Source organism: Pelobates fuscus, chromosome 6, assembly GCF_036172605.1.
Source record: "Pelobates fuscus isolate aPelFus1 chromosome 6, aPelFus1.pri, whole genome shotgun sequence".
NCBI lineage: Eukaryota > Metazoa > Chordata > Amphibia > Anura > Pelobatidae > Pelobates > Pelobates fuscus.
Genome location: NC_086322.1, coordinates 125,521,680 through 125,655,476, shown reverse-complemented (window position 1 = coordinate 125,655,476; position 133,797 = coordinate 125,521,680). Strand labels below are relative to the sequence as shown.

At 42.1% G+C, this 133,797-nt stretch overlaps 1 protein-coding gene and 1 pseudogene across 4 annotated transcripts; both read left to right on the top strand.

Moving 5' to 3' along the window:
• Positions 1-46,235: 46,235 nt before the first annotated feature.
• Positions 46,236-49,482, top strand: LOC134566095 (uncharacterized; annotated as a pseudogene).
• A 5,610-nt stretch (positions 49,483-55,092) lies between these two features.
• FNIP2 (folliculin interacting protein 2) lies at positions 55,093-131,159 on the top strand. 4 transcript variants are annotated; one of them, XM_063458226.1, is made up of 18 exons: positions 55,093-55,629; positions 85,312-85,438; positions 90,290-90,427; positions 91,266-91,366; positions 91,832-91,903; positions 93,354-93,454; positions 94,186-94,275; positions 95,843-95,914; positions 96,375-96,510; positions 100,101-100,302; positions 100,661-100,749; positions 102,518-102,664; positions 103,646-103,815; positions 106,693-107,929; positions 114,479-114,635; positions 124,198-124,398; positions 126,500-126,615; positions 128,694-131,159. In XM_063458226.1, exons 1-18 carry the CDS (start codon positions 55,481-55,483, stop codon positions 128,770-128,772), a joined length of 3,384 nt encoding a protein of 1,127 aa, XP_063314296.1. In that variant the 5' UTR covers positions 55,093-55,480; the 3' UTR covers positions 128,773-131,159. The 4 variants fall into 4 exon arrangements, with proteins under 4 accessions (XP_063314296.1, XP_063314295.1, XP_063314297.1 ...); XM_063458225.1 differs by lacking the exon at positions 55,093-55,629 and adding an exon at positions 79,981-80,197; XM_063458228.1 differs by lacking the exon at positions 55,093-55,629 and adding an exon at positions 83,073-83,124.
• The last annotated feature ends 2,638 nt before the right edge of the window (positions 131,160-133,797 follow it).

Genomic DNA, 133,797 nt, shown 5'->3' with positions numbered 1-133,797 from the left:
TTAAAATTCGCCTGCCCATTGAAGTCAATGGCGGTTCGCCGGTTCGCGAACGTTTGCGGAAGTTCGCGTCCACCGTTCGCGAACCGAAAATGTTGTGTTTGCGACATCACTATTGCTGAGCTCTCCGGTGCGCTCTTTCTTTTTAAGGATGTTCCAGACAGTTGATTTGGCCACACCTAATGTTTTTGCTATCTCTCTGATGGGTTTGTTTTGTTTTTTCAGCCTAATGATGGCTTGCTTCACTGATAGTGACAGCTCTTTGGATCTCATATTGAGAGTTGACAGCAAAAGATTCCAAATGCAAATAGCCCACTTGAAATTAACTCTGGACCTTTTATCTGCTCCTTGTTAATGGGATAATGAGGGAATAACACACACCTGGCCATGGAACAGCTGAGCAGCCAATTGTCTCATTACTTTTGGTCCCTTAAAAAGTGGGAGGCACGGGGCGTGGTCTGCGGTCGGAGCGAGCTGGACGTACCTGCGTGAAGCTCCGCCGGGATCGCCGGACCAACAGCGAATTTCAGCAATCAGACCGTGAGTTTACCGGCAGCTGCCTGCGGGGGAACCCGAGATGGACAAGCGGGCCCCTAAGAAGCAGATGAAAAAACACGCTGAGCAGGGAGTGACGATGTCGGATCTCTTTGCAGCCTCCCGCGTCATGAGGAATTCCACCCAAGATGGTGGACGGGAGAGCACAGGAGGGCCTCGATCTCCGTCCAGTCCTGGCTCCAGCGCGACACCCGGACCCCAAGAGCCAGATACTAAGCAGATACTGGCTACCTTGGCAGAGGTAAGGTCCTTCCTGGCAACAGAAATAGCCAGGAATACCGCTGAGGTCAAGGCGGAAATTCATGCCCTGGGGACCAGAACTGCAGTCTTAGAACAGCGTGTAGAGTCCATGGTGGGAGCCCACAATGCGGCCGCGGCCCAAATTAACCTCTTAACGTCCAGGTTGGCGGCGGCTGAATCTGCGTTAGATGACCTGGGTAACCGCTCGCGCAGGAATAACATTAGGCTGCGGGGTCTGCCAGAACAGGAGGGGGAAGGCTCCCTGATTGAGGTAGTCTCCTCCATATTTAAACCGCTCCTCCCAGATATACCTGAAAATCACTGGCACATAGAGAGAGCGCACCGCGCATTGAGAGCCCGCCGGGTAAACGATAACAGGCCCAGAGATGTCATCATCAAGTTTCAATTTTTTCAAACGAAAGAAGCCTTGATGAGACGCGGGAGAGAGGGCCACATTAAGTATAAAGGAGCGGAATTGGCCTTATATCAAGACCTGACGCCGGACACCCTGAGGCAGCGGCGGGAATGGCGGCCTATAACGGAATTGCTCCAGCGGCATTCCATTAAATATGCATGGGGATATCCGTTTCGGCTGATGGCGTTTAAGGACGGCCGCTCTAAGATTTTACACCCGGGGGGCGACCCGGTGTCATTTCTGCACGAGCTAGGGGTGCAAGAAACAGGAGGAATCACGATCCCAGATTGTCAGGATCGGGACAGGGATCCAACACGCAGAGTACAAACAGTAGAAAGGTACGTATACCGGACCTTAGAATGGCCGGACTAACGTACAGAGAATAATAGAGAATGGTCAGAGACAAGCCGAGGTCGAGGGAACGAGAAGACAGGTAAGCGAGAGACAAGCCGGATCAAAGGGATAACAGAGATAAGCAGAGTAGTACAACAAGCCGGGTCAGAACCAAAGAGAATACTAGAATACCAGAGCACTGAGTGACTAGACAAGCTAGAACCACGACAGGGCAATGAGCTGAAGAGAGAAGCAAGCTTAAATACCCTGACTCCGGAGAGTAGACACGCCTCCGACGAGTCCTGATTTGATATCGGACAATTGAGTGACAGGTCACTCGGGATTGGCGTCATGACGTCACGTACCGAGCGTCATGTTAGAAAAGGAAGCGGATCCCTCGCGGCCAGCGTTTGAGTTACTGGATGGACCGCGAGGAACGGAGGAAACGGCTCGTCTAGACGGATAAACGACTAAGTCTCTACCTCTCTCAGAGGTAGAGACCTAAGGTACCCTGACAGTACCCCCCCCTCTCAGATACGCCCACCGGGCGGAAGGAACCGGGACGAGATGGAAAGCGGGAGTGAAACGCCCTGCGGAGGCGAGGGGCATGAACATCCTCCTGAGGTACCCAACTCCTCTCCTCAGGACCATATCCCTTCCAGTTGACTAGATATTGTAGCTTCCCCCGGGAGACTCGGGAATCGATAATGGAGTTGACCTCGTATTCCTCCTGACCCTCCACCTGAACTGAACGAGGTGAGGAAACCGTAGAGGAAAATCTGTTGCAAATTAGCGGTTTCAGCAAAGACACATGAAAGGAGTTGGGGATGCGTAAAGCAGATGGCAGAGCTAGGCGATACGCAACCGGGTTGATACGAGTCAGAACCCTGTAAGGACCTATGTAACGAGGAGCAAACTTCATAGAGGGAACTTTTAAACGAATGTTCTTAGTACTCAGCCATACTCTATCCCCAGGGACAAAAACTGGAGCCGCCCTTCTGTGCTTATCAGCGTGTTTTTTGAACAACATAGAATTATGCAGGAGAATTTGACGAGTCTGATCCCACAACTTCTTCAGATTGGCGACATGATCATCAACCGACGGTACTCCTTGGGAAGAAGAGACCGAAGGAAAAATGGAAGGATGAAAGCCATAGTTCATGAAGAAGGGGCTAGAACGAGTAGAATCACAAACGAGATTATTGTGTGCGAACTCCGCCCAAGGAATCAAACCGACCCAATCGTCCTGGTGTTCGGAAACAAAGCAGCGCAGATATTGTTCAATCTTTTGATTGGTACGTTCAGCAGCCCCGTTAGACTGGGGGTGATAGGCAGAGGAAAAGTTCAATTTGATGCCTAATTGAGAACAGAAGGATCTCCAGAATCGTGAGACAAATTGAGAACCTCTATCAGAAACGATTTCAGAAGGTATCCCATGTAAGCGAAAAACCTCTCTCGCGAAAATCTCCGCCAATTCAGGAGAAGTCGGGAGTTTAGGTAACGGCACAAAATGAGCCATCTTAGTAAATCTATCAACCACCGTGAGAATAACAGTCTGTCTCTTGGAAGCAGGTAAATCCACAATAAAGTCCATGGCCAAACAGGACCATGGTTTCTCTGGAATGTCCAAGGGGTGTAATAGACCACATGGCGATGTATGAGGCTGTTTAGTCTTGGTACAAATCTCACAAGCTCCGATGAACTCCTTAATATCCTTTCGTAAGGAAGGCCACCAGAAATCCTTGGAGATCAGGGAATATGTCTTGCGAATGCCAGGATGACCAGCCACCTTACTTTCGTGGAAACACTGTAAGAGCTCCAGTTGGAGTTCAGGGGGGACAAAGTTTCTTCCCTCAGGAGTCTGTCCAGGTGCCAGATGTTGTGACTTCATGATCCGGGCAAGCAACGGAGAATGGATTTTGAGACTTGTGTGAGCAATAATATTGCATTTAGGTACAATAGAAGACAGAACCGGTTCAGATGAAGCAGAAGGTTCATATTGGCGAGATAGGGCATCGGCTTTAGAATTCTTCGAACCAGGCCTATAAGTGAGAACGTAATTGAAATGGGTGAAGAATAACGACCAACGAGCTTGCCTGGAAGACAATCGCTTGGCCTCTCCAATATAGGACAAGTTCTTGTGGTCCGTTAAAATAGTAACAGGATGTAATGTCCCTTCCAATAAATGTCTCCATTCTTTTAAAGCCTTGATAACAGCTAGTAGTTCTCTGTCACCAATGTCATATCTGCTCTCAGCACCAGATAATTTTTTAGAAAAAAATCCACATGGATGTAACGGTTTATCCACACCTAACCTTTGAGATAGGATAGCACCTATACCAGTCTCTGAGGCGTCTACCTCAAGTAGGAAAGGTAGAGTAGTATCAGGGTGAACTAAAATTGGAGCGGAAGCAAAAAGTTCCTTGAGAGTTTTGAAAGCAAGGAGAGCTTCCGTAGACCAATTCTTAGTATCAGCCCCCTGTTTGGTCATATTGGTGATAGGCGCAATAATAGAAGAATATCCCTTAATAAAGCGCCTATAATATAATTGGAGAATCCAATAAATCTCTGAACGGCCTTGAGACCCTTGGGTAAAGGCCAATCTAGAATGGACTGGAGTTTATCCGGGTCCATCTTAAATCCCTCCCCAGAGATCACATAACCCAGGAAGTTTACTTGGGATTGATCGAAGCTACATTTCTCCAATTTGCAGTACAGACCATGTTGAAGAAGTTTGTGCAAAACCCTTCTGACTTGTTTGTGGTGAGTCTCAATCTCTCTAGAATGTATGAGTATATCATCCAGGTATACAATAACACAATCATGCTGAAATTCCCTAAGAACTTCATTTATCAGATCCTGGAATACAGCCGGTGCATTACATAACCCAAAAGGCATTACTGTATATTCATAGTGACCATATCGAGTATTGAACGCCGTCATCCACTCGTGTCCCTGCTGGATTCTCACCAAGTTATATGCCCCTCTGAGATCTAACTTTTAGAACCCTTTAAACGATCAAAGAGTTCGGTAATCAAAGGGATGGGATAAGCATTCCTAATGGTTATCTTGTTCAAACCTCGATAATCAATACAAGGTCTTAGTGTACCATCCTTCTTTTTAACAAAAAAAAATCCAGCCCCGGCAGGAGAGGAGGATCTCCTAATGAATCCCTTGTCTAAATTCTCGTGAATATACTCCACTAGAACTGAGTTCTCTTTAGTAGATAACGGATATACATGACCCCTGGGAGGCATGGTACCAGGGAGTAGGTTAATCTTGCAATCAAAGGACCTGTGTGGAGGTAAGGTATCGGCTCTCTTTTTATCAAATACTGCCTTTAAATCCAGGTACTGAGGCGGTATTTGTGTCTCTGTAGGGTTGGAGGAATTAGCCGAGGTGTTAGCTAGGCAAAGAGGCGAGACCCTCCGCAAACACTTCTCTTGACAATTCTGACCCCATGAGACTATCTCCCCTAACTCCCAATCAATGATAGGGTTATGTCTCTTTAACCAGGAGTACCCCAGGACTATGGGAATAGAAGGAGAGGAAATAATCAATAGCGATAGGTCCTCCTCATGTAAGATACCAACAGTTAAATTAACAGGTATGGTCTCACGGAAAATAACAGGCTCAAGTAAAGGTCTACCATCTATGGCCTCAACGGCCAGAGGTGTCTCCTTTAACTGAGATGGGATAGCATGCTTGGTAACAAAAACTTGGTCGATAAAGCTCTCAGCAGCTCCAGAATCGATCAAAGCCATGGTTTTTAATACTCCCCTCTCCCAAGTCAAAGAAACGGGTAACAAAAGCCTGTGATCTTTATAATTGTGAATAGAGGACAAAATAGATACACCCAAGGCCTGTCCTCTAGAGAAACTTAGGTGCGAGCGTTTCCCGAACGATTAGGACAATTTAGGCGTAAGTGACCTCTGACTCCACAGTACATACATAAACCCTCCCTTCTCCTGTACTGTCTCTCCTCCTCTGTGAGGTGAGTATTACCTATCTGCATAGGCTCTGGAAAACGTAAGGTTTCGATCTCAGAATTTTGAAATGCAGGAGCTAGTTTAAAGGAGGGTCTACGGGACCTATCTCGAGTGTTCTGCCTCTCTCTTAAGCGTTCATCAATGCGAGAGATAAAGGAAATTAAATCCTCCAAATTCTCAGGGAGCTCTCTAGTAGCGACCTCGTCAAGGATTACATCTGATAACCCATTCAAAAATACATCTATATAAGCCTGTTCGTTCCACTTAATTTCTGCCGCCAAGGACCTGAACTCTAGTGCATAATCCACAAGTGTTCGATTCTCCTGTCTAAGGCGCAACAGTAATCTAGCTGCATTGACCTTTCTACCAGGAGGGTCAAAAGTTCTTCTAAAAGCAGCTACAAAGGCATTATAATTATAGACTAACGGGTTATCATTCTCCCATAAAGGATTGGCCCATCTCAGAGCTTTCTCAATGAGTAACGTAATAATAAATCCAACCTTCGCTCTATCTGTAGGATAGGAGCTGGGTTGTAATTCGAAATGGATGCTGATCTGGTTCAAAAAGCCACGACACTTCTCAGGGGAACCGCCATAACGTACTGGTGGGGTAATACGGGAAGAAGCACCTACAGTGGCCACCTCTAGACCTGAACTTACAGGAGAAATCGAAGGAGTACGCGTCTCCTCTGGTGGACTGCTAGCACGAGACAATAGTGCCTGTAGTGCCAGTGCCATCTGATCCATCCTGTGTTCCATGGCGTCAAACCTGGGATCGGAAGAACCAAGCTGACTGTTTGTACCTGCAGGATCCATTGGCCCTGTCGTAATGTCAGGATCGGGACAGGGATCCAACACGCAGAGTACAAACAGTAGAAAGGTACGTATACCGGACCTTAGAATGGCCGGACTAACGTACAGAGAATAATAGAGAATGGTCAGAGACAAGCCGAGGTCGAGGGAACGAGAAGACAGGTAAGCGAGAGACAAGCCGGATCAAAGGGATAACAGAGATAAGCAGAGTAGTACAACAAGCCGGGTCAGAACCAAAGAGAATACTAGAATACCAGAGCACTGAGTGACTAGACAAGCTAGAACCAGGGCAATGAGCTGAAGAGAGAAGCAAGCTTAAATACCCTGACTCCGGAGAGTAGACACGCCTCCGACGAGTCCTGATTTGATATCGGACAATTGAGTGACAGGTCACTCGGGATTGGCGTCATGACGTCACGTACCGAGCGTCATGTTAGTAAAGGAAGCGGATCCCTCGCGGCCAGCGTTTGAGTGACTGGATGGACCACGAGGAACGGAGGAAACGGCTCGTCTAGACGGATAAACGACTAAGTCTCTACCTCTCTCAGAGGTAGAGACCTCAGGTACCCTGACACAGATGCAGCGATGGCGACGGTGCATCCCCTCCCCCGAGATTGGTACACGGCGGGCGAGTGAGGTCTGAAGGGTGTTCTATTTCATTTTGGAGCCAACTCCTCGTTGGGATGTTGGGGGGTGGTGGGGGGTGTTCTGCATCCTGATTTTGGGAGGAGGTGTTTTTTCTATTTGCGGGCAAGTTCTTCAGTTTTTTTATCTTTTTTGGGAGTTTGGGGGCTCTTATACCCGCTAAAATTGGGCCCTCTACACTCGGCCTGAGGCTCTCTTACGGGGGGGCTCCGATTTGCCATGGGGAGGGTTAGGGTTTCTATCTCCTGGCAGGAACTACCTAAGGCGAAGTTGAGGGTAGTATCCCCCTTTTTTGGGCCCTTCTGGGGACTTCGGGTCAGTGCTCATCCATGCCCGCACCTAGGTTTTGACTGAAACACAGTGCTGATGCTTGCAGGTGCATAGATGATTTTCGGGACCTGAACTTAATTTTTTCAAAATAGCCGTCGGGTGGCGGGAAGGTTATGGAGGGCGGCGGGGCGGCGGGGCGGATTGCGGCAGGGAGAACTTGTTTTTTCTTTTTTCTGTTCCACAACTATTGCTTTATTTTAAGGCATTGCCTGTTTTCATATCCTTCTATATATTACTATGTTGGATTGTTGCCATCTAGCTTAAACCGAGGCTAACTACCAAGATACGTAGTGGTGGGTGGCTGGGGGGATACCATTGTTCCTCGCTATCTTTTTGTCAGTGTCACTCGCGCCACCTAGTAGAGCATTGTCTCAGGGGGCCCCTTAACCCCTTGAGGACCGAACTTAAGGAAGGAAAGGTAATTATGACATGTATCACACGTCATGTGTCCTTAGGGGGTTAAACACGTGGTAAGGCGCGGGATTTGCGATTTTGTGATGGGAGGGGGGTTCTCGTGAGTCTCAACTGCTCCAATTCTCATTTTCGATTACGGGGACTGTACCATACTTTTTTGGGCTCTACATTTTTCCTGAAGTGTGAGCTGAGGCAACGCTGTACTCGCCATAGCTCTCCTGGCCGGGCTTTCTTAGGGATTTATGTCACAGCTCTCATCCTTGGTGGCAACATTATGCTTTTTAGGGGATCAGGAGGGCGGGAATACTGCGGGATGGGCGGATGGATGGGGGAAGGGGAGAGCCCAGAATGGTGTACAATTATACTGACCCTCGGCAGATTGTGGTGAGATGCCCCTACTAGGCGACTGTAACGGCAATGGAGGCTTACGATGCTATACTATGAGAATGCAGTCTCACGCAACATCCTCTACCGAGCTAGGGACAGGGGCGGACTGGGCCTTCCACACTTACATTTTTATTATGAGGCAGCCCAACTGGCCCAGGTGGCAATGTGGCATTCTCCACCGGAAGAAAGGAGATGGGTAGACCTGGAAGCATCCCTTATGGGACTGGATATGCCTCAGTTCTATATGTGGACCCCTAGAGAGCACAGACCACACATCACAGTGCCCTGTCCAGCGATTATCAACTCTCTCAGCCGCTCCTAAGTATGGCCTGGCGTCCTCCCCCTCTCCGATGACCCCTCTCTTGAAGAACACGGCATTCCTACCAGGAATGACGGCCCGGGATTTTAGAGGCATAGAACGGACGGAGTTGCAGAGATTATACCAGTTGTATGAGGGAGGGTCGTTGGTGACATTTGAGGATTTGAGCAACAAAACATCTTTGCGAACCTTTGATTTTTTTTAGATACCTCCAGATTAGAGCTTACGCCCAAGACACTCAGGTTAAAAAAGCCGCAGTAGCAAAGATGACATTCTTTGAAAGAATGTGCGCGAAATAACAATTCCCGAGCAAACTGATTTCGCTTCTATACTCACAGTTGTGCAATAACACTTTAGAATGGGGAGGAATTACATATATAGATCAATGGGAGGCGGACTTGGGGGAGACACTGGAAGGAGTGGAATGGCAGGAAATGTGGGAGGCGGCCGCGCAGTCCTCTATGTGCGTCTCAATACAAGAACAAGCATACAAGACGCTGTTTCGATGGTATGTTACCCCAGTTAAGTTGAGCCGTATGAACCAAACTACTACGGACTTATGCTGGCGGGGGTGCGGCCTCAAGGGCACTTACGTTCACATGTGGTGGGAATGTCCAATAGCACAGGTCTTTTGGCGGCAGGTTGCGCAATTGATACAAGACATATTTGAGAGAGAGGTTAAGCTGGACCCGTGGGTGTTCTTGCTGGCTAGATCTATGGAGAACTGGACAAAAGCGGAACAGACCCTGTTGCATAAGGTGAACCTAGCCGCTATCTGATGGATGACGTAACAGCCGCCTATCTGATGGATGACCTAACAGCCAGGGTTAGAGGCTCGACAAAAAAGTTTGAAAAAATTTGGGGCCCTTGGGAAGCCAGCGCAGCGAATGCCTGAGGTACACGCTAACAATACTACCAAGGCTAGGATTAGATAGATTGGATATGAACTGGCCGGTTCTTCCCTGCACCCTCCCCCCTTCTCCCCCCCCCCCCCTCGTACTCCCTTTTTCTTTCTTCCTACTTACCCCTCTTATCTGTTTTCTTCTATTTTCTTTTTACCGTGAGCATTCACCGCAAATGTTGAAATATAACCACTCAATACGTAACTAACATGCATTACGATGGGACATGGACCTGTACGCACAGAAACAGACGGATTGCAATTCTTAGGTGATTCAGAGGCGGATTTTTTGAACCCGCATATGAAAACCTGAGAAAGAATAGGGCATGTCCTATCGACTAAAGAAATGTATATGTGGTGATTTATATTTTATTCACGTCTTATCTGATTATACTTTTATGTTATAAATTAAAATATACCAGGGAGGACAGTGTGTCCACGCTATATTGTTTGTTCTACTCACTCCAAGATATGTCGGTGTAGGAAAAGTATGTAAGGAGTGTCACTCTTTTGTTTTTAAAGATGCACTGGAGACATGGCATACAAACTGTTACTATATCTTCCAATGTTTCGATGTAATGTGTGTTCACTGTACTGTTTTTACCTTGGCATAAATAAAGATTTTATAAAAAAAAAAAAAAAAAAGTGGGAGGCACATATACAAACTGTTGTAATTCCTACACCGTTCACCTGCTTTGGATGTAAATACACTAAAATTAAAGCTGAAAGTCTGCAGTTAAAGCACATCTTGTTCATTTCATTTCAAATCCATTGTGGTGGTGTATAGAGCCAAAAAGATTAGAATTGTGTCGATGTCCCAATATTTATGGACCTGACTGTGTGTCTGTATGTGTGTCAGTATGTCTGTCTGTGTGTATGTCAGTGTGTGTGCACCAAAGCACAGCGCAAACCTTTCAATGAACAGAGTGTAATGTTCTATTTTGCTGTCAAATTCCTTTTATATCTGGTTTAATTGTTGACAATTGTATTCGCATGTCTGCAGTTGCGTCAAGTCGATTTCGATACTTTGTTTTTTTTTGCAGAGTACAGCGAGAATCCAGTTTCACTTAAGTATGTGCTGGCGAATGGCAACAGAACTTTGATTGCCCGCTTGGACAATTCTGGGTATTCTTCACATAAATCACCTCAAAAAGCAATAAGAGAAACTTCTTCAAATTTTTGGCTTAGTTGACTGTCAGAAGTTATATCGATCAGATTCTCACAATCTACATCAGAAAAATTGGCTGGCTTGTCTTTTATGAATGGATTTGAACCCAATCATTATTGTTTTCATTCAAGAATGGGAAAATACTGATTAATAGATGTGATTAAATTGCAAAGATGATCTACAATTTCATTGCGAATTTCATCTTCAAGTTCAATTTCTTATTCTTCAAGAAAAGAGGCAAAGAGTTCAAATTATTTTGCTCAACAGAGGAAGTCCAAAACTGCAGCTTATGAGACAGTGAAAATATTTTATCTCTTGCATTAGAAATAGTGTTGGGGGGCGGGGCCGGGCCGCCACGCCGAGCGGTCGCAGGGAAGAACAGCTCCTGCACGATATGCCCCAAATACGATATAATCCACGATTTATAAAGCAACCAGCGACCAACAACCCTGACCCGCAACGTCTGCGGGCTACCGGAGCCGGGGAGAGGCTCGCTCTTGTAGTTCCAGTCCCCCGGAGGTGGGACCCCTGCAATACCCAGCGGGACCCGACCTGGCGGTGAGCGAGGCGGGCGGCCGCCGCTTCACTATCCCGCCCGAAGGAGCCGAGCATGCCAGTGGATCATCGGCTGGCCCGGTCCTGTTCCCCCCCCCACCGGACCGGGGGGGTGATCCCGGTCCATGTCCCACGACCACACTCGGGGACTTACTCGACCACCAAGCAGGCCTGAGACCCGCGGTCAAGATGGCGGCGGCCACATGTGTGGAGACGGAACAGCAGACCCCGGGGCAGAAAGCAGACAGGTCCTGGCATGGAGCACAAGGCTGCCGACATATGGTGACCCACAACATACAGCAACCCTTAAGTCCGGTAACATACCGAAACCGAGACCCTGCACGATGCTCAACTCCCGTGGACGGAGCTACCCGTGGGACCGCACGCCCTTCTTCTGAGCTGGGCGCTCACCAAGAGGAACTCCTCTACAGCCTGCCATATTCCCGGGGAAAAGACCGCGACCCGGCGGACCCCGGGGCCCACGATCCTGCTGCTGGGATCAATGGCGACAGGGCACGAGCGCCTGCTAAAGCCTCAGGCCGAAGGCCGGTGACCCATGGCAGTGGTACCGCCTCAATGCCGAGAAAGCTTCAGACCAAGCAACTGAGACACAACAGCATACCCGGAGGGAGCTGCAGGAGAACACTACGAGTATCACCGGACGCACTAGCCGCCACCAACCGGACTTCCCACTCGATTACCCGTGTCAGGGGCCGCATACCCCAGATACCGCCGACAGGTACATGTCTGTGGACTGCTTCGGACTGCCTGACTGCCTGGCCACATTCAACTCAGGTTTCAGCAGGTGGAACCTATACACACCAGAGCACGGCAAGCAAACTCCTCTGGGCAGCATACAGCAACAGGCGGGACATTTTTCACCTAAGTATTTGAAGTACATACTGCTTACTGCCTAAATTGCTTAATATATGTCTCCTCAAGGTGTCCAGTCATTCACGACCATCCTTTAGCCAGTACTGAACAGCTGTATTTTCATGTTGCTTATTATCTATTGTTTATTGTCATTGATTATGCCCATAGGCCACATACATCCCACTGTTAAATATCATCGTATGTTAACATGACTATAGGCTACTCGAGCTGCCACCTTGAGGGCGAACCAACCTGTTAATTTACCGCTGATAATCATTAACGCATTTGACCTCAGCCTGGCTGACATAGGCTGCAATTGAACGACATACCATGACCTAGCTACTCGAGACAATAAATTGCACATAATTCTCTATACACTGTATTGCCCAGCCTGACATCTGTTGATATTACCAAACAGTATAGCTGCCCTAATATCGCTGACATAGCCTGCACCGCTGCTAGCTTGGCCTGCGTGGTTCAGCCTTAACTTAACCTACCTACCTACAGATACCCCACATGATAATTTCTAATGGTAAGCCCTCTACTTTAAGCAATCTACTCTAGCGTGTTTAAAACTCGTTTCCACTAAGCGACTCATAAAATATAAAATCAAGGCATGACACTCTGGGAAATTGTACCTAACTACGTTATCAATGTTATGTATGTACTACCTATGCATTTCCCTCTCTTTATTTTGTATCCCTCATATATGCCTTAATAAAAGAAAGATTTACAAGAAATAGTGTTTTTTTTCCTTGTAGTGATAAACATAAGTCATTCATTTTGTGAATATGTCTGCAAGATATGCTACTTTGGATAACCACCACAGAGTGTTTGTTAATTGACCAGATAACCCAAATTTATGATCCTGGAAATATGCAAACAACTCTTGACGCAATTCAAACATTCTAACAAGGACTTTACCTCGTGATAGCCAACGGACTTCTGAATGCAAAAGCAGAGCAGAGTGCTGACTACCCATATCTTCACATATTATTTAAAATCATTGTGACTGTAATGGTGAACTTTTTATTAAATTAATTCTGTGGATCGATTCGTCTAGCACAGTTTTAAGTGAGATTGAAATAATTTTAGCTACCACGCATGTCTGTGAAGAACACAGTGAGAACTGGTGCTGTTTTTTGCTACATTTCTTATTAGTGTCACAGCGCCTGCCACTTTCCCAACCATTGCTTTGGCACCATCACTGCACACATCTACACATTTGTCCCAATTTATACTGTGTGTGTTCACAAACTTCTGGATACAGTTAAAGATGTTCTCACCAGTGGTATGAGTTTTCAAAGTTTCACACAGAAGCAAGTCTTCTTCAATCTGTTTGTCAAAATTATATCTAAGAAAAACCAACAAACCGGAAAGTCCTGCAACATCTGTGGACTCGTCTAATTGCAGTGTGTACCCATCACATTGATGCAGTCGAGATATTAGTTCAGTATGGATGTCATCCGCAAGATCATGAATACGGTGCAAAACGGTGTTGTTGGAAAGTGGCACAGCTTCAATTTTTTTTACTCAACTTCTCACTTAAAATGCATGACACTTTCTTTTGCACATGGTTTTATTAGTGATTCCCAATTGTGTGTGCTTCTCCTGCAATAGCTAAGCGGTAACTCACTCTGTAAGAAGCCTCTGTGGCTTTTTCATTAGCATTTTGAAACTTTTTGCTCATAAATTGTTTACTCTCCTGATACTACTTTAGCTTTCGCTTTAAAAAGTCTTATCTTTGTACTCAGTGTGGTTTTGCTCAAAATGACAACTAAAATTAGCAGGTGCTAATGAACTGTTTTGCAATATTTTATTGCAAAGTACGCATTGTGCTTCAGGACAATCTTAATTTCTGCCACTTGTGAATCCAAATGACAAGTAGCTATCATCATATTTTCTTTTCTTTGTTTGAGAAGAAGATTGGCTAGCTTTGTGTGCTTTTCTTTTTTTCTTTTTGACTTGTCACTTGTTTGTTTCTGCTATTTGAGGAACAGTAGATACAACTATTTCGGGCATGTTTTCAGGATTTTAGTTGCATCTTCTTTCTCCGTTTTTATAAGTGCCGAACAAGTAGAAGTAGTAATATTTTTTCTCTGAAGAGTTCCCTGCTTTAACCAGCTTTCCAAATTTATGGTTTATTGGTAGCTCTTAGAAAGAACTGAAATTATGCAGGATTTTTGAATTAGACGTGGAGCAAAAATATTTGAACATTTTGAGGGGCAAAAAACGGTTAATTGTATTTTTCAGAGTTTTTCAATGTCCCTACCAGAGAATTTCAATGCCCCTGACAAAGTCTTTCAATGCCCCTTACAGAGCCCTTTAATGTCCCTAGTAGAGAATTGCAATGCCCCTCAAAAAGTATTTCAATGCCTGTGAAGAAAATAGCATGCCATTCGAGACTTTTTATGTTTTATTGGTTTGGTAGCTGTAACTACTGAACACCGACCACCCCCCCTGTCATTACCTTCAAAGGAAACCGTCAATTAAGCGCTGCCATCTTGCTCGCACGAAAGGAGGCAGCGGTACTTGGTCATCGAGTGTCTGGAACCAAAATCGGACACTCGACTTCCCGAACACCGGTCAAAGTATACGAACGCCTGCTTCCTTTTCCTGAACAGCCAGGAGAGCGCTGTTCTGTAGTTTGATTCCCACAAACCAGGGGAACAATTGCTACTATGTGCCAGGGGGTTCTACTCTGACATTATTTTGTTTTTGTGACTTTTCTAAATAGACCGACCGCATAGCCTAAACTTATGGAACTGTTGCTGGGCAAGAGCCTCGTGTGTGGTCAGTCCAAATAGGACTTCCATAAAATTCCAAAACCCCTGAACTGATCTGGGTGATTTTGGGATATGTTGGTCACCCAGATCAGGGCTATCAGGGCGTTTGTGTTTTGGTGTACTTTTCAAGTTTCATGAAACATGTGTTTTTTCTGCCTGGAGATAATTAAGTTATTACTTTATCTGACCCAATTATCTCACAGGCAGAGAGGAGTGAATTATCTGTTTGTATTGGGAGTGTCACACTTTGTCACTGTGTTATCATTGGTTGTAAACTTTGTGTGCCTGTCCCCCACAAGGTCCATGTGGGAGTGCCCCTTGCATGGGGACTTGCATAAAAGCCAGTGTGACACCCATCTAAAGGATTCCTGTTGTGCCCTTAATGAAGTCTAGGCTCATGTTTGGGTAACTGTCTACTTGCTAGGAGAAACTACTTGGATGCTGCAATCGCCTGGAACCATTCGAATCTATACCCGAACTGCAGCTATAATCACTCAGGCTCAGCAGTTCGGGAGGAAATAGGCGAACAGGGTATCTACTATACCAGCATTCGTAACAATGCCCCTGACAGAGCCTTTCAATGTCCCTTACAGAGCCTTTTGATGTCCTAGCAGTCTTGCAATGCCCCTGACAGTCTTTCAATGCCCCTGACAGAGAATTGCAATGCCCCTGACAGAGTATTTCAATGCCCCTCAAAGAGTATTTTAATGCCCCTGACAGCCTTTCAATGTCCCTACCTAACAGAGCTTTCTGTTTCCCTACCTAACAGAACTGTCTATGTCCCTACCTAACAGAGCTTTCTATCTGACAATAACAGAGATTTAACTATCAGCTCCACTCTCGATCACTCCTCTACCATGAGTGATAGAAAATGGCTGACGGCAGGGCTGGCTGACTGCTGGGCGAGCTGGCTGGTTGGGTGGGCTCTCTCACGGACGAGCTAAGTCCGTGAGTGGCTGGCATATGGCAGGGCGGGCTCTGACGGCAAGGCGGGCTTACGGCAGGACGGGCTTAAGATCGCGCTCCTGCGATCTCAGCTGTTTCCAACCTTCCAGGAACAGCAGGTAGTGTTGGATGTGTCAAAATGCTGCGGAATCCCAATTTTGTCTAGGGTTCCCTGGAACACCAATTGGGAAACGCTGATCTAGAGAATTGCAAGCTATGAAACACACCCAGTCTGTCTAGTCATAACCCTATAGGGTTAATTCCTATGTCCATATAAGAAAAATCAGATAGTGGACTCAATATAGTTCCTGATTAGGTAAAAATAGCTTTATTGTTATGGCTCCAATGAAATATTTAAACCAGGAGAATTAGTGTTAATATCCGAGTATATTATTTAGATGAGTGAGTAATCCTAAAGTGCAGCTTCCAGTCAAAAGTCAAAACAGACAGGAGTTATTAAATTGTCAAGGTACTCCTTCTGAATACTAGTGGCTTATTAGGTTGTATAGATATGTATCAACATATGATTAGAAAAAAAAATGATGGCTGTAAAGGGACCCGAGGCAGGGGGTATCCACAGGTTAGATGATATAAATGTATATTGTAGGCCAATAATGGGTGCTTGGAGTCCAGGGTCCAAACAAAGAAAAAGAGCACTATTGTACTGTTCATTTTTTATTCCATCTATCCCAGAAACTGTATTGGTGGCTCAACAGGGGGACTCGTCCATTTTGTATTCTCACTTACTGTAACACAGCTGAGCTGTTTACTTGGAGTAATGCATGACTTTGTGGTTCAATCTATGATGATCAGATGTGGTCTGGTTAAGGAAATCAAACTAGGGACAGTGTGCTGTCAACAAGCTGCTTGCCAGTACAAAGATCACCAAAATACTACAAAAGCCTCTTGGTTGGTGAGAATAAAATAATTACCAAGAACCAGTGCCAAACTTAATCACAGTAACACATTCTTTTTATCAAATGAGTTACAACGCTGCACTTGTTTATCCAATAATTCCATAACATCCCCATGAATCTAGCAATTCTTTATTTTACCAATTTTAATATTCTCTTCAATAATGGTTAAAACAGTATTTAATATTGCACTGCTTTGTCACAAGACTTTTTATAGTTGCTTCTGGAAATGATATATTCATTTGACATATTCCCAATGTACAGAGGCAGTGCTCAATAAATGATAACGCAGCAGAGCTGTATTAGACAATATGACATACAACATTCATTGTCAGGTCCTTGTTTGGAAACAAATCAGAATAATAAATTGTTGTTCCTGTGTCTGAAAATAGGTGGTGCTGCAATACTCCTAACGAACACGATGTACAGTGCGTTCACATTACATAGTAAACAAAGACTAGAGGCACAGGAAGACTTTGTACCAAATGTAACCACCAGGCAAGCTCAAGCAGATAAGGTTCATGTCAAATTATTATTATTATTTTTTTTGCTGTGCTGTAAATCTTATAAATGGAGTGACTAAAAGGGTTTATTAACTAAGCAGTGCATTGTGATATGAAAATCAATATTACAACATTTAGGCCAATATAGCTGCAATGGGGAAAAAACAGTTTTCAGTTCAGTAAATTTATTGTTTAATGAATAAATTTAATTAATGACTAGTGAAAATGTTTTTATTCATAGAATGTGTTTATTTGTGCTATCACAATATACTAGCAGGGCCGGATTAACATAGGGGCTGATGGAGCTGCAGCTCCAGGCCCAGGCCCATGGAATAGGCCCATTGATTTAAAAAAAAGAATTTTTTTTTTTTTTTTTAAATTTTTATTTCTTTTACACACTACGCTTAGGGTTGCCAGGTATTTCTCATGTATTTCTTAGGGTTGCCAGGTATTTCTCAGAAGTATTTCTCAGGTATTTGAGGCTTCCTAGCCGGTGCCGGTATTGCAGTAATACCGGCAATACAAATGTCTGTCTCAGTATAAACAGAGATTATTCTGCAGTACCAGCGCCGGCCAGTAGGGGCCGCTGTTTGTGTGGATAGAGGCAGTGATAAGAAGTTACGGCATCTCCCTCCCTGCCTCTCTCTACTCACTGATCCGCGGGGGAGCAGCTCTGCACAGAGAGTCCAGACAGCAGCTCCAAGACATGGGGATGCTGAGACATTGGGACACTGGGGAACATGGAGACCCTGAGACACTAGGGACACAGTGGCCCCATGTCTCGCAGTGGCCACTAGTCTGTGTCCCCATGTCTCCCAGCCACTGTCCCTAGTGTCTCAGTGGCCCCATGTCTCCCAGTGTTACCATGTGTCCCCATGTCTCTAAGTGTCCCCTAGTGTCCTAGTGACATTGGGACATTGGGAGACATGGGGACACAGACTCTAAGGGACACTGGAAGACATGGGGATACAAACATTAGGGAACACTGGGTGACATGGGGACACTGAGACACTAGGGGACAATGAGAGACATGGAAACACTGGGGGACACAGGGAGACATGGGGACACTGGGCGACTTTGAGACCTAGGAGACATGGGGCACTCCCAGTGTCCCCACATCTCCCAGCCAGTGTCCCTAGTATCTCAGTATCCCCATGTGTCCCTGGTGTCTGTAGTGTACCAGTGTCCCTAGTGTTTCCTAGTCTCCCAATGTCCCCTAGTCCCCCAATGTCCCCATGTCTCCTAGTGTCTCAGTGTCCCCTAGTATAAAAGAAAAAATCTCAGGCACTCACTGTAATAGATTTAGGCAGGTTTATTGGACACCGCAACGTTTCGACCTTTACCCAGGTCTTTATCAAGTCTCTAATGTCCCCTAGGTATCAGTGTCCCCTATGTATCAGAGTGTCTCAGTGCCCCATGTCTCTCAGTGCCCGTAGTGTCTGTGTCCCCTAGTATAAAATAAAAAAATCTCAGGCACTCACTGTGATAGCTTTAGGCAGGTTTATTGGACACTGCAACATTTTGACCCGTACCCAGGTCTTTATCAAGTCTCCAGTGCTCCCTACATATATCACAGTGTCTCAGTGCCCCATGTCTCCCAGTGTCCCCTCATGTCCTAGTGACATGGGGACACTGGGAGACATGGGGACACAGACACTAAGGGACTGGGAGACATGGGGACACAGACATGCACCCTTTTTGTGTATGTTCGCCCTTTCGGACGTTCTGGTTATGTGATTTGTGGCAGTGGCCCACCCTTTTACCGCATCCATAGACTTCCTGCTTTACTGGACACTGCTGTTAGGGGGTATGGGTTTACTTGAAAGATGAAAGCGTGAGATTAGCAAAGGGTTTGTGTTTTCTCATAGTTGCATCCTATGAGTTTCCCTCCAGCACCATCTCCATCAGATACATGACGCTTAGGAGGTAGGACTGTTTTAGTGTTTTTGGTCAATAAGATTTTGTAATTAGGCCCATCATAATTATCAGCACCAGGCCCACTGGGCTCTTAATCCGGCCCTGTATACTAGGGATCGACCGATATTGATTTTTTAGAGCCAATGCCGATAGCCGATAACTTGCCGATATTCTGTACATTTACCATTTTGAAAAAATAAACTATTTCTAACGGTAAATGCACAAAATATACATGCCACATGTAGTGGATGAAGTGTATTTAGACAGGGGAGCTGTGTGTGTAGTGGATGCAGTGTGTATTTGTGTAGTGTGTATAGTGAATGCAGTGTGTGTTTGTGTAGTGTGTATAGTGAATGCAGTGTGTGTTTGTGTAGTGTGTATATATAGTGAATGCAGAGTGTGTGTTTGTGAAGTGAATGCAGTGTGTGTGTAGTGTGGGTAAAGTGAATGCAGTGTGTGTGTATATAATGCAGTGTGTGTGTGTGTATGTAATGCAGTGTGTTTGTGTAGTGTGTATGTATGTAATGTAGTGTATGTATGTAATGCAGTGTGTGTGTGTTTGTGTTTGTGTAGTGTGTATGTATGTAATGCAGTGTGTGTGTGTCTGTGTAGTGTGGATGTATGTAATGCAGTTTGTGTGTTTGTGTAGTGTGGATGTATGTAATGCAGTTTGTGTAGTGTGTATGTATGTAATGCAGTGTGTATGTATGTAATGCAGTGTTTGTGTACTGTGTATGTATGTAATGCAGTGTGTAGTGTGTATGTATGTAATGCAGTTTGTGTGTGTGTGTTTGTGTAGTGTGTATGTATGTAATGCAGTGTGCGTGTGTGTTTGTGTAGTGTGTATGTAATGCAGTGTTTGTGTATTGTGTGTGTATGTAATGTAGTGTGTATGTATGTAATGCAGTGTGTGTAGTGTGTTTGTGTAGTGTGTATGTATGTAATGCAGTGTGTGTGTGTGTTTGTGTAGTGTGTATGTATGTAATGCAGTGTGTGTGTGTTTGTGTAGTGTGTATGTATGTAATGCAGTGTGTGTAGTGTGTGTGTATGTAATGCAGTGTGTGTAGTGTGTGTTTGTGTAGTGTGTGTGTATGTAATGCAGTGTGTGTAGTGTGTGTTTGTGTAGTGTGTGTATGTATGTAATGCAGTGTGTGTAGTGTGTTTGTGTAGTGTGTATGTATGTAATGCAGTGTGTGTAGTGTGTGTTTGTGTAGTGTGTATGTATGTAATGCAGTGTGTGTGTAATGCAGTGTGTGTAGTGTGTGTGTATGTAATGCAGTGTGTGTGTGTGTAATGCAGTGTGTGTAGTGTGTGTTTGTGTAGTGTGTGTATGTATGTAATGCAGTGTGTGTTTGTGTAGTGTGTGTATGTATGTAATGCAGTGTGTGTAGTGTGTTTGTATGTAATGTGTGTTTGTGTAGTGATGTAATTTGTGTAAAATGGGGGGGGGGTGTTTATGTTAATTATTTTTTTATTTTATATTTAAATTTGTTTTTTTTGTTTCTTTTAGTCCCCCTCCCTGCTTCTTACCAGGGAGGAGGGATATAGTATTCCCTGGTGGTCCGGTGACTTGTTAAGTCCTGGGGGGCCGGCAGCAAGCGCTGACTTACCTTGCCAGCAGCTTCTCCAGCTCCCCAGTGTAAATCTCGCGGCCCTTAGTGCCGCGCGGAGCGTTGCCATGGAAACCCGTGGCAACGCTCTGCGGCCGCGGGTCTCGCGAGATTTAGACATGGAGCTGCAGGCAAGGTAAGTCAGCGCTTGCTGCCGGCCCCCCCAGGACCGCCGGGCTTGTATATTTTGCAAACCGTATGTGTGCTACAGCACTGAGCCAGGAAGCATCTCCAGTGGCCATCTGAAGAGTGGTCACTTGGAGGTGTCCCTCAAGGCAGTGTTTGCATAAAAATGCTTGCATATAATGATTATACTCACCAGAACAACTACATTAAGCTGTAGTTGTTCTGGTGACTATAGTGTCTCTTTAAATACATTTGATAGATTATAGGCCCAAGTTTGTATAACCTTGTCAGTTTTTATGTAACTTATCTGTATTCCTAACATTACATCCCTGATGCCTCTAATCAATTAGAAATTAACTCCCCTCCCCCCCTCCTCACCGTGTAAAGGAAAAAAACCGGAAGATAAAACAAATGTCTTACCTTTTCTCCAGTGCCAAATCTTCCTCATCGCTGCCGTGACCTCATCCTCGGAACGCATGATGGGCCAATCCAATGCTTCTCACAAAGGAGTGCATGTGCGGTGCTCACCACGATGTGTCTAAGATTCTGCCGTAGCGAATCAGTAAATACAATGACTCTTTATGGCCAACCGTGAGGGCACTGCACATGAAGTCACGGTAATTACGACATGAGAAAAAATTTACATTGCAAAAAACTGATAAAACATATTCTTCATTTTTGTCTACCTTCTAGCTTCAAATTAATAAAATCTATTTATTGTGATGCTGTAATTTCTTTAAAGCAAATTCCACAGGTCTCCCCTTTCAACCTGTCCTCTAAAGTGGGAAAATTCTCGAAGTCAGCTAAGCTGCTCTGGCGTTAAATGTGAAATTCTCTTAAAATTCACTTTGGATTTGACTTTAGAAAAGAACGCTGATATTGTTTCAGACCATTTGTAAACTAATACAGTAAATATGTACACATGCACAAGGAAACTATAATTGAGGTTTGGAAAATAAATGCACATTTATTTGAGGGACTATTTTACTATATAGGTGGAATAAGTCAATTGGAAAACACATAGTCACATATGCCTTACTTGATTTTGAATTATCACTAATCAATTTAAAGTACTTTAATAAGGGTGCTATTTAAGAAATATTATCACGTTTATTTATTAAAGTGAGAATTCAAAGTGAATTTAAAATTTAAGGCCAGAGCAGCCAAACTAGAAGTATAGCAGATTTAGGAAATTTTTTCCAGTTCGTCCATTTAACCTTAAATTTAAAATTCACCTTGAATTCTCACTTTATTAAATAACCCTGTAAATACAAATTACAACACACTGAATAGTGAATACAGTACTGAATGTTTCTCTTTTCAAGTGATTAGGTATATATGACACCAGCTTTAAATCCATCATTTGAGCATTAGTTCTCTATCTTGTTCTGATTAGGAGCATTATCCTTTCTTAAACCATTCTGCAATAACCTTTGCTGACATGTGACAGCTGGATCCATGTGCTCTGTGGTTTTCTTGGCTTCTGTATAGTACCTTCGGCCCCTGATGCCTGAGTCACTGCCCTGATCACTATGAGTGAAGTCATGAATGTGTTTCAGAATATCAGTAGTTCAGAAGGTGTCTTAAGGATCTAGCTGCATGGAAGCACCAATTCAGACACGTGAAAATTATAACTGAGAGAAGAAGAAAAGACTATGGACATGATGACACATTTTACTGCAATACAACACGTTTTCAAGAAGTTTGATGCAGACCATACTGCTTTGTGGGAACATATCCGCTGGAAGACAATGCAAGTAGAACATATTTGTATTGTATACATTTTTTTTTTTACTGCATAAGGTTATATTAGTGCACATAATTAAAATTAGATGTATACAAATAAATCCCTTTACCAAAAAGATAATATTGAACTGGTGTAGGAATTTATGGGAACAGCTTCCCCCATGGAGTTCCCAGTAAACTTCTTTCTTAAACAACATGTGACGGTGTGCGTGTATATATATATATATTTTTTTTTTTCTTCAACAAAGTGTAATCTTTAACTATGTTGCGATTCATTCTGTTATAGGTCTAGTCGGTTACCCACATTTTGGATATACATAAGGCTATATCAGATTTAAGGTTTCCACACTAAAGGTGAAGATTATACCATCCTGTCATTTGGTCTTATCAGAAATGTTTACATCAAATGATGATGTTCAGAAATCTGTCACTACAATGCAGATTTCGGAGTACATTCTTAAGTTTATTCACTAAATCAGTAACTGATAAAATTACAAGGGGATTCCAAATATATGGCTTAAATAGTTGATCTGTATAAATAGCTCCATTGTCAATTTCCAAACTCGCTGTTTTGACCAAAAATATACAATGTTGTTGTCACTTTTCTACAATTCAGGAATTTGTTAAGCATGATGCTTGGTTCGAAATATTGCAGAGTTCCTTTTGGACTCAGAAAGAGCATGCATGCTATTTGAATGATAGCAGACGGGTGTAACTCAGCACCTTTATTAAAGGTCCTGAGTTCTCTTGAAATCAGCACTTTTAAAAAGTGTGAAAGAGGACACTCTGTCAACCCCTAAAGCACGTCAACAAGTTGAAATATTTGAGGGTATTTGGAGTATTCATTTAAAGGGATACTTTAGGCATCACTAAACTTAAACGACCACTGTAGGCACCCAGACCACTTCAGCTTAATGAAGTGGTCTGGGTGCCAGGTCCAGCTAGGGTTAACCCATTTTTTTTATAAACATAGCAGTTTCAGAGAAACTGCTATGTTTATAATAGGGTTAATCCAGCCCTCAAATCCTCTAGTGGCTGTCTCATTGACAGCCGCTAGAAGCGCGTGCGTGATTCTCACTGTGAAAATCACAGTGAGAGCACGCAAGCGTCCATAGGAAAGCATTGATAAGGCTTTCCTATGAGACCGGCTGAATGCGCGCGCAGCTCTTGCCGCGCGTGCACATTCAGCCGAATGGGAGGAGAGGAGGAGGATCGGAGGAGGAGAGCTCCCCGCACAGCGCTGGAGAAAGGTAAGTTTTAACCCCTTTCCTCTCTCCAGAGCCCGGCGGGAGGGGGTCCCTGAGGGTGGGGGCACCCTCAGGGCACTATAGTGCCAGGAAAACGAGTATGTTTTCCTGGCACTATAGTGGTCCTTTAAGAATGTACATAGAAATCTGCATTATAGTGACAGCGTTCTAATAATCATTAATTGAAGTAAACATTACCTCACATACCTGTCCCTTGCTCTCTCCTAAAGGGCAGCACTCTACTCTGTCCTCCAGCTCTGCCTCACTCCAACCTTGTTTGATTGCTATCTCTTTTCCTATTGTGTTTTATACCCCACCTCATATAGACTGCAAGCTCATTTGAGCAGGGTCCTCTTCAACCTATTGGTACTGTAAGTTTTTTGTAATTGTCTCATTTATTGTTAAATCTTCCCCTCCTATAATATTGTAAAGCACTACGGATTTTGTTGGAGCTATATAAATGTCAACAATAATAAAAAACAACCTTAGCTTAAAGGAACACTATAGTCACCTAAATTACTTTAGCTAAATAAAGCAGTTTTAGTGTATAGATCATTCCCCTGCAATTTCATTGCTCAATCCACTGTCATTTAGGAGTTAAATCACTTTGTTTCTGTTTATGCAGGTCAAGCTACACCTGGCTGTGACTGACACAGTCTGCATGAGCAAAATGTTAACTTGCTTTAGAAGTTATCTGATGCTCTGTAAATTAACCTTAAAGGACCACTATAGTGCCAGGAAAACAAACTCGTTTTCCTGGCACTATAGTGCCCTGAAGGTGCCCCCACCCTCAGGGTCCCACTCCCGTGGTGCTGAGGGGGGAGGAAGGGGTTAAACCCTTACCTTTTTTCCAGCACCGGGCTCCCTCGGCATTGGGACTCTCCTCCCTCTTCTGACGTCACAGGCTGAATGCGCATGCGCGGCAAGAGCCGCGCGCGCATTCAGCCAGTCCATAGGAAATCACAGTAAGAAGCGCCTCTAGCGGCTGTCAATGAGACAGCCACTAGAGGCTGGATTAACCCATAGGTAAACATAGCAGTTTCTCTGAAACTGCTATGTTTACAGCAAAAAGGGTTAATCCTAAATGGACCTGGCACCCAGACCACTTCATTGAGCTGAAGTGGTCTGGGTGCCTACAGTGGTCCTTTAATTACACACAGGAGACCCCTGCAGATTCTAGAAGATAATTAACAGAGCAGGAGATAATAAACACATCTAAATTAAACAAACTGTGCAATAAAGGAACCTAGAATATCTATGTTTGTTTAGGAAGGATGTGCAAGCTACATGTAGAGAGGTGTGACTAGGGCTGTATAAACACAGTGATTCAACTGCTAAATAGTAGAGAATTGATCAGTGAGACTGCAGAGGCATGATCTATACACCAAAACTGCTTCATCAAGCTAAAGTTGTTCTGATGACTATAGTGTCCATTCAAGTGAACACATACATATACAAAATATCTTAAAAAAATAAGAAAAAGTACAGAAATGATCAATCATAATGTATGCTAGATTTCGTAATTTTTCCATTCAATTTTGCTTGCTTGAGAAAAGAGCCAAACATTGCTGTGTCCTGTCCAATTAAATAAAAAAAAAAAAATGTGCGCTAAATATTTATAAAGTGCAAATCTAGCTCACTCTATCAATAAAGGGTAGTAGTGCAGACAATTTATACCACTTTCATATAAAGTGCAAGTGCTACATCCAAACACTTATACCACTCTTTTATAAGTGCAGTATGAAAAAAAATGCTTAATGCCAAAATTGTAAAGTGACCTAGTGCATTAAAAGACCAAATATGGTACACTTACTAGAATCATATAATTGAAGTAAACCTCGGTTTCAAATAGTGGTACAAAAAAAAGAAATACAATACAAAACATATATAGTGAAGTATTGCTTTAAACAAAATTCAAATACACAGTGTATGTATAATTTTCACTCACAAGCAGAGAGCAGATGAGCCTGCTCTACTTTTAACAGCTCCAAATGCAGAAAGATCCACTGCAGCCAATAAAGTAAAACGGTTTATTTCCACAGTATTAAAAAAAACAGTATCCATTCACATGCTCCGGATCCCTGTAAAAGACTGTCCTTTTGTGAGTTCGTGCATCCGCCAGCTAAATCAATCAGTCCGTGCACCCTCACGATCGGCAGAGTCCACAGGATACTTCCGGGAGCGGTGGGTGGGGGCCCTAAGTACAAATTGCGGGGGACCTAATGTCCTCCCCCTCGCCCCCCACCCCTGAGCGGTGGGTGGGGGCCCTAAGTACAAATTGTCCATCCCCCTGGCCCCCACCCCTGAGCAGTGGTGTGGGGATATTTATGGGATGATAATAGTAAACAGTCGCTAATTGCCCACTATTTCAATTCTCAGATCCCAAAGATCGTTTTTGTGTAAGTGAAATGTATTCCATACAAATAAAATCACAAATTATTATAAAAATAGATACAATTTATTGTGACAATTTAAATAATAATGATACGCAACATGCGTGATAATAATCAATGAATATTTAGTATAACATGGTATGCAATACAAATGGCAATACACATTCCCATGGCTGACACAGTATGGAATCTACAACATTAGCTGTCAAGACAAGATTTATGACGGTACTTCACAGAGAACGAAAGTGAAATTTACACACACAGAAAAGTTTTCTTTCACACAGCTTGCAGCATAAGGCCATAAAACTTTAGCTAACAGAATAACCCTTTCAATGCTGGCTAGACGTCCTAGGTAATTAAGACATATTCTCATGTAATTTTAAATAAAATAACACCTAAACCAGCTCATTAGTCATTTCCTGGAACCGTCCAATAAGAGTAATCTACCATGTTCTATAAGCAAAATTTTAACTTGCCTAAACAGATATTTTATCTTATTTTAGAGCAAATCAACACACCTGGATAAATATCACGATATGCTAACATGTGATTGTAACCACATTAATATATAATTATTATTTTCCCACCTGCAGAATGGGATGCTATAACTATATATTCTTTAGTAACTAAGATTTCTAAATATCGAAATCTGATCGTGATTTATCCAGTCATATATCATGCTATTAGAAATTTTTAATTAGTTTAGATTAATTAAATGAAACCAGTATAATTACCAGTTAGGTAGATATTCTCATCATATGAGTAGGTAGTCTCAGGAATTTGTTTGGATTTCTCGCTCTGACTCTGCTTTTCTTTCTTAGCCTGCGATCCTGACTTCTTACGATCGCCTCCACTGCTCACTTCCCCCGACTCTTTGACTTAGCCTTTTAAAGGGAAAGATTCTCTGTTCGTCACTAGGTGACAGACCAATAGGGAAACTGGAGATGTGGTCTTCACTTTTCCTGATGACGATTTAGACGTCATTTGGCTTATCTATATGACTACCTATAACTTAAGTTTTCTGTCAGTTCAAAGCGTTTCTTTGGGTTTTCGCCAGACAGTGTGTCTCCAATTCCTGCTGTAATTTCTAAAATGACAGTTAGAAACTCAGTCTCACCTTTTACTTTACAATGGGATCTTGTAAAATTTAGAAAGTAAAATTAATTACTAATCTTCTCTGTCACTAATGTCTGGGTTTGGAATTATTTCTATTCCATTAACATCTAGGCAGAGCATCCATCCCCCTGTCTTATTGTATCACTTGGTTTGTTTATACAAAGCATTCCTTAGCTCAGGCTAGTGTTACAAAGAGGATAGAAATGTGTGTCTTTGTTAGCTTGAAATCCAAAATGGAGTCTGCTCTGTTCTGAGTGATTCAGGCAATATACACTTTTAATTTCTATCATAGCACAAAAATGTCTGCCGATATAAATATCCTGACAGTGGGTGTGGGCTTAAGTACAAATTGTCCTCCCCCTGGCCCCCACCCCTGAGCGGCGGGTGGGGGCCCTATATACAAATTTAACCCCCCCTCCTCCAGGTGACAAGGGGTCCCCAAACCCCTAGTCACCCCCTCCCCCAAAAAATTAAGCCCTACCTACCTCCATCACCCTAAAAATAATGAGGGGGGACCTTTAACTAAGTACCTGTAAAAATACACTTACCATTTGAGGTTTTCTTTCAGCCCCAAAAAAGGCCGCTCAGCGTTGGGGGACAGGACATTAGGTCCCCCCCAATTTGTATTTAGGGCCCCCACCCACCGCTCAGGGGTGGGGGACAGGGGGGAGGACATTAGGCTCCCCCCAATTTGTATTTAGGGCCCCCACCTACCGCTCAGGGATGGGGAGGACAATAGGTCCTCCCCACTTTTTCACTTTAGGGCCCCCAGCCGCCTCTCAAGGGTGGGGGCCGGGGGTGGGCAATAGGTCCCCACCCCCATTATTTTACTTTAGGGCCCCTACCCGCCGCTCAGGGGTGGGGGCCGGGGGGTCAATAGGTCCCCCCTTTAGTTTAAAAGCCCCCAATCGCAGGTCGCGGGTGGGGGCTAAGGAGGGGGTTATTTTTTTTCTTTTATTTTTTTTAACAGTGAGCAGCCACAGGCCTTTGGGTGCCTCCCCTTGGATATTTGAGGGGCTATCCAAAGTTATCTTGCTGCTTCTGCTCCCTCACGTATGTACCATGTCAGGGATAGCTCTCTCAGACTCATGGTAGTTGCAAAAACAAAATTAAAAATGTTACTTTATTCAAATCAAAACATAAATAAAAATAAATTAAAAAAAACAGGTCCTACCTTTTTTTAATCTCAACATGGGACTTCCTCAGGGGCCACAAAATAAAATAACTCAAATCATAAAATTAAATACAATAAAAATCACATTAAAACTCCCCTAAGGGAATATCAAGTATATATAATGCTAATCCATCCTCAGTTCATTGGTGGTTCTGTGGGTGGAACCTGATTTCCAGCTGGCTTCACTTAATCCTTGTATTTCCCAGGTAAATTCAGTCTTTCTTCTTGTTCGTCTCATCCGAAATGTCGCTTTCAGTGCGACCCCCCCTCTAATCATCAGGATTATTGCCCTAATTGTAATGGAAATGATATGGAGCGCAAAGTTTTTTTTTACTAAAGTGAGAATTATTGGATAATATTGGAGATTTACTTGCAAATTTACACCTAAGGAAATGTAGTGACTAATTTTTCGTATGTATAACCTGCAGATTGACAAACATAAGCAAAGGGTGGAGCTCCATGAACTTTGTAAAGTTTGTCATTGGTCGTCTTGTTGTACAATCACCTCCCTCCAGCGTTAAATCACTTCCGGAAGCGGCACATGGTCATAGGCAGTCTTCATATGCCCAGTCTGCCCATTTTGTCACAAATAAGTCATTGGTGTAAGTCACACACCCAGTAAAAGGCAGAAGACTGGATTTCCAGGTGCTGCCATCTTAGAAACTTTTAAGATGGCAGGGCCAAGACAAAAGATCCCGGTGTGACTGGAACAACAAAAAACAGTGAGTTGGACCAGTCCATGAGGCCAATAAGCATGGTGGAGGAGGGGACTAGAGGGAGGTATCCTTCAGCTGGGTGTGGCACAGCCGCTTTAATTTCTGTGTTATCCTTGCATGGCAATGAGAAGCCCAAGAGATGGCTAACCTGCACTCTGTACCAACAGCCAATAATTTCGGTTTAGTGTTGGAGAGCTTGAAAATGAGAATTTGGCAAAGAATCTTCCATATTAACAGAGTGGCTGCAGAGGACCAGACTTTGAGTGCAGGTGACACTTGTCTTTTGATGAAAATATGGAGATCTAATTGTGGGGAAATATTAATGAGAAACATGTATTGTATTATTATTGAAGATTTTTTTTTAGCCAACAGGTGTTTTTTAAATATTTATGCAGTATATAAAATCTGTGGGATTAAGTATTCACTTTTGCATAACATTTCAAGATTACAAGCTTTTCCTATGATGGCTGCTAGGGATGTGCATTGCCAAAATATTTGTTTTGCATCAGCACTTCGGGTAAGTGTAGGGTTAGGATTAGGAGTTGGGTTAGGGTAAAGAGTAGGGTTAGATTTGGCTTAGAAGTAGGGTTGGGTTTAGGGTAGGGTTAGTGGTACCCTAACCCTACCAATACTCCTAACCAAACGCTACCCCTACCCTAACCCTACTCCCAACCATACCCTAACCCTACTCCAAGCCCAACCCTACCCTTAACCCTACTCCTAACCCTACCCCAACCACTACCCCTACCCATTTTGCCGCTTTTCAGAAGTCTGAAGCACTTCGGCACTTCCGACCAAACCGTATTGCACATGTCTAATGGCTGCTTCCCAAGGCCCAAAACTGTGCTCTCTTTCTGTTTGTCTCTCTGTATAGGATGAGAGTTTGGGCAATACTGTCTCTGTTTTTACGTACAGGATAAGACTTTGGACGTTGAACTCATGTGGCAATTCCCTACAAAAGCAATGTTCTGTTTACAAAACATATTTGTTATTGCACTGCTTTGAAAGTCTGCTTTTACTGTTCCTTGGGGACTTCGCTAACTCATATCTGTACTAATTGAATCCACTTTTCACAAAATATGTATTACACCTTCTTCAAAGATGTGCCGGTTAACTTATCTCTCCATTTTCCAGTCATTCTTGCAATCTTTCTTATTATAGTAGCCACAGGAAAGAGCAATTTGGTGTATATTAATGCTATTGCTACAATTCAAAATTTAACAGCGTTACTAACATTTTATTTTTCAATTATTTGTTTTTATATTTGCACTTGCAGGGTGCACAGCCCTGGCTGCTTAGTTACTAGTCTCTTACAGTCTACCCACATCTTGATATAGCTGTATATAGTAGTATATATTTAGTTTCCAACATTTAAAGGACCACTATAGTTCCTGGCACTATAGTGCCCTGAAGGTTCCCCCACCCTCAGGGACCCTCTCCCGCCCGGTTCTGGGGATCCTCCCTTTCGGCTGAATGCGCATGCGTGGCAAGAGCTGCGCGCGCATTCAGCCGGTCGCATAGGAAAGCATTTACAATTCTTTCCTATGGACTCTTGCGTGCTCTCACTGTGATTTTCACAGTGAGAATCACACAAACGCCTCTAGCGGCTGTCAGTGAGACAGCCACTAGAGGATTTGTTTTTTTATTTTTTATTTTTTTAAATTTTTTATTTTTGCAGTGCAATGAGATAGTACAAACAGTCTTGAGGTGCCCCGACAGCATTCCTCAGGCATTTCCCTCGCTGAACATGCAGGGTTTTGATTTACATGCACAATTTTATAATAATATGTTATAAGTAGGCAAAGTAGTTAAAGCATTGCAGTATCGACTTATAGTGTAGTAATAACACGAGTTGTACAAGCTTATAATGCTGGTAAGTTACTCAGGCTATTGCAGTGAAGGATGGTTACAGTAGTAATTTAGGTAAAGCTTACAGGAAAACGGTTAAACTTAAGCATTGAGAAAGGTGGACTATGAGACCAGCTTTTTAAGTGCTGTGTGCGCCTAGATTAGTCTAGCTAGGGTAAACAATGATTAGTGTAGGAGACCGATGGTAACAAATCGTAAGCAGCTCAACACTAAGTGCAAGTAAGTCATGCTAAGTTATCTGGCATTCAAGTTAAGCAAGATCACATTTTAAATTCACTCGTAAAAACAATAATGCTTATTGGGGTTATTGGCCCCGGGGAGGGGGAAACTAGAAGAGTACTATGTCTGTAGACACTATGTGGAGACGGATGGCGGGAGATCGGTAACCTGTAGTAAGTCCGAGTCCGTGAGAGCAATTCACCCGATGCCTGCTAGTGTCAGGGTACATTCCCCAAGAAGCGTGTGGTCAGGGTTGTGCTTTGTCCGACGGATAGGTCCCTTGGGGCTTGTTGCGGTAGTCTCCTGCTCGCGGTGGTTGTCGCATGGGTCTGAGTTGAGACCGGAGTTGGCGGCTCTGCGCAGGCAAGGTAAGTCCTCCCCTCCGCCCCAGACCATCAGAAGGGCCGACATTTTAAATCCACAGGTCCGGCTTTCACTAGGGGCCGAACCTCTCTCCCTGATGGAGTGGTAGGGGGTCCTGGTGGTCGGCTGCTGATTGCGGCGGCGAACCCTCCTCCAATGTGGGTGATGTCTCGGGGTAGCGCCCCGATTGGCCTTCGGCCTGGTTAGGCCAGTAGTAGATGGCACAGGCTTTTGTGGTTTCGGTGGGCCCAAGGAGGTCCCCCGTGCCTCGCGGCTCTCACCTCTCCGGTCTGTTTCCCGTGGCCGTGCCGGCTTGGTCGTGCAGGGATATCGCCGAGCTTTCAAACGCTGTGGTGGTGTGGGTGGACACAATTTGCTCCGCAGTTTCCGCCAAAACACTTGGAAGTGTCTGTCCAGGCGGGTGAGTATGTCGTTGAAGCGCGGGAGCCTCGTTTCCTCTGCCATTATGGTGGAGCTGCTTGTTTGTGGGTTTGGTTTTGCTTTTGCTCCCCATGGTTGCGTAAGAATCAGCTCTCTCGGCGCGGGCAGTGTGGTGGAGCCTGATCTGTTTGGTCTCTGTCTGGCTGAATGACAAGCTGCCGCCATTTTGGAGGCACCTTCCCCCGTTTTGCTAGGAGCTGCTGCGGGCCCATGTGGAGGGTGCCGGGTGCGGGGCTCTCCGGCTGGCGGGGACCGGGATGTCCCCCACCGGTCCATGGGGGGGGGGAGGTACGGCGCCGAGCTTACTGATTGCTTCGTGCGTCTGGCGGGAAAGCGGCCGCCTTTCTCCACCGCCTCCCTCAGTAGGCCCTAGTCTGCCGATGTGGTTCTCGGTCACCCCAGACATTGAGTTTGGTGTCTCTGGGTTCGGGTCGGTTTCCCCAGTCCAGTAGGCCCACTTGTAGGAGGATGAGCTCAGGTTAGCCCGTTTTATTCGACGTTTTGTGCTCGGTGCCCAGGAGCTAGTTCAGAGCACGTCTGCCCTGTTTGCTAGTCAGGCCCCGCCCCCCCCCACTAGAGGATTTGGAGGCTGGATTAACCCTTATATAAACATAGCAGTTTCTTTGAAACTGCTATGTTTATATAAAAAAGGGTTAAACCTAGCTGGACCAGGCACCCAGACCACTTCATTAAGCTGAAGTGGTCTGGGTGCCTAGAGTGGTCCTTTAACTCCATAAAGACTGACAATTTCCTATATTTTAAATTTGTGTGTGCAAGAGCAGATAAATATTGTGGGATTTTTTTAATACTGGCCATACCCTGAATAAAGAGTATGCATTGCATACCCTTGATGTTATGCTTGTCTTTACTTAAACAATTTTAACAAAGAGAAAAAAGCAGGTGATTTTTCTTGTATTATTCAACAGTGTAATTTCTAGAGAACGAGAATTCCTCTTTAACCACTTAAGCAGTTAATTATGGCATAGACTGTCATGCGTTAAAAAAACAGCATGGTTAAATCCCTGGTACCAGGGAGATTCAGGTATCATTGGATACCTGATGCACACCTCTGTCAGCTGTGGCCACAATTAGTACGCAGGCAGGCGATCTATGAGCAGTGCCCTTTAATATCACAGTGCCTGAACACTCAAGCTCAGCTGCGGTGGTTCAGAGTCGGACCCCAGCAATAAGGAGACCTACATGGTAAGGTCTTCCTGCATGCCTCTCTGTCCCGTGATCTACACTGGACTTTGTTGGCTGCCCAGCACTGATCACTGTGTGCAGCAGCTGCGGCATGAGAGAACATTTTTACTGTCATGCTGCACTCACACAGTACAAAGCTCTTACAGAGTGCTCTGTACTGTTTGAGCTGGGAAATTCCTCTGCTGATGTCAGTAGCAAAGTCAGCAGAGGGAATCCCTTTGAGGTTGATTTAGGGGCAGGTTTTGAAATATGATTATAAGATTTAAGGACAGGATTAGCAGCAAAGTTATACCTATAGGGTACTTAAAAACAGTAGCATAATACAAATGTGGGGTATTTACAGTAGTGAAACCAAACACATGGTTTGTGAATTTCCCAAATATAAAATATGTGAAAAAAAACATTCAAACAAAAAGGGGATTTGAAGTAATATAGATGAAAGAGTCATGTCATGGACTAAGGGGTTTGCACATGTTCTCAATTCACTAACCAACACAGAATACGTAATAAACTTTAGCTTTATAATAACAGTCAACAGGTTAGGATACACATAAAACCTACAAAATGTGAATATGTAATAAGGCATTTTCATAATGATAGACAAGGTAATTATTGGTGGGAATACACAGCGATCAGCAAGACAACACACTTCTGGTCTTCTGGTTCTGGTTCCACATTGCTTTTCCTTGCAGGCAGAAGACTTCTGCAGGTGAAACCATCAAACTAGATCACCGAAATCCTTTAGAAACTCACTGTTAACCCCTTAACACCTTAATTTACAGGTGCTTGTTCTTTTAACCTGCTAACAATCTAACTAACCCCTCAATATTCCCCTTTCCACACCTCACTGCTGTGCCACCACCAAGACTACAAATATGCCAACGCACATGTTTTTTTTTTTTTTTTTTTTAGACAATCTTTATTTTCGTTTTATATTTGACATACATCAAAAGGGTGATACAAGTGTACATATATCAATGGACATTGAAAACAGGTTAATTGGATGAAAAAGTTAACATCGGTTTAGTAACAACAGAGTCAACTATTCATTCGTTATATAAGCACAGTAACATCAAAAGAAGGTAAAACTTGTAACAGAGATTGCTTCCTATCAAATATGGGTGACAGCAATTGTACAGGGAAACGGGAGCTCGGGGCGTCTCTACCAGAGGGGGCGCTTTAGGGGCTATCCCCCGCTAGCGGGTAGGACGTTCCGTGGGCGAGATGAGGAGGTCAGTACCGCAGGAGGGTTGCACGGTTATCAAGTTGCATATACCCAGTGAGATTAATTTTTCAGTCAGATGGTAAGTGAGAACCGTCTTGTTTGTCAAGTTATTGCTATCCTCCTGTCTGAGGTTAGTACGTGTGGGTATACTATATCGGTAGTTCCGGTCTCTTAGGTCCGTTTTTCGGGTACCTGGTCATGTCTGGGAGCAAGTCGCACGTCTGGATTTGTGCGGGCGGCACTCAGGCATTGGACCTGTGCATTGTAAGCATTGACGTTGTCAGTGTCCGGTCATCTCAAGGCCATACAAGTATGTAGCAGTAGGTATGGGGTACGGTGGAGATTGGAACATATGAACACAGGGGACGTCCAGTGAGGGTGGGCGTTTATGAGGTAGGGTTAGTCCTTACTCAGTCGACTGGTTAATTGTCCATTGTTCGGTCAGGGGGGGCATGACAGGGGAGGAGGGGGAGGGAGGAGAGGGGGGGGGAAGGGGGTCAACGCACATGTTTTTATTCCATAAGGCAGTTGAATTACATCAATTTTAATATTGATAAAATGTTTACTGCCTTTTTACGTAAGGCATTGAACCAGTTTTAACTTACTGAAATAATGGGGTGATAGGAAAAGTGCATTTTTACTTCGGAATCATTATGCTAACAAATCGCTCTGAATTGCTTCAAATTGTGGGGACTATAATTTTCCATCTCTAAAAATAGAAGAGAGCTAAAACCCAAGTCCTCATATATGGAGGCCCTTTGTGATATTGTGGTACATCGTACATTCAAAGAGAACACCAAGATGCACACTGGCTTATTGAGTATGTGAAGGACCAATACGATCTTGATTCTTAGGCTGAGTGATGATACAGTCACCTGAACATTCTAGGTCACTAAAAAAAAAAAGGTTTTCCTGTCAAGGAGTCGTGGCATCTGTTATGGGTACAAAGTCCTAGTCAACCATTATGAAAAGGACAAGAGGAGAATCCTTCCTTGTGGTTCACTACTGCTGAGAGAGCATCACCTTCAGCAGATGTCCACAAAGAATACTGAATGTTTATGGGGAAGTGCCATTATGTTTGTCAATAGGGTGTTCTGCTCCAATAAAATGATCATGAAAAGGTACGTGTGCCGAAGATGTTTGAATTTATCTTGCCTATTAACAAGCGGTTTTAGTAAAACATCATTCTGGTTCACCAGAGCTCATCTCCCTATACACTTTGCACTACAACACCCATCATCAACAATAATAACACCTGGAGATTAAATAAACCTAAGACCAAATGTGTACTATCAAACTAGCACCGTGATGAAAATGCTATTTAGAGCTAGGGTCAAAGTCAAAAGCAAAACTCCTATGTAATGCAAACAACAAAAATTCAATCTACGGTATATATTTTTTTAATTTATAAAGTTACCACCAAAGAGGCTATCAGAGTATCCTACAAAATTATCAGCGCAAGCGAGACTGGATCATAATGTCATCAAAAGGAATACAACAATAAGTACACAGAGCATATTGTAAGGAAAGCTCAGAAGGAAAAAGAGAATAATTTTGCCAAGCCTGAACAAGAAAGTGGTAGACCTGTGCAATTCGTTTCGGTCCGAATTTAAATTCAGATGAATTTCGGCTATTTGGACATTCGGATGCTTCCGAATGTCCGAATTTCAAAAGTGTCAAACCGAACCGAATTGCAGAATTTTGGAAAATGCCGAAGTGCTTCGGATTTCTGAAAAGTTAAGGGAATGATAACAGTAATCTAACCCTAACCCTACCCCACCTTCCTCTAACCCTACTTGGGTTAGGGGTAGAGGTAGGGTTAGGAATAGGGTTAGGGAATTGCCAAATTTCTAAAGTGCTGAATTGCCAAAGTCCCGAATTTTGGAAGTGCCCGATCCGAATCGAACTTTTTTGCCCATGCACATCCCTAGAAAGTGGTAGTATGGCCATTCAGGGGTACAGAAATCCATATGGAAGCAGCACATAACCCCCACACACACACACACACACACTTGTTTGGAGAAATCTAAGTTCAATGAGTCCTTACACCCCTCTTTATCTAAGATAAATCTCTGGATTACAGAATCTCCCAAAGTGCTCGATTCTCCATTACAAAGATTCATATATTTGTTCTGGGACAACACATGAGGTCAGTTCACAAAGTGTGGCATATTTAAATAAGCTAACACTGCTGTGTATATTAGTTCCTGTTGTCTACACCAGATTCTTTTTTTTTTTTTACACTGTTACACAAGGGTACTGTCATAATCCTGGCACAGTGGGGGAGATACAGCAAAGTGTTCTGAATAATGTGCGAAGTACTAAACGAGTTGCGATCACCATGAAAACTAGTGGGCGCAGCAGGCACATTCCAATAGCGATTCCTACGCTTTTGCATCTCTCACCATAGGAATATGTACATAATTGACATTAGCCTACCAGGGCTAGATAAAGACACCCCAATGATACTGCTGGAGGTGGAGTTACACCTATGCAGCAAAGGAGTTAAGCTATGTATGTGCAAAGTTTTAAAAGTAAAAATGCTGCACATACAGACCCCAGGCACCAAGACCACTTCAAATCACTGAAGTGGTCATGGTGCTTGGAGCAACCCTTTAAAGGACCACTCTAGTGCCAGGAAAGCATACTCGTTTTCCTGGCACTAGAGTGCCCTGAGGGTGCCCCCACCCTCAGGGACCCCCTCCCGCCCGGCTCTGGAAAGGGGAAAGGGGTTAAATCTTACCTTTTTCCAGCGCTGGGCGGAGAGATCTCCTCCTGCTCTCCTCCTCCGATCCTCCTCTTCTCCTCCCCGTCGGCTGAATGCGCACGCGCGGCAAGAGCTGCGCGCGCATTCAGCCGGTCACATAGGAAAGCATTCAGAATGCTTTCCTATGGACGCTGGCGTGCTCTCACTGTGAAAATCACAGTGAGAAGCACGCAAGCGCCTCTAGCGGCTGTCAATGAGACAGCCACTAGAGGACATAGGGGGAAGGCTTAACTAATTGATAAACATAGCAGTTTCTCTGAAACTGCTATGTTTATAAAAAAATTAGTTAACCCTAGCTGGACCTGACACCCATACCACTTCATTAAGCTGAAGTGGTCTGGGTGCCTAGAGTGGTCCTTTAAGGTAGAAGAATAATAGTGATTTTATATATCTATATTGGAGAGCTTATAATCAAAGCAACATGCACTTTGCCGAGCTACAAGGTCGGAGAGATCATGGAGAAAACTCAAGGTGGAGAGGAGATTGAGAAAGACACACACGGATGGTTAGAGCATATGGTAAGAGAGGCATAAGGGTCATAGGGAGATAAAAAGATACATAACTGCTTAGGAGAGAAGGCAGGAGGGGATTAGCAGAGATTGGGGAATATACACAAAGATGGCAGAAAGGGAATAATGAGACACAAGGGGCTATGGGGAGAAGGGTGATAGGACAGAAAGATACAAAGGGGAAGTGATGGTTTGAAATTATTGGAAAATAGTGTCTGCATTGTATAGAAAACTATAAGACTGCACTTTTACTTGTGACTTGTGTAGTCATAAAGAATTTTAAAAAATGAAGGGAGGTGGGAGATGGGGTAGAGTGGCACAACGGCATTTAAAGAGAAGAGATGTGCAGCATTACATGGTTGCATTGTGTGACACAGGATTTCCCTCAGTCCCCCTGACTACCAGACATGCAGGCTATCATCAGGTGTTGGAAGAACTGCAGAAAAGCAGAGCATGAGTACCTGTTTTACCGTGCTTAGGCCGCATGATTCAGGGCATTTAAATTACCACTATAGGCACCCAGACCACTTCAGCCTAATGAAGTGTTCTAGGTTTCAGGTTGCCAGGTTAAAGGATCACTATAGGGTCAGGAACACAAACATGTATTCCTGACCCTATAGTGTTAAAACCATCATCTAGCCCCCCTAGGCCCCTCATGCCTCCCTAAATATAGTACAAATCTTACTGTATTCAAGCCTGAAGCTGTAAATCTGCATGCTGTTAGACTCAGAAAAACAAGCTGTCTGCTGACATGTGGTAGCTTGATCCAATCACAGTGCTTCCCCATGGGATTGGTTGAGACTGACAAAGAGGCAGATCAGGGGCAGAGCCAGCATGATTCAAACACAGCCCTGGACAATCAGCATCTCCTCATAGAGATGAATTGAATCAATGAATCTCTATGATGAAAGTTCAGTGTCAGCATGCAGAGGGAGGAGACACTGAATGTCTGGATGCTGTGCAAAGTGCTGCCCTGTGCTCTGCTGACAGCAGATCTGAGGGTGTGGAGGCATGCCTCCATACAACTCCAAAGTCCCTCTGGTTCACTCTGAGAGACTGCAACTGGAGGTGTTCCTAGCTTTCAATGTAAACACTGTATTTTCTCACAAAATAGAGTGTTTAAATGAGAAAGGCTGCAGGTAGCTATAGTTCTCACCTGAACAACCTCATTAAGCTGAAGTTGTTCAGGTGACTATAGTGTCCCTTTAACCCTGCCTGCTGTAAACATAGCGTTTACATTAGGGTTAATCCAGCCTCTAGTGGCTGTCTTATTGAAAGCAGCTAGAGGCGCTTCCGCGCTTCTCACTGTGATTTTCACAGTTTGAAGACACCAACGTCCATAGGAAAGCATTAAGAAATGCTTTCCTATGGACTGACTGAATGCACGCGCGGCTCTTGCCGCGCATTCAGCAGATTCAGCGGATGACATCGGAAGAGGGAGGAGAGTCCCTGGCGCTGGAGAAAGGTAAGAATTCAACCCCTTCCTTCCTCCTTATTCACAAAAAATGACAATTACAGGGAATTCAAAGTGAATTTCAGTTAAAATGAAAATCCAGCACTCCCTTATCTACTAAACAGCTACTTTGGTGCTGAAAGATTTTGCTAGTTTTATTAAAAACACCTAACCTAGGCAAAGAATAATGGGGGTTTAGTTACATTATATGATCATACATTGCATAAGCCTGCCACAACGTCAATGTACCCCATCTATGGCAGGTCCTACTCTAGCAACCAACTGTCTACTAAATGAGCTACTCACTTGGGGAAATCCTTCCATCTGGAGTTCTCTGCAGTACAAGGCTAAATAGGGTCCTGAGATGAGGCACCTGTGACAGAGAGGGGTACAAAACCAAGGAGCTGGCTAGACTCCTAAATATACACTGCTCAAAAAAATAAAGGGAACACAAAAATAACATCCTAGATCTGAATTAATTAAATATTCTTCTGAAATACTTTGTTCTTTACATAGTTTAATGTACTGACAACAAAATCACACAAAAATAAAAAAAAAATGGAAATCACATTTTTCAACCCATGGAGGTCTGGATTTGGAGTCACACTCAAAATTAAAGTGGAAAAACACACTACAGGCTGATCCAACTTTGATGTAATGTCCTTAAAACAAGTCAAAATGAGGCTCAGTAGTGTGTGTGGCCTTCACGTGCCTGTATGACCTCTCTACAACGCCTGTGCATGCTCCTGATGAGGTGGCGGATGGTCTCCTGGGGGATCTCCTCCCATACCTGGACTAAAGCATCTGCCAACTCCTGGACAGTCTGCGGTGCAACGTGACGTTGGTGGATGGAGCGAGACATGATGTCCCAGATGTGCTCAATTGGATTCAGATCTAGGGAACGGGCGGGCCAGTCCATAGCATCAATGCCTTCGCCTTGCAGGAACTGCTGACACACTTCAGCCACATGAGGGCTAGCATTGTCTTGCATTAGGAGGAACCCAGGGTCAACCGCAGCAGCATTTGGTCTCACAAGGTGTCTGAGGATCTTATCTCGGTACCTCTGGCTAGTACATGGAGCGCTGTGCGGCCCCCCAAAGAAATGCCACATTACTGAACCACAGCCAAACCGGTCATGCTGGAGGATTCTGCAGGCAGCAGAACGTTCTCCACGGCATCTCCAGACTCTGTCACATGTGCTCAGTGTGAACCTTGCTGCAGAGGGATTTGGATAGATTGGGGGACTGGGCACTAAAATGGCAGATGAAATTTAACGTAGAAAAATGCAAAGTTATGCACTTCAGGGTTAAGAATGCACAAGCAATTTACACCCTAAATGGTAGTGAACTAGGGATAACCACACACGAGAAGGATTTGGGAATTGTTATAGACAACAAATTAGGTAGCAATATGCAATGTCAATCTGCCGTTGCTAAGGCTAGTAAGGTTTTGTCATGTATAAATAGGGGCATAAATTCTCGAGATGAAAATATAATTTTGCCTTTTTATAATTCGCTGGTAACACCACACCTTGAATATGCTGTGCAATTTTGGGCACCTGTTCTAAAGAAAGATATCATGGCACTAGAAAAAGTGCAGAGACGAGCTACAAAATTGATAAAAGGAATGGAGCATTTTAGTTATGAAGAAAGGTTAAAAAATGTAAATCTCTTCAGTTTGGAAAAACGGCGCCTGAGAGGGGATATGATAACATTATACAAATATATTCGGGGCCAGTACAAACCATTATCTGGAAATCTATTCATAAACAGGGCTATACATAGGACACAAGGTCACACATTTAGGCTTGAAGAAAGGAGATTTCATCTAAGGCAAAGAAAATGTTTTTTTACAGTAAGAGCAATAAGGATATGGAATTCATTGCCTGAAGAGGTGGTTTTGTCAGAGTCTATACAGATGTTTAAACTGCAATTGGATAAATAGTGGCAAAAACATAACATACAGGGATATAATTTCTAATTAGTGGGGTAATAGCTGCATGATCCAAGGAGACATCTGACTGCTATTTTGGGGTCAAGAAGGAATTTTTTCCTAGTTTGTTGCAAAATTGGAAGCGCTTCAGACTGGGTTTTTTGCCTTCTTTTGGATCAACAGCAAAAGCATATGTGAGGAAGGCTGAACTTGATGGACGCAAGTCCCTTTTCAGCTATGTAACTCTGTAACTATGTATGTAACCTGCTTTCATCTGTGAAGAGCACAGGGCGCCAGTGGCGAATTTGCCAATCTTGGTGTTCTCTGGCAAATGCCAAACGTCCTGCACGGTGTTGGGCTGTAAGCAAAACCCCCACCTGTGGACGTCGGGCCCTCATACCGCCCTCATGGAGTCTGTTTCTGACAGTTTGAGCAGACACATGCACATTTGTGGCCTGCTGGAGGTCATTTTGCAGGGCTCTGGAAGTGCTCCTCCTGTTCCTCCTTGCACAAAGGTGGAGGTAGCGGTCCTGCTGCTGGGTTGTTGCCCTCCTATGGCCTCCTCCACGTCTCCTGATGTACTGGCCTGTCTCCTGGTAGCGCCTCCATGCTCTGGACACTACGCTGACAGACACAGCAAACCTTCTTGCCACAGCTCGCATTGATGTGCCATCCTGGATGAGCTGCACTACCTGAGCCACTTGTGTGGGTTGTAGACTCCGTCTCATGCTACCACTAGAGTGAAAGCACCGCCAGCATTCAAAAGTGACCAAAACATCAGCCAGGAAGCATAGGAACTGAGAAGGGGTCTGTGATCACCACCTGCAGAACCACTCCTTTATTGGGGGTGTCTTGCTAATTGCCTATAATTTCCACCTGTTGTCTATCCCATTTGCACAACAGCATGTGAAATAGATTGTCACTCAGTGTTGCTTCTAAAGTGGACAGTTTGATTTCACAGAAGTGTGATTGACTTGGAGTTACATTGTGTTGTTTAAGTGTTCCCTTTATTTTTTTGAGCAGTGTATATATATGGGAAAACAAGGGGCTGGCTGCACTCACCTGAACATGCTTAAATGGGGTGCTGCTGGGGGCCAATAAGTACAGTAAAAATGAAAATCCAGCGCACTCCCTTATCTACTAAACAACTACTTTGGTGCTGACAGATTTTGCTACTTTTATTAAAAACACCTAACCTAGGCAAAAAATAATGGGGGTTTAGTTACATTATATGGTCATACATTGCATAAGCCTGCCACAACGTCAATGTACTGTGGTGGAATCTCGGTAAAAATAAATTTAGTAGGCCGAGATTACCACGTGGCATGTGTACGTGCATATGCTGACGTATCGATCAGTTGGTTGCACGAGGCAAGATACGATCAGTAGTGTACGGAGCATGTGCAAGAATACAGGATGTAGTATTCCCCTCCTCCATTGTGCTGGACAGGCCATGCGGTCAAGCAGGAAGTTAATTCTTATTTGTATTGATTGGTTAAGAGAATGTGCGGGTGGAGCTTAATATGGGAGGAGTTATGTGCCTATATAAGGAGCCTGCACTATTGTCCGGGGCTCAGAACTTGCTGTATTTTGGTGACATTAGTCCCTCTGAGTCCCGATCGGTGATCCAATAAAGAATCTCTTCCTTCCTGAAGAAACCTGTGTCCATCTCTCTGTGCTTGGCTTCCGTCAGTTTCTCCGGTATCATTTGGTGCATTGGCCGGGAAGCTCATCGTTCAACAGTAGCTGAGAGGCAGAGGCGTGAGACTGTCTATCTTTGCCCACGTTCTCTACGGCTGCACCCCTGAACTTCTGCGTGGACCTCCCTTCGTCTCGGCGCCACTGGTCTGTTGTCCAGGAGATCATCGGCCTCTACGTAAGAAGTGCTGTGGTGTCCCCGTCGATGAGTATGAACTCAGGTTCAGGAACGAGGAGGTAAGACAACTGCTGTTTTAGACGGCAGACCCACTAGGGGTATACCGATTGTGCGGTAGGCCCAAAAGGGGTTTAAATCTGTGTATGGAATCTGCCCCCTCTGTCGGAGGGAAGGAGCGAAGGCGCACCGCTCAATCGAACGCTCTTTAGTAAGACCGTTTGATTTGGTTTGGAGTCAGGCGGGGTTCTGTGTAAATAGCCCTAGCCGGACACCGGTGTCTTGTCTAGACTAGCGTTCTAGGGTGTATATTTTGTTCGCTAGGTCGGAGGGACCGGGAGACTAAGCGGCGTCTGTGTAAATTCGGTTCGCTAGATCTCAACCTATCTTGGCTAAGTGGGAAGGCGTGTAAATTTGGAACCCACTAGATTTTTGATAGAGTAAATAGACTAAGAGGGTTCTGTTGTAAATTCCGCCCTCTAGTTCGCTATATGTGGTGCTTGGGCAGTGTGGCTAACCAAAACGGGTGTACATAGTTTTAGGTAGTCCATTCAAGGTACTGGCCAATAGTTTAGTTGGGAATTGTAAATGTGTTAAAGATTGTTAGTAAAGTGTATATCTTGTTAGATAGCGCAAGCTCAGCCGTCTAGCGAGAGTGTTAATAGTGTGTTGCTGTATCATAGTGCACGGTACCATAACCCTGTATATTTACTGACACTGTATATAAGTACTAATCATTGTCGTCTATTGCATGTTTAACACCATAACCACTAATAATTGTATTGTGACCTTAAATTGTGCTTTTACCTATGCTAACCATACTGTAACAGCTGTTTGTAAAAGAGGATGTTACTGGGGTGTGTTATAGACGGGTAATTCATATATAGAGAATTATAGCGTGGGTGACTGTATAGTTTCGCCAAAGGGCATAATATTGATTATTTAGTGACTGGTGTAACAGCTGTGTGTGTACGGGAATTCCCTGAGTGTTTATTGTGTTATTGTGTACGTTTCACTTGGTAACCGTACCACGTGGTGCTGTTGCCAGAGGAAACGGGTGTGACTGTTGAATAGAACGCGTACATAGTATTCGTTGTCAACGACGTTCCATTGATAAGTATGGGCGCGTCGGAGTCAACGATTTTGGATCCCTTAGGTTGTATGGTAAAGCATTTTAAAAAGAGATTTAAAACATGTGATTTTGGGGTTAAAATGTCTCCTGTACGTTTGGTCACTTTGTGCACTAGGGAGTGGCCTATTTTGGTTGCGGCATGGCCGCCACGTGGTAGTTTGGATCCAACCCTGATACAGCGTGTACACGTGGCTGTGTCAGGTAGGCCTGAACTTTACGGACAGTTTCCATATATTGATTGTTGGAGACAGGCCGTAAACGACTCGCCAAAATGGATTCAGATATGCCACGAGGAGCAATGTCGCCTCATGGTGGCCAGGACTTGTTTGTCCACTAGGACTGTGGTTAGGCCCATTTTGGACACGCCCCCTGAGTCCGAGATCCCTTTGCCGCCCCCTTACTTCCCTATAGGAAGAGGTGACGCGAGTGCAGGAAGTTCTATACCCCTCCCCTCATTGCCCTCATCCACTTCCGCTTCCTCCTCCAGTACAGAATCCACCCCCCCTCGTATTAAACCTCCCCTTCCGGAACCAGAACCAACCCCCGTTAGATCTGAATATCCTGATTTGGCGCCACTTCAAACTTCCGGTCAAGCTTCTTCTAGCTCGGCTGGGAGTATTCTATTTACTAGCTTTTCCCAAAATCAAGCTCCCACATCCTCATGCCTTATTTCCCCCCGACTGGAACCCATAACTGACGCCCCTTCACGTAGCTCTATACTAACCAGACAACTGACCGGTACCCAACAACTTAAACATTATCAGATGCCTCTTCGTCTGAATCCTGGGTCAGCCTATCTCGATGCCGCAGGTCAAATGGCACATGCTGACCCAGTCTTCGTATATGTCCCGTTCACGACTACCGATCTCTTGAATTGGAAGACCCACAATTCCTCGTACACTGAGAAACCACAAGCTATGACCAATCTGTTCACCTCGATAGTTCAGACACATAATCCGACATGGGCTGATTGCCAGCAGTTATTAATGACATTGTTTAATAATTAGGAAAGGACAAGGATTAACCAAGCGGCCATTAAAGCGCTAGAGGATAGAGCCCGTGCTTTAAATCAAGCCAATCCGGCAGCATGGGCCGCAACACATTACCCTAATACCGATCCCGATTGGAATGTTAATGGCGCAGATATGGTTCAACTCAAAGCCTATAGAGACGCTATAATTGCTGGCATGAAAGCCGGAGGAAAGAAAGCTATTAATATGTCGAAGACAGTTGAGGTGATTCAGAAAAGGGATGAAGCGCCCAGTGTCTTTTATGACCGATTATTGGAGGCATACCGCTTGTATACCCCCTTTAATCCGGAAGACGCTGATAATTCCCGAATGGTAAACTCCGCCTTTGTCAGCCAAGCTTACGGAGATATTAAGCGCAAGCTACAAAAGTTAGAAGGGTTTGCAGGTATGTCTATCACCCAATTAATGGAGGTAGCAAATAAAGTATATATGAACAGGGAAACAGAGACAAAGAAAGAGGAAGAGCGCAAGATGCGTAGAAAGGCAGATATGCTAGCGGTAGCGATCGCAGGCGTAGATAGACGGGGCCCAGATAGAGGCGATAGTAAGTGGAATGAGGAACCTCTGAGTAGACATCAGTGCGCATACTGTAGGGAAAAAGGGCATTGGAGAAGTGAGTGTCCACGAAGGGAACAGTATGAGAGAGACAGACCTAGGATAGGTTATGGAAACTTTAGAGGCAGAGCGAGAGGTAGAGGAGGCCCCGGAGGGAGCAATGGTAATAGAGGAAGTAATGGGAACAGAGGAAGTGTAAGGGAAGAAAGGTACTATCCAGCAGCGCAAAGGTCCCGCGATAGAGAAGGTAGGGACTTTGTAGGATTGGCTGACACGGTCATGGAGGACTATTGATACCGACCGGGCTCCATCCCCCTTGGTCGAGCGGAGCCTATGGTCGATGTATCAATAGGGGGAAAAAGGAGTGCGTTCATGATCGACACTGGTGCTGAACATTCGGTGGTGACTGACCTAGTTGCTCCTCCATCTGGAAGAACTATTACTGTAATAGGAGCAACTGGAAGAAGTGCTGTAAAACCGGTTCTTAAAAGTCGACTCTGTACACTGGGAGGCCACGTAGTAAAACATCAATTCCTTTACATGCCTGAATGTCCAGTCCAATTGCTGGGACGTGATATGCTATCTAAGTTACAAGCGCAGATTACGTTCCTACCAAATGGAACAACATCCTTAAAGTTTAATGGACCTTCAGGTATTATGACATTATCTGTACCAAAGGAAGAAGAGTGGCGACTTTATACAGCGTTGACTAGTCAAAACCCTAGGAGTGATGAATCCTTATTCAACATACCAGGAGTTTGGGCAGAGAACAACCCACCAGGACTGGCCCGCAATATTCCACCTATTAAAATCAAACTAAAACTTGGGGTTTATCCAGTGAGCCTAAGACAATATCACATCCCGCAGAAGGCTAAGAAGAACATCCAATCTTATCTGGATAAGTTCATACGGTAGGGTATCCTAAAATTCTGTACTTCCCCCTGGAACACCCCATTGCTGCCTGTTCAAAAGCCCGGTACAGATGAGTATCGACCTGTGCAGGACTTGAGAGCAGTCAATGATGCGGTTGTTAGCATACATCCAGTTGTACCCAATCCATATAACCTGCTTGCTTTAATTCCGGGCGGGGCTACTTATTTTACAGTCTTAGACCTCAAAGATGCCTTCTTTTGCCTCCGAATTGCCGCAGAAAGTCAATGTATCTTTGCTTTCCAATGGGAAAACGCTGTAACGGGCTCAAAACGCCAAATGACTTGGACAAGACTGCCCCAAGGGTTTAAAAATTCACCTAGCCTATTTGGTTCAGCCCTAAGTCAAGATTTATTGGATTTCGAGTCCATCCCAGGAGAGTGTGTATTGTTACAATATGTAGATGACTTGTTGATAGCAGCAGTTACAAAGGAAATATGTCAGCAAGCAACGCACGATTTACTACACATTCTCTGGAAGGCAGGATACAAGGTGTCTAGAAAGAAGGCTCAGTTGTGTTTGCCAACTGTCAAATATCTGGGATTCCATATCTCTGAAGGTCAAAGAATTATGGGGCCAGAGAGAAAAGAAGCTGTGTGCCAAATACCGATACCCAAGAATAGAAGACAAGTGCGAGAATTCTTGGGGGCAGCAGGCTTCTGTAGGATATGGATTCCCAGCTACGCGATACTGGCAAAACCTCTGTATGCAGCTATCAAAGGTACAGAGCACGACCCCTTCTTATGGACTCAAGAACAGCAAACGGCATTTGAAGATGTGAAGAAGGCTTTGATGAGTGCCCCAGCATTAGGTCTACCTGATCACACACGACCATTCTACCTGTATGTACATGAGCAAAGAAGAATGGCTGTGGGAGTATTGACACAGTACTTGGGATCATGGCAAAGACCTGTTGCCTACATGTCTAAGCAACTGGATGCAGTGGCCAGCGGACTTCCACCTTGTCTAAGAGCCGTAGCTGCAGCCGCCCTGCTAGTAGCTGAAGCCGATAAACTCACTCTGGGTCAAGAACTTTATGTACGAGTCCCACATGCAGTACAGACGTTGCTGGATTACAAAGGAAATCATTGGTTTAGTAACAGCCGTATGACCAAGTATCAAGCAATGTTGTGTGAAAACCCAAGAGTGCATTTAGAGACTGTAAATACCTTAAATCCAGCTACCCTTTTGCCACAACCTACTGAAAGTCAACATGATTGTTTGGAAGTGATGGATGAAGTATTTTCAAGTAGACCAGATCTTCGTGATTTTCCCATCCAGAACCCCGATGTTCAATATTACACCGACGGCAGTAGTTATGTGAAAGAAGGGATCCGCTATGCAGGATATGCAGTAACAACGATAGACAAGGTGATAGAAGCTCGGCCACTGGCAAAAGGAACATCAGCACAAAAGGCAGAATTGATAGCACTGACACGAGCGTTACAATTGGCTGAAGGTTTAAGAGTGAACATCTACACGGACTCCAAGTATGCGTTTTTAACCACTCATGCCCACGGAGCTTTGTATAAAGAAAGAGGACTATTGAATTCAGAAGGCAAAGAAATCAAGTACGCAGCTGAAATCCTACAACTATTGGAAGCAGTGTGGGAGCCGAAAGAAGTCGGTATTATACATTGTCGAGCGCATCTGAGAGGAGATGGTGATGTAACCAAAGGAAATCGGATGGCAGATAGTGCAGCTAAGCGTGCCGCTGAATCGGGAAGACAGGAGTATGTGGGGCATATAGCTGCTCTTATACCAACTCCACTGTCTCAATGGACTCCAGTTTATACAGCTCAAGAAGAGGAGTGGTTAAAGACTGAACCTGGAAAGTATTTGGAGAACAGCTAGAAGATGGAAGAATAGTCATTCCAGCATCACTAGCGGTAGAAATTGTCCAAAATTATCACAACGGGATACATTCTGGGAGAGACAGCACAGAAGAATCTCTCAGAAAACATTTCTACATACCAAGATTGTCCAACTTGACTCAGGCCATTGTACGAAGATGTGTAACGTGTGCTAAAAATAATGCAAGGCAAGGACCAGTAAAGCCACCAGGAGTCCAGTTTATGGGGGGACTCCCCATGTCCGATTTACAAATTGACTATACAGTGATGCCTAAATCTGGTGGACATCGCTACCTACTGGTAGTTGTGTGCACCTATTCAGGTTGGGTAGAAGCATGTCCTACTCGTACGGAGAAAGCAGGGGAAGTTGTGAGATTCCTGCTACGAGAAATAATACCCCGATATGGACTACCCTGCTCTATAGGATCAGACAATGGTCCAGCTTTTGTTCATCAGTGCCTACAACAACTGACTCATATGCTTGGTATAAAGTGGAGGCTTCATACGGCATATAGACCCCAGAGTTCTGGTAAGGTAGAGAGAATGAATAGAACTATTAAGAATCAGTTGGCTAAAATGTGTCAGGAAACCCAACTTAAGTGGAACGTTCTCTTGCCCATAGCTCTATTGCGAATCCGCAGTACACCTACCAGAAGGATGGGCCTCTCTCCTTTTGAAATCATGTATGGGCGACCACCTCCCGTACTTGGTAACTTAAGGGGGGATTTGAGTCAGTTGGGAGAAGGAATTACCCGGCAGCAGGTTGTAGAGTTGGGTAAGACTATGGAGGAGGTACAGAAATGGGTACAAGATAGATTACCTGTGAATATTTATCCCCCAGTTCATAGTTACCACCCAGGAGACCAAGTGTGGATTAAAAAGAGTGGAATAATGTACCGTTAGGGCCCAAGTGGAGAGGTCCTTATGTTGTTCTTTTGTCTACCCCTACAGCGATAAAAGTAGCCGAAGTGACTCCGTGGATACATCACTCCAGGGTTAAACCAGCAGCAGTCGATTCTTGGCAAGCTACAGCAGATCCAGAGAATCCCTGCAAGATCCGGTTAAAGCGCATGACTCAGTCGGAGTGACGAGGAACCTTGTGGATTACAAATTTTATTGTTTCAGAGATTTGGTAAGTGAGTAAGACGGCCATAATAAAGCCTGTCCGCTCACCAACGAGTGTATAAGTCAGGAAAAGTCTCAAAGGGACCCCTGTGAAGACGAGCAGAACTCCATTCCCTGCAGCCCTTACATCCTGGAAGCTGAGGTGCCTTCGCACGGACGAAGACTGAGGATGACGACGAAAGATGTGTTTCTGATAATGTTTTTATATGTGTATTTTTATATTCAGGAAGGTAGAGGTACCGACACTCCTAGCTGTGAGGTATGCATTAAGACTACAAGAACAGGTAACCATATTTCCCAAACCCTAATTTGGCATTCGCAATATGAGTGTAAAGGAGATGTATCAAGATGTAGATACTTAAATATAGAATATAGTGTGTGCCATTTAGGAGTAGGGGAACCTAAGTGCTTCAGTCCAGAGTATCAACCTCGTACAATTTGGTTGACTCTCAGGAATGGAGATCCTCAGGGGACCCTAATTAATAAGACGGTATTAGAATCCATACATTCTTCGGGTGTTCTGCTATTTGATGCGTGTAAGGCGATATCAAGTGGTAGAAAGCCGTGGAATGTATGTGGGGATCTTAGATGGGAGAGGACGTATGGGTCTAACGATAAATATATTTGTCCCAGTAGTAAAAATAAGTATGTGAGCCCTAGATGCCCAAATAGAGATTATAACTTTTGCCCATATTGGTCTTGTGTGGGGTGGGCAACTTGGGGACAGACAGTAGACAAGGACATGATTGTGACTAAGTTGCCTACCAGTCCATATTGTAAGTCTATGGAATGCAATCCAGTCCATATACTTATAAATAACCCTGACAAGTTCTTAGATAAATATGGTAATTTATTTGGGTTTCAAATATATGGGACGGGTTTAGATCCTGGGACAGTATTGTTTATAGGGATAGAGACTGATACGGTAACCTCCCAAACTCATCAAGTATACCATTCCTTTTATGAAGAGATGAGCATAGATAATAAGATCCCCCATAATGCTAAAAACCTGTTTATTGATTTAGCTGAAAGTATTGCCGGTAGTCTTAATGTTACCAACTGCTATGTGTGTGGAGGTACTAACATGGGAGACCAATGGCCTTGGGAAGCAAAGGAGGTAATGTCCGGTTCTGAGGCAGTTGACCAATTAATATCTACACAAGCCGATTATCATATGAGTGTTAGAGGTAAATCTGAGTGGAGATTAAAGACCTCCATCATAGGTTATGTTTGCATAGCAAGGAAAGGAATGATGTATAATACTTCTGTAGGAGAATTAACTTGTCTAGGGCAAAAAGCTTATGATGATGATACAAAGAATACAACTTGGTGGTCGGCTTCAAATGTCTCAGAACCATCTAACCCGTTTGCTAGATACGCCAATTTAAAGGATGTGTGGTTTGATCTATCCATCACATCTAACTGGAGAGCCCCAGCAAATTTGTACTGGATCTGTGGTAAGAAAGCCTATTCGGAGTTGCCACAGGACTGGGAAGGGGCATGTGTGTTGGGTATGCTCAAACCATCCTTCTTCTTGTTACCTATCGAAACAGGTGAGACTTTAGGTGTTAAAGTGTATGATGTGAATCATAGGAAGAAAAGTGGACCCATAGAGATAGGCACCTGGGAAGATAATGAATGGCCTCCCCAGCGTATTATCGATTACAATGGCCAGCCACGTGGGCAGAGGATGGTACCTTTGGTTATAGAACCCCAATTTATATGCTCAACCGTATTATAAGATTACAGGCAGTGGTTGAGATCATTACTAACGAGACATCACAAGCGCTCAATCTTCTAGCGAAGCATAACACCAGAATGAGGACAGCAGTATACCAAAATAGATTAGCCTTGGATTACCTTTTGGCAGTAGAGGGAGGTGTATGTGGGAAGTTTAACCTGAGCAATTGCTGTCTTCAAATAGATGACGAAGGGCAAGCAATAGCTGAGCTTACTAGCCATATGGTTAAACTAGCGCATGTGCCTACACAGGTATGGAAAGGGTACAATCCAAGCAGTTGGTTTGGTAGCTGGTATGAGTGGTTTGGAGGGCTTAAGGCAGTGGTAGGTGGAGTCCTACTAATTTTAATGTTGTGTCTACTCCTGCCGTGTCTTATACCCTTAGTAGTTAGGTCTGTGCAAAGCCTGATAGAAAATATAGCAGAGAGGAAGGCTGCTGCACAGATAATGGCAATTTATAAATATAAGGCTCTAGATCAGGGAGAACCAATGCAGGAAGATGAGTGTTGAAGATTCACATCATAAGATAAGTCTGGTCTGGTTCAAGGTAACTTGCGGTGTATGCAAACCAAGGTTAAGTGATGCCTCAAGTAATTGTGAAATATCAAGAGGCATCAAAGGGGGGAATGTGGTGGAATCTCGGTAAAAATAAATTTAGTAGGCCGAGATTACCATGTGGCATGTGTACGTGCATATGCTGACGTATCGATCAGTTGGTTGCACGAGGCAAGATACGATCAGTAGTGTACGGAGCATGTGCAAGAATACAGGATGTAGTATTCCCCTCCTCCATTGTGCTGGACAGGCCATGCGGTCAAGCAGGAAGTTAATTCTTATTTGTATTGATTGGTTAAGAGAATGTGCGGGTGGAGCTTAATATGGGAGGAGTTATGTGCCTATATAAGGAGCCTGCACTATTGTCCGGGGCTCAGAACTTGCTGTATTTTGGTGACATTAGTCCCTCTGAGTCCCGATCGGTGATCCAATAAAGAATCTCTTCCTTCCTGAAGAAACCTGTGTCCATCTCTCTGTGCTTGGCTTCCGTCAGTTTCTCCGGTATCAGTACCCCATCTATGGCAGGTCCTACTCTAGCAACCAACTGTCTACTAAATGAGCTACTCACTTGGGGAAATCCTTGCATCTCGAGTTCTTTGCAGTACAAGGCTAAATAGGGTCCTGAGAATCAAAGTGAATTTCAAACTGAAGCCCGAAGTAGCCGAACTGAAAGCATAGTTGACTGGGAAAATATTTGCAGTTCAGTTATTTCAAAGGATTGCTCCAACCACCATGACCACTTCGGCAATTTGAAGTGGTCATGGTGATAGGAGTCAGTATATGCAGTGTTTCTGCTTGAAACACTGCACATAATGAGATTTTGTCAATTATGTGCTGGGTCTAGTTGCACCCCCAGCACGTGACATTGGCAGCCCAGACCTCTGTTCCAGGCTGCCTAATGTAAATTCTGGGAATAAGCTAGCGCTCCCCTCTCCAGTGACGTCTGGAGGGGGCTTGAAGAGCAGCACTGAGAGCTTCACCCAGCTCTGGATTCCTGGTAAGTAAAACCTTTTTATTTCTGGTTTTACTACATATTGAGAAGGGGAACGGCCACAAAGACCCCCTTCTCAATAGATTTGTAGTAACCCTTTAACCTTAAAGAATTACTTAAGCACTTTAGTGATTTGAAATGGTCATGGGTGGTAGGAGTCTGTATGTGCGTCTGTTACATTCAGATGAATTTGCACTTGTGTGCTGGGGGCTACTTACATATTCCTCAGGTAGCATGGAACTGTCCCGGACTGTCTAATGTAAATTCTGTGCATAAAATATGTCAGCGCGGACAGCAGGCTGGCAAAGGACATATTGAGATACTCTTAAAGTATGACTGTCCCCATCTTCCTTCAATGTTCTGAGCCCTCCTGCCTCCATGTAAGATACATTTTCTCTCTTTAAAAGTTTAATTCCACTCACCCTCCCCTGCTCAGTTTGTGGACATGCGCTCTGAGACGGCAAAACTATTCTATCACAGTGTTGGCTATGAAAAGCCTGTTATTGGAACGCACAAAGCCCTTAGGTGGCGTCAGGTGGAAGCGCGGAAAGCAGTGCTTGGTGATGGATTACAGGTAAGTAAAATACTTTTTGCAGGTTTTACTGCAAAATAAAGGGTTGGCGAATTGGTACCCAAATGGTCTTTTAAATCAAAAAACTCCTCGCTTTAATTTCCTGCAATTCTCACTTTAGGGAATAACTCTGTTAATATTGCATACCAAAGCTGGTAGGTTTGGAAGAGACACAATAGGGTGAACGGTATTTAAGGGTCCTAATGAAAGACACAGGACAGGATAATAAGGACCAGTTTACAGAGGTAGAAAAGTGGATCGCAAAAAACAAACTCTTCCTGAACACTGACAAAACTGTCACAATGATCTTTGGAACAGTACCTAAATTACACAAATTACAAAATGTCCCACCTATCGATCAAAACAAATTCAAATGGCACACTAACCGCAGTCCACTCTTTCAAATACTTGGGTATGATGTTAGACCCCAATCTATATTTTGGCCTGCACATAGAAAAGCTTGCATCTAAACTTTATCCAAAACTAGGTGCCCTGTACAGAAACAAATCCTGCCTAAGCCCTACAGTAAAGGAAAAGATTGTACAGCAAATGCCGATGCCAATCATTGATTATGGAGATGTAATATATGCATCTGCATCGCAATCCCACATTAATAAACTCAACACATTGTATAACTCGTTCTGCCGATTTGTGCTACAATGTAATTACAGGACCCACCATTGTGACATGCTGAAAGAACTAAACTGGCTGTCGCTGGAATCCAGACGCACCCTTCATCTTTCCAGCCTTGTGTTTAAGATCTTTTCTGGGAAACTCCCACCCTACCTGAACTCAATGCTTTCCCCCGGCTGTTCCCACTTCCTACAACCTCCGATCCAGTACCAACACTATACTTAGTCTACCTCAATACAAAAAGAAAGCAGCCCGATCCTCCTTCTCCTACAGAGCACCGCAATTGTGGAACGACCAACGCACAATTTAAAATCTTCCCTAAGCCTAAAGTCCATTAAGAGATCCCTCTCTACATACCTCAAAACAGAATGCGCCTGTCATGGTTGATTATATATTTCCTACCTGTTCCATGTTAAATTTTGTATATATTGTGTATTAATATTGTTTTTGTATTTTATTGTGCACTAACTGTAACAATGCAATGATTTGTGGACCCAGGACATACTTGAAAACGAGAGAAATCTCAATGTATCTTTCCTGGTAAAATATTTTATAAATAAATAAATAAATTGTCCTTGCATGCAGCAGTGGTAGATCACCGCATTTGAGTATGGAAATAAAAAAAAAAAAGCATGCACACTCTAAAACATGCAAACTGCAGATTGAATGGGAAAAAAAACCGACAGACCCAAGCGGGCTGTATATTTGCATGGTTTGGTAAAATGGAAACCTTACCTCTGTAATAAAAAATCTAATTTCTATCACATCCATTTTTATTAGTACACGACATCCTACAGGAGGATTAATCTTAATGGCATTCATACCTTTTTGGCATAATAGCACTATAAATCTGCATAATGCTTGCTCATCGAAGCAAAAATTTTTTTTTTAGAAATCACCTCGTGAGTGTGTGTAATAGCGAGGATTACATGTGTATTACGCACACCTATTTCCATGGGAGAAGCTGCTCAGTGTATACAGAGACTGATTCATGCTGAGCCACACACAGCGGATACCCAGGATTCTGACAGCCAGCTCCTTGCCAGGAGTCCTCCATACATAGGATTCCATTTGGAACTACCCCAACATAGCAAGCTTCCACACGTGACCGTGCCTTCTCCTTCAATGCGATGGTGAGGAGGAAGCCTGAAGGGGCTTATCGTCACATGTATTGACCGCTTGGGGCCATTATCTGGGAAGAAGTTATCCAGAGCCCGCCTTCCCCTATCCTTCAGCCCTGGGATGGGAGCGGTGACAGGTTGGTTCCTCCCATTCATCTCCAGCGATCACATGAGCCAAGATAAAGCGTCTCATTAGACTACCAGCATGGCGGCCAGGAATACAGCTGTGAGAGGGCTACCCCCAGCCCCTGTAATCACGCTACATGCACACCCAAGGCCGTGTTAGAAGAGGGCATGGCGCCAGGCATTTCTCACCAACCATCATGGCACAAACCCTCTTGCAGAAGCTTTTCAGTAAAAGATGTGGCTCAGCCTCTTCTGTCAGGGTTGCCGAGGAAGAGCCTGCTTTCAGGTGAGCGCATGGGGGCCACTATTCATGTCATCACATGCTCAAAATGCTGTAATGGCAAATGAATGCTGGTAGCCTGACATCCCTATGTACGGTATTAGCCATCGGTAGTCTCCAGTCCAGGTTCATATAAATGATCTGGGTTGACCCCTCTGTTGTAAGGCACGGTGGGGGGTAGCTCACAGCAATGAAGATGGCTTGGGAGATAAATTACTGGCTTGTGTGATCACCTGCACTTGTAAGCAGGATGGTAAAAATCTTGCAGTCTTATGGGTTGCACACTAAATATTTTTCATTATTTGGTATCAAAATGCGTTTTTGTTTTCTAATTTTCATGGCATCCTCTAGCTTTCCTCCAACTAAAGCTGCCTAGATCAAAGTTGTAATGATGTAAAACAGCATACTTGAAGAATAAGTAAACTGGTTACACCATGGAAACTTCACTTCTTTAAAGTGGCCATGGTGCATGGAGTCTGTGTGTGCATTGTTCAACCCCTTTGCTGCCAGAGGTGTAACTCCACCTCCAGCCGCGTCATTTGGCCATGATTATTAAACCTGGAACAAGAATTCCATGTGGCCAACATGCATCCTGTGAAATTGTGGTTTCAGATGCGCCCCCATCACCACCACAGTGAGCATGTGCTTTGCTCAGTGAGGGCAGGAGTAAAGGAGTAAGCTTTTAAAGGGACACTCTAAGCACCAAAACAACCTTATCTTAATGAAGTTGTTATGGTGCCAGGAGGACACTGGAGGCACTTTTACCTCAAGAGGTTAAACCGTTGTCGAACGGTTTAATCCCTAAATTGTCTCCAGAGCAGGTCTCTGCTTTCCAGGCAGGGGCCCCGCTGATTGGCTCTCCATAAGTTTAAAGGGTAATCCAGACGTGGACCCCTTGCTCACGGTGCCTAGAGAGATATCAGCTATGCCTCACTGATGATGTGTAACAAGGCTGAAACAATCTAAATAAATACAATAAAAAAGGCTGCGCACAAAAATAAAATCCAATGGGTTAAACAAAAAAAGAGAGAGAATAATCGTCTGGGGTTGCTGTGTCTCTCGTGCAGAGGAAACTGGCTGGCATTTCGGATCTGGTCTGCCCGTATGGGTGGGACCAGTCGTATATGCTTCAGATATGTTCTCTCTGTAATGGCACAAGATGAGTTCTGAGCGGGGACCCACCGAAGGGCAGACTATTTCAGTTGCTGTCTGTTCTCAGAATACTCTTGCAACCTGTTTTTTGCTCTCCCTAGTAAACCTCTTACTTTTATTTCCGTCTGCTGCTGCTGGCTCTGCCTCTGATCTGCCTGCTTGGCTGATATCAGAAGTGGTGGTCTTGGCTGAGCATGTTGGGGGCAGAACCAGCACAAGCCAAACACAGCCCTTGCCAATCAGCATCTCCTCATAGAGATGCATTGAATCAATGCATCTCTATGAGGAAAGCTCAGCGTCTCCATGCAGCGTTTCAAGACCGTTTTATGAATGGGGTGTCACTGACCCCTCTCGGCCAATTGTGCCCGGTGGCACTCCGCCGCATGCCGCCTGGGTGGAAGTGAGATTGGCACTGAATGCTCACTTTGAACAGTTTAATCCTCCTGGCATCATAAACATTTAAATTAAGTTTTTATGGTGCCAAGAATGCCCCTTCAAATAAAACCAATTATAACACAGCAACTAAACCACTACTGTCACGAACGCACCCTATTTCAAAAGTGTGCGTGACGTAGTTGTGGTGATGAAAGGGTTAAAGTTCACTATTTGTCTGCACTAGATCGGAAATAATGTTAAAATCCCACTTAACACCACCCACACGCAGGGTGACTCCGAGTGCCCGCACAGACGTGACAGGCCACACTGCAGCACCCCCCGCCAGCTTCCCAACTCAGTACCTCCCATAGGCTACATGGGGGCGGGCTGACAGCCAGCTTCGGTCGTAAGCGCGACCTTGCCCTCCCCCTCCCCCCAAGATGCTAGGCCCACACCATGCCACCCAGCTGCAAATACTCCCTACTGGGAACTCAACGCATGCAACCAACCGGGAGTGCCCCTCCCCCCCGGGCGTCCTTCACCTATACCACGCCCTAGACAGCCATACACCACCTTCTACTGCATACGACCCTGGTGGCGGGTGTAGAGAGGTGAAACTTGCCAATGACCGCACAGGGCGGCCTGTGTGGCACGACTTGGAAACAATCCGGCAGCCTATAGTTGCACCACCTGCCGGCTCACACAGGGCACATAATTGCTCCACGCTTGCACTGCAAAACGATAAGTTACCTCACAAGCCACCTGCCATAGCACACATAGGGACGAGCCAGGCAACACGGACCACTTGGTGCCCCGTGAGCTTACCCCCCAGCCAGTCTAAAGAGGGCGACCTAGGGGTTAAAAACACCCAACCAAAAGGGAAAATGCCTGCATGTTGCGTTGCTGCACAAATGGTACCTATAGCATAGCACTGGACAGAACCATCTTAAATTGTCAACATAAATGCTTCTGTTAAAAATGTTACTTGTGTATTGACTTCTATTGTATTGATTTTATATGGTACTGATTTGTTTTTGATTAAATGATTGTTTCTGCTTCTAACCACAATCCAAATTGGAGCCCAAAAAGCCACCCAATTGGAAGTTTCGACGCCTATCCCCCAAGGTACGACCAGCGTACCAGACCGAAAAAGGTCTATTGTGTATATACTGTTTCCTAAATCCACACCCGACTCTCTCTTCCCCCGGCCTGACCACACACCCTGAGACACTGCTAACTTTGCCCTCCTGCAACACCCTAACTATGAAAGTTCACTCACACAACACTAAGGGGCTAAACACGCCACACAAACGGCGCATACTGCTGCATGATTTAAAACGCATCCAAGCAGACTTAGTTTGCCTACAAGAAATGCTTTTTGACACCAACCGAGTACCCACATTTGTTTTTGGAGAATACCCTACCCAATACCATGAAACTCACTCCTCCAAATCCAGAGGGGTCTCCATCCTACTGCACAACTCACTAACAGTAGAACTGCTCCACATCAAAAAAGATCCTGTGACCGTTAGAAACATATGCCAAAACTATAACTGACATCACCAGCCAAATCAATACCCTGACCCTCAATAAGACCGCACACATCTTAACTTAATTGAAACTGAAAGCATACACTCAAGGAAACAAAGCAGGGAAACATATAGCAACATTTCTCTGACAGAAACAAGCTAACTCCAAAATTCCATACCTAATTGCAAAAGCAGGAACGAAGATCCACAAGAAATAAATGACAAAATGGCAGAGTACTACCATACACTCTACAACTTAAACGACATCTCCTTGCACCTACCTACCGATCAGGAAATAGACTACTTCCTACAACAGATGACGTTGCCCACACTATCGACAGCACATAAACACACCATGCTAAGGGGGGTGGGGTGGATGGTCCACAGTGTATTACTATCTCTAGACACTTAAAAAGCCATTGACAGGCTTCACTGGCCCTTCCTGCTCGCAGTTCTCCGGAAGCAAGTTACTCCTCCCCAACAGTAGTAAATGGGGGATTCATGTCAAAAATGTTTACCATCTCAAATGGCTCACGGCAAGGCTGCCGCTTTCCCCAATACGCTACATACTGGCACTAGAGCCCTTAACAAAACTGATACGAGACAACCCAAACATACACGGGGTCCGAGTCAAGGGACAAAAATGCAAGCTGTCCTTATTCGCAGACGACATCCTTCTATCCCTGGAACGCCCACACATATCCCTACCTAATTTCCACAAGGCCCTATCCCAATATAGCAAATGCTCCTACTTCAAACTTAACATTGTGAAGACCCTAGCACTAGGTGTGAACATCCCCGCCCAAGACATGACAACCTTGAAAACAAACTTTAATTATGATTGGAGGCAAGACTATCTAAAATTCCTAGGGTTTAACTTCACACCCACACCAAATACACTGTTCAAGGCAAATTACATAAAACTACTCCGTGAAATTAAAACCATTTTGCTGGGGTGGAAAGGGAAATGCATCTCCTGGGCTGGACGAATCGCCTCGGTGAAGATGATGATGATTCTGCTAAAAATCCAATACTTATTTCGAACACTCCCACTTATGCTCCCTATTAAATACCTACTGGAATTACGAAATGGATTTCCCCAGCCCTCCCACTGGAAGCACTGCGGCTACTTATCCCCGACTTCAACTACAAGATCTGGAACAGACATGGCGTATTCACCATGCCACAACTGCTGCAAGGCACCCACCTCCAAAAAGCTCTCAGATCTCCAAACTGAATTTAAACTACCCACCATAGCCACCTTCTCTCACATGCAATTGCACTTCTGGTTCACCTTACAACCAAGACAAACCACCGTAAACCCTCCAGAACCACAATTGCTAGAAGTGGAGAAGATCTGCATGAAACTCAAACCGCCCAAAAAACTCACCTCCACGATCTACGCCTCTGAACACACCCAATCTCAAAAACACCCCCTCACCTTCAAGTCAACTCACAGATGACCAATGGCAGGACATTTTTTAAAGCCCACATACAACTGACCCTCTGCACGACCTATGTGGAACTATTCCGCATGCTGCTCTACAGATGGTACCTGGTCCCCACACGCCTCAAACACAGCTTCCCCAACACATCCGACATCTGCTGGAGATGCTAGGCGGACTGGGGAAATATGATACACACCTGGTGGCATTGCAAGGGGCTCAGAAAGTACTGGCAAAACGTAAAAGCCCTGGAAATCTGTATGTATCAAATCTCATTTGCCCCCCCTCCCCTTTTCTCTTCTGTACACCCCATGATTTTACAACCTGACAAAATAAAAATTGTCAAATTGAAAAATAATATAACTTTTTTACTATATATATATATATATATATATATATATATATATATATATATATATATATATATATATATATATATATAAAAAAATTTTTTTGTCAATTCTTTATTTTCAGGTTATATCATCAATCGTAGTGTGATACGGAATGAGAAGTAGGGAGGGGTACTTTTCGTTATAGAGTCATTGACACAATTGTCCATTATTACTTTCCAGTTGGAATGATTGGGTCATTTAGTGCTCAGTGGAAGCCTCTGCTCGAGTATCTTATTGGCAGGTAAAGTCCTCGTGGGTGTCCTGTCAGATGTCACCGTATATTTGTCGATGGGGAGGAAGCCCCTCTGCATGTGCGAGTCAATGGTATATACGAGTGGCATATGTGAGGTAGATTTATGGAGTAGGTGTGGTGGGGGGGGGGGGGTGATGTGGGAAGGGGGTAGTGGAGTGGGGGGGTTGGTGCTGTGTGGGGTCGGGGTGGTTTACTGTGAGTGATCTATCATCATCCGATTCCCCTTCAGGTGTGGGTTCGGTGGTTCATGAGCCATGGATAAAAACAAAAGTGATAAAATACCCATGGGGTCTCCGGTAAAAAAGAACCCACTTAGAATTAGATTCTGGCCCCCAAGCAAGAACAAATACACACCTCAGTATCATTAGATATATAACCTGTGGATTACCAAGCCTTGCCCAGAGGTAGAGATAATGCGTACCTATAGTAACAATAAGTGACCACCCCCATTGTGTTCCAGACCAACATCAATCCAAATGAAAACATTTGGTTCTATCTCCTCGTATGCACTTGCCACAGAAATAATTGCATCTATGAATTTACAATTTTACAATGTTTGTCTATTTCCACAGCTTCTGCAGTTTTGCGGAGCATGGTCTCTAGTATAGGTGTAGTTTGGTTGCCCCATTGTTCACCAATCGTTCGTCTGGTGTCCACTGCAATTTTTGTGACCAGTTTTTGTGCTCTAACTAGGGGGGCGTATGGTCTTGAGAGCAGCCAGATCCACGGGTCCATAAGGATATCAGTGTGCAGGAGTCTGGAGGTAAAGTCAGACACAGCGGTCCACAGTTGGGAGATGCGGGGGCACTCCCACCATAGGTGGATTTATGTGCCCTGGGCTCCGCATCCTTTCCAGCACGTGTCTGAGTCTGAGCGGCCCGTCTGTTTCAGTCTTAAGGGTGTCCGGTACCACCGGAGAAGCATTTTGTAGGCTTGCTCCTTGTGGTTTACGCAAATTGTGAGTGAAGCCATGGCTTCCCAGATGTCAGCCAAGTCCGAGGGGTCGCTCGGTTGGCCCATGTCTCTTTCCCATGCTTTGGTGTATGAGAATGCATCTGCTGGGGAGGTCGAGAGATTTGTCCTTTGTGGATTGGGGTGTGTACAAAATGTGTTAGTTTGGTGGTAGCTGTGGTGGTGTGTTGGGGTTCGTTGAGGAAGCTGTGGATTTGTAAGTATCGGAAATGGTCTATTCAGTGGTGTGTTCCTTTGTACGTTCGGGAATTGTATCATTTGGTGGGATCGGAAGAAGTGGAAGAATCTTAAGAGCCCGTTGTCTTTGTAGTGTGCAAAAGTTTGGGGTGTCAAGTCTGGGGGAAACTGTTTAGGGCTGTGATGATGGGCGTGGGGAATCTGAATTTCTGGAGAGTGGCGAAGAGAAAAGGCCAAAGCAAGCGGTGAAATGCCTTTTCTGCGTCCATTGAAAGGAGCAGGGTTGTGCTCTGTCTATGTCGGGCCACCCATATCAAGTCTAGTGTGCGTCTAGTATTATCAAACGCCTGTCTGGATGGTATGAAACCTACCTGGTCAGGGTGAACTAATTTCGGGAGGAAGGGCTGTATGCGATTGGCCAGGAGTTTTGTGAAGATTTTAGTGTCTACGTTGAGGAGGGAAATGGGTCGATAGTGTCCCGGGTCCAAGTGTGTTTTGTTCGGTTTCGGGATGAGACAAATATTCGTCCTAAGCATGTCCTCTGGTAGTGCTTCTCCTTGCAGGAGCGAGTTGTAGAGTGTAGTGAGGTGGAGCAACAGGGAGTCATAGAACATCTTGTAGTAGATGCCTGTAAAGCCGTCCAGTCTGGGGCATTTATTTGGTTTGATTGTTTTTAGTGCGGGGGCTATTCTATCGTGATGGGAGCAGAGAGTTGTGCTCTCGCCGTGTCCGTGCGGGGAGGGGAATTTCATTAAGATTAGATTCTATGGTTCTTTAGAAGTTCGGTTGGTTGTGGCGGATGTCTGGGTATAGCGCTGTGAAGTAGTTGGGAAAAGATAGAGGCTATGCGATCGGGAGCATTATAGGTGCTACCCTTGGGTGAGTTGATTTTGTCTATGTGTTTGGCTTGGGTGTTACGGAGGAGTTTGCGAGTAAGGAGGGAGTCTGCTTTATTGGACTTTTCGTAGAAGAGTTATCTTGTCCACAGCAGTGCTTTTTGGGAGTCTTTGGTCAAGAATGTTTTGATGGCCTGTTGGTGGGTTTTAATTTGGGCGAGCATGTCCGGGGTGGGGTCTTGTTTGTGTCGGGCTGTTATGGCCCATAATGATAGTAGGTGGTCTTCTAGTTCTCGTAGTTTTTGTCTTTTGAGTCTGGTGGCCTGTTCGATCAGTTTGTCTCTAATTTCGGCCTTGTGTGCCTGAGGAGGGTACAGAGTTTTTATTTTCTGTGAAGTAGTCCCTTATTTCACGTTGTATGGTCTGCCTGATGTAGGGTGGGGTTTAATTGCCAGGTTCACAATCTCGCCGTCAAGGGGATCTCGATTGTGAGGGATATGTCCGCGTGGTCGGACCATGCGATTGTTCCAATCGAGTAGTTTGTGGTCTGCGGTAGAACTATTACTATTTTAATGCTGCCACCACCAAGACAATTTATAAATGGGGTGCCTTGGTCCCCCAGGTAACTTAATAAGAAAACCCACCAAATATAATTTAGCACAATATTTAAGCAATTGCAAAATACTAATTAGTCTCGTGGTTCTTTACCAGACAAAGGCAGAACTTAATAAAGGAATGTTTTATTATGAGCAAGAAATAGTCACAATGCATACAAAAAATATAGATGACAATTAAATTAGTTACACCAACAACCGATAAAACCAAAAGGGATAAAATACTTAGGTTTTCAAAGTAAAACTTATGCCCATGGGGTCTCCGGTAAAAAAGAACCCACTTAGAATTAGATTCTGGCCCCCAAGCAAGTACAAATACACACCTCAGCATAATTTAAATATATACCCTGTGTATTACCAAGCCTTGCCCAGAGGTAGAGATAATGCGTACCTATAGTAACAATAAGTGACCACCCCCCTTGTGTTCCAGACCAACATCAATCCAATGAAAACATTTGGTTCTATCTCCTCTTATGTACTTGCCACAGAAATAATTGCATCTATAAATTTACAATTTTTCCAATCCATAGATATACTACACTCCTTACTTGTGACCCAATATAGTGTACATTACAATCCCTTCCCCTGTGGTTAAGTTAAGCAAATCCTGTTTGGGCTTGGTTAGAAGCTTGTGCTGGTCACATTCCAAATATAACAAAAATGAGGCTTAATTATTATTCTGTGGGTAAATATTAATGTTTATTTATTTTGGATATGATACTGGAATACAAGGCTTGTTTTTTTTTTCTTGAAAGCTAATGATCATTAACATATCAAAGAAATCGACTCCTCAATTAAAAGGTACAGGCCATATGGCTGAAGTCAGCTAGTTTATATTTAAATCAGGCTTCCGGGCCACTTATGTGTGACTTTTCACTCCTTGCAGAGACTTTTGATTAATCAAAGGATCAAGCCATATGGTAAACCATCTGACCGTTTTCACATTCCTGTGCAATTTATATTGTCCCTTCTGTCATCTGACCTTGCAACTAAGTGGACAATTCATAAATGCACTACATAAATTACATTAAATTAAATGGCAATATTATATAGTGCAACTAGTGATGTCCCGAACAGTTCGCTGGCGAACATAGCGTGTTCGCGGTTGCGAACACGCGCGATGTTCCGTCCACCCCCTATTCGTCATGGAGGTGGGAGGGTCTGGGAGGGAGGGTCTGCTGCTGATTGGCTGGAATGTGTCTGCTGACTGTGAGGTACAGGGTCAAAGTTTACTCAATGATGACGAATAGGGGCGGACCGAACATCACGCTATGTTCGCCAGCGAACGGTTCCCGGCGAACGGTTTGGGACATCACTAAGTGCAACAATGAATTATACACCCTTGGCGAGTCAACTACAATTCCAGATCAGTTAATGAAAATGTATTGGGAGTAGGCATGATACAAAATAAATGTCCTTTACTGTGTTTAGCAAACGCTTTCCATTGTTTGCTTTACAGTTTGTGTGATTTACATTTGAATTAACTGCTTTAGGCCCTCTGGTTTGGTTAATTTTATTATTGTAATATGTACTAATAAGACAATGTTTGGTTTTGTGAGGAGTAGTAGAACTCCTCCTCCCCCCATTGTACTTGGTTTACTGTTCCATTATGCTCTTCTCCAACAATATATAGTTCATCATCAATACAACATGCGTATTTCATTGCTTTAAAGCGGCACTGTCATGCCGAACTTACCTTTCCTCAATCTCTTCCTCTTCTCCCCCTCTCTCGGGATCTGTTATTCTTTTCTTCCTGTCTTCTTTAGTTTTCTTTACAATCATAAGACAAAGTAGGGACTCTTTGCCTTATGGAGGATTCCTCCGCTTGACCAGCTCTGACCAGCGGAGGAGCAAAGTGTGCTTAATTTCCGCTGGTCAGAGCAATTTTCCCATGATCCCTAGCTTTCCTCCCTGTTCCCACAAAGCTTCCTGTCAGTATTGCCGAATGTCCTGTCACTTAGACAGAACGCCGGCAAAACTGCCGAATTGCATCCTAACCGAATGAGAAGAGTTTCTCCATTGGTGTTAGGATGCAATTCGGTACTTTGTTCAATCGGAATTTCATTCTAATGAATGAAACTCCGATCCTATTCATTGCCGCGGCTACATCTTGCAGCCGCTTAGTAGATAACTCCTTAATTCCCACGGCATTAGGGTGCTATCTACTAAAAGGCTGAAAGACCTAAATTGGTCTTTCAGCCAAATTTACTAATACTAACTAAAGATTACTTAGTAGCGAGTAGGGGCATGTGTAGTAAGCAGTGAGCAGCCTATAGCTGCTCACTGTAAAAAAAACTAAACAAAAAAAAACCTGGGTGGGGGCCCTAAATAAAGATGGGGGGACCTACTGTCCTCCCCCCCTGGCCCCCACCCCTGCGTGGTGGGTGGGGCCCCTAATAAAACAATAAGGGGGGGACCTACTGTCCTCCCCCCCCTGGCCCCCACCCCTGCGCGGTGGGTGGGGGCCCTAATAAAACAATAAGGGGGGGACCTATTGTCCTCCCCCCCTGGCCCCCACCCCTTCACGGTGGGTGGGGGGCCTACTGTCCTCCCCCCTGGCCCCCACCCCTGAGCGGTGGGTGGGGGCCCTAATAAAGCAATAAGGGGTGGGACCTACTGTCCTCCCCCATGGCCCCCAACCCTGAGCGGTGGGTGGGGGCCCTAAATGAAACACCCCCCCCCCAATCAAGGAGACTAGGGGTCCCAAGCCTCTAGTCACCCCCCCCACCCAAAACAAACTATCCCCTACCTACCCCCCTCACCCTAAAATGACACAGAGCACTGTGATTGGATGGATTTCAAGCCATCCAATCACAGTGCTCTGTGTCATTTTACAAGTGTGGGAAAGTTCTTTGGAATTTTCCCACGCTTGTAAAATGACACAGAGCACTGTGATTGGATGGCTTGAAATCCATCCAATCACAGTGCTCTGTGTCATTTTACACAGCGTGGGAAAATTCCAAAGAACTTTCCCACGCTGTGTAAAATGACAAAGAGCACTCTGATTGGCTTAAACCCACCAATCAGAGTGTTCTTAGCCTAATTGCAGGACAGGGCAAGGCTTTGTAAGCCTTCCCCTGCCCTGCGGAGCTCTGCGCGGAGCCCTCCATGGGTGAAGATGGATTATTTTTTATGCGCTCGGGTTTTTTCTTTTTCGTCGGGTTTTTTTTGCGCTCGGGTTTTTTATTTTATTTTTAGTTCGACGGGTATGATGGATTTTTTTGGGCCTTTTTGGGGGCTGAAGAAAGAAGATTTTAGAAAAAAGATGTCAGATGGTAAATTTAAATTTATTCAGCCCTCACTATTTTTAGGGTGAGGAGGGTAGGTAGGGGATAGTTTGTTTTGGGTGGGGGGGGGGGGGTGACTAGGGGCTTGGGACCCCTAGTCACCTTGATTGGGGGGGGGTTCATTTAGGGGCCAGGGGGGAGGACAGTAGGTCGTTGTCCCCCTTATTGTTTTATTAGGGCCCCCACCCACCGCTCAGGGGTGGGGGCCGGGGGGGAGGACAGTAGGTCCCCCCCTATCTTTATTTAGGGCCACCGCTCAGGGGTGGGGGCCGGTGGGGGAGGACAGTAGGTCCCCCCCTATCTTTATTTAGGGCCCCCACCCACCGCTCAGGGGTGGGGGCCGGGTGGGAGGACAGTAGGTCCCACTTCTATCTTTATTTAGGGCCAGGGGGGAGGACAGTAGGTCGTCCCCCCCCTCATTACCATTATGGCCCCCACCCGCCGCCCAGGGGTGGGGGCCGGGGGGGGAGGACAGTAGGTCCCCCCCCCCCTCATTACCATTATGGTCCCCACCCGCCACCCAGGGGTGGGGGCCTGGGGGGAGGACAGTAGCCCCCCCCCCTCATTACTATTATGGCCCCCACCCGCCGTCCAGGGGTGGGGGGGAGGAGAGTAGGTCCCCCCCCATTACCATTATGGCCGCCGCCTAGGGGTGGGGGCCGGGGGGAGGACAGTAGGTCGCCCCCCCCCCCCCCCTTATTACCATTTTCTTTACAGTGAGCAGCCAGAGGCTGCTCACTGTTTAGTGGACATGCCCCTACTCGCGGTATAGCGAGTAGGGGCATTGGGGAGATTTTAATCTCCCTTATGCTATTTTGGGGGTCATATTGACCCCCATAGAGTGAGGGGGGGACCTGGGGGGCTTATGAAGTGGTGGGGAGCACTTCTGTCTTTACATATTACAAGGAGGGAGCTGCACGCCGGTAGCTCTCTCCTTGTAATAAACCGAACAAACAAACGAACACTGATATTCGGTGTTTGTTTGTTCGTTTGATTTTTTCTATTCATTCATTCGTCTGTCTGATGAATGAATGAATAGGTGAAATTCCCGTTCGCATGTCCAGGTGTTTCACTGGGCATGTGCGGGAATCTCAGTCTATCTAGTGTGGGCAGATGACATGTCCCTCAGGGACTTCACCTACCCACACAAAGATGGCGGCGCCCTGAATAAAGATCGGGGCAGAAAATAAAGAATAAAAAATAGGTAATATGGGGGGCTTAGGGACATTTGAGGGTGACTAGGGGGTCAATTGGATGTAGTGGAGGCGGGAGGGGGGTTAAAAAAAAAAAACGGGATTCGGCATGACAGTGCCGCTTTAAGAGATGGTAACAAGTGATCAAGCAAGGTTCATAGGTGTTTTGGAAAAGAACCACGCTTCTAGCTCTCCAACATGATTGACTCTATATGGGAGCTCTTCCCAAAACACAATGCATCTCCCTAACGACATTGCCACACTAGCTTCATTACCAGTGTGTTGGTGTCCGAACAGAGTGACATGTATCACGTTTCTAAATACATCTGGTGCAGTGCAAGGAATGCTTACCAGAGAAATATCACAGCAACTTCAGTTCATCAGCCCCCCTCTGATTACATTGGAAAGACTATTTTCCTTGCCTTTTTTTTCTACCTTGTGACTGCCTCCATGGCTGATATTATCAGTCTTGATGATCTCAGCCAAGCCAATGCTTTCCCATTGGAAAGCATTGGGAGGCAATTGTGCATGCGCTAATTAGCATCTCCTTATAGAGATGCATTGAATCAATGCATCTCTATGCGGAACATTCAGCGCCTCTATGCAGAACATTGAGTCACTGATCATATAGTGAGTGTTCCTTTAACACTCTCTAAAATCTATTTCAAGTGAAAACACTCAAAAAATTATAGTAGAGAGCTAGAATTTGCTTACCCAGAACAACTTGTTAAGGTAGCTATGTCATAAACTGCACATGGAAAATAAAATAATGTAATTTAGGAATAGTGCAAATTGGAAAATAGATTTTTGGTATTAGATTGTTGGGACAATTCTTCAATGTTCAACATCTTTAGAAAATCTTTCTCTACTTTTTGTTGTGGGTTTTTATTTTCTTAATTTGTATGCATTTTTTTTGGTAGTCAGGGCGATTTCCTCTTTTTGTACTTTGTCGTTTGTGGTTGTTGACCTGTGAATATCACATGTTCCATAACAAAGTTGCTGTACTCTTTTAGTTTCATTTTCTGCACGTCACAAATGCTATTTTATTTAGATGACTAGGAAAATATTTAACATGGTATGTATAGAATAATTCTACTACTCATAAAGCTTCCAACAACTAATGTGATATTCATGAACTTGTAAAATCACCAGTACTACCCAGTAGCAACCAGTGCACCTTCTGATTTATCAGAGAGAGAGAGAGAAACTCATCCCTACATTTCCTTCAGCCATATATGTACATCTTGGGTCAGACACTGTTAAATTATTTAATAACAAAAGTTCAGATTTTTCTTACAAACTGTCACTTTTAAGTGCCTTTTAAATCGGATACTTGTCACTCTTAATACAAAAGTGCTTTATGGATGTGGGGTGGTCCTTTAAAGAAACACTCTAGTCACCAAAACGTTTTAGCTTAATGCAGTTGTTTTGGTGTAGAGACCATGCCCCTGCAGTCTCACTGCTAATTTCTCTTCCATTTAGGAGTTAAATCACTTTGTTTATGTAGCCCTAGTCACACCTCCTTGCATGTGACTTACACAGCCAATGGCCATGCTCCAATGATTCTCTATAACAGGGCAAGGCAACCTTTGGCACTCCAGATGCTGTGGACTACATCCCCCATAATGCTCTTACACCCATATTGCTGTCAAGACCTCATGGGAGTTGTAGTCGAAAACATCAGAAGTGCCAAAGGTTGCCTATGCACCAATAGCCATGCTCCAGTGATTCTCTATGAGAATCCGTACTGACATGCATTACTGGGCGTGCCTGATTTTCACTCAGGTCAATACATGCCCACTATGTCTGCCCAAGCCTCCTGAGAGTCGTCGGCATTCAGACACTAGAACTTACGAACCACATCACACACACATTCCCCACATTCGGTATCATACAGACAGACAAACTCCTAAATACCTATATAGCTTTATTTATTTATTTATTATTGCCATTTATATAGCGCCAACAGATTCCGTAGCGCTTTACAATATTATGAGAGGGGGATTTAACTATAAATAGGACAGTTACAAATAAACTTACAGGAACAATAGGTTGAAGAGGACCCTGCTCAAACGAGCTTACATTCTATAGGAGGTGGGGTGTAAAACACATTAGGACAGGAATTTACAATCAAATAAGGTGGGCTGCCCTTTTGGAGAGGGCAAGAGACAGGTATGTGAGGTAAGGGTTAGTCTTGGAGGCCATAAGCTTTCCTAAAGAGATGGGTTTTAAGGCACTTCTTAAAAGATGCAAGACTAGGGGAGAGTCTGATGGCGGTAGGCAGGCTATTCCATAGGAAGGGAGCCGCCCGCGAGAAGTCCTGCAAGCGCGAGTTGGCCGTACGAGTGCGGACAACGGACAGGAGGTGGTCACGGGCAGAACGGAGAGACCGAGAAGGGACATACCTATGGATCTGTGAGGAGATATAAGAGGGGCTAGAGTTGTTCAGTGCTTTATAGGTGTGAGTTAGTACCTTGAATTGACTCCTATAGCATACAGGAAGCCAATGTAAGGACTGGCAGAGGGGTGAGGTGTGAGAGAAACGACTAGAGAGGAAAATCAATCTAGCAGCAGCATTCATTACGGACTGTAAGGGTGCAGTACGGCTATTGGGGAGACCAATCAGGAGAGGGTTACAATAATCCATGCGGGAAATTACTAGAGCATGGACAAGCTCCTTGGTAGTATCTGGTGCAAGAAAGGGGCGGATGCGGGCTATGTTTTTAAGATGGAATCTACAGGATTTGGCAACATGCTGGATGTGAGGCTCAAAGGTGAGACCAGAGTCAAGTATGACGCCAAGACAGCGCGCTTGCAAGGATGGACTGATGTTGGTACCACAAACTTGGAGGGAGAGCGAAAGAGGAGGATCAGTATTAGGAGGAGGAAAGACAAGGAGCTCAGTTTTTGAGAGATTGAGTTTCAGAAAGCGGGAGGACATCCAGTCAGAGATGGAAGAAAGGCAAGCAGTGACACGTTGCAGGACGGCAGGGGAGAGGTCCGGGGAGGAGAGATATAGCTGGGTGTCATCAGCGTACAGGTGGTAGTGAAATCCAAAAGAGGTAATAAGTTTGCCAAGAGAGGCAGTATAAAGAGAAAATAGAAGGGGACCAAGGACGGAGCCTTGGGGAACTCCAACTAAGACAGGGCAAGGGGAGGAGGTATCATTAGAAAAGGAGACACTGAATGAGCGTTGGGAGAGATAAGAGGAAAACCATGAGAGGACAGAGTCACAGAGACCAAGCGATTGAAGAGTTTGAAGAAGGAGAGCATGATCAACGGTGTCAAAGGCCGCTGAGAGGTCAAGAAGAATTAGTATGGAGTAGTGGCCTTTGGATTTAGCTGCGATTAGTTCGTTAGTAACTTTGATAAGGGCAGTCTCTGTAGAGTGGAGAGGGCGGAAGCCAGATTGAAGAGGGTCAAGGAGAGAGTTGGAATTGAGGAAATGAGACACACGGGTGAAGACAAGTCTTTCCAGAAGCTTTGAGGAAAAAGGGAGCAGGGATATGGGACGGTAGTTAGAGGGGGTGGATGGGTCGAGGGATGGTTTTTTTAGTATAGGTACTACAGTGGCATGTTTAAGGTCAGCAGGGACGATGCCAGAGGAGAGCGAGCAGTTGAAGATGTGTGTTAGAGAAGGCACGAGACAAGTGGAGAGAGATCTAATAAGGTGAGATGGGACAGGATCGAGCGGGCAAGTGGTGGGGCGAGAGGAGCAAAGAAGAGCAGCCACCTCTTGGTCAGTAGCTGGGGAGAATGTCTGAAGGGTAGGAAAGGCATGATCTATGTGTGATTGAGAAACAGAAAGGCAAGGAGGGGAGAATTCTTTCCTTAGCTGTTCAATCTTGTCAGTGAAGTAACATGCGAAGTTATCAGCAGTAAGGTTAGTTTTGGGGGTGGCCACAGCAGGGCGAAGAAGAGAATTAAAGGTGTGAAAGAGACGCCTGGGGTTGCGGGAACATGAACTAATGAGAGTGGAAAAATAGGACTGTTTGGCAAGGGCAAGGGCTGCACTGTATGAACACAATATGAATCTATAATGGAGAAAGTCTGATTGTGTACGAGACTTCCTCCAGGAGCGTTCAGCACAACGGGAGCATCTTTGCAGGTAGCGCGTTGATTTAGTATGCCATGGTTGGGGGCGGGTCCTCCTCGAGGTGCTTGTTTGGAGTGGCGCTGCAGTGTTCAAGGCAGATGTAAGAGTAGAGTTATATATGGAGATGGCCTGTGAAGGACAGGAGAGGGAAGGGATGGACAGCAGTTGTGAATCAATGTCAGCTGACAACTGTTGGAGATCAAGAGAATTAAGGTCCCTCCTGAGTTGAGGGGGGTTAGGCTGAGGTTTTTGGGTGAGAGATGATACCTCTGCTCTGAAGATTCAGCAGGACTTGGTTGCTTGGGAGTGCTGGGTGTTAATGCTGTTTTAAGGGGCCCAGTCTGAAATATAAGGTCTGAGGTTAGAAAAAAAAAGAAATAAAACACACTATTATGGGTGGGGAGACATGGGGCTATTGAGGTAATTAATTAGAGATGAAAAACTAAAAGGAGATAACATTTGGGATAAAAAGATAGGAAGGATCAGATAGGTGAAAGTCATAAACCATGAACAGCTTTGTGTTATCTCTTTCTCTCTATCTATCTAGGGATTAACAGTGGGTAGTGAGGTTGGCTGACAGGGTAGGGGTTAACAGTGGGTAGAGAGGATGACTGACTGAAACATAGAAACAAAGGGGTTGACAGTGAGGTTGGCTGGCAAGGAAAGGGGGCACTACATCTGGAGGTTGGCTGACCGGGGATGGAGGATAATTTATAACTTTCATTACAGGGAGGGAGAGTAGCACATATGGGCTCTTGGTGCAGTCTGTGCTGTGAGCATTCCTTACACTACAGAAGACCTGCCTCTATTTTCATTGGCTGCAAATTGTATGTTTCTTTCAGAACCTGGAAACATTACCTGTACTATAGTTCCCAAGAACAGTAGGAACATATCCCATGATATCTGCGCAAATGCTGTGCTATCACCATATGCTTTATATATTTTTTTTTATTATTATTTTTTACAATAATTTGAAAATCTATACAATTGTTTCTTCCTTCCCTCCCTCTCCCTCCCCCGTCTTTTTAGAGGTCATTTATCTGTATGATGCCACTTTAATACTCTGCAGTTCATCTAACAGTGCGATATTTATTTGTTGCCTATAAAGTGGTATGTTAAAGGGACACTCCAATGCCCAAACTAAAATTAAGTGTTTAGTAGATATATTTTTTGCATTTAATTATGCATTTTTAATTGGGATTATATCTAAAAGCATTTTCTTCTAAACCTGTAGCTACAACAACCTGCAATTATTCCGAACAAGAGTTCCTCTGAGTGTAGACCTAGCCTGTGGAAAAGCATAATTACTCACTATAATTGATGCCGGTATGGAGTAATACAATTTACAGATTAATATGATACACAGTACCTTAAACGGAGGATAAAGTAATGTCACGCGACAGTAAGCTACTAGTCAGACGGTATATATCGCAAAGGGTTTGCTACATACTTGCACTGTACATTAAACTGTTGGGCTTGTTTACATTGTTTACATTGTTTGTTTAAATTGATTTTATTTAGTTTTCTCATGCCAGCCCTGGCTTGTATTGCTCAGCTTGTATGTACTTATATAAGGGTAGGATTTACATAGCTACTTGGTTAAAGCGACTTACCCCAACCAGTAATATGACCTCAAGATAAATTGTTTTAGGCAGCATGTATAGCCAGACTGTTACTTTTATCTTGCCACACCTGTCTATGCTTGCTCTTGAATGCACTTTCAAAAATAAAGAATTAAAAAAATAAATAAAATAAAAGCATTTTCTTCCACAGCCCAAACTGTCTGTGGATGTCCAATCACAGATTCCAAATGCAAGGCAGGTGCGCTGAGCAATTCCCTGCGTTTTTGAGTTGGCTCCACTGAGTTAAACTACTAGGAAATAACAGGACTGGCTCTCTGACAGCCAGGGGGTCTAACAAGAATCCTTTATAAAAGTACCTGTTTCTATTGAAATCTGCACTGTTTGTAAATGGGGGTGTGAACACCCACACCCTTTTTACACCGTAAGATCTAATGCTTTAAGGGTCTGGGGTGTGTATGTAAAGAACAGGAACTCCTCAATTGTGAAGGACTGGCTGCTAACACATTGCAATTGCTATTTTTAGAATTAAAGTCACCCAAATTGCATGCAGTGTGCATGGGGTAATGGCAAGCCCCCAGACTGGCACTAAAGCAGAGTTCAAATCTTGTTTATTTTTTTTCTTATGTATTTATCTTGGCCAGAAAAATAAAACTAAGCTCTTCATTTACACTAAAAAGCAGACTAGTCAATGGGATGCACGTGCCACATATGTAAATAAGACTGATGAGTTAAACTCTCAATTGTCAGACCTTTGGACTTAAATAAATCAGAAAAACCATGTGATGTTTACTTTTTTAGTGCTAGTATGAAAATGAGTATCTTATTTATATGTAAGTCAAATTTATAATATTTGTACGACGTTTAAAACAAATGTTTGTGTTTTTTTTTGAGAAACCATATCAAGATACATTTTTTTTTTTTTTTAATTTGCTGTGTCTGCAGTAGTTGGGATATTTAAAATTTCACTTTAAACCCATGAATTTGGATGGTAATTTATTTGATCCCCAATGTTTAGAACAGGCACTACATATTCATCAGCTGTTGGGCAACCATACACCACGTGGATTTACAGTAGCAGCACTGAATTCTCCTTGTGTAGTGGAAATCCTTTTGTCAGGGCTGAAAATTTCCACTCTCTGTTAACAAGTGACAAGTTAGCCCTGCCAAGTATAAATTCACTCTCTTGTTTAGTGTAGCATGGACTCTCCAAGCTCGCAGTGCCAAGTAACTTTTAAGGCCTAAAAAATGTTTGTTTGTTTTTTCCCGATCTGACATAGTAGCATAACACTTGACCTTTTAAGTCTTGATTTTTAGCTTTTTACACTGGGTGTAGTAAAGGGGTTTTACAGATTTTAAATTTTTATTTATTTATTTATTTATTTTAAAATTCTTTATTTTTGTAGTGCAAGGTATAACAATATGCTTACTCAGCCACGATAGCGGTCGTAAGCAGTAACATACAATGATCAAAACCTGGCATAAGAATATACGGCACAAATTTTTACGTTTTGTTGAGATAATACGTAGACAGTAGATTGATATAGCGGGTAACCTATGGGTGTTCCTATCTGACATGCACAATTTTAAAAAGGTAATATAACAAGTGTTGACCGTTGCTAGGGTTTAGTTAAGTAGGCAGTAGCTAGGGTGGCTATACATATTAAGCTTTGTTATAGCATTATCCAGTAGTACGGTTTTCGAGCGTAAACGTGCATAGAGTAAAAATAATAAAATAAAAATAAATTGAGACATTAATGCATAAACTTAGTGGGTGCGTAAATGTTAATGCCAGAGTACCCCCTGTTGTTTAGTATAGCGATAAGGTAGCTTATTAACATTTTTATGAGAAAACATCTACTAGTAAAAATTAGTCCGTTAAATAAGCTAAGCATCGTGTGTTCAATCTCGTTACACTTACTAGGCAGTAGTCGTGCGAAGGAATAGGGTGTGGGCATGTGTAGTATGTGGATAGTTCAGGCCTAGAGTGTGAGCCCAAGGGTGAGTGTCATGAAGACTAGTGGGGTCTGGTTGTTAGTGCACAAGCATATGTGGACGTTGTTCGGGGAGCACGATTCACAAAAGCCTATCCAGTTAAAGCTATCCGCACATACATATGCTGTTATAGGCAAGAATAATAATAAAAAAAAAAACACAAAATATAAAAATAAATTAAAAATAACTATATACAAATTTAAAGCTGAACGACTGCAATAAGCCTATGAAAGGGAAAAGCAATGCAATGGTATGGTATTGGTGGCCAGTAAGGCCTAGCAGTCCCTCGGGAGCTCTCAGGTGTTGGCTCCAGTCTGTGCAGCGCTGGTGGGTCCACCCGGAACGAAGGGCTTAGAGGTGGCCGGATTCCATCTGTGCGGCTTGTAAGTTGCGTGGTGTCGCTTCATGGCGTCTGCCGGTAAGCCCAAGGCCTGGAGGTGGGTCTCCGCCTCCCGTAGGTCCGCTATGAGGTATATGGCGTCTCCGTGGCACACTTGCAGTTTGTGCGGTGAGCGCCATCTGTATCTGAAGTCACGTTCACGTAGCAAGGCGGTAAAAGGCCTCAGGGTAGAGCGCCAGGCCATAGTCCCCTTAGAGAAGTCTGAATAAAATGACGACATGTCCTCGAAGCTGAACGGTGCGGTGCCAGTGCTTGCGGCCATGACTGCGTCCTTGTCTTGTCGCTTCTGGAATCGTATTATCAGATCTCTGGTTGCTGCTGGTGGGGCCGTCGGTGGTTTAGGGAGCCTAAACATGCCGTCAAGGCCTACTCCTTTGGCCTGTTTTGGCAGCAGTATCGTGTTTAACAGGCGCCGCACTAGGTGGGGGAGCTCAGAGTCCGGGACTGAGTCAGCGATGCCCCTAACCTTAAGGTTCTGTGCGCGTCGTGAGTCCTCCATAACAGCCATGGCCTGCTCCATTTTCGCGTGTTTCTGTTGTAGTAGGGCCATCTCCTGTTGGAGTGCGGCCACTTGCCCTGTGTGCGTGTCGGAGGTTTGCTCCGCAGTTTCCATGCGGTCTGTGAGGCCTTGTATGTCTCTCCGCATGCCTGCCACGTCCTCCTGGATATTCTGGCAAAGCTCCACCAGCAGCTCTCTCATTTCAGCTTTTGTGACCGGGGCCGTGTCAAGTGGCTTGGCAGGCTTCGGGTTGGGCTTCTCCGATGCCCGTGTCATGGGCTGGTATAGCTCCTCCGACTCAGAGAGCAATTCGTCTGAGTCCTCGATGCCCTCCATGTAGGCGGCCATGTCCGGTTCGTGTGCGCCATGCTCTCGCCGCCCCAGGTCTCCTATGCTAGCGCCCGGTCGGGGTGGGTCGGGCTTGGGCTTCTTACTTTTCCTGCCCATGTCTGCTTCTTACGTGGGTAGTTTTTTTTGGGGTGATTTTCCAATATTTTGGGACTTTTAAGCTGATTTAGCCAGGAGCCCTCTGAAGATGCGACCTGTCGGTTCAGTAGCTGGCTCCGCCCCCTCATTTTTATTTATTTATATGGTACATTTGAAGGATGGGTTCCAAACCTATTGCCATGTACATATTTTGAATGTTGAGCGTAAGGTGGTCTGATATTTCAATGGCTTACAAGAATGATAACTATTAAGTTGTATATACTGGAAGTGATTTAAGTACTATCCATATGAAATCCAATATTTATATTGCTTGAGAAAAAAATTATTTGCTACAATGAAGCAGTGCTAACAAAATCACTGTGGCGAAACCGAACTCGCCACGTGTCCTTGGAGGGGGCTGCTTGCCCGCCTCTTGCCTTTGGACTATGGACCAGACTTTATGGGAATGTGATACCCCAGATAGCCATACCATGGAGCCTATCTATATAATGAAAGACTATGGGAAAGACTTTAGCTCCATGGCAATTGTACTGTGTGAGTAGGATCTGCGCGCTATTCGGTAGTTTTGTGCGTGCAGATCCCAGCTATCTGGGGATAGGTGAAATGTCTGTGTGTTATGTGTAAATGTGACTTTATGTATTTTAAAGTGTTTTATGTTGTTTTGCAACCATGTGGTTAATGGAGTCTGCCTTTAGTCCTGGGTAATTGGATTACTTCTCCAATTAACTCCAGGGCAGAAGGGAGGAAACCAGGGTGCATTGTGGGGATGTTTTTCTGGCAGCCAGAAAGGAACAAAAGATACTTTTAGTAACTTTTTAACCCCTGGTCGGATTCATGCCATTTTTTAATATGTTGTTCCCCTGAATGGATTGATTGTGGATATGTATTTTTATGTGAATGTGATGTATGGTTTTAAAGTTATGAAAGTTGTGTAAAAGTATATGTTACACTGTATGCATAATGGGATTATGTGTCTTACTAAGGGGAGGGGATGTGTGGGAGGTAACATCTATGTAATTGGTTCTTTTATGCCTCCCCCTGGGTGTGGCCTGTATGTGTGAGTTGGAAATAAAAGCCAGGCTGGATGAGCCAGTCCAGAGTTCCTGTTTTACCCTCAAAGTGATGTGTCGTCTCATTATTGGGGGGAAGGATTTATTGCATGCTGTTCCAGTTGACTGCTAGGAGTACAAGCCTATTCGTATGGTTCCTATTCAATGGTCTACAGCATTCATATGCTTGGGAGAATTTAAAGGTTTCTCGGATTCGGTGATTGTGGTGTCTGCCAGAGTGCTTTGAGTCCTCAGGAAGCACTAGGAGCATCCATTAACGGAGGTACCAAGTCGGGGTGCCAGGTGATCCGTTACAATCACTTTAAAGCAGATCTGTCACTTTTCATTGTTTCATAATGATTTTATCTTTCTGAAATTGTGATTAAGACTGCATTGGAGTTTAACTAGAATTCCAACTCCATCCAGAGTAGGGACTCATTTTGTCTTATGATAGAAACTGAGGTGGACTAAAAGGAGGAGATTCTGTCAACTTCATCCTATCCCAGAAGCCATCACAAATGACAGCTGTGGGGTTCAGGCTTTGTCTGTAGAGAAAGCCTTAATCTTGTTGGCTCCTTCATACACCTCAGTCTTGTAAGTCCGAGGACCTGGAGCTTGAACATGGTCCCTGCTGCAAGGCAAAGGTGTGTAAAACTCACATCCTGTGCTCCAATGTCTTTGCGAAATGGTCTGCTTACAGATGTCAACATTGAAAAGCAAAGTATGATTATTGCACGTCTAAAATGATACTACATTAAGAAGCCTAGAAAAATGGGAATTACAGTCCAAACCAGATTGAAGGCCCTAGCCCCACGTACCACTAAAGACCCTGCAACTCTAATCTTAATGTATGCTAATTCTTATAGTTTAGGCTTTACTGTTCCTTATTTCTTATGAATTTTAATTACACTGGTCTAAATGCATATGTTGTAGTTTAAAGGGACACTAGTTAATGAAGCAGTTTGGGTGTACAGAGCATGACCCCGCAGTCTCACTGCTCAATCCTCTGCCATTTAGAAGTGAAATCACTTTTATTTCTCTTTATGCAGCCCTAGCCACACCTCCCCCTGGCTGTGACTGACACTGTGTTCATGGAAGAAAAATATTTCATTTTCAATCAGATGTTAACTTAATTTAGAAGTTTGTATATATTGCTCTGTAAAGTGAGATGTAATCACGCACAAGTATTGAAAGCTTTGGTGATTTTTAAAAATGTATTTTATTTTTTTAATGCAGAGCAGTAGGCCATCGAACATACGTCCTGCAAAGATTGCAGAATCGTAACAGAAAGCACCTCTAGAGGCTGCCTGTATAGCAGCCACTAGGGGCAAATGTAGACACACTGTCCCCCACCCCCCACACAAAAATGTAGTGTTTAGTTAAGACTATGCAGGGGCAGTCTATTTGCACTAACCCCTCCACATTACTCTGTAATGGTTATGGTGCTTAGTGTTCGTTTTAAATCTGTAAACCCTAAAGGTGAAACCATGGAGTATCTATCAGGACTGTAAATCAATCTTTACAACAAGCACTTATTTAATTTGCAACCTATAATGAAATGACTTCCTGGAAAGACTTCTGCCTGTTGGCAAATGCTTTTGACAGTGTAAAAGTTCATTGACCAGCTAGAAACTGAGTGTGAAACTGCAGACAATACAAAGAGGAGGTTTGCTTTTGATTGTCACATGAGCCTTTCTCATGTGACAGCCATTAATTAGCATGGCCAATGTTTAAACAACCTTGTATCAGAGGGTGGCTGCTGCACTGAACCCTGCCTTTTTTCCAACAGGAACATATGTTTGATCTTGTGACTAGTTAACAGCTTAAGGTATAGTCTGCTTCTGGATACCAGATATGCAATGCAGACTCTCCGTACTGTACCTGTCAGAATGAGGTCTGCCTTTTTGCAAGAGGCTAAAACAGATAGGCTATTAGCAAAGACTAGGGACTTTAACTTGATTTTCATTATTCATACATTTTCTAAAGAAATAAGTAAGGATTAAGGTGTTTTTTTTTTTTTGTTTTTTTTGTCCCCCCACTTTCAATGGGATAAATACACACACATTTGTATTTCCCTCACTGGCTTGAAAAAATGTGCGGGGGCACACAGAGGACTGGCGCTTATGTTGGATGCCCATCAAAAACAAGTGACGCTGCCTGCCATGCACATGTTAAACGAACAAGTGAGAGCAAAGGCTGGGACACTAGGATTGTGAGAGATCGCCTCGCACAATCGCCGACTAACTGTAACTCCAATACTGAGCCTCCACGGGGGCTTCCCAGGTAGGAGACTGATTCAAATCACTAGTGTTACTGAGTTCTGGGTTTTGTGGTTATTTCGCATTTGGTTTATTTGTAATATGCTGGTTTGGTGAACACGGCTGCTCATTCTTGAAATCCAGACACGCTTGGGGAACTGCAATTGATGGTTAGACTTTTAGAATAATTGCGGTTTTAATTCAAAATCCCAAACAATTCCAAAAATGCAATGTGTTGGAGTGTAGCAAATACCTACATTGTTGTTGGTTTTTCTTTGTTTTGTTTTTTGTTTTCTTTGAATGCCCTTTCCCATACCTTCTACATATAATTTTTTATTTAGGTTCTAATGATTTTGTCTAAATAAATGAACCCTTAAAGGCCCTCTATATGCTGAAATTGACACATTGTGTATATACACACACACACACACACAATGTGTGTATGTACATACAAACAAGTGTTTTTTTATTGAATTCATTAATTCAAAGAGGTTAATGTGAGTTATTTGCACTACAAAGTGAGTGAAATTTCTCAGTTTGTGTGTATATATATATATATATATATAAATATTCCAGTACAACTTGTTTCTGTTCCAAAGATTTCCATTGTAGCTTCACTCACGTTTAATTTGTATAAATGTATTGCTTTCAAATGGAAAGCTGTTAGAGAGCCTTAAAATTCACATTTAAAGCGACACTATAGCCACCAGAACCACTACAGCTTAATTAAGTGGTTCTGGTGTCTATAGCCTGTCCCTGCAAGCTGAGCACTGTAACCACTGCCTTTTTATAGAAAAGGCAGTGTTTACATTGCTCCCTCGGAACACCACTAGTGGCAGTCAGTCGAGGTGCTTTCTGATCCACTGCTTCATGGAGACGCTGAATGTTTTCTATAGCGATGCTAATTGTTGCAGTGCTGCCTTATGCCGTGCATGTGCAATACCCTTCCAATGCTTTCATATAGGAAAGCATTTGATTGGCTGGGATCATCAAGATTGATTATCTCCGCTATGGAAGCGGGGGCAAGCTGCGGTGAGACCTGTGTGGCAAGGGGGGGAAAGATCAGTTTAAAATGCCTTTCCATGCAATTGGGGTGGGGGGACACTATATTCATGACACTATAGTGTTTATTTAACTGTTAAACAGCATTGATTAGGATCAGGTTAGTTGGCTAGTAGCTACAGATTATTATTTTTTGTTTGGTTTTTCCTTTTTCCTTCTAGGGAGTTCTATGCAACATAGCCCACTGTATACAAGGAGCATTAGTGTTAATGGTGCTTGAAGTGTTACTTTAATTTTATGGTAAAATATGCTTTATATGCTATATTTCATATAGATGGATACAGGTCAATCATCTCACATTTTTTCTTTAAAGGGACAGGACACTGCAAGCAGCTCAGCTAACACACATTATTTTCCTTCTATATTTTTATCAACCTGTATCTAAAAAGCCCAGCCCATCGGTCATATGACAGAATTTTCCTTTTGTATTATGAAGTTGATACCACTGCTGAAAACAAAGGAAGACGGTGTCATTGTGGATGTAACAAAACGGTCAATGGTGATTTGACACTTTCGATAAGTGTGCGGCAAGCCTAAAAAGTTCTTGTGCAGTGTTAATGTAATAAATAAGCATGAATTTCTTGTTTTGACTTCTAGCTGGATGTTCACCTGTTATATTAACAGGCATGCAGTTGAGTGAGTCCATAATTTTTACCCTTTTTGTGCTTTTCTAAAATATTCTGGCCTAAAAATAGCTCTTGGAGATGAAAGTAAATATAGCTTCTGGTCACTGAATTTGCAATATTATAATGGTCATTTTGTGAAGCCTATAGTGATAACATTTATGCTGCCATGATTGCTTCCCATTAGAAATCCCAAGTGATTACTCTTATATATTGTTTTAGTGCGCTCATTTAATGCTTGGACTCTGATTGCCCTGCTGCTTGCACAAACCTTGTCTGTACGTTCTTTATGACCAGCATAAAACCTAGATAAATCAAAGCGTATTCTCAGTAAAACATTTTATAAATAAAAAACAAACACTCTGAAGAAAAAGCGATGCACACTAGGGACCAGTTCTTTACAGCCTTAGTCTTTAAAACTTAATTGGAAGTCCGTCTGTTTTGCTGCCTGTGGATGTTTCAATAAAATATTCTATTTGGCTTCTAAAGAACAATTGTCACCTCAAAAATATTTAATATAATAATCGTTTCATCAAACTTTGAAAGGATACAGATTTAAAACATGTTTTAAGTATATGTACAAAGACATTTGAAATACATCCTTACCCTTTTAGTATATGACCGAATCTTTCAGCCAAATACATGCGCCCTTGGTTTGACAGTTTGTGAAAACACAGTTTGTATCGATGGCCTTCCCTGTTTCTGTGTGTTCAGTACTTTCAATACTTGATGATATGGTTACTATATTAAACTTTTTTTTTTTTTTTTTTTTTTTTTTTGAGGTGACCTTTAAACCTTGATCCCATGTTGTCTTTTGTGTTCCAATTGTGGAAATCCTGTGTAAAGCCAATACTGGCCAAAGTAAAATTGTTCTAGAGGCGGTATCCTACAGATTAGCAGTGGCCGAAAGGTAGATGATGCTTTGCCAGCCTGTAATAACTGGGGTTCTAGCACCCATGCATAAGAGGAATAGTATACTACCTCACCCATCCACTGGTGTGCTGACAAGAGGTGAATGCTGCGTAACCTGATGTGGTGTATTGTGAGCAACACCATAGACAATGCAGGATAGAAGTGCAGCCGTCAGTCTGCTCAGCAGCTTTTGTGATGAGGGGGGGGGGGGGGGTAGCCCTAGTCATCTGATAGTCTTGTGCTTTGGAATAGGATCCAAAGTGAGGTACGAATAGCCTCTGAAATTCCAGTCAGTTTAGCTTGTGTGTGTGTGATGATGTACAGAGGGCATGGAAGTGATGCTGCCAAGGGAGAGGTGAGAGGTATTGCTTTTGATTTTTATTAGTCAATCCAATTCATGGCCAGCACCTGCAGCATGGCTGCTGTTTACTGCTTCAATCCCTGTCATGGTTATTCATCCTTAAGGTGGAAGTTGTGGTAGCATGACTACATTGCTGATAATATATTCAGGAAATCTAAAGAAATAGATACTCTTGGGGATGATTTTGGTAAAATAAACATTGCATACAGCCAGGGATGGCTTTTTACAAATATTTAAAAAGTAATACAAGTTGACACTTACTATTCTGTATAACTGATAAAATAATGTACGCCTGTCTCTATGATGACACTCTCTCTAGGAGTGACTGCAGATGGGTAGAGCGGTGCTAACCTGTGCACTAATGCCTTGTCTCAGTGGTCTCTGGCTGACTTCATTAAAATGTGAATACTGTAATTTTATTAAAATACTTATGGCTGGAAGTGCAACGCTCTGTGTCTTTGACTTATTACAGCCATTATGTATCTCTTTTAATTTGTAGTTGTGCTAATTCAATAAGCTATACTCTGCATCTAAAGGCACCTGGTGATGGTTCTCCACATTGATTTAGATTCTTTGAAATAATGCCCACTTGCCTTATTGCACTAGACCAGGCATAGGCAACCTTCCTCACTCCAGATGTTTTTCGACTGCACCTCCCATTATGCTTTGCCAGCATTATGGGGTATGTAGTCCACAACATCTGGAGTGACGAAGGTTGCCTACCCCTGCACTAGACCTTTCCAGTCCTATATGTGGGAATGTCTTATTGTGGATGCACTCACTTAGGTTATTTGAGATAACCATATAGATTGACGTGTCTTATGGTACGTGATGGGCTTCCTTCTCAAATATGCAACCATGTGGTGTAATTACATTGTTTTGTGAGAGATCTGCAGAATAGGATTAGGAGTCCTGTAATCTCATTAAAGAAATGTTTTTTTACTGTATACAGGAGTTTTCACATATTCAGCAGGGATAAATACAACATAACCTTAGCCGAATCTTTCCAACCTTTGTGTTACCTTAGCCGTTAAACCTCACTTCTTTTATGGAGTAAAGCCTGCGTCTGGGTGTAGTGGCCCTCCCTGTATGTCGTTTTATTCCTGCTATGTAAAACATTGCCATTCTTTTGAAGATACGGCAAAGTTTTCATTCCAGGACTAAACACTGCTGTCTATCAAATAGCCACTAGAGGTGCTTCCATTGCAATAACAAAGTGCTTCAATCAGTACTTTTCACAGAGAGAAGTTGAGTGTGGGGATTTTGTCACACATGCACTTGTTGTCCACAATGCTAATCTATGAGAAGCATTGGATTGGACGAGAATGCAGATGTCCGCATGCTTGTTGACGAAGAAGGCACAGAGGGCAGCTGCAAGGGCGATGTTTTGGCTGTGGAAATGAGGGGAGTAAAATGTATTAAACTTACATTTTAAACAGAACATGGGGTGGACAGAGGACACTGTAATGAAAGTTCATTTCTTTTTTGTTAAATATGGTCTTTATTGAATTTTTATCATATAAAATAGAAAACACAATGTACATAAATAACAAAAAAAACGAAACAATTTTTAACAATCTGATAAAGACTACCAACAGGAGGCCCCTAGAGTATGAATGATTGAATGTTTGTCCAAATTCGGTAAAAAGTTACAAGACTTTTTTTATTTTATTTTTTTTGTGTCTCATTTTTTTCTTCTTATTTATGTATATTGTGTTTTGTTGGAAGTTCATTTCTAGTCCTGGGGAAAAAAAATAATTTCAAGACATTGGGTTCCTTTTAATAAGCGCTATTTCTCTCTCCAATATTTGGCCTATACACCATTTTTAGTTGCCACGTGAGGACTACATGCAAGTGTGAAAAGCACTCTACATTCTGAGTCATTTAAAGAAACATTACAAGCACTATAACCTCCTCAGAACATAGATTGCTCTGTAGAATACACTTCTTGGCTTTGCGCGTCCTCTCATAGCTCTCATCTTACTTGTCATTACTTTTTTGCAGCAACCTTTAAATAGAAAACTTCCAAAACTTTAGACAAATATTACATTTTGTTTGTTTGTTTTTCTTTAGCAAAATTTCTATTGTGTATAAAATATAAATACATTTTCCCCCCTTATTACCATATAATTCTTTAGGCACATTCTGAGATCTGTTGTTTTTTGTTTTTTTTATCCACAGCTGGCCTTCTTCAGAGTTAGATTTGAATAGCATTCGGCTGATTGTTTACCAGGACTGTGAAAGAAGGGGCAGACAAGTCTTGTTTGATTCCAAAGCAGTCCGTGAAGTAAAAAATGAAAATGCACAGGTAAGAAACATTATTACTTAATTATGTCTTAAAATAGACAGACGAAGTCCGGTCTTCTAATGTTTTTTTTTTTTGTTTTTGTTTTTTTGATGTCAATAGCTAAATCTTTTTTCCCAGTGTTAACTCCCTTGTTGATGCTAGGCAATTTCTAGTTCTGATCGACACACAGTGAGACCATTTTGGAAGGGGCGTAAAAGTGTTTTTGGTGCTTCGACTGATTCTTTAAAGGGACACTGTAGGTGCCCAGACCACTTCAGCTCATTGAAGTGGTCTGGGTTCACTATCCCTTTTGCACCAAGTGCTGCAATTTCTGGATTGAAACAATCTTTTTGGTCCGGTATCTGATGCTGGACATCTTCACGCTCTGCATGAGAACACACCGCGTCAGATTTTCCCCATCGGAAAGCATTGATTCACTGCTTTCCTATGGGAAGGTCTAGTGCACGCGGGGCATTTGCCATACATGCGCATTAGAGCCAGCTCATTGCAGAACGTCCGAGGGGGTAAAGTAAATTAAGGGAGGGGGAAGGCAGAGGGAGCTAGAGTGCCAGGAACACAGCTTTGTATTCCTGGCGCTATAGTATCCCTTTAAAGCAAATCTGTTGCTTCTGAGGTCTTCATAAAAACAAAATGTATATATTGTATTGGAATTACAATGGAATTCCATTGCAAACCTTCTATATACAAGACAAAGTGAGGACTACTTTGTTTAATGTGATTGTTCATATAAGATATTATAGGGTTTGAGTAAACAGGGCATTCGTTTTTATGCTTTTATTATTTTATGTTGCAGCCTTATCCATGTATCATAACCACTGCTGCCCTCTGTATGACGCCAGGAATACACTGGCCCTGTTCCCTGGTAATGGGGCAAACTGTTTTACAATAGTTTGCTCTTTTACTGGAGTCCCTGCTGCTTGTCAATGTACATACAGCTCCTTCAGAAGCCGGATGCTGATGCTATTGTCATTTATTGAATGAGCGCGTCAGCTGACTGCTTTCAGCTATTGAATGATGTTCTGTGCATGGAATTTGCACAGAATTGACTTTAACCAGCGTGCAACTCTTTTTCCAGGCAGGATGTTGACTGATACTGCTGGTGTTACACCTCTGGGAAAATGCAGCACATAAACACTACAGGCATCATGACCATTTCAAATTACTTCAGTTTATTTAAATTACTGGTGACTATTCTAGGCATTATGACAAAACAAAAACCAGATATTTGGAGTCTTCCTAGAGCTGAATGCTTAGCTAAATTAAGCAATTGGGGGACAAGAGCCGTGGTAAGATCAGTAACGAGGATTCTGATGGTCACACTAGGAGAGATCATGTGGAGGTGGGAGAAACTAGTGGAAGGACTACCATCACTGCAACACTTCATGGATCTGACATTTATGTCAGATTGTCCATACATGAGCCTCTCCTCACTGCAAGACATCTGAAAGGCCACTTTTGGATTGTGAGAAACGAGATTCTCTGGTCTGACCAAATGGCAATTGAACTGTTTAGTTTCAATTCAAAGCTTCAAGTATGGAGGACACCAGACACTGCTCATCATTACCATCCCAACAAGCATTGAGGTAGTAGCATTATGCTTTGGGTTGTTTTCAGCAGCAGGGGCTGGAAGACTGGTCATGGGAAAAAAACTGAAATACAGAGATCTCTTTAAAGGATAACTGTTCCCTCAACACTATATTTTGATTAAAGAATACTGTCGTATACTAAATATAGGGGTGCATTTTTCTCATTGTTTAACATATACTTCATTCAGCACATAATCTTGATGAAAGGATAATTATATAAAACATAGTGTATGTGACAGTTGTCCTTTAACCCCTTAAGGACTAAACTTCTGGAATAAAAGGGAATCATGACATGTCACACATGTCATGTGTCCTTAAGGGGTTAATGAAAATCTTGTCCAGACCTCGGACTGGGCTGAAGGTCTGCCTTCCAACAGGGCAATGACCCTAAGTGCACAAGGGTAATGCAAGCATGGCTTACGGACAACTCTGTGAATGTCCTTGAGTGGCCCAGTCAGAACCCAGACTAGAACCCAAACATCTCTAGAGAGACCTGAAATGACTGTCCAGAGACTGTCCCCCTTCAGCCTATCAAAGATTGAGAGAATCTGCAGAGATTAATGTCAGAAACTACCCAAATCTAGAAGTGCAGGTTTGTTGCATTATACCCCAAAAGATTTGAGGCTGTAATCACTGCAAATGGTGCTTCAAGTGAGTTAAGGGTATGAATACTTTTATGCCTAAGTAAAATGTTATGTTTTGATATATTTGCAGTACTGCCAAAAATCTGTTTATGCGTTTGTCTTTATAGGGCACTGAGTGTAGATTGATGTGGGAAAACAACAATTTAAACAATTGTTAAAAAAATATCTTCTTTAATATAGCCATACTAAATGGCTATATATAGCGATATAGCTATACTGCACTTTTTGGCTATATTAAAATGACACTCCAGTGCCAGGAAAACAATCAGTTTTCCTGGCACTGCATGTCCCCTCTCCCTCCCAGGTCCCCTTCAGTCACTTACCTGAGACCCCCGCCAATGTCCCTCGGCGGTGGTTTCTGCTCGCCACCGCTCCTCCTCTTCCTTACGTCAACCGGTGGGCGAGACTGATCCTACCCGCTGGCTGAGGAGACCGCGCATTAGTGCTCTCCATAGTAAATTTCAATGCTTTCCTATGGGGAATTGAGCAACGCTGGAGGTCCTCACACAGCGTGAGGACGTCCAGTGACGCTCTAGCACAGAAAACCTGTGCTATAGACACGGAAGTGCCCACGGAAGGGAGTTAACCCTGCAAGGTAATTATTGCAGTTTATAAAAAAAAAAACCTGCAATAATTACACTTGCAGGGTTAAGGGTAGTGGGAGTTGTCACCCAGACCACTCCAATGGGCAGAAGTGGTCTGGGTGCCTGGAGTGTCCCTTTAAAGAAGATATTTTTCACCTTCCCCCTGCGGATCTCTGTCTGGATAAGGAATCCTTTAGCCTGCAATAGGCACCATTGGAACTGTAAAGTCCTCCTAACAGCGTTCACGATTTACTACATGTCTGTTTTATAGGTATCATCCCAAGGATCCTTTTTTAAGTATTCCTTTTGATTTTTGATAGAAGTATATCACTATTGCTGTTTTATTGCACTGTGTGGGTATATGTACATTAATTGTGTGTGGGTAAACACTAGCTCACAGACACACAATTTTCTTTACTTTTGTTTTATGTAACTCATGTGTTGGGGGGAAACGCCATCCACATATATACTTTTAGTGCATTGGATCAATAATCAAAAACTAGAAAAGGCGCTGATACACTTGTCTTTTACTTTTTTTTATTTTTTTTTATGCACTTGTGTACTCTGTGGACAACTGTATCACATGATTGTAGACGTTGTGACCAATCAGCATTTCATGCAGTGTCTGACTGATCATCTGCCTGGGAGCGTGAACCAGCCAGGCCATTTTAATATTAATGCAGCTCTGCTAGTGCCTTTCAACCAGGATGTCAAGGTCATGTCCGCTTTATATCTACTGCTGGATGTGTGAGACTAACCTACAAGCCTTTGTCCACTGTGTTAGCTTGTTTATCGCTTCCTTATTTATTTATTCCTGGCATTTTTATATCACCAACATATTCAGCAGCGCTAACCATTGGAGACTGCTGTGTAGTATTTAAATGGTGAAAACTCAAAGCTGGTTGTGTAGCTTTGCATGTAAAACATAGGAGGATCAATTGTCCGTTGTTAAAATACTGTTATGGGATATGTCATGCTTTCCAGATTAGGTCAAGATTAGACCCTTTTCGATCTAGGGAGCTATCACAGGAGAAGTTTTAAATACTTGAGAATTAAAAATGTGGGAAATTGAAAGGAGATCCTGAAGACTGCTTGAAAATGAATACTAGTTGGAATAGTAAATGGTGTTTTTGGCCCAGCATACAAACACCTTTGGTTATTTTACCTTATGCTCACCCAGGTCTCTATGGCTTCTGTTGCGATAGGCTGCCACCTAGATTGTCCCTATGGTCATATAGACCCTGATTCTCCCCAGTTATTGAAAAGGAAATGGTTTGATAATAGTAATTTGATAATTTTATGGTTTGATAATAGTCAGAGAGGGTATCTGGGTATTCAAACTGTGTGCCAGAAGTTCCTGCGGTATTTCCTTTAGTCCTCAGTAGGTTAAAAGCTAGAAGTTGTATGTTCTTCTGCGCGATCAGTTAACATATATTTGTATGTTTTTACTAATGGGTTTTAGTAATCTGCACTGTCAGTGCTTGGCTTGTGCTCAGGAGAAACTGAGTGTGTTAATGGCTTTGTTTTTGCTTCCCTCACATGACTGCTGCATGCACATTTAACTGCATGGTGACAGTCACACTGAAGATTAAATAAACGAGATAACCTGCTACAACCTGGGTGTGAACTCCGAAACAGCTAGAAAAACCAACTCCCCCCACATGTCTCATTTAGCAAACGTTTCATATGAATGACTATTGAATATCATGTGCTTTAAATTGTAATCTTTCACAAAGACTTGGGTTGCCAATATGCTATGTGTATTTATAAGGGGTTCTGATTGAATTAGAGATTGATTACCGATCATTGTGACAGTGTGTGTTTTTTATAGAGGAATATCAAAACTGTTGTGAAAGATTCATTTGTAATTTGAAAGCCAAAATATTTAATTTCTTTCTGGTTTTCCCTTCTTAAACTGTGCCAAGTTTATTGCTCGTATCCCAGTACTACACCACACTGTCTCCCCTGTTTAAACACTCTACATTGCTCTAAATGTTTCTTCTTTCCTTAATGCTAAATACAATAATCTCCATACAGAAACCAGATGAGGATGCATCTTGCAAGATGCTTGGTAAGTCGTGTCAGACGAGCAACAGCGGGTCGTCCTATATCTCCTCCTGTAGTACAACACAAGGAAATCCTCACCTTAACAAGGATCCGCTCCCCAGATACCAGGTAATTAATATGCAGCTGGAGAGTTTCTGCTCTGAGCCATGGCTAAAAACTGTATTAGCTGCAATTCATCTAAAACTGCAGTTTGTTGTTGGTCTGCCGTGCAATCTGTCCGTGTGTTGTTGTTATTATTTTTATTGCCATTTATATAGCGCCAACAGATTCCGTTGCGCTTTACAATATTATTAGAGGGGGTATTTAACTATAATTAGGACAGGAAATAGCAATCAAATAAGGTGGGAGTGAAGCAGAGCTGGAGGAAAGAGTAAAGTGCTGCCCTTTAGGAGAGAGCAAGAGACAGGTATGTGAGGTAGAGGTTACTTTGGGAGGTCATAAGCTTTCCTAACTAGATGGATTTTAAGGCACTTCTTAAAGGATTGAAGACTAGGGGAGAGTCTGATGGCGGTAGGCAAGCTATTCCATAGGAAAGGAGCTGCCCGAGATAAGTACTGCAAGCGTGAGTTGACCATACGGGTGCGAGCAGTGGACCAGAGTAGGTCACGGGCAGAGCGGAGAGACCGAGAAGGGGCATACGTATGCATCTGTGAAGAGCTATAAGAGGGGCTAGAATTGTTAAGTGCTTTATAGGTATGGGTTAGCACTTTGAATTGACTCCTCCAGGAATACAGGAATACAAAATACTGTGTCTTTTAACCAGGTCTAAGAGTGTCGCTTGTAAACTATAACTCAAAGAATAATTGGGGAGATTGACTATGGTCAGGGTTGCTGATACAACTGTCCAAGCCTTCATTGATTCACATGTACTACGGCTGGTGTTCTGTTTTGATAGTGCATAATGACATCTTTGGTTTCTTTCAAAGTAATTTCTGTTGAATTTCAGTACACCAAGCCTGCTTCCGATGTGAACATGCTGGGAGAGATGATGTTTGGCTCTGTGGCAATGAGTTACAAAGGTTCAACACTGAAAATCCACTTTATCCGGTAAATGTAATAGTTATCATTATTTATATTTCCTTTTTAGTTTTCATTTTTAACTTGATGTACTGGGGGCACATGTCATTTGCTGCGATAGACCCCTAGTATGCTATGTTGAGTTTTGATTGATAAGATAACAAGAACAATCCAGTAAGGCTGTGACCTGACCCACCATTTGTGAACTATTACTTCAGAAGTGTTATTTAGTAACATGGTATTAAGACCTGGAATTGCAAATACTAGAGGTGAAAAAAATAAACCTTGGAAAACGTTCAGTTTTTAGCTTTTTTGGCATGAAAAGAAATTCCTGGATCAATTATTTACTGAATAACCCTGCCGATTTATTTACAATAATTAGAATTGCATTTATCTGAAAATCTATCCTTCATATCTCTAGAAAATAGTTAATTATTGCAACAGTCCTACCTAATTGTAACCTACATTTTTATTTTTTATTTTATTTTTTTCCAGCTGTCCACCGCAGTTGATGATCAGTAAAGTGTTTTCTGCTAAGGTGGGAGGCTTCAGTGGAAGCACAAGCACGTAAGAATTTGTGTGCATCCATGATAAATTAGACAGCTACATGGCTTTAAATGGTTAATGAACATCAGAGCTATATGTATATAGATCAGTGGTTTCCGACCCCTTTCTGGACCAAACCACCCTTCAGTGAGCGAGACATTTCCAAAGCATTTACTCTTTTACTGCAAGTTAAATATTATTATTATATTAATATTAAATATTAACTTTGCTTTTATCCAACACTCTCTACCTCGTTGTAGCAGCTGCTGCCCCATCTCTTCTGAAGTATGAATTTGGGCCATTTAATGCTTTTCATACAGGAGCTTTTGAACCCTACGGGTATGCAAAACAACTGCCATGCTCATCCATTTAGATGCGTCTCAGAGAAATATTGAATCCAGTTCTTCTCTATGAGAAACATTCGATGCAATGCTGAACGTGAAAGCTTACAATAAATGAAAGTATAATCTGACAGCCACTAGAATAATCTTGACAAATGTACACATTGCCTTTTCCCTCAAACTGCAATGTTTACATTTGTCAGACTGCAGGAGCAGAATCTTTGCACTAAAACCACTATGATGATGTCCTATTTTTGGTGTTTAGAGAGTATTTTATTTCCAGATGGGTATCACAATTTTAATGTTGACAATCAAGAGAAAAAACAAACACATTTTAGCACTTCATATGAGCAATTACAATCGTAAATTGAAATACAGTGGCTTCAGGCACACTAGTTGAAAACCACTGTGGTGGATTAAAAAGACAATGTGTTCATTTGAGGTTTTAGTTCTTCTTTGTGTGCCTACGACCCATAATATTATACCGTATAAGTCAACCCGAATATAAGTCGAGACCCCTAATTCTAACCCCCAAAAAGTCTTGCGGCCGCGCGGAACGTTGCCACGGTAACCCGTGGCAACGCTCTGACTCCGCGGCTCTCGCGAGATTTACAGTGGAGGAGAAGGGAGCTGACCGGAACGCAGGAGAGAGAAGGGAGCTGACAGGAGCTGCAGGAAAGGTAAGGAACAGCTTCCTGCCAGCCCCCAACAGGACTGCCGGGCTTGTAATGAGCCCGGCGGTCCTTCTCTGTATTATGGCAATGTAAGTTGCCATAATACAGACAATTGACTCGAGTATAAGTCGAGTTGGGGTTTTTCAGCACAAAAAATGTGCTGAAAATCTCGACTTATACTCGAGTATATACGGTAAATATTTTTATAGTATGCCCACAATACTTGATAAACCTACAAAAGTATAATAGAACAATTTATTATTTTTATAGAATAATCTTGTATCCCATAAACAAACTGATAACAGCAGGGTTGAAAGCTTACAGATGGCAGCAGTGTTCGTCTGTGTAGCATGCACAGAATATTTACATAAGGTTATGTTCTGTGTTTTAGGTCTGTGCCACTTTAAGAGGGAATCTTTTGTTTGTCTTGTTAATTTTATTTTTTTTGTGTTTTAGTTTACAAGATAGCCTTGAAAATATTCATCCAGATGTTAGTGCCACAAAATTTGATGTAAGTCAGAATGTGCAAGGATTGGATCAAAGTACTGCTCACTTGGGTAAGTTGTCTCTTATTATTATCCATGTCCTTTTTAATCATCCACACACAGGTAGCAGACAAGAGGATCCAGTCCTATTCTGGCACCCTGCACACAGTAGTGTGGTGGTGTGTGCAGTAAGCTGACCTCTGGGACAACTAGTGTTCCAGGATTCAGAAATTACCCTGTTGTGTTTCTATATGGATATTGATAAAACCAAACTTGGTGGACTGGTTTGGACACATCAAATATGACATTATCCACTTACACCTATTGCAGTGATCTAAGCAGCGACCACACCTGTATATCACCATATTGGGGACTCTTGACTGTACTTTATGGTGGTGGGCTGCCCCCCCCTCCAATGGACTTGTCCCATTAAAGAGTGTTTCTGTTGGCATACTGACTTCATAAATGTTTTGTCAAGGTGTGGGAAATGGCATATCACCACATCAACACTATTTTAAATTCTGTGGTCTAGCCTCTCCTTTTTTTTCCTTCTAAACTGCCTTACTCTAAAATGTTCTGTTTATTTTGTCATAGTCCTAATAATGTTAGCTTGTTTTCTCATAGTCCTAATACTTTTAGGTGTGGTTTTCGTGCCCTTGTATATGTTTGTCTTCACTTTGCTTTACTTGTTTTTTTTTTTTTGTTTTTTTTACTTATCTTATGGTATTTTTTTTTGTTTTTGTTTGTTTGTTTTTTGTCTTTGTGTTTTTTTTTTTGGTTTTTTTTTTGCTTTCTGTTTTTAGGTTTGTTACAGACGTGTAGCAGCAAACTGCTGCCTGGCGTTTTTGAAGCTCGCCCCCTCCGGCTCATCCGGAGTGCCTCTTTCTTTGCAGGTTTGTGTGGGATGCAGAACTCACTATACCACACAAGTCATTCTTGCTTTCTTGATTCACAAGCTGAAATCATACCTTCTTTTCAGAATTGCAAAGGGTCTCATAGTGTCGAAGTGTGATTTAATAACTTCATCTATGTTGCAAACCGGCTTCTCCTGGGTCTTTTGGTCCCAGTGCTATGAAATACATATTTATATTACGCAAATAAAATATTTTAAAAGGAAGACAGTCTTGCAAGATCCTCCAGAATATTTGCTCTGTTTTTGATCTTTTGTGACTACAAGTCTGTGTTTTCTTTAATGAGTATTCTTAGGGTACACTCTAATACCAGAAGTGTTGTGGTTATTTTCAATTATAATAAATGTATCAGTCAATACATTGTTAAACACAGATCTACACACAACAGTTTAGCCATAACACTTGCTATTCCCACAAATTTGCCGTGATCTTACTACTGCAATCAATCCATTTATTTGTAGATTACAAATGAGGCCCTGTGTTTCTGAAATGATTTACAGTTTTCATTAAACGTTTTGGTGTTCATATTTCTTCTTGTGTGTATCTGATAGTTTATGTCTGAGAAAGTATGTGGGATTTTTAATCTTCTTTTAAAAGTAAACCTAATTACACAGTATTATGTATCCATTGGATAATAATTGGAATTCATTAGACCAAACTTGCTGATTAGCACTGTCACTGTAATGCTTTGTTTCATAGGCTGGACATTTCCTATATATAATTACATATGAGTATACAAATTAGTAGTGTGTGTCATTCACATAGAATTCTACTTAAACTGTGCCATTGATCTATAACAGATTTCTTAGAGTTGATGTCTAATTTACTGTAGTTTTAGTATGTTATTATTGGACCTCTGGGCATTGATCGGTAGCTAGCCAGCCTGTCTATAGCATGAACAGAATGCTGTCTTATGACTTGTAAAACCTTCGAACCTGTAAAACAACAAGCAACCAACACGTGGAGCTTTTTTATTTTAAACAAAATCTTACACGGTTCTTTTTCCAAATGTAAAGATTTCTACATGATAAGGAACAGGTTTGTTCAACAACTTGATTTGATAAGGGCGTAGCACCTGAAAAGATTAGACTTAAAAAGCATACCATTTAATGCAAACTTGGAATATTTTTAGTGAACCAATATTTAACCCCCTGGCCCCCAAGAGCTATTTTTATTGTGTAGTTCTATTGATATGAGTATGTGAGCATGTGTGCACAATATGTATATTTGACATTTCCCAGAAATCTATAATCTAATTTTATCTGACAGTTTTATGCTTTTTAACATCATTTATGAATACCTTGAGTCATCGGTAGTATAATCTATTTCCAGGGTGCTACTAACATTCCTAGCATGCACTAATGGACATTTTGATTGTGTTGTTTGGTTTATTAATCTGGGTACAGATAACCATATTATTATTGATACCTCTGTAACTTTGGTGATGGCAAACATTCTGTGAATTTAAGCTGGGAGAGTATGGTTTGTTGATTTCTACCTTTTAACTCCAACTTCTTAGGTATATGTGTTGTGTTTCCTTTTGTTCTAGCTCACAGCACACCTGTGGATATGCCCAGCAGAGGCCAGAATGAAGATAAAGATAGCGGGATAGCTCGATCAGGTATCTGCATTTATTATTCTGTAACCATTTAGCCAAAATAATCTGTCCTTATTTTTGAATATGAGCCGGTTTGTAGATAAAAAATGCAACGCAGGAAACCCGGAACACCAATACAGTGTAGAATGCAGGGCATTCTTTCCTGTTAAAAGGTTCTTCAGGCAGTAATTGGCAATAAACGATGTCTGCTAATTTTTTTTTAATGTTTCTATGGACATGGCAAAACATAATCTGCCTTTTTTTTATTTTTATTTTTTTATATAAAATTCGAAAAGATGACCCACTCTTCACTCATAATGCACTTGAGCAAGCTGAAGCACACAAGTAAAATAGATTTATTGTATATAGTCTGCTTAGTTGTTGTACTATGATGTAACCTAAACTGTCATTCTCTATTTTACTTGAAATAGGAATACTTACTGTCTCTTATTAAATTTTTCTCCTCTCTTATTGTGCATTTCAGCTTCACTTAGCAGCCTGCTAATCACCCCACTTCCTTCCCCAAGTTCTTCCTTCTCCAGTAACTGTGCAAGTAGTTATCAGCGTCGTTGGCTACGGAATCAAACCACCAGTTTAGAGAATGGTCTCTTTCCTCGGTGGTAAGTACTCCCATCATTCATTATTCTGTGTAGCATTAGTGGTAATTTAGTGGATTCACATTCGTGTGTAATCCTTTCACTGCTTATCATGTGTTTTGGACGCACTGGTAACAGTATCTTTATTCTAAATAAGGACTGTAAATCCGAAGAGAAAGGAAAATGTTTAAACCTGGTTAATTTATTAAAGGAGGAGGTTAATGGCACGTGGTGATGTCTCCTATAATTGTAAAAAAGGATAAGAAAAGATTAGGTCATGGATTCATAAGTATAAAGAATTCCAGACCTAATCTTTGAATAAAAAAAAAAACATAACTTTTAATAAATCTTTGCTAAAAAGTGCTGTGTAAACATATTCAGTAGAAGGGGAAAGGTATCAGCGCTAAAAGGTACTTGCTAAAGTAGTTATAGTACCTGTGGCATGGGGGTAATCATGATAAGATAGTCTAAGATCCTAATTTCCAACAAAGGAAAGTTAAATATCAAAATCTGTCTCCAACTCCCATCACCCAGTACCAAATAGCGTTAACTCCCTCCCCCTAATGCTAGAAGTTTAACCAAAATGGACTACTAGCTATATATGTATTCTATATACCATTTAAAAACAATAGCAAGGTGGCTAATCTAGGAGAGTGTAAAGCTGCAGCATTGTCCCCATTTGCCACTGCCACCCACTGCTCTAAATTCCCGACGCGCGTTTAGCCGACTGCCAGCTCTTCCAAGGGAACCGGGTAAGAGTGAATCAATCGTTTAAATATCCCGCCCTCCGTTCTGATTGGACAGCAATTCCACCAACCAGATTGGTGGGCTGAAAGATGACGTCCATATTAATACCTTAACACTTGCTGGTAAGGGAGAAAGTCGAAATATAATAATAAATAGTTAGTATAATAGTAACCCAACAATGATTTGGGTAAATTTTACACCAAGTCAGTATCGAATATTAAATCCCTTCTGGGTGGTAACTGTCTGCAAGTACTGAGAATGATTGACATTCTCAGACTCATAAATGTATCCAATATTCTATGCCGTCTCGTTGTAGCAAGAATTTGCTACAATAACTGTTTGTTTAATATGTTGCCAGTCTGCAGTAACTACAATCATACATGTCAAGAGATTATTAGATCCTTATGTTGAGGTTTATCTCGCCGGGGATGAATTAAATTAAACAGTAGCAATCATAAATAAATGGTAGTTGATAATAATGAATATAACCAATAACCGTAGCTTTCAAAACTTCCTAGTGAGAAGCTAATAGAAACGGTAAAGCTTCCCATTTGTGATATATATTTTATATATTATTTATATATATATATATATATATATATATATATATATATATATATATATATATATATATATATATAGTATAATCTGGAAGCCTTTCTTATAGAAAGCTCAAAGTGCAGTTGAAAAGGGGACCCCATAGAGTATTAATAAAGGGGTGATTTATGATATGATCATATTATAAATTGTATATTCAACTTCTCTTGAAACAGTTACCACTAAGCCATAACGCTATGGGACACAATAGTCACCCAGATTCTCCATGAAGTGTTTTTTGGGGTTTTTAAAAAAAAAAAAAAAAATTTTTTATAGAAGGGGTTTCTTTTATTTGTCAGTATTCAGGTAGCCGAAACAAAAAGGTAAGAAACATTATTAAAAAGATCCATTTTTTTTTTTGTATTCTTTATTTTTGCTGTGCATGGTTTAACATTCGTATATCAGTAATGCCACAACAGCATTCACAAACAGATTACAAGCACTTATTCACTAACTGCCGAACAGCATCAGAGAAAACGCACAATTTTTGGGGGGTTAATAATACAAGCTGGTTAACTATGTCATTGTGAATTATTTGTCGATTAGGAACAGTAGCTTAAGGTTGATTTTTGTTAAGTGTCACCGCTTTAGTGTCATTGATATGGTTATGCTTAAACAAGAATTAACTATATACAAGATTATATGCAGAGGTTGTGTATGTTAGTCAACGCATACTGTACATTATGCTTCATATTGTGAACGGCTGGGGTCACCACCAGCTCCAACTGAGCCCAAAGCGTGAGACAGCGGGGTCATAGTCCATGCCTAGGTGTGGGGAGAGTTGTTGGAGATTACTCTATGAGATCCTATAGCTCCGCCATAGCTTCCCAGTTGATGGGCATGTTTGAGTGCCGTGCCTTGAAGCCTTGGTTTGCAGTCGAGGGCTGTAGCACCATGCGGTCAATAGATGTGGCTGCTTTCCGTTTATTCTTCCAGCACTGATCGTCGATAGAGCTTGCTCGGTCTGATGTGGCCCAGAGTGCGCTTCGGGTATTGCCGCTTTGACACGGGTACGTGGAAGAAGTGCTGGCTGAGGTGGTTTTCGCCTGTCAGCATGCGTGTGTCAGTGTTGTTGCGTGGGGGCTCAAGAGCCCGTAAAGACCTCCTGTGATATCAACTCAGGTTGTGTGTGTGTCTCATAGGGATTACCGTCCCAGTCAGCAAAGTTGCTGTGCAGCCGTCGGCCATTTTGATGAGACCGCGTGGTAGCCTTTCTCCTACGGCTTCGGGCCGTCCAGGTGAGATGCAAAAGCGGTAGCCCGCCCGGTTGGGGCCGGGATGACCCCGGCCCACAGGGGGGGTAACGGGACCAGGAGCGTGATAGTTGCTGTCGGGGCGGAGAGCGAGGCAGCGGCCGTCCGCCCCACTCCCTTCCCAGGTAGGCCTCAATCTCCGAGCCCCAGAGTCTCTCACCAGGACCTAGAGACACCCTGCTTTGGGCGCCCCAGCTACACCGGGACACTACAGAGCTTCTTGCCATGGACCCCCGGGTCAGTATAAGCCGGGTAAGGTGGGTATATACCCTGAGTTTCTTCGATTCCTCGGGGAGCCCTTGTGATATGCAGCCTGCTGGCATGGCCGCCCGGCCCCACCCCCCTGTTTGTTTGTTTTTTAACGGCAATGATTACGTTGCAGGGTTAGGTCCTACTGGCTGTTACTAGGACATTGTGGAAGACTGATAGGTGAGCTGGAAAAAAGAGAAGAGAAGCTTATTTTTAAAATATGTTTTTGTACTTGCTGCGGTGGAGGGCGGGGGAGCTCAATAAGAGTAGGAACAGGGCACCTGCTGTGTTAGGAATACAGATTTGTATTCCTAATGCTATAGTTTTCCTTTAACCACCAGTGTAACTCTACTAACAGACTTTCACAGGGTTACACTACAACAGTCTTGGCTAAGCTTTGACAATGTAGCTATTTTGGTCAGTGGTCCTCATGATGCCCACCCACTTGGTACAGCTTCAAGGTAATAGAACATTGAAATAATGCTTTTCTAGCCAAGGGCTGTTCCACTGGGTACCTGAACTCCATTTTTTTTTCCAGGGGTAGACCTTAATATTTAATTATATTCCTCTAGCAAGGTTTATTACTCCATCCTAGAAATCTTAATGCTGAAAATTTGAATAGCTTTTTTGCAGTGCGCTTCAAAACTGCAAAAGACCTGTTACAGACATTAAAAGATTATTTCTAAAAATAACCTACAGTACAATACAATAATCAAATAATTTTCCCAGTCTAAACTTTTCTGAACCTGCCCATCATTATTCCCACAGGAAGAATGAAGAAACCTTTAGCATGGCAGATGAAAATTACACATCTAACCCAACAATGATCGGAAGAAAGAAGATTGCCATCAGCATCCTCTTCTCGTTGTCCGAAAATGATGAAGCCCAGAAGAGTTTCCAGGATTTCTTTTTTTCTCATTTTCCTTTGTTTGAATCACACATGAATAAACTGAAGGTCTCTATAGAAAAGGTACCAAAGCTAATCTATGTATTCTTCTTATGTATTTCAGTTCCAGTATATTCATAAAATGTACAGAAGAGCTCTAAAAAAGTTAAATTAATGCAGCCTAATTAAACATTTCTAGCACCCAAATGAGTTGAGACTCCTCTTACTTAGTGAGATACAACAACTTTTATATTTTTATCTAACAATTTCAATTTTCTTTTTGGTCCACCACCATTATAATAGTTATTATATATACTTTTGTTCAAGAAATGTAAAATCTAAAATCAAATGCACTTTTAAAACCTTTCCTTCATATGGTTGACTTTTTTTTACATTTTTTGATTTCTCTGTTAATGTTAACCTTGTGTGTTGTTTTTCTCAGGCTATGATATCCTGCAGAAAAATTACAGATTCCGGTCAGAGAGTTCAGGTTTACCTTAGCCAAGTCATGGATGCTCTCGGACAATTTAGGTGAGTGTTTTTCTGTTTTTTGGGGGGTTTTTTTGGTTTTTTTTTTTTTTATAAAAAACTTATTTTGAGCCACATTAGTGAGCAGAGTGCATTCATTTATTTACAAAGTTATCAGTGGTTATTTTTGTTTTTTTTTTAAAAATTTGGTCAATCAAATTTTTATTAATGTAATGCGCTGAATATACATGAGATATCTTAAAATAGAAAAGATCATAGGTTTACATGACACTAGACAAAGCAATTATAACTCCTTGTATCATATAAACACGATATCAGGAATACAGTCGCATAGCATATTCATAGGATATGTAGGCTCAGCAATATAACCTATAAGATTGTATGGTGCTTGCAAGAACTATTACAGTAAAATAAAAAGCATATTATGTCAGCAGTGAAAGAAAAAAAAATCTGCAAGATTAAAGAGTTTGTAAATAAAGGAGTGCTTTGAAAAAGCTATTTGTATTTAATGATATTATAGATTGATAGAGATATGTGGGAAGCAAATAGATGGTTTTGCATTTGTAATCATTCTTGTTTTCATAAATTAAGCTGCTCCCCTATTCTGTAAATAAAGGGTTTCTCATAAAGAAGCATGGTGCTGGGGCACAACACCATCAGGAAGAGCTCCCTCTTTCCTTTCTGGTTGACACCTGGGATAGTGCAACCTTGTCAGTTTGCAAAACTTCAGATTTCTCTTGAAATCAACAATTTTTTTTATAAAGGGACAAAGGGTCCAATCTGTTAACTTATAAAGCATCTCATCAAGCTGAATTGCTTTTAGAGGTTTGGAGTGTTACTTTAACTACTTCTGGGGATGGCTCTTTGCAGCTGTGTACCTGACAAATTAGGGATTTTGTTTGTTTGTTTTTCATTGCATTAACTATGTAATGCATTTTAAATCTGGCCAATATCACACTTACTGTGAGTCAGAACGTAAAGGGACACTCCACTGCACAGAAAAATAAAACATTAAATCACTGTTTAGTAGATATACCTACAATTTAGCCTACATACATTTCATTATGCATTGTTTCTTTGGGGCTGTATCTAAAAACAGACTGCAAAAGCTGCAGATCTCTTGTCTGAAGTCTTTGAAAGCCCTCCCATTCTAACCCTGCCCAGACCTTCTGTGGCTATCCAATTGGACTCCCAATTCAGCTAAGTGAGAAGCCTTTGCATGGCAGGTGCTCTGGGCAATTGCTGATGCTTGAGTTTAGCCCCACTAAGCTAACGAAACCAAGAAGTAACCGGACATTTTGTTACTTGGAAGCAAAGGGAATGTAATGTATAAAAGTGTAAATGTAATGTAATGTATAAAGTGTAAAAAGTGTAAATTGAAGTCCCCAACTTTTTGCAAAATGGGCACACTCTTTACACATAAGCATTTAAGCAAGCTAAAGTACTTTAGGGCTCTACTGTGCCCTTTTTTTCAAGCGCCAGAACATCCCTCGAAACACTTTCTTTGGTTGATACCTGCGTTTATTTTCATTCTTTTTTTAATTTATTTTTTATTTTTTTTTTTAATAAAAGTAAATCGGTTCAACTTAATCACTTATATTGAATTGAAAGTGTCGAAGGTGTTTCAGAGGAGTGGTTATTCGGATCCATGGAGTTTAATCTAAAAGATTGATTCAGATATTCAATTATAATGTGTGTGTTTGGTTGTTTTTTTTGTTTGTTTTTTTTCTTCAACTAATTAAGTTTACTTACTGGGTTCCTGTTCACTGTTAAAAATGTAAATTAATCTAATAGTTTTGTAATCTTTCAGGGAGACTATCTGGAATTTGTACTATTTTCCTCGAATTGCGGAACCCGTGTGGCTTACAATGATGTCCACTAGTTGTGAAAAAAGCCAGCTGTGTGAGCATTTTCTCAAAGAGTTCACATTCTTGATTGAGCAGCTTAACAAGAATCAGTAAGTCCAGTCAATGTTGACCTGTGGAGGGGTAGTTGTAACTTTTTTCTAATTTTACAGATTTTTATGTGCCCGGGAATCAAGGGACCAGATTACTACAGCGCAAGTATCAACCACTTTTACACATTTTATAACTAACATGTTTGTGTTATTTGAGTTGGAGATTATGGTAATTCTAAATGAAGTGGTGTACCATTTTTTTTTTTTTTTTTTTTTTTTTTTTGTGAATATATTTTAATTAGATTTTTTTCTAAATTTTCATAAAGTGAGCCAACAGTGTGGACACGCAGGTCCAATCATTTACAATTTCCGTTGTTTTTTGGGGGATATGGTGTTATCTTGTATACTATAGTGGCATACAAGTCACTTTTGAGCTTTTGTGGTTCTTTTACGGTGGACTCGCATATACAATAAGACAGGCATAGCTCTATAGTTCCCAGTGTGTTTACCATGTCTGGTGGTGTACCATTTTTTTAAATTTATTTATTTTTTATTATTATTATTTTTATTTTTTTTTGTGCACAAAGGTTATTTTTTCACACTTGCAGATACCAACACAAATTGCAGTTCTGCTTGTGTCTGTGTGCCTATATAAAGGGGTGGGTGTGTGTGTGTCATACACACTCACACATTCTACATTTCCATTTCCTACAAGCTGTTTGTGAGGGAAAATTTAGCCAGAGTGAGTAAAAATGAATTTCTATTTTGTGTGCCATGTACTCTCCTAGATTGAAGTGGCAGGTGACTTTGAAATTCTGGCTAGTGGGATAGATCTTGAAATAAAACACCAGATGTGTAAAATAAAATAAATAAATTGTATACACATATAACATTGTCTTAAAATGTCAAGTCCCAAGCTACTAGCCATTAAAAGTTACATGCCACTGCACCCTGTGAGTGTCCATGGTACACTCACCAAGGGGTACATTTCACACACATACACACACACACTGTCTGAGACCATTGCTCTATGTTTTTCAGGTTCTTTGCGGCCCTGATCACTGCAGTGTTAACTTACCACTTGGCATGGGTACCTACAGTCATGCCAAACAACCATCCTCCTATAAAGTCATTCTCGGAAAAGCACACATCGAAGTCAGTTGACCTGCTGGCAAAGTCCCACCCGTATAACCCCCTGTGGGCACAGCTTGGTGAGTTAGATGTTGTATAGCTTATTGGTGGAAACATACATGCTTTTGGCAGAAGGATGTCCTGACATAGACAATACTCACTGAATAAGCACGTCATATAGTCAGGGTAATTGCCAGGATAGATTACAAAACATGGTTTTACATCTAAATATGCAAGCACTAGGAAGACATTCTGAAAACAAAGTGTATAAAATTGTGAAGACTTAAAGACGCATATTTAATGTTGACTGTCTCTAAACCCTTGTGTGAAATTATGAAACCTCATCCATAAAATTCTTCAGTAACTTGTGAAGTGCCACTGTCAGCCATCCGTGCAATAAGATATCACCCCAGCTGCTTGTGTAAAACTGCTCAGCAGTTCTGGCAAATAAATATATACCCAAGTACTTGCAGTTTTTCAATGTCTTTAAAATGCTAACTTGGTTCATTACCTACTTTTAATATGCAATCCGCATCTTCTAGAAGATTCCAAGAAGAATTTAGAAGTCTAAAATTGTGCAGTCTATCTGTACACTCCTCTGCACGTCTTTGCTTTTCACTGGTTTCTGTTGGGCTGTCTTGTTAGAATAGGCACACATTATTTATAAATCTCCTGAGCCTATAGCCTTGGGCAACAGCATATGTGCATAGTTTGACAAATATAGTAACTATGTATTTGTACAAATTATCTTGATAAGGTAGAACTCTATTGTGATTGGTTTTGAAATCATTCCAGGAATATCTCTTCTCAACACTTCTAATTCTGCACTACACCATGACTACTATAGGTTCCATCCAAATCGCTACCTGTAAAGACTCGCACAAGCCTGACAAGCACTGGAAAGGAATAGATTGTGGTAGACCATAAGACTAAGCTGAATTAATCGTACCTATGGATACTCTGTATCGTAAACAATGGATTACTGTATCCCTTGCTGTCTGAACAGATGTGTTATTTGTTCATAGATACAATTTAATTTTTTTTTTAATTAATGACAAAAAATTTATCCAAAATGGACTCTCATAATGTGGCATTGCTGTAGTGAAGGAGCAGTCATCTAGTGGAAAATATGTCTGCTAAAATAAGTAGGGTTACCGAATACACAATGTTTAAAGGATACACGTAATTTTGTCATATTTGATGAAAATGCATGAAATGGATTGCCCTGCAGTATGTATAATGCATATTCTTTATTGCCTAATTACTTAATCTTATACACCTTCTTCTGAATTCTACATACTAACCCTTTTCATGTACTGCCCATCAAAATAATCAAAAAAATAAGCAATCTAAACATTGTGCATAAAGTTTATAGCAATCCATTTGCATGAATACATTATATGTTTCATGTAAAAAGCTTTTTAGTGTTGTTTTATGAAAATAAATGTTCATTCAGCAATGCTCCTTAGTATACAAAGATACATACAAGAAGAGAGCTTACATGAGTTAGTGATTTTGGCTTGTGCAATGGCAATGAATTGATTTTAAGCCATAATAAAACACATCATTGCATTACCATCCGTGTGTCATTTGTCATAATTCACCTCTGTCTGGAATACACGTTGGCAACCTTAGAGAGCTTTGTACTTTCATTGTATCTATGCCCTGAGTTAATTTAACTACAGGCTGAACATGCCTAAGTCAGAGGTGACATTACTGAGATAAGCTGCTTAGACTTCGTGGGATTTACAAACTCTTAAGGACATGCTCAAGGTTACTCACGTTCATGTGATCAGCACGGGATGTGATGTTCTGTAAATGGAAAGCTCCGCTAGACTGCATAATTGGTCTCATTTAGGGGTTTATTCTCGAAATGGGAATTGCGGAGAACTGAAAAAGAATAGTTGTCAAAAATGGTGAAAGTTTGGCATAGGTTTTGAAATTCCTCTGTTAATACTCCACAATTATCTGTTAATAATAAAAAAAAGCAACATGATATTTCTTTTTGACAAATTTCTGTAATTATTATAAGGAATTGAAAGCCTCAGACCATTCCAACTGCCAAAACATTTGCTGGTTTGATCCATTGTAACTGGGCTTATGAACAAATAAAAAAAAAAAAATCAACAGCTGCTGCAGTGTAAAACTGAGCTTTATGGGAGAGCTATAGGCCTCCCGTTAAATGTTACATTTACTAAGTGAGGGAGAGATGCCTAATATGTGCAATGCAATGATTCTATACTAATCTTAAAGCACTTTTTCCATTATTTAGTCAATGTTATTAGCTATAAGTGGCACAATAGTTTGCCAAAAGAATGGGCGGCATGCATAAGTAAAAGTCCAAGGCAGGCAGCATTCAATGCAATTGAATGATAACAAGATCTTGTAAAGAAAATTGCATCAATGCTAGGTATCATGTACTCGTATATAAAAACAAACTATAATGTAATGCAAATGAAAAGCGGACAGATGACAAAGAAGGAAAAAATGATTCAGAAAAGGAGGTGTGAGTTGACAGGAAGCAATAATGTATCAAGATACTGAGGCATATTTCAACCGAGGAATCAAAGTTGATCAAAATTACTTTCATTTTATTTTACCAGCTATGGCCCTCTTGTGGTCAGTGTATGTTATGCACATGCATAATCACTTATACATATTATTCATCTCACAATGTGAAATGTTTTCTTTTTCTCTCTACACCATTGCCCTACTTGGTGCCTTTTTAATGTTTTAATGTAGTTATTTGTTTCATGGCATTTTTAGAAACATTGAATGTGACGGCAGATAAGAACCATTCGGCCCATCTATTCTGCCCACTTATTCTTACTTGAAGAGAATGTTTTAAAACTCTAATGATATAGAGTGTTTATATTATACATTTTGTTTAGTGGTCATTGTGTTTTGGGGTTTGTTTGTGTTTTTTGTTTCCTTATTATTTCTATATTTTCCCCCAGGTGACTTGTATGGGGCAATTGGTTCCCCGGTTAGAATGACTAGAACGGTTGTTGTTGGCAAACGGAAAGATTTAGTTCAGCGAATTCTGTATGTTCTGACTTACTTCATCCGATGCTCGGAACTACAAGAAAGCAATCTTGTGCAGAGTACCAGCCCAGACCAAGGGGAACAAATGGATAATGGCAGTAAGATCACAACCTCTCTAGAGAAAGGAGAAGTGGAAGAATCCGAATATGTTGTTGTAACAGTAAATGATGAGCCTGCTCTGATAATCCCTTCTATGTACAGCAAAACTAGTGAAGCATCCCATAAAAAGGTAGCAGAGATGGCCGTTCATGATTCTTCTTATCCTACTGGAAAGGAAAGCGGTTCACAAAATGTTAGCCTTTGCAAAGTACAAACATCATTGGCAAAAGAAGCCAGACTAGAAACGTTGGTTTCTGTGACCAGGGCACCAACGTACAGAGTGGAAGATGTAGCCACTCCTGAGTTTTTATCTCCACGTGCCAAAAACTATAACCATGGTCTTAGGGATGAGAAGCAATCCTGTAAAGAAGTGAAGTTGTCGGACTGGGCAAAATCAGTACTACGTGCAGAGACACCAGACACTGGTTCATCTCTAAACAAGGTCATTTTCAAAATGGGGTGCTCACCTACTCTAGACTCTGGCTTTGAGGTTTGTGGGGAGAAGCTGGAAGAAAACCTAGAAGACCCTTGTAAGCAGACTGAGAAAGTCCACAGTCCCACCAGGTCACATTCTTCCAAAATTCAAGCAGTTGCTGCCGCTGATAATTATTTTACTGCAGAAAAAAGATTCCGCATCTGTTCACAAATAGACTCATCAGAAAGTGGTTCAAGCATATTTGATGAATATTTTGTAGAAGGAAACAACATTGAGACAAATACAGTTGAGATCCTCCCCTCTCGTCCGCTCTTGTCAGAGAAATGTTTCATTTCAAGCTCTTCAAAATCATCAGTGAAAGCACAGCTTAAGGACACAGAAATTTGCATAAATGTTTTGCCAAATGCTGATAATTCAGGAACTCAAATGTACTCTTATGGAAATATCCCCTGTGGGGATGAAGTAAAGAGGACTGAGGTCAGGACAAGGGGAGACATTCCAAGGAACAGGAGCTGTGATAGTGCAATTGGAAACAGTGATGAGGAGTGCAACGACCCTGCTAATTGTCATTTCCACTGCACTCATTTTACAGAGGAGAAGATCCCACTACCCAGGTAATATCTATCATTGTGCCACAGATTGATTTACTTAGAACATTCTATATCCTGTTCGAAAGTCTACTACATTCTAAATCTGATATTTTAAAGTATTTACTACGTTTTAATGACCATAAAATGTGCTTATAATGCAGAAAGTAAATTGGCAGGCCTATATTTCAGGGATTCATGACTTTACATGCTATAAATTATATATAAAATAAGTTAATGCAGAATGTTACACAACACACTTTATTTCAAAAATATGTTTTAAAATAAGGTTTACAAAGAAAACCATGGTAAACCGTATTTCATAATTTCTGACCTTTTGTTGGTCAGAAACCTGTTGCCTTAATTTCATCCTTATGGCATCCCATGGAGTGAACCCTTTTTTGTTGTTATTCAGATGGTATAATGTTAAACCAAAATTGTATAATTGCTTCTATCAATTGTCTTGTATTCCTACGTAACATCTCACTAAGTTTTTTGTTTTTTTTGTTATTCCACTCCACAATTTTTTTTATTGAGTGCAGGTCCAGGACTGTTACCTTGCTATTGTTGGAGTGTAATTATGATTTTTCCTAAAACCACTTTTTTTGCACGCAGTAACATGACAAAGAGCTCAATCCTGTTGAAATATATATAGACTAAATTATGAAAAGGCCATGTGTCGAAGGCTTCAGTTTTGACTCAAGTAGATCTCTGATATTTTATGTAGAGTACCATGACTCATACAAATTCTGCTCACACCTTTTGTTGTCATAAAACCTCTGGTCAGAACACTGACTGGAAACTTTGTGGTAGCTGTAACACATTCAGGCAGCAAATCTTCTACAATTCTTTTAATTGTTTTTCAATTATTGATATTCTGGTCAGGGGGAGTGTGTGTGTGTGTATATGTATGTGTGTGTGTGTGTGTGTGTATATATATATATATTGTGTGTGTGTGTGTGGTTTATTGAACAAATGCACAGCAAATTGAATCCAATTAAAAGTCCACCAAGTACCAATAGTACCCTTGACGCGTTTCGGCTGTCGCCTTCTTCAAAAGTGTATGTCCATTCTGGGCTTATTCTCCATTAAATACGCTTGATGGCGCGGTTTTCCCGCCGATATCTGGCTCCTTCTGCTTCCGACAGCAGGACGTTTCATATAGTTGCATCCTTGCGTCCTGTTATCTTATGCTCACGTTACCCTTCCGCATTCGTCATAGATGACGTAAGGGTATTCTTTAAGGTAAACGGAACCGCTTTCTTCCTGGTACTTGTATAGGGCATATGAAAACAAAAAGCTCATACATAAAATAACTTATATTTTTACTCTTTAAAAACCACCCCCCTTTGCTAAATCCCAGTGCCCCCCCTCATATACTAAATCACAGCAATCCCCTCTAGCCAACAAGCAGACTACTCACATTGCCGCTGCCAGTATGCAACTCCGGAGTCCGGCCTCTGGTATACCCCAAATGGCGCCGTCCACATCCTGTGCCAAAGTGAATCCTCCCGCGAGGGCCGGATTAACATAGGGGCTGATGGAGCTGCAGCTCCAGGCCAGGCCCATGGAATAGGCCCATTTAAAAAAAAAAAAATGTTTACATTTTTTTTTTTTTACACACTAATCTTAGGTTTGCCACCTGACTGATATTTTACTGGCACAGCTGGTATGTGAGGCTGCCTGGTCAGTGCCATTATTGCAGTTATACAGGCAATACAAATGCAGGTATTTTTCTCAGTATAAACGGAAATTACTCTGCAATTCCAGCACCGGCCAGTAGGGGTCACTGTGTGTGGAGAGAGGCAGGGATAGGAAGTTACAGCATATCCCTCCCTGCCTTTCTCTACTACTCACTGATCCATGGGGGAGCATCTACACAGCACAGAGAGTCTAGACAGGAGCTCTACAGATCAGGGACACTGAGACACATGGGGACACTGAGACACATGGGGACACTGAGACACATGGGGACACTGAGACACATGGGGACACTGAGACACATGGGGACACTGAGACACATGGGGACACTGAGACACATGGGGACACTGTGAGACATAGGGACATTGGGAGACACTGAGACATTGGGACACGGAGACACAAGGAACTAGTCTCCCAGTGTCTGTGTCCCCATGTCTCAGTGTCCCCTAGTCTCCCAGTGTCCTCTAGTCTCTTAGTGTCTGTGTCCCCATGTCTCAGTGTCCCTAGTGTCTCAGTGTCCCTAGTGTCTCAGTGTCCCTATGGCTCCCCGTTTCCCCTAGTCTCCCAGTGTCTGTGCCCCCATGCCTCCTAGTGATTCAGTGTCTCCATGTTTCCCAGTGTCTCAGTGCCCCATGTCTCCCAGTGTCCCAAAGTGTCTCAGTGTCCCCGGGTCTCTCAGTGATATGGGGACACAGTGAGACATGGGGACACTGGGAGAAATAGGAACACTGAGACACTGGGAGACTAGATGACTGGGCGACATGTGGACAATGACACTGTGATACATAGGGACACTGAGAGACTGGGTGACTTGTGAGACTGAGACACTGGGAGACAGGGAGACACTGGGAGCAATCCATCTATACAGCAGAATCAAACTGTGAGTAGTTTGTTGGTGATTTTACAGAATTTTCTCTTATGTCACTCCTTGTGATTTACATCATGTGATGTCACGAATAACTAATTATTCAAATGTATAAGGCTGGTATTTTTTTCCAAGAAAGGTGGCAACCCTAACTACTCTTCACATACTCTTGCTTAAAGGAACACTAGAGGGTCAGGAACACAATCATGTATTTCTGACTTTATTATGTTAAAACCACAATTTAGCCCCCCTGGCCCCGTCTTGCCTCCCTAAATATAGTAAACTCTTACTTGTATTCAAGTCTGCAGCTGCTGGCTCTGTCCCTGTCTGCCTCTGAACTGACTCTGTCTGCTGACATCATCAGAAGTGGTGGTCTGTGCAAATTACAATGCTTCCCATAGGATTGGCTGAGACTGTCAACTAGGCAGATCAGGGGCAGAGCCAGCACAAGTCAAACATAGCCCTGGCCAATCAGCATCTCCTCACAAAGATAAATTGAATCAATGCATCTCTATGAGGAAAGTTCAGTGTCTGCATGCAGAGGGTGGAGACACTGAATGGCGGTGCTGCACACTAGGCAGTACTGCCCCAGGAGGCACCTCTAGCAGCCATCTATGTTTGGAAGCTTAAGAGGGATGCATGAGAACAAAACCTGTGTGGACTGGCTGACAATAAAATTAGTTTCGATAAATCAGACTTTGGTCTCTCTAACACTGTGGCATGTCCCCTTTCTTCTACACTCACTACATACACCTTTTCTCTGTCTCAGACTATATTCCAGGAACTTCTGCCTGCTAGTAAGATGATAAGGAGACAAGTGGACATGTGAATGCTAGGGGACAGTCCTTAGAAAGCATGGAGTAGGCGTATCATTTGATGCATGTATGTCAAGCTCAAGGTATTACCTGCATAGTATGCCCTTAGTTGGACAGCCTGCATGATTGGCAGGCAGTCTGGCATGCCTTCATGCCAGGATGGCCTTCCAATTCTTTGGACAAACATGCCCCCTTTTTGGGCATGTTCACCCCTTTTGGCAGGTCTGGTCACGTGATTCATGCCAGTGGCACACTCTTTTACCCTGCACATTGACTTCCTGCTTCACTGGACACTGCTGTTAGGGGATATGGATTTACTTGAAAGATGAAAGCATAAATTAGAGAGACATTAATAGAGTATGTGAGAAACACATAGAGTGTGTTTTCGTATAGCTGCATCCTTTGAGTTTCCCTCCAACACCATCTCCATCAGATACATGATGCTTGGGAGATATGATTGTTTTAGTGTTTTTGGTCGATAAGATTCTGTAAATAGGCCCATCATAATTGTCAGCACCAGGCCCACTGGGCTCTTAATCTGGCCCTGCCTCCCGCTACTTCTTGAAACCCTGTGAAGGTGGAGCACGTCGACGTGGCGTTGCGTGCCTCCGTGCACCTCCAGGTCCTCCACTGTCCAGCCGCGGCCATCGCAACACTGACTCACAGACACTCACTGACACACATGCACACACCCATGGACACACACACACACTCTGACAGACACACACACATTTACACATTCTTGCACACACTCACATTATTGTATTTATCCCTGGGGTCCAGTGGGGATCTTCTATCTGGAGCTCAGCCTTCCTGCTCCCTCGCACGCGCACTCTGTAGTGATGCCGGGCGCTGGAATGTGACGTCATATTCCGGCATCACTAAACTGCGTGCGAGGGAGCAGTGAGGAGCAGGAAGGCTCCCTTGCTGCATCCACCTTCCTCTCCTCCAGCCAGGTACATGTTAGCAGATGTGGGGAAAGCAGGTGCCTACTCTGCTTGGAACACCAAGCAAGTACTCGCGGCTCGCCGGGCCGCAAAGATGTCCATTGTGGGCCGTATGCGGCCCGCGAGTTTGACATGCTTGATTTAGTATAATATGGAAATAAATTCTAATTAAAAGTTGGACCAGGACTTAGAGGTAATATAGAGAACAAACTTAAAAACAATAAAACTGTTAAAGATTGTTTCTGAATACATAAGATAAACATTATTACAAAATGAAATAAAAGAATATTGCAAAAGCTGAAAGGGAATGGAAATAAAATATTAATATTATATATAAGAATTAATTTCAAAGTCGGCATTTAAACCTTTTGGTGCTAAAGTTTCCATGTTAAAAATACACTTCATTTCTGTTTTACTAAGTAGGTTATTTTTATCACCACCTCTCCAATGGGTCTTCACATTTTCAATTCCTAGAAATTCAAGGCCACTGGGACCTCCATTATGGGATTCTAAAAAATGTTTAGACACGCTATGATTAGAAAATTTTCTGTTAATGTTATAAATGTGTTCCCTAATTATTGTTTTCAGTGGTCGTGATGTTTTCCCTATATACTGAAAGCCACAAGGGCAGATCCGCATAGAGGTAACATCAGAGGTGTTACATGTGATAAAAGTATTAATTTCATAGTCCTTCTTAGTAATTAGAGGTGAATTTAAAACGTTTCTTATATTTATTTGTCCTTACTTTATAACCTCTACATTCCCCGCAATAATAAACCTTTTTTTTTTCTTACCTTTTATTTTCTTACGTCTCTTTATCTAAAAAGCTATTCGCTAAAAATTGTCTAAAATTTTTTTTGCTCCTCTAAATACGAACTTAGGTTTTCCTTTTAGAAAAGGCCATATTTCATCATCCGTTTTAAGAATGTGCCAATTCTTGCTGATAATTTGACGTAAGTTGTAATTGTTTGAATTAAAAATAAGGGGAATTATATCCTTTTCTTTATCTAATTTGTTTTTAGTTTTGTATTGTAGTAATTGCACTCTATCTTCCTTTTCCACTTGTTCACAAACGTTATCCAAGGAAGCCTTATTATAACCTTTTTCTAAAAATATTTTGTTTTATATTTCAGCTTGATTTTTAAATTCTTGTGTCTCTGTACTATTCTGTCTGAGCCTTAAAAATTGCCATTTTGGTATGTTCACTAGCCAGTGCTTAAAATGACAACCGGTAAAATCAATAAAACGATTTACATCTACAGCTTTGAAAAATGTCCTACTTTTTTTTTTTTTATTCGACAGTCTTCCACATATATTTCTAAATCTAAAAAATTAATATGAGAAAAGCTGATCTCATATTTAACTTTGATATTCCATAAATTATCATTTAGGGTTTCTATAAACGCCTGCAGAGATTCCTTGCAACCTCTCCAAATGATAAAAATATCATCGATGTAGCGCTTATAGAGGACCAGATTTGTCCCAATGTTGGCGAATATAAATAGTTCTTCCCAATAAGACATAAATAAATTAGGGTAACTTGGGGCAAATCTGATCCCCATGGCTGTACCTTTAGTTTGAAGATAAAAATGGTTATCAAACCAAGAAAAAAATATCCTGTTACATACTGTTGTGCACTATTTGCTGCCTTTACCAGTTTGGTTTTCAATTGATTTTATCTGCAGATGACTATTGCACAGTTTAGAAATGCCTCCTTTGGTTAGACTTCCTAACAAGCTTAACCTTCTTTACACAATTATTATTTTACATTTCTTTCCAGGTGAACAATCCCCTTGCTATTTTTGTCATCTTTCTAACTTGCACCGCTTGCTAAATTATCAAGGAATAGAGTAACCGGTAAACAAAAAAACAGTAGCAAACTTGATAACACTCACAGAGCTGCATAGGAGTACTATTATTACATCTCATACATAGGAATAGAAACTAACTCATACCAACATCCTTTTGGTTCCATACCCTGATTGTACTTCACCCCACCATTTATGTTTGTTTTTAATGTATTAAATGTTTTCTGTATTACTTTATGATTAAAAGATTAATCCATTCGAACTGTGCCATCACGTCTCCAATTCTTGGAGGTTGTTTTCACACAACCAGTAATTACTTTTGTGGTGTGCCAAATTGTATCAACAAGAATACTAACACACAAATGCCAGTCATTATTCTGATCTAATAATCACCCATATACTTATTTGTTTTTTTGTTTGTTTGTTGTTTTTTTTTTTAGGTATGATGTCCTCTACAGTCCAAGTACAAATAATTTTGGAAGGTCTCTTTTTGGTGGTTACTGTTCAACATACATGTCTGACCTGGTGCTTCATGGATTGAGTACTACTGACAAGCTGAGGCAAAACCTGACTGCTGACTTGGCCCACTCAACACATGTACGTTACTGTGGTATAATCTGATGTGGTTTCTTTGTAAAAAGTGATCTTTTCTGAATGAGAGTAGCCTTTCATTAGTAGAAAGCTGACATGATCAAACCTAAGTAATTGACAATGCCTATATGAAAGGAGTTCCTCTGTCACTATATCTAATCTTTTGAACGTTCTTGCATTTTTTTTACGCTAAGTTCTTACTAAATGTTGTAGGGGCCAACTAAATGTTTGCAAATGTTCATGGTGTATTTTTATCGAGGCCGTACGCTTCGTTATGTAGGATAAGGACAAACCATTCTTTATCACCAGTAAAGCACAGATGCATGAGGGCAGCACAGATCTGATAATCTATGTTTTGTGCATAGTTTTGACCAAAGATACTTCTTCTATATAAGGGTATAAAAAGTAAATTATCCCTGTGGCTACAATTAGCAAACATGTCAAGCTTATTGCACATCATATGCCTTGCCTGTTCGTGTATGGTTTTCCAAAGGAAACATGCTTGCGGAAAAAAAAGCCGTTCTCTAATATATTTGATTACCGTATATACTCGAGTATAAGCCAAGTTTTTCAGCACATTTTTTGTGCTGAAAAACCCCAACTCGGCTTTTACTCGAGTCAATAGTCTGTATTATGGCAATTTGCATTGCCATAATACAGACAAGGGCTGTGGGAGCTGTAACTTACCTGTCCTGCAGCTCCTGTCAGCTCCCTCCTCCTCCGCGCCGTCCATTCAGCACCTCGGTCAGCTCCCAGTGTAAATCTCGTGAGAGCTGCGGCTCTCGCGAGACTTACAGTGTGAGCCGACAGAAGAGCTGACCGGACGGCGCGGAGGAGGAGGGAGCTGACAGGAGCTGCAGGACAGGTAAGTTACAGCTCCCACAGCCCCCCTCTCCCCCACTGAACTGCCAATGCTGGACCACCAGGGAAGGAGAGCCCCCCTCCCTGGCCAGCTAGGAAGCAGGGAGGGGGGACGAAAAAAAAATTAAATCAAATAAAAATTAATAATACAAAATAATAATTAAATTAAAAAATAATCATAATAAAAAGTTATTAAAATAATAAAAATAAAATAAAAAATAAATTGCCCACCCCCCCACCAAGGCTCAGCTACACACACACTCATACACACACTGCACTCATATACACACTGCACTCATGTACACACTGCACTCATACACACACACTGCACTCATACACACACACTGCAGTCATATACACACACTGCACTCATACACACACACTGCACTCATACACACACACTGCACTCATATACACACTGCATTCATGTACACACTGCACTCATACACACACTGCATTCATGCACACACTGCATTCATGCACACACTGCATTCATGCACACACACTGCACTCATACACACACACTGCACTCATACACACACACTGCACTCATACACACACACTGCACTCATACACACACACTGCAGTCATATACACACACTGCACTCATATACACACTGCACTCACACACACACTGCATTCATACACACACTGCACTCACACACACACTGCATTCATACACACACACTGCATTCATACACACACTGCACTCATACACACACGCTGCACTCATACACACACGCTGCACTCATACACACACGCTGCACTCATACACACACGCTGCACTCATACACACACGCTGCACTCATACACACACGCTGCACTCATACACACACGCTGCACTCATATACACACCCTCCAGTCATATACACACACTGCACTCATACACACACTGCACTCATACACACACTGCACTCATACACACACTGCACTCATGTACACACTGCATTCATGCACACACTGCATTCATGCACACACTGCATTCATGCACACACTGCATTCATGCACACACTGCATTCATGCACACACACTGCATTCATGCACACACACTGCACTCATGCACACACACTGCACTCATACACACACACTGCACTCATACACACACACTGCACTCATACACACACTGCACTCATACACACACACACTGCACTCATACACACACACACTGCACTCATACTCATACACACACACTGCACTCATACTCATACACACACAATGCACTCATACTCATACACACACACTGCACTCATACTCATACACACACACTGCACTCATACACACACGCTGCACTCATACACACACACACTGCACTCATACACACACTGCATTCATTATACACACACTGTAAATAAATATTCAATTGATATATTTTTTTTAGGATCTAATTTTATTTAGAAATTTACCAGTAGCTGCTGCATTTCCCACCCTAGTCTTATACTCGAGTCAATAAGTTTTCCCAGTTTTTTTGGGTAAAATTAGGGGCCTCGGCTTATATTCGGCTCGGCTTATACTCGAGTATATACGGTAATAATTTAAGCTTATCAGGGCCGGACTGGGAATTAAAAGCAGCCCTGGAAAAAAAATATTTACCAGCCCCATAATGCGTTGCGCCAGCATAGTGTGCAGATACAGAGTTAGAAAAGATAAATTAAAATTAAAAATTATTACTCCAACGTGGAAAAAAAGCACATATAAGCTTAAAAAAAAAAAAACAAGAGTGCAGATTTATTTTAAGCAGACGTGCCTTTGCATGTAATCAATGTTTCAGTCCAACTACCATGACATATTAAGGGAAGCTTGGTAATGGGACTGAAATGGTGAATGTATGTAGGGCACAACTGTGAAAAATTTACATTCTCTTGTTTATTTTGAAGTCCTGTGGGTGCGCTCTTCACTTTAAATATGTTATTGTGCTGGAGTGTGCACCTACCTAGCAACAAGACTGGGCCAATATCTGCTCATTACATATGGTACATATTAATGACATTTCTCTGTGTATTATGCATATATAAATGTACATTAATATATGTGTAAATATTAAAGGCATAATTATTTATATATATATATCTCTCTCTTGTGTCTCTCTCTCTCTCTCTCTCTCTCTCGTCTCTCTCTTGTGTCTTTCTCTCTCTCTCTCGTGTCTCTTTCTCTCTCTCTCTTGTCTCTTTCTCTCTCTCTCTTGTGTCTCTCTCTTTCTTTCTCTTGTGTCTCTTTCTCTCTCTCTTGTGTCTCTTTCTCTCTCTCGTGTCTATTTATCTTTCTCTTGTGTCTCTTTCTCTCTCTCGTGTCTCTTTCTCTCTCTCGTGTCTCTTTCTCTCTCTCTTTCTCTCTTGTCTCTTTCGTCCCCTCGTGTGTCTCTTTCTCTCTCTCTTGTGTCTTTCTCTTTCTTGTGTCTCTTTTTCTCTCGCTTGTCTCTCTCTCTCTCTCTCGTGTCTCTTTCTCTCTCTCTCGTGTCTCTCTCTCTCTTGTGTCTCTTTCTCTCTTGTGTCTCTTTCTCTCTTGTGTCTCTTTCTCTCTTGTGTCTCTTTCGTCCTCTCGTGTGTCTCTTTCTCTCTCTCTTGTGTCTCTTTCTCTCTCTCTTGTGTCTTTCTCTTTCTTGTGTCTCTTTTTCTCTCGCTTGTCTCTCTCTCTCTCTCTCTCTCTCTCTCTCGTGTCTCTTTCTCTCTCTCTTTCTGTGTCTCCTTCTGTGTCTCTTTCTCTCTCTCTTTCTGTGTCTCCTTCTGTGTCTCTTTCTCTCTCTCTTTCTGTGTCTCCTTCTGTGTCTCTTTCTCTCTCTCTTTCTGTGTCTCTTTCTCTCTCTCTTTCTGTGTCTCTTTCTCTCTCTCTTTCTGTGTCTCTTTCTCTCTCTCTTTCTGTGTCTCTTTCTCTCTCTCTTTCTGTGTCTCTTTCTCTCTCTCTTTCTGTGTCTCTTTCTCTCTCTCTTTCTGTGTCTCTTTCTCTCTCTCTTTCTGTGTCTCTTTCTCTCTCTCTTTCTGTGTCTCTTTCTCTCTCTTTCTGTGTCTCTTTCTCTCTCTTTCTGTGTCTCTTTCTCTCTCTTTCTGTGTCTCTTTCTCTCTCTTTCTGTGTCTCTTTCTCTCTCTTTCTGTGTCTCTTTCTCTCTTGGGTCTCTTTCTCTCTCTCTTGGGTCTCTTTCTCTCTCTCTTGGGTCTCTTTCTCTCTCTCTTGGGTCTCTTTCTCTCTCTCTTGGGTCTCTTTCTCTCTCTCTTGGGTCTCTTTCTCTCTCTCTTGGGTCTCTTTCTCTCTCTCTTGGGTCTCTTTCTTTCTCTCTTGGGTCTCTTTCTCTCTCTCTCTGGGTCTCTTTTTCTCTCTCTTTCTGGGTCTCTTTCTCTCTCTCTTTCTGGGTCTCTTTCTCTCTCTTTCTGGGTCTCTCTCTCTCTCTCTTTCTCTCTCTCTGGGTCTCTCTCTCTTTCTCTCTCTCTGGGTCTCTTTCTCTCTCTCTCTCTTTCTGGGTCTCTTTCTCTCTCTCTCTCTCTCTCTCTCTCTCTCTCTCTCTTTCTGGGTCTCTTTCTCTCTCTCTCTCTTTCTGGGTCTCTTTCTCTCTCTTTTTCGCTGTCTCTTTCTCCCCCCCAATTTACCTTAGAAAAGTCAGGGGACCGGCCGTGTTCCACGCTGGAGCTGCCGGGCTGTAGCCTCGCCGGACCGGCGGCACTCCTAATGCTGAGGACTGAAGGAGGAGGGAGCATGTCTCTCTACCATGCTCCCTCGCGGTTCCCACAATTCACAGCAGCTGCTGCTGTGAATTGTGGGAACCGCGAGGGAGCATGGTAGAGAGACCTGCTCCCTCCTCCTTCAGTCCTCAGCATTAGGAGTGCTGGCGAGGCTGCAGCCCGGCTGCTCCAGCGTGGAGCACGGCCGGCCCCCTCTAAGTGTGCCACCGGACCGGCCACCCGGTGGCACATACCTGCGCAGCCCCCAGATGCCGCGGCCCACCGGGAAATTTCCCGGTATCCCGGTGGGCCAGTCCGGCCCTGAAGCTTATGTTCACAAAGCGGCTTTCAAATTCAAAGAAGTCACAAAAATGCATTTAGTATTTTGCTACAAAGTTAAATAACTCCTCTAAGACAATTTGACTTAGTTTTCCAAATATTGACAGCCCTCACTTGTCTTTTTTTTTTTTTTTTTTTCCTTGCATACATTGTAATTTTTTTTTTTTATAATCTTGTGTCATCCTGCTGATTCTCTCTGTGAAGAGCTTTACATAAAATTGTTTATTTTTCCTGGATTAGGATTACCATTAAAATATATATACACAAACCAGTCAAGCCATAAGACTTGCTTTTCCCACAGAAATCTCGCTTTAGCAGTGCTCTCGCTACTGCAAGGGATTCTGTGTAGGCGTATGCAAATGAGCTCAACAAAGAACCACATTTTTGCCTCGTAATTCCATTTTATACATGGATTCATAGAAACCTAGAATGTGACGGCAGATAAGAACCATTCAGCCCATCTAGTCTGCCCAGTTTTCTAAATACTTTCATTAGTCCCTAGCCTTATGTTAGGATAGCCTTATGCCTATCCCACGCATGCTTAAACTAATTTGCTGTGTTAACATCTACCACTTCAGCTGGAAGGCTATTCCATGCACCCACCACCATTTCAGTAAAGTAATACTTCCTGATATTATTATAATTTAACACTATGTCCTCTTGTTGTGGTAGTTGTTCTTCTTTTAAATATAGTCTCCTCCTTTACTGTGTTGATTCCCTTTATGTATTTAAATGTTTCTATCATATCCCCCCTGTCTCATCTTTCCTCCAAGCTATACATGTTAAGATTCTTTAACCTTTCCTGGTAAGTTTTATCCTGCAATCCATAAACCAGTTTAGTAGCCCTTCTCTGAACTCTCTCTAAAGTATCAATATCCTTCTGGAGATACGCTTTCCAGTACTGCGTACAATACCCCAAGTGAGGTCTCACCAGTGTTCTGTTCAATGGCATGAGCACTTCCCTCTTTCAACTACTAATACCTCTCCCTATACAACCAAGCATACTGCTAGCATTTCCTGCTGCTCTATTACATTGTCTGCCTACCTTTAAGTCCTCAGAAATAATCACCCCTGAATCCCTTTACTCAAATGTTGAGGTTAGGACTCGATCAAATATTCTGTACTTTGTCCTTGGGTTTTTATGTCCAAGATGCATTATCTTGCATTTACCCACATTAAATGTCAGTTGCCACAACTCTGACCATTTTACTAGTTTACCTAAATCATTTGCTATTTGGCTTACCCTTCCTGGAACATCAATTCCGTTACATATCTTGGTCTCATCAGCAAAAAGACATAGACATACCTTACCATCAAGACCTTCTGCAATATCACTAATAGAAATATTAAAGAGAATGGGTCCAAGTACAGATCCCTGAGGTACCCCGCTGGTGACAAGCCCATGCTTCGAAAATACTCCATTGACTACAACCCTCTGTTACCTGTCACTCAGCCACTGCTTTACCCATTCAACATTATTGGAATCCTTAAAGATTGTAGTTTATTGATAAGCCTTCTATGTGCAACAGTGTCAAAAGCCTTACTGAAATCTAGGTAAGCAATGCATACTGCACCACTCTGATCAATTATTTTAGGTACCCAATCAAAAAAAGCAATAAGATTAGTTTGGTATGATCTCCCTGAAGTAAACCCATGTTGTCTCTGATCTTGAAATCCATGTGATTTTAGATGTTCAACAATCCTATCCTTTAACATGGTTTCCATTACTTTCCCCACTACTGAAGTAAGGCTTACTGGCCTATAGTTGTCCGACTCCTCCCTACTACCTTTCTTGTGAATAGGCACAACATTTGCTAACTACCAATCTTCAGGGACTACTCCTTTTAACAATGATTGGTTAAATAAATCCGTTTATGGTTTTGCTAGTACACCACTAAGCTCTTTTAATTATTTTGGGTGTATTCCATCAGGTCCTATTGACTTATTTGTCTTTACTTTTGACAGTTGAAATAGAACCTCTTCCTCTGTAAACGCACATGTAACAAATGACTAATTTGTCCGTTTTCCTAACGGAGGTCCCTTTACTTCATTGTCATTCCTTGGAGTATGTGTCTGCTGTATGCAACAGCTTTGAAACACAACTCAGGAACACATTTTTGATATATATTTTATTATTATTATTATTATTATTTTTAATGGTAATCCTAATCCATGTAAGTACCAATTTATTTATTTAATCAAAAAAATATTCCCAGAGTAAATAAGCTTAAGAAAGCGTGTGCACATAACTAAACTTATCCGTGACTTTAATAGTATTGCTGTTCTCCAAAACCTTTCCCAGTTTCAGAATGTATTTTCGTTATTATCTGGTAACCAAAGTTATTGTGATGTCTTGGCAAAGATTTATGAAAGAGGCAATATTCTATATTCTCCCACGCACTTATTCCGTTTTAATACATTACAATTTGCTTGTCTTTTTCGGACACCTGACAATGCTCACAGTTACTAAGTCTGTTGTTTCAGAGACTCTTGTCTATACAGGATTTCCCAAGTAAACAATCTCATTGTTAATAATTAAAATGCTTATTTTTCTATTCAAATACATTATTGCTTTTTAATGTGGGCTGCAATTTTACTACCCACTGTCCTGTTTTGTCTAATGCCGTTTAAAGGAAAATAATATTGCTGCTCTGTTATTTATTTTTTCCCCCCTTACATAATGTGGTCTAATGCATCTTTATGGTGCATTGTTTTCACAAATCTCAAAAAAATGTTGCCTGTTATTTAGTGTGACAATGTTTGTTTAACCACTTTGTCCTCTTTACATTTAACTTACACAAGTGCTGTTATTGTCTCTAATTAGGATTCAATTTAACATAATCCCAGAATGCAACATTAGAGCACTGGAAATTCATTATTCTAAGCAACGGAGTAGCAGCTTTTATATTAAATAAAATACAAAAAAAGTGGAAAAACAACAATACGTATAAAAATAAATATAACCAACTGGAAAGGGTAGGATATTGAAAGATCATAGATGTCATTGGGATCTATAAAAATCGATAATACAACATAGCGTAATACTGTATAGAAAATAAAGAAAGTGAAATATACGAAGAAAACTCAGACATATGGTAAATTCAGGTTCGTCACCCTCCTAGGGGTACACACAGATGTATTTGCAAGATGTCGCTCATATATGGGTAATCTTTCAATAATGCATAAGGAGAAAAGAAAAAGCCGCAATGGTAAAGTACAGTAAAATCACAAAAGGAATTTATTAGAATGCACTTACAGACCAACATAGACAATGGGCATATCTCCACATGGAGTGGAACTTAGATGGAAGTGTGGTACTGGAAACCAGGCATAGATGGAAATAAACTAAAACAACATATATAAACAAATAAAAGAATAAGCGTATATAAGTCCTCAATATATCAAACGCGCTTCGTCCTACAGCTTGGACCTCGTCATTGACGCATATCCTGTGCGTCTCCCAGTGGCGTGAGCCGATGATGTATTCATATGAATGAAATCCAAAGTTTGTGCGCATGCGTGGACTGTTCAAATGAAGTCCAGCGTTCGTGCGCATGCGAACAACCGATTCAGTGTGTGCACACATGTATACGAAAACCATGCGCACACTCGAAACTCACGCTTCCATCATATGTTCCACTCCATGTGGAGGTATGCCCATTGTCTACGTTGGTCTGTAAGTGCATTCTAATAAATTCCTCTTGTGATTTTACTGTACTTCACCATTGCGGCCTTTTCTTCTCTCCTTGTGCATTATTGGAAGACTACCCATATATGAGCGACATCTTGCAATTACATCTGTGTGTATCCGTGGGAGGGTGATAAGCCTGAATTTACCATATGTTTGTGACTTTTTTTCATATATGTTTCACATTCTATATTTTGTATACAGTATTACACTAGGTTGTATTATCATTTTTTATAGATCCCAGTAACTTCTAGGATCTTTCAATATCCTACCTTTTCCATGTGGTTAGATTTCTTTTTTTACGTATTGTTGTTTTGCCACTTTTTGTATTTTATTTGGTATTTGGTGTGGGAGGCAAATTTTTTTTTTACATTTATTCTTATTAATGTGTATATAATTTTGCTGTTACATTCTTTGTTACTGCAGCTTTTATTTTAGGCAAATGTAACTTGTTAACACTGAACATTTATCACAGGTTAAATGGACATTATAGCCACCAGAACAACTACAGCTTATTGTATTTGTTTCTATGAGTATAATCATTCCCTTCAGGCTTTTTGAAGTAAACACTGTCTTTTCAGAGATGTATTGATTCAATGTATCTCTATGAGGAGATGCTGATTGGCCAGGGTATTTGGCTTATGCTGGCTCTGCCCCTGATCTGCCTCCTTGACAATCTCCGCCAGTCTGTCTTCCTATCGGAAAGCATTGTGATTGGCTGAGATCATAACTTCTAATGATGTCAGCCAAGCAGGCAGATCAAGGGCAGAGCCAGCAGAAGGCTGGAATAAAGGTAAGATTTTACTATATTTAGGTGGGGCCAGGGGGACTAGATTATGTTTTTAACACAATAGGGTCAGGGATACATTTTTGTGTTCGGACCTTATAGTGTTCCTTTAAAGATTAAACTAATTTTAGCATTTCAGCAGATGCTGTCCTACATGTCTTACTGTATGGTGTATACAGTTGTGTTAGTTACTATTGTGTCTTGTTTTCCATTGTCCATTTTCCTTACTGTCTCTCTCAATTCTAGCACCCTGTGTTGGACGAGCCTTTAGCGGAAGCAGTTTGCATTGTAGCCGATACTGAAAGATGGAGCGTTCAGGTAGCTAGCAGCCAGAAGGTAACTGTGGACAACACAAAGATCGGCACAGATGTCTTGGTGTCTAGTCAAGTCTCCAGTTTGCTGCAGTCTATTTTGCAGCTTTACAAGCTCAGGACTCCACCCACTTTTGTAAGTTCCTAGTAATTTTTTTTTTTATTTTTTTTTTAATAATCTTGATTGTATCATCCAGAGGACAAGATTCCAAACTTAAGACGGATGTTTGTTAAATTCTTAGAAAAATGCAATGCAGGAAGGGACATCTAACATTCATTTATGTATTTATAAAATATTTTACCAAGTGAATCATTATGTATTTGTGTTTGAGTGATTGAATATTTAAATGTAAATTGATATAAATTGTATTTGTTAAAAATGTAAATAAAGGGCGGGCGGAGCCAAGCAGCCAAGCTGAGCGGTCGCAAGGGAGAAGAGCTCCGTGCAAAACCGCTCATAATCAGCCGAAATAGGGGCAAAACCCAGACGAAGCGATGATTAAACGACCTGGAGAACGGAGCCCTAGACCGCAGAGCAAAAAGCCTTGCACCGCGACCGGCGGCTCCTAACCGGGGATTGATCTGAGGCCTACTCAGACGGGGCGGGGAGGCGGCCGATCCCTGCGCTGTCTGCAGCCATTCCCTTGGAGGTCTCTCCGGCAAACTACCTCCCCCGCACCGGTGAGAATATCCGGTACCTAAAGCTTGAGACGCAGCAGCAAAGCCACACAGGTGATAGTCCCATGCAGCCGGACCATCACTGGCAACTATGGAGGACACCACGAGACCTCCGAGTGACGCTCAGCTGCCATCCCTGGAAGAAAGGCTGGACCGTCTATTCGACGCCTTTTGGGCGAAAATCCACCACCAAGGGAGCATGGATGTGCAGACCCCACCAGCAACGACCTACGGAGAGGCAGGGGTGAGACGCGCGGCTCCTGTCCGGGGCAATGGCAAACCTAAGCTGGCAGGAGGGAGGAGGAGGACGTCCTGACGGCTGTACCCAGAAACAGACCCAGGTACCTCCAAAGCTTCTACCTCCTCTGGGTATAGGTTGAAGGGGAACCCAGACGCAGGGAAGGCCCAGCGAAATCCGCTCGAATCCCTCCGTTGCCATAATGGACGCAATCCAATCCTTTTTGCAACCTGTACAGTTTGATGCCTGCAAGAACCATCACATATCTGTGCATTCCCCAATATCTGACATTTTTCTTGTATTTTTCGCTCTAGTTCTGCACCATGGATTTTCTCACCTGTTTGAGCTAAACAGCCCAGCTTTGTGCAGTTAGAAATGCTGCCTCTAATGCCAGACCTGTCGTAAATGTACATACAACATGCGACCACATAGCACTGTCATTTAAACTGTATTGTATAAACTGCGCAGAAATACACTGCTGCCTTATCATTAAGTCCATGCAGATCTTGCAGACTCTCCCCTGTATTATTCGGCTTTGACCTTTATGATTTAAATCTGGAGTCTTAGCTTACCTATGTGTTCCATTTCAGTGGTCTCTACCTGGGTATAAAACTTGGTATTAACTATCGTTTAATCTCTTCCTACCTACTTACATCTGCCTTGTTTAGAACTTAGACATGAATGTATAGCCTGACGAGAGTTAACTGCTTACTTTAACAAGCTTCAGTGTGATCATAGCTCATGTTGTATTCATGCCTCTACTACCTGTTTTAACCCTCTACCCTTCATCTAAAACTACTGTCCCATCTTGTTAACTAATCTATAAAAACAAAAAAGGTGCATTGTTACTGCTTTACTACTGTACAATCTTGCAGCCAATGTCTGGCTAAACTGTGATGTAACACCATGTTCCTGCCACGCACCACCAAAATAAAGAATAAAAAAAAAAAAATTAAATAAAGAAATATTGAAAAATATAAAATATTTTACCAGGATGGATACATTGAGATTTCTCTTGTTTTCAAGTATGTCCTGGGTGCATAATAGGTAGTTGATAACCTCCAACTTTGAAGTCTGTTTGACCTGAGTGTTATTATATACAGCATTAATATTGAAACATGGAAAAGTATAGTGAGCTCTCTTTAAAAATGACTGTTGATACTTACCTGAACCCTGGGATTTGTCCATGTTTAGCTATTTTGTTAGAGGTGCAGAATTAACATGAAACTGAACTTCTTGCCCCTTAGTAATGAGTTATATAAATGATAACTTATAATACTCATGGGTACCAATCGTGTCTGATTCTCTTCTGTTCCAACAGTGTGTGATGCATCTAGAGGATAAGCTGCAAGAGTTATATTTTAAAAGTAAAATGTTGTCTGAATACTTGAGGGGGCATAAAAGAGTCCATGTAAAGGAGCTTGGTGTTGTTTTAGGGTAAGTATTTTTCATAACAACATTTTAACCTCTTGTAATTCTATGTGGTTCACAGTAACTAATCTGGATAGACTGGATTGTTATAGCAATAGTGCCCCTACATCTTACCAGTGTTGGTTCTATGTGTGACAATGATTGTAAGGGTTGACTGGCTCCACGGAGGAACAAAATAAATAGTTACAGGGGCTGTAACGGCACCCCCAGGCATTAAAGGGGTTAAAACACAGTTTAGAAGATCTTCCCCTTCCAGAGACACAGGTACAGCTACCGCAGAACCCCAAACTCCCGAACAGGATACAAAGTAGCACTCCAAACTCCCGAACTGGAACCTCACGAACCAGAGCTGTGGTTTTATTGTTCTTATATACACATTCTTAAACATTAGTACCACCCACAGGGTTTTGTAAAACAACTAATAAACACGTAATACACAGTAAAACACTCCCATAATGACACACAATCACAATCCCTCCTCTCTATCCTGGAGATAATTGGGAAGTAATCCAATTATCTCCAAGGACAGAGGCAAAACTCCATTAACCCCTTAACCCCTTAAGGACCAAACTTCTGGAATAAAAGGGAATCATGACATGTCACACATGTCATGTGTCCTTAAGGGGTTAAGGACACATGACATGTCTGACATGTCATGATTCCCTTTTATTTCAGAAGTTTGGTCCTTAAGGGGTTAAGCACATGGCAGTAAAATACAATAAAATACACAAGGTTACATTTACATAAAATACAGACATGCAACAAATCCCCAGATAGCTTAGGTCTGAGCGCACATTAATACTGAATGGCACTCAGACAACATACATACAGTTAAATTGCCATGGAGCCAAAGTCTTTTATTACACAAATAGGCTCCATGGCATAGCTATCTGGGTTAAATGAGTTCATTCAGTAAATCCGTGAATGAACCGGCCGCGTGTGAACTGCAGACTGCTGCCATCCAGTGTTCAGTATGCGTAGCCGCGGCCACCCGGTATAGTCAATTAAGCTGCGGTTAACCGCAACTACTGGGTGGTCAATTGACGGCACACGCTCACTAACCGCGGCTTCTGGGCGGTCAATTAGCGGCGCTCGCCGGCTTCTGGGCGGCCAATTAACGGCGCCTGCCAGCTAGCCGAAGCTCCTGGGAGGCCAATAAACGGCTGTTTGTTCGGTAGATAGAATCTACCGAACGCCCGGGCAGAAATACATGAATAGACATTTCTGCATAGAAAAATAAAGTATTTAAATGCCGGTCCATAGTCAAAAGGCAGCAGGCAGGCAACCAGGCTCCTCCAATGCACAGTGGTGAGATTGGTCTCGTTACAGGGGCATATTAATCGCAATAACCACTGCAGTTCATGTATGGCTGACTGTGTTGGTGCGGCTTAGCCCAATATACTCTGTAAGAGTTAGACATGCCAATGTGGCAGTTATCTTCAGCATTAGCCGAGCTGCAGAAAAGGGGCTTATTTTTAGGCTCCAGGGGACCAATTTTTGTCAAACTGCTTCAGAACCGATTACCGTATCTCAAACTATGAAGGATGTTGGCGTCTGAAGGCTTTTTGCAAAAATAAAAGCATTAGACACTTTTTTTTCCCGTATGTTTTTTTTGTGTGTGTATATATGTATGTGTGTGTGTGTGTGTGTGTGTGTGTATATATATATATAAATGTTCAATACTTTGTTTATCAATTTTTTTTCAATAGCTATAATGTTTGGGTGGTTTTGTGTTCCTTCATCACTTTTGTTTGGAGGAGTGATGGAGGAACAATAAAATTATTTTAATTAAATTTTTTTAGGGGCCTTTTTTCCTATGTTTAATTTACTCCACTTTATAAATCCTGTACTTATGGCATGCCAACAAGTTATATTATTGGCTTATGGTTTAAAATTCAAATGTTGCAATTTCTGTCACAAAGGCCCAAGAAGAAACCTAGTATGGTGACTGCAGTTCTACTAAATTTGTCTTGCGGTTTTCTAATACAAAGATGGAAGAGTGAGCCTTTACTGATGCCTTATTTTGTGTTTTGGATATTAATCTAGATGTAATACACCTGTGTTTTTTTTTTTCTTTGTTTCAGGATTGAATCTAACGATTTACCTCTTTTGGCTGCTGTGGCAAGTACCCATTCCCCTCACGTTGCCCAAATACTTTTATAAGCTAAATTTTGCAAATCTCATTTCTTTCAACTGAAGAGAACAGAGACGTTCAGGAAGAAAGGGGAGGCACACTCTAGAAGCTGGACTGAGAAGAGCAGGAGCTGATGCTCCAATTTATTCCCCTGTCTCCTCTCTTGGAGACGGTGTTTTAATGTTTACATGGAGTATAAGGCATTATGGAGTTCCCTGTAGCCGAAGTGTTGCTTCACTGGGAAATATTTACAACATTTTGGGAGAAAACATAACACTACAGCAGTGGTATTTAATTTTGCATTGTAATGTGGCTGGCCAACAGCCTGTCTGTGGATATTTATTAGGTTTGTGATCTCTAAAAGGTTATTGGATGGAAGCATGTTGTCATTGTTTCTGTAGCATTGTTGGTTATGAAAGTAAGAATGATCAAATGATCTTCTGTATTGCATTAAAAATTCTCTCCACTGTGGGGAGAAGAGGAGTTTATAACTAAAATTTCACACTGGCACTCAAGTTGCACTTACCCTCAAATATGATACACCATCCCATTCCCTACCCCTGTCAGTTCTCATCAATTCCCTTTTTAATAAGTAATCCGTTAAACATCAAGTGGCTAAAGAATCCCATCACATTCTTGCACTTGGGAAGCACCGAACATTAAATCTGTCTCCTAGTTTTGTGTTTACCAAGTTTAAACGTCAGCTGCCAATGTATATTATTTTGTTGGACCTCTGTAGGTTCGTTTTGGCCACATTGCCTAGAACTTCGTGAACTGCCACGGTCTAGAAATAATCTTGCAAAAGCAATTAACAGAAACTGCAGGTGTGCATATATAACCAGTTTTTAATAAATTGTTGCTTTGGATTTTTGTAAGTCAAAATGTGGTCCTATCAGTAGTGGCTTCCGTGTGTTTTGAAGTTAGGTAAACAGGCCCCAGTAATTATTATTTATCTATGAAATTTAATTTCCGTTGATATCACTACAAGATCTAATTTCCTTTGTGCCATGAAGCTGGAAGACTAGAGTTTGCTTCTAGAGCCTTTGTATGTCACTCATACTGCCCATGTATTTTTGCACCATTTACTAATCATCCATTAATCACTTCAAGTGGTAGACTTTCACATTTAAATATTAAACAAGACAAAATTCACGAAGATTTATTTCAAATTGATGTCAAGTTACTTTATTGACATAGCAGGTATGTATCTCTCCAGCTGATAAGCTAGCTACATCTTCCATGATTTTGATGAAGAGATGAAGACTTACAGTTTGGCTTCTCCTTCAATCTACGGTCTAAAAAAAACAATGAAATTGTAGCACGTAATGTGTGTGTTTTTTTTTTTTTTTTTTTTTTTTTTTTTTACCCATTTTAGTTTCTTTATGTTCTGCATGGAAATGTGCTATAGACTAATTATTTGCAAAATATAGCTTTTACCTGTGTGCCGTTAAGTAGTTGCTGACACAATAATTGATCAGTAAAATTACCTGGAAACAATCATTTTTGCATTAAATAAAAAAATATATATATATATGGGTCACACTGAAGAACACATGCATTCTCAACAATTCATTGATAAAGCTAAATTTTAGATAGTTTTATGATAAATTTTCATTGTTTTTTGGCTTGGCAGGGTATTGTTATTTTTTTCTTTCAACACACTGGAAAGTTTAGTCATTTTTCCTGTGAAAATTATTCAGGTATAACATGCCTTAAAAGTGGTGGAAATTGAAATACATTGCAACAAAACATATTCTCCAATCACTGTAACAGCGGTGATTGTCACAAAGACTGGGTAAGATTCTAAATGCTGCTATGTCCCACTTAATTTGGTCAATACTACCAATATCCAATTCACATACTTACACCTGTGCCTTTTTAAGTGGGTATATGTCTTTTTATATCCCACTGGTATGATGTTTGTGATCATGTAATGACAATCCTAGAAGTCTAATTTCTTAAAGCAACTCACCAGAGAAACAAAGCGTACAGTTTATATGGACTTGTTTTATTGACATGGGGTCAGTTTTAAGTTTGCAAAAGCTCATCCATAACTGCCAAATAACAAAGACACATTTGTGTATAACGTGCAACATATGGTTTATGCTGCATGGGGAAATTATTTACAGAGCTGGTGTACTGTACTCTAGTAAGACAATGGGAGTAGCTGGAAGACGACCACACTTTACAACTTTAATTAACTAGTGGCATTTGCACTTAGTAGGGGTTATTTATAAATAACTATGGAGGGAGGTGGAGAGTTCTTAAAAATGAAACGATTCCCAGGGAAAGAGCATGGATTCTCACTGTGATTGTTGCCCTTTTAAGAACTTTATCCAGTAATTTGTTTTGTGTAAGCAACCCCTGCTACGTCTTAACTTTTCATGAACAGGGCTCACATTTTTGTAATCATGCAGGATCTGTGAGCGCAGAGATGGGTATTGGAGGAGGTGTCCAAATATATTTTCATTGTGCTATTGTAACCTTTTGCTATGTTTTGTCATGGAGGGACCTATTCTGTTTTTTAGTAAATCCATGCTTCACGTACAGTGTGCTGAATAGATGTAAAAGGGAATTTGGGTATGAATTTCACAGCTGGAAATTCTTGCTTTCTTATTGCACATCTTACTAGTTTTAAATGTATAAAACGGTTATTTATTTTGTTTATAAAACTTTGAGTACCACTTTATACAACTACAATTAATACAAAATGAAACTAAATTTTACAAAATTGCATGTACTTGCAAAAACACCAACAGGATCCAAATTGACCTTCGCCACTGTCTTTTCTGCACAATACTACCTCAAAGGTTGTGGCTTAGAGTACTGTCTTACATGTTTTTATTAAATAAAAAAATCTTTCAGCATGTTAGCCCATAGAAAAATGTTGGCTTGCTACTATTTCATATATGGGAGATTTAATTTAGGGGGAGGGGAGAGGAGGTTTGTAGGGTATGACACTAAATTGTATACAGAGACTGAACACTAATTTTTTGTGTCCGGATATCCCAGTGATGTAATCTGTAGTGTATGTCGTGCTTGTGGAATTATTGAAATGCATTTTTTTTTCTCTCTTTTATCAGTATTTTATCAGGGTTAGTGTTAATTATAGATTGCCAATGTTTTAATTTATTTCAGAAATGTGTACTCCTTGAAAGCCACTTTGTGGTACTGAGTTAACCTTGAGACTAAACCTTCTGGTTGAAAAAGGTCAGTCTGACAACATTCAAGCTTGGCTTGATTCTTATTTTTATATTTCATAGTTAATAGATGTTTTTCTTTCTTTTGCAGCACTTTTCTTAGTTTATAGTGTATGGTGAAAGAGGGCCAAATCTGTAGGTCTGTTAATTAAAGCTGATTAGTTAAATTTAGTCTTCTTCACAAGAATAGTGAACCTAAATACACTAGAAATTTAAGAGCTGCTCATGTTTGACTGCACATTATTCTTCCTCTCTAAACTCACACAATATGCACTGTTTACTTCACAAACAGCTTTTGACTTTTGGACATATTTTAAATGTGCTGTATAATTTTCAATATAGTTAATGTGGAATTTGGTGCAATAACCTTTTTTTTTGTTTGTTTTCTAATAAAAAGCAACATGCCACCATATCTTGGTCTTAAAATTTTGTTTCTTTACTTAAAATCTTGTGTGAACATGCACTACTATTAATATGGAGGGCCTTAAAATTATATTTTAAAACATTTTCTAAACAATAGGTTTCATATCCTAGATAAGGGGTAGGAAAGCTTTTAACAACACTGTGCCAAAACAAGACATTGAAGTTCTTTAGTTTGCTGGTTCGATTATTTTTTTTATTAAAGTGTGTGTATGTTTCTGGCTTCTGCCTGTGTTCTGTATGGATATTGCATGCTTTGTAAGGTTGAACTTCTGCATACACTCATCAGCCACAACATTAAAACCCCTGAGAGGTGAAGAGAAGAACGTTGATTATACTATCACAATAGCACCTATCAAGCAGTGGGATATATCCGGCAACAAGTGAACAGCCAGCTCATTAATTTCATGTGTTGGAAGTAGGAAAAATAGGCAAGTGAAAAGATCTGAGTGACTGACAAAGGCCAAATAGTGATGGCTAGGCGACTGGGTCAGAACATCTCCAAAACGGCAAGTCTTGTGAGGTTTCCTCAGTATGCAGTGGTTAGTACCTACCAAAAGTGATGCAAGGAAGGACAACTGGTGAACCGGAGAATCTGTGATTATCCAGAAAAAGGATATGACCCATCTAAACATGGTCATATAGTCAACAGAATTCTTCCAGGCAGTCAATTGATATTCCCTCACAGTATGTTAAATTTCCTGAGGAATTTACTCTTGTCTCTAATAGCTGGTCCTTAAGTACATGAAACAAGCAGAGGTTACATCCTCACCATACCACAAGCAGAGGCTACATCCTCACCATAGAAACGTGAAAGCTCCACAGAAAATGGCATACAGGTGCCGACTTTGGGCTGAACCAGACTCAGAGGTCTTAGACTTAAGTATGCTTTTACATTCAATTAGCAGCACACGTGTGCAATAGAAATGCCTTCGTATTAGTAAACAGGCAGTACGTTGCCACTTTACTAGCTGTTAATATGCTACATGTATAGTTATGTGTGTCTATGACAAAATCTGATTTATTTTTGGTTTTCTTATTATTTGTTTATTGCCTATACCGATGCTCAGTATTTTGTTGTTCTACTTTTTTCCTTACTTACATATAATGGAGACTATGTACACTATGTGTACAAACTGGAATAAAGTACAACTAGGTGAAAAAAACATCCTTTGGTGAATATACAGTATCTTACAAAAGTGAGAACACCCCTCACATTTTAGTAAATATTTTATCTTTTCATGTGACAACACTGAAGAATTGACACTCTGCTACAATGTAAAGTAGTAAATGGCCTGTATAACAGTGTAAATTTGCTGTCCACTCATTAATGCCTAAGCCATTGGCAACAAAAATGAATACATCTCTAAGTGGAAATGTCCAAATTGGGCCCAATAAGCCCAGTCTTTAATATTTTGCCCAATTAGTCTTTAA

Excerpts from the sequence above, each read along its gene's own strand:
- FNIP2 (XM_063458225.1), top strand. The coding sequence starts at position 80,007 with ATGTGCGGGGGCACACAGAGGACTGGCGCTTATGTTGGATGCCCATCA. Across the intron at positions 80,198-85,311 it reads CCTCCACGGGGGCTTCCCAG|CTGGCCTTCTTCAGAGTTAG; the intron begins GTAGGAGACTGA and ends TTTTATCCACAG. Across the intron at positions 90,428-91,265 it reads ATCCGCTCCCCAGATACCAG|TACACCAAGCCTGCTTCCGA; the intron begins GTAATTAATATG and ends GTTGAATTTCAG.